The sequence below is a fragment of the Myodes glareolus genome, chromosome 12 (genome assembly GCF_982192425.1).
Source record: "Myodes glareolus chromosome 12, mMyoGla1.1, whole genome shotgun sequence".
Taxonomy (NCBI): domain Eukaryota; kingdom Metazoa; phylum Chordata; class Mammalia; order Rodentia; family Cricetidae; genus Myodes; species Myodes glareolus.
The window spans coordinates 9867743-10011921 of NC_142037.1; the positions used below are offsets into that span (position 1 = coordinate 9867743).

Here is a 144179-nt window from a genome sequence, read left to right on the forward strand (position 1 = left end):
CAACTGAGCACAAATTGAATCTGCAAATGTTTTCAAAATCTACAGTAATAGAGAATACTTCCCCCCCTGCCCCCGCTGCTCTCTTTCACTGTCCAGGATATTCTTTGAACAAAGTTTCCTTTGAGCAGGACCGAGCAGCCTACATCTGCAATCCAACACTTGAGAGGCTGAAACAAGAGTACTGTGAATTTCAGACAAACAAATCTAGGCTACAAAGAAAGACTCAATCTCAGAAAACATGAGAAACATGGTAAATTATTGGTCCTGAGTTTAAACAATTTCTTTATATTGACTCTTCAGAATGATCCAAGTTCCTTGAAAGCAAAGCACAGGTATGCCCTTATTTCACTAATAAATATTGCATACCCATTGTTTAAAAGATTAACTCTGAGATTCATTCATTAAAAAATAAAAGACAAGAATGGATATAAGATGAAAGATATGTTGCAGACACCATTTTGAACATAGTTTCCAAAATTAGTTTGGTATGAAAGGGTCTGTTCCTTGAAAGACATGACAGTTTGATAATACAGCTTCTAAAAGGTATTGTTAGAACTCACCTCACAAGGGCATGGCTGCTGAATAGACAAAGATCTCTGTGTGAAAATGTGTCAGCCTCAGACGTTATCTTCACAGGATTCCTTTCAAAGGACTGTACTGGTTTAGACATTTGTTTCACTCTGTACCTGCCTCAGTCCTCCACACTCTCGTCTTGTCAGGGCAAAGGTCAAAACTCCATTTATTACAGTTGAATCAGGGAGTTCAGACCCTGAAGACAAAACTGTGAATAAGAGGTGAAACAGTACGTCTTTAAAACAGATCTTGTAAGTAACACAAAATTTTGCTCCTTCACTTATAAAGAGGTTTTTGAGGCTAGGCTATAGAAGCCAGAGGATTAATCTGTGTGAATCCAGAATAAGTGTTAAATCATAATAGATACATAAATAGAGAAAATCCTTGTAGCTTGACATTAAAAGCAAATGCTGTATATAAAATTTTTCATCCCAAAATCACGGTAAGGAAAATCTTTTTATTACTGATTTTACTCCACCAACTTATCTCACAGATAAACTGTGCTCCCAGAACTATTTTGTACGTATTCCTGTAGTGAAGTAGTTTAAGATTGGGTGTGACAAGTGTTCTGAAGAGTTTTGAAAGCAAAACAAAAATCAGAAATCATAAAATGTGTTCTAACCATTTTTATACCATTATCACCCCCACAATCAGGCAATTTCATATTCCTTGGAATATTGCTCCACACCAAACTCCTCAGAAATTCAACTTAAAACATCTGAAGCATCCAGGAAATTCCCACTGTAAAATTAATCAAAAGACAGAAAAGAAAGCTTTGGAAAAAACCACAAGGCTCACGTGGATCTACTTTTAGGAATGCCAAGAAGGAAAGACAATCAGAGCAACGACATTAATATCCACTTTGCAAATGTATCTTTCTCCTCCCTCCTTCCATGACTACGCCTTCAACAAGTAGAATAAAACCTGTAGGATTCAGAGGACAACCACAAAATTACCATCTTGGATGAATGTTTCCACATATGCCTTTTAACTTCTCATTCTGTCCCAGTGGGTTTCATTTCAAATGAAAATCCATCAGACTTCAATAAATCATCCTCCACCAACAGTAGCACTAAACCTGTATAAGTTCTGTCATTTATTTATCAGAACATCTTGATTACGTGTGTTCAAGACCAGAGATACCATCTGTGTGTGTATTAGCATATCTGCTAGGAACACACTTCTACGGAACAGCTGCAATGGTACAGGCTCACACACAATTCCCTCACACACAGGTCAGGTGAATGGGCACACTGATTCCAGCATCCCATGAGATGGGTGTCAATAACAGTGTGGCCAGCAATACTCGAGTATTTTAAATAATCAAAGAAGGGGCCAATTTCAAGCAGTATAAAATACCCAAGCTCCTTGTTCCTCACTTTTTAGTACTGGCCTGATCATGTTAGATTAATAATAAACCAGAATTTGCCTTTGGCAAATGATAAAGATTCACAGGATGCTTGTAACTTATTGAGAGGATAGAAAAGATCCTTGTAGTGGTTTCAAACTGGTCACAGAGACAAGGGTAAACCATTGAGAGTATGCACAAATAGTTCTTCTGTAATGGTATTTAACACTTAATGTACCGAAAGCAAACTGATGTCAACACATGTGGTTATTTCCTCCTTGTTGGACAGAAAGCTGAGAGGTGAACTGTCCACAGCACACACAGCTAGCTGTCCTCGTTTCTGTCTTAGACACATCCTAACTTCCAGGCTTCATGGAACATCTCTTTGGTGACTATAAGGCTGAGTATTTCATCCTTGGTGATACTGAAAGGCTGTAACATTGTCTTAGCACCGAAGACGAAAATCACCATAAAGGAGGACAGTTGTGTGCCTTCTTCAGTAAGAGTGATGAGGAACAAAAGCTCTGGGTACTGTTTGCTTTCGGCTTTCTTGATGTGCCCAGCTTTTCCTTTTAAACTTGTTTTATCAACAACTTGTTTTATGACAAAAACCCTCAAAAGTGGTCCTATCCCCTTATGCCAACACCTGAGGGTCAGGTTAAAGAGTTGATACATTTCGAATAATTTCTATGCCCTTCAAATAGATTTTAATTAGTTAATTAACTTTTAGGTGTAAAGATTTTTGCCAGCATGTGTAAAAAGAAGACTGTGCACTGCATTGCCCTACATGGTCAGTAGGGGCCACTGGGCTCTGACTCTGACTTTCTGGAGTTACAGATGGCTGTCATCCATCCTTTTTGGTTGTTGGGAATCAAGCCCAGGTCCTCTGGAAGAGCAGCCACTGTTGCTAACTGCTGAGTCATCTCTCCAGTCCCTTCCTGCTCATTTTAATAATAGTCTCTCTCTACATACCAAGCTTTTATTTTTAAAAGTTCTTCCATGATTGGCATTTATATGATCACTGTTTGTTTTGCTTTTGAATTTGTATTTTCTACCTAATTCCCTTCTGACTCAAAACATTTTTAACTAGCCAGAACTAAGTAACAATCCAGTACTGACAGATCTAATGGAATGCAAGATTCCTAGTGAAATTTGCATTTCTGATAAACCCCTTGTAATTTCAGCGTAAGTACAGCTTAAATATTGAATAGGAGATATTACTTTTAATAATGCTATTTTAATACCATTTTTATTTCATTTGCATGGGCTTTTAGTCTGAATAGTGTTTGTGCAGCCTGGGACACCTCAGAAGACCCTGCCACCAGCCACCCCACTCACATCCTGGGCTTCTGAGGCAGCTCCCTCTGTGCCTTCAGAGAGGACACCAGAGCACCGCAACCTGCATTCCTGGTGCTCACTTAGGCCACCGCAAGGAGCTGGATTTCTTGGACCTGGAATACAGTGGGTTGCGAGGTGTTTGCAGTTGTTGGGAACTGACCTGTGGTCCTCTAGCAGAGCAGCCTGTGATTGTAGCCTCTGAACCTTATCTCCAGACCTCACTTAATTTTTTAATTAGGTATTTCCCATTAGATATCCTGCACATTGTAAATTTAAAAGTTAGATTTAGTTTATCTGACATTACCTGAGATCTGACTTCTCATCTCATCTGACATTATTTGACCTCTGAGAATTATCTAAGCAGAGGATTGCTGAATCTATTGATCCCTCATAGTCTCTCCTGAGCTTGTTGCCTTAATTGGTAAAGCTGTCGATGTGTGTACATGCACAAATTCATGCGTTTTACACTAACACACACATGCATTTGTAAGCACACACACACCACTGCGACTAAAACGGCCATTCTGAAGAAGCGAGTTCATCAGACTCAGTACCGTGGGAAAGTGCTATGTAATCCATTCTAAAGCTCAGGTTCCAGACACTTCTCTGCCTTCATAATTAGAATGAAAAGGGAAAACTGTGTACCTGAGAGGCTCAAGCATGGAAAACTTGAGCATCCTTGAACCAGCTTCATTTCTGAACCTTCAACTTTGAAGGGACCATAGCACTTTTCAGAGCTCTAGTGCAGGTTCCCCAGTAACTTATGTGGTACCTTGTTTTGCATGAGATGGAGCAAAGAGTCAGTAATCTGCCCTCATTTTTAACTCTTATTTTCTCTTTAATACGAAAGGAACATTTCTTACAGAGTTCCTTTAAGACTCACCTTAGGAGCTCCACCAAGCTGTCCTCTGTTCCAGCAGGTACCACTCTGCAACAGAGGACTGAATGCCCCTTGTTTTCCAGGCACCAGAGAAATTTCTGCTTGGATTGGAACGGTGCTTCAGTGTCCTCTCTGAAGGTACAGAGAAAGCTACCTCAAAAGCCCAGGATGTGAATAGGAGCAGCTGGGGCAGGGTCTCGTGAGGTGCCCCAGGCGCGGGGTCCCACCCTGACACAGCTGCTTGTGGGAGTGGAGTTGCCCAAGTGGAAGCTGTAGGGGCGTGGTGCTAAAGATTTGCCTGTCGTTGCCCCAGGGCGGGCATACGAACCCGCTGCCCAATCCCTAGCCTCAGTCTCAGCCTTATGAATAAACAATAAAGCCAAGCGCCCTCCCTCTGGCATCCCAGACAGCCAAGGGAGTGTGGGCGGCCTCTACGTGGGTCGGTTGAGGCAGGGATGCCTAGCGCCGGTGTCGCCGCTGTCCTCTGCCCTCAGCTGTACTGAACGCTCACAGGTGAGGACAAGCAAGGCTTCTGCAGACCTAGCGAGAGGAAGGGGTGGAGCGGAATTCCAGGGCGGTACGTGGTCGCTCTGTGTGTGGGGCAACCCTGCGGTTGGCGGTGGAGGAGCACCCTGTACCCTCGCCCAGAACGGGGTACCCAGGCGCTGACTGAGCAGGAACAGCTTTGTGAACTGGGCGAATCTTGCAGGCCTGGAAGGACTTCCAGCACTACTTGGTCCATCCCAGACTTACAGGTCAGTACCTGGGATCGGCCTTTGTGTAGACAGAGCTTCTGGGCAGGCTGCTTTTGTGTGGGCTTTGCTCCTTGGCTCTCCCCCCTCTGGCATTTCAACCTTGTGGAAAAGAAGTTCCTCAAGACTGTGAGTCAGTCCTTACAGAGCTTGGATTGCAGTGCCCCTGTGACTCTTAAAGCCTAGCAATAAAGGAGAGATTGGGGGTGGGGGTGTGTTGACCTCCAGAATGGGTCTTGCTACTTTACAGAAAGCAAACATTTCAGTGTTTAATGCTATGATATCTGCGAACCTTCTTGCTCTAACTGGGTTACCCGGAACAGATGAAGGACGCTTCTAGGGAAGGTCACCTCATTAGAAAGAAGGCCTAGGGGTCAGGCTGGGAAAAGTCTTCACTGTACTTGATACTTCAGCATGGCACATGGGTACTGTCCTGGGGTGCTGAGATGTCGCACATGCATCCTGGTCACTGGCAGAGTCCAGCCAATGTATATATAATCATGTAGAAGATAAAACTCTGGTTAAGCAGAGTTTATCTGGACAGGCAAAATGGGACTCTCGAGAATTTGGAGCTTTCCGGGATGAGACATTCCTTTCTTTACTTAGAAAGAAAATTTGGGTACCAAATTAAAATGCAGATCTCTTGTGGAAGATCGCAAAGAAGGCTGCTTCAAGTGCCTCCAATGTTTTCCCTTTGAAACTTAAGGAGAGTTAAGGCAAGTTCACAAACCACCCACAGAGTTCTGAGAGAACTCTTCACTGAGGACCAATGCACGTGGTCAGAAATTGTCTGCCTCCCCTTCTTTCTGTGTTTTTCCTTGATCACAAGTCATCTATTGAGCTCCTGTGTGCGTCTCCCTCAGTTAAGCATCTTCTATGCTGGCAGCTACAGCACCGAAGCCAGCAAATCATTAGCAGCATCATTCAGAAAGATTCAGAGTCCTGGGAAGGAGGTTCCACAGTGACAGAACACTGGTTCTATTGTGCAGAGGAAAGATTAAAGCTGTCTGGTTCGCTTGTGTGGATGAAGTTGAATTTGTTACATCGACTGTAATAATAAACCACACACTCTTATGACCAGTCTTAATATTGATTGCAAAACTCCCAAGGCTCACCAAGTCTAAGGTAGCTACAGCAACAGAAATAATTAGGGAAATGTGGATTTGCCTTTGTTTTCATGCAAAGCATCTGACTATATATTGCAGGTGTTTCTTTCTGGAGTTTCATACCATGATAATTTGTCACTATAGAATACTTTATACTAAATGTATGTAGAGAATAAAACTGAGGAAGATGGGCTCATCTTCTCTTATAAAAATCACTTGTTAATTGCAGATGTGCTTCACCCTATTCAGAAGCTCAAATGTCACCTTTCAAGTTGTATATGCTTTTCTCTCTTTCTTTTTTCTTTTTCTTCCTTCCTTCCTTTCTTTGTTCTTTCTGTCTTCCTTTCTTCCTTTATTTATTTATCTATTTTTCTTTTTCTTTTTGAGATAAGGTCTCACTATGTAGCCCCAGCTGGTTTAGACACAGATGCAAACATGAGGCTGTCCTGGAACTCAGAGAGATCTGCCTGCCTCTGGCCCCCTAGTGCTGTGGCTAAAGGTGTGGGCCACCATGCTTGGTGCATTGCCTTGTGTTGTTGTTGACTGAATTTTGTTTATTCTAGCACAGGCAAAGAATCCCTTCACAGGTAGTGTGGATTTATTCTCTAAGATAAAAACACATTTTTTTTCAGTTAAGATATGTGTGGTCAGTCTTATTTTTTTCATATTGACTTTATTTATTGCCAATGAGAAAACTCTATGAAACTTCTTTCGGCTTCCCTCTCCAAGTGAATGAGTTTCTTGAATCACAAAAAGAGGAATAAAGTGTAACATTGGCCATTGATAAGAACTGCCTGACTTGGAAGTAGGTGCTTGCTGAACTGCACAGGACAGGATTCTGCACTGAAAATCTGAAAACGGAAGTTAGGTGAAGAACAAATATTCCACAGATGACTGGTTCTCTAGACACTTGCAATTGTTCCATTTTTGCACTTCGAGGCACGTGTGCACTGGAATTGTGTTGACCTGTCTTATATTGCACAATGTTTGCTTCTTCAAACTGCTGTCATGTGTACAGTCATTTCTTTCTGTCTGTCTTCCACACTTTGAGGGAAATAACATGGTTATGTTGATGCTGCTGGAGGTGGTGATGATGGCTTAGCAGGAGTCTCCTTAACTCTATTTCTCCATTTAATAACATTGTTGGAGGAATTTGCCCAAGGTTCTGCTAGAACTTGAATATTATTTTCTTTTCTTTTTTTCTTTCTTGTTTTTTGTTTGTTTGTTTGTTTTTGTTTTTTGAGACAGTGTTTCTCCGTCTTAAAACAGTCCTAGCTGTCCTCGAACTAGCTCTTGTAGACCAGGCTGACATCAAACTCACAGAGATTCACCTGCCTCTGCCTCCTGAGTGCTGGGACTAAAGGCGTGCACCACCACCACCCGGCTTGAATATTATTTTCTATTCGTCAAGGCCAGCTCCTCTTACCAAGGATAGGATGATATTCTGAGAGGGAGAAGCATACATATTTTGTTTGTTTGCATCATCAAATAGACCATAGCTCAGAAAAGAAGCAATATGAGGAACTCAGTTATGATCTGTGGGGTGGAGAGGGCGCTTTGCTTGTAGTTGACCTTCACACTCACCTCTTCTCAGTCAGCACTGGCCTGGACTGCTGCACCCCTTAGGGAACACACTTCTCCTGCAGCTGCTTTGTTCTTTCTCGGTAAGGATCCTCTGTCATCTCAACTCTTTAACTTACAGTACAGGATGGAGCCAGCCCTGTTCTTAGACCCTGTATTAGAGACCAATTGCCAATATCGCATCGAATCAGGAATGTGCTGACTTAATGCCCAGAGATATAGCTAGATTAGTGGGGCCATAGTTGGCTAATGAAATAGTATTGGCAAGGATAACCTTTATGCTTAGAATAAGACAAGATAAAACAATGACAAATGAATCAATGAGTATCAAGAAAAGCACATAGTAAAGAGATCATTAAGAGACCCACAAAAAGGAATGCTTTTTCTTTCTCAGAGTATTACTAATTGGATTTTTAAATGGTAAGAGGGTCATTGAGAAACAAACTGACCTGATGCTGTGAAGCTTCTTGTTACCTATAACTGCTTCTCTCTGACTCTCTCTTTCTCTGTCTCCGTGTGTGTGTCTGTGAGAGAGAAAGAGAGAGACAGAGACAGAGACAGACAGACAGAGAGAAAGAGAGAGAGAGAAAGAGAGAAACTCTCAAAAGCCAAAATACAGTGTAAATAATAACACAATTTGTTGCTACCGTTAAAGTGTCACATTGAATAATCAGCCCAAAGTGGCCAAGTGGTGAACACACCATACTGAGTGCTATCAAATCTTCTGGTACACAAGAGCCACTGAATACTCTTTTCCTTTTTTAAGTGATTATTTGTAATACATACTCCCTTCCATCTATGTACTGCTTTCTCCATCTATTCGGCATTATTAGAAATGGTGGACAATGAAGACCAGTGCAGTAGAGGTGTAGTCTTGTTCGGAGTGAGAAAGTTACAGGGACGATAATGTAGGTAAGTAAGCCGAGGAAAAATAGGAAGGGAATGGGCCAGGCTGTTTTGTTTTGGGTTTTGGTTTTGGGGTTTTTTTTGTTGTTGTTGTTTGTTTGTTTGTTTTTGACAGCAATTACCTGTCAGAAACATGGTCAGGGCTTGATAAGGGTACAGAGGAGAGCAAGTGTCAGGGCTAGTATGGTGGAAGCAGAACAACTGAAAACTCAGGAGTGAAGCATTTAAGAGGGAAGTGTATCTGCCGAAGATGGAGGCTTTCTTGGCCCTGGTGTGGGTCTTGGATAGGAGGTTCCCAGCTGTGTGGTTGTATACTTGGGAACATTGCATTCTGCGTCTTGGAAAGGTGGAGAAGCCAAATGGCAAAAGCAAGAACTTTGAAGTCTGAAGGACTGCAAAAGACCAAACGGAACTACATGCTATTGCCAAAACAAGTTAATTGTCCTCTGTAAACACGTAGTTTTCTCTTCTAAAAGATAATCAGGATCATGGTAGCACCTACCTCTTTTGGTGGGATCAAATCAGGTAAATTTCTATCATGCCCTTAGTACAAATTGGCACAAAGCATTACCCAAGCAGTAGGCACTCTTGATTGATCACTCTCATTTTATTCTGAAAAACAAGCCATCTGGGTGGTCTATAATGGATTATAAAGGAGAGAGTCTAGACAGAGTCACCAATTAGAAGGCAATTAAAATAATGATGATCTAGTTAGTAAGCAACAATTCCAAGAGGATAATAAAGGACAGAATCACAGAAGTTGGTACTCAAGGATTTATAAGAGAAAAATTATTGGTGACAGCAAAAGTTGGGTGAAAAAAAAAAGTTGTGTTTGAAATGGCACTGAGTGGCTACTGGGTTTTGAAAGGCAGCAAAAGACCCCTTCGGGAACTTTGAAGGCTATCTGTCAGTTTGAGTTGCAAATGAATTTTTTGTAGCAGTGAATACAGGATCTGTCCTTGCTTTAAAGATCAAGTATCTGTTTGGATAGAAAGGCAAAAGAGCAGACCTACAAAAGGTTGCAGCTTCACCACCACCCCACCATCCCAGCAAACAAAGGGAATCTGAGAGCAGGGATTTTCCTCTCCATTCCTCCTCAGTCATTCACAATATTTCTGGGACCATCAGTCAGTTGTCACAGCCTACCTGTGTCTTCCACACTCTTAGGATAGTGTTCGTGGTCCTTTTATAATAGCCATGAAATTTAATTTTTCCTTTGAGTTTGGCTATAATAAAAATGATTGACATGCTGGGTTCCCTGTCATGTCTTTGCTTTGATAACACAGTGAAGCAATAACGCTCTTCATCTTAGCTGGAAAACACAGAGAAGTAGAAGTGTACAAAACCTGGTGATTAAGTCTAAGGCTACAGTAGTACTTTTTGTTTAATGGTCTTTGATGCTTGACTATGCCCAGTCTTGACAAAGAAACAGATCCTGGACTGTGTCTATTTAAGATTGTGGAAGATAATGCTGACAGAACATCTTATCTGCCCACCCACTGGTGGCAGAAATGCAGTGAATTGCTCAGAGGACAGCCAAGCCATTAGGCAAGCTTGATAGGGAATGACAGACAAGGTGATACTGATTAGCTTTCTAAGAAATGTTTTTTTAAGCTAGGTGGAGCTAACATCTACTACTTGGAAGGAATTTGGTTAGTTTGTCAAAAACTAACAGCTATTGAGAAACACAACAAGACAGCACCCAGAGATGAAAGATGAACAGTAAGAGAGGCATTCCTTCCTTTTCTTCCTTATGTATTCTGATAACAGGGATAATTTAGTGTGAGACACAGATGTTCATAAGCAGTGAAATATTCCCTCTTGTCTCTTCTCCCAGTGGAGTAGCCTAAGGACATTCATGACTTTTCAGACAATATTTGCCCAGCATTTCCTGTCTCCTGGGCACTTAGCCACATAGAGGGTAGAGTGTAGAGGGAAGAAAGAAAAGGCCAGAGACCACAAAATATGGTTTATGTGGGGTTAAGAATGTTATCATTACCTCTCTGTGGTCACTCTTTTGTTCATACTTTCTAATGCCATGCTGTTCCCCTTGTCTGATGTTACCTCCTAAGAGGTGAATTGGATGTGCAATGGGCCTGGAAGATGGAGGGATTTGAGTCTTCTATTAATTTCTCTGAGTAGCAGCAGACTGCTTGCTGCTGCCATTTGTACCGCCATTATTTTACTTTCTCCTAAAGTTCAGATGTTGCTTGCAAAAGAGGAGAAAAGGAGCATATGGCCTCAGTACACAGACACACAAAAGGCATGTGGCTCACCCCCACTTACTCTGCTGTAATTGGATTCGGACAGCAGGTGCTCAGCACTTAATCACAGAAGCACCGTCCTTTAGGGCGGAGGCAGATTTCCCTGCACACAGACCTTTAGAACTCTAGATGTAGATGGAAATAAGACCCTGAAGGAGAATTCTGTCTGGAAAGGTGGCTGAGGCTAGTTAAACCTTTGCATTTTGATCCTTTCCACTCAATCTAATTTGTCCATAAAATTCTTGTCTCAGTCAACAAGACCACAAATAATAAAATGTACAGAACTCGTTCGCATGTGTGGATACCTCCACTTTCTGAAGGAGACATACTGAGATTGTAGAAACATTCTTAGTTTTCCTTCATGGTAACAATATTTGAATATATACTCATAGAAGTAGAATATTCTCAACTTGTGTTCTGTTAATGCCCTGTTTTATTCAAGGGGGATAAGCTATTTATTCAGCTTTTAACAACAATAACAAAAAAGATTCAGTAATCATTTCATGATGCTAGTCTATGACCCTCTAAACTCTGTTACAGTCCTTGATGTTTCTTGCTACTCTGATTTTATCTGGAGGCATAGCATTGTGTAGACTGAGCTTTTAGGCCCTTTCTGTGTTTTGAACTCAGGACGTTACACATGCTGAGTAGGCATTCTGTCACTGAGCTGCAGGTCCAGACTCCAGGGTACCCCCTCACTCCTCTAGTATATTTAGTAAAATTTCATCAAATGGAAGGAGAATGGGTCCCTTCCTGAGGAGATCTGAAATAAGCCAGAAACTTCTGTAGTTATTATCAATTATTTGTTCTCTTACAGTTTCAATAGAATCTCCTAGTTCAGTTTGTCTACACAGAAATCCAAAGGTGTAGACTCATTGCCCATGGATACTTTAGATTCACAGTTCTTATTTGTCCTTGTTTCAAGGAAGGAAAAGTGAGAAATCAGGACAAACACTCTGTAGGAACATATCACCTGGACTAAGATATTTTCTGGCACATCTAAAATAGAATGATATCTCAAATGTTGGCATGCATTTTGGGATGTGTTATTTATTCTTCTTTTTAAAATCAAATGTCTTCTCCATATTCTCTCTTTTTAAAATGATGCTAGATAGGCAGAACTATTAGGTTACATAGCTCAACATAATGGAACCCTAAATGTATAAGCATCCCCACTTGTAAAGGAAACACAAGGGTACAATAACTAAATGCAATCACAGAAAAATTATTTTCTTCAGTGATAAAACAGCACAAGTTATGGAAAAGTACAGTTGGGATAGTTTAATCCGAAGGTCATGGCGCAAACCAGGGAGATCTAATGATATGAAAGAAAGTAAGCTATGTTAAAAGATTGTCATTTTGAAACATGAGAAAACGGAGGACACACATTATAGGCCCTAAATATATCTTGTACAAACACCGATCAAGTGTGGTTTCTGTAAACACTTGCATCAGTGGTTAAATTTGGGATTTAACTTATTTAATTTAAAATATCTTAATCCATATCAGATATTTTAAATAATTTTTCTACTTTGTCTAACTGCAAATATGCAAGTTGGCTCTAATATAAATTAATAAAACATCATCTGAGACAAGAAAAAATGACACTAGATAGAGATAAGTTAATATTTAGTTACAACTGTTTCAATGTTTGCTGTCTAAATGATATTTTTTTTACTTCCTAAAGATCTTGATGGTGTGGTGGGATGAAAGGTTGGACAGGATTGTTTCTCCTAGTCTCTCTGGCTTCAGCTTCCTTTGGCTACTAACTATATGATCTTAGATGGACACTGTCCTGTTCTGTGATGTGGGATTTCCCTCTGTATGCTATGTTTTATTACCATTGGTTAATAAAGAAGCTGCTTTGGCCTGTGGCAGGGCAGCATATAGGTAGGTGGGAAAATTAAACTGAATGCCGGGAGAAAGAAAGCAGAATCAGAGATACCATGTATCTGCCAAAGGAAAAAGACACCAGAAACGTACTGGTAAGACCCAGCCTCATGGCAATGCACAGATTAATAGAAATGGATTCATTTAAGATGTAAGAGCTAGTTAGAAATATGCCTGAGTCACTGGCCAAACAGTGTTGTAATCAGTATAGTTTTTACATGATAATTTGGGTCCACACAGCACTGTGATTGCTCATGGCTGGGTTCTCTTCCTATATTTCACAGAAGTTCTGTGGAATCATGATTCAGTATAGCACACTACTCTAGAAAGGCAGGCGTTCAAGCAAGACAAATGTCTATTACTTTATCCATTTCTAAACATGGGGAATTTGGATGCTGCTCATCTAAGTTCTTCTGACTCAAGGCATCTCAGGAAAGCTTGAGAAGAGATCGAAGATCAGCTTACCAATGGTTCTCTGAACGGTACTGGTGTTGATATGCAGCCTCGGCTACAATCTGTAGATTCTGTTCTACATGTTTTTTTTTTTAAAAAAAAATCCAGTTTTCTTTTCTTTTTCAGCCATCTAGATGCCTCAAGAAGCTAGCTTTTCCTTTTTCTGTTTTAAAACAACCTTTAAGACTAAATGGCAACCCAGGCAAGGTGGCACTTGTGTTTAGACCCAGCACTTGAGAAACAGAGGCATGTAGTAATATTTTATTTGTATTTTAATAAATAACCCTTACCTGAAGATCAGAAAGTAAAACAGCCCCACTTACTAGCCTTACAGACTAGGCAGTGGTGACACATACCTTTAATACCAGTAGCCACACTAGTTTGCCAAGGAAACCAGGCAGTAATGGTAAGCACGTTTAATCCCAGCCCTAGAGAGAATTATGAGATGGGAGGAGTCATCTCTCATGCTCAGTCTCATTCTGAGATTCCTGGGGGCAGGATCACCATTTCAGACTGAGGTAGAGGTAAGAGCCAGTGGCTGGCTGTTTTGCTTTTCTGACATTCAGGATGAACTCCAATTTCTGTCTCTTTTTGTTTTTTTAATTAATCATGCTATAGAGGCAGGTAGATCTCTGTGAGTTCAAGGCCACCCTGGTCTACAAAGTAGGTTCTTGGACAGCCAGGACTACGCAGAGAAACCCTGTCTCAAACAACAAAAACAAAACAATAAAGATTTAAATGGGAGAACATGTGAGAGTTTGTTATCCTCGGGAAGAATGTCTCATGAAATGGGGTTTTCCTTATTTCTTAACTTCAAATTGTGTAAGTCATCTAGGCAGTTTAGTTGAATACACTTGAAAGAAAAAAAATGTAGCCATCATAAGGATGGGTGTTTGATTTTCATATTTTAATTTTGAGATTGAGTCTTCTAGAAAACTTAATGGAACCTCAGATAATTTTTTTGTATTGTGCTGGGAATTAGGGTTTGGTAAATTTTCAATAATGTAAAATTAGAAAGCTATGCACAGGACAATGGATAAAAAGATATTCAGACCTTTAAATTGTGGAGCAATGAACTGTTTTAATTTATAATTACAGTTTTAGATATAATAAGATTGTGAGTAGTTTAAAGAACATAACAAACCTAATTCCTCTAAATTATAGCTAACCAGCAATAAGTGCAAACTTAACATTTTAAAAATAAAAAGTGTTCACATTGGCTAAGTATCTTTTCTGGTTCTGAAATTTTGGAACATGAAGGCTTTGTATATATGTTTTTCTTGTCATTGCAAAATATTTGGACATTTTTAAAGATATATTTTGACTGAAAAGTCATTCACATGCATTTTTAAACTCATGAAAATAACTTATTTTTCTGTATGTTTTGATATTTATTAAGTTTTAAAACATACTTTCTATTGTGACCACTGTAAAAAGAGACCCTAGCTGGGAGGAAGGGGGATGGTATGCAACTTCATTACACTTTAAAAGTGAAATAAAACCCTCAAATTCAACTCTTACAGTTCTGTACTCGTGAAATCCTAGCTAAAGGCAAGAGCAGATGTGGTATCTGGTTCATAGAAACTAAGTGTTTGTGTGCCCTCACATGATAGGCAAGAGGGTAAAGGAATGTCTGAGGGTTCTTTCACTGGGAACCCGGTCTCATTCATTAGTGTTCTATCTGCATGACAGAATTTTCTAAAAGCCTCATCTTCCAACACCGTCCTTATTAGGCCTCACGTGAATTTTAGGGCCACAAACATACACACAGCAGAAACACACGAGTTCTTTAAGTGTATTTGTAACATTTACTTTCCATCTCCTAGACATGGCGCTATTTCTACAGTCATTTTGTGTACCATTTTCTAGGGAGCATTAAGTTAAATTGTCTCCAGAATTCACAGGGGAAAAGTGAACTGGGTTATCCATGTCTCAAGAGGACAAAGAAGTAGAACAGTCACCTCCTATGTCCCTTCTCTGGGAGGAAGTCAAGGAGATATTGTACTTCTGACTTAAGTTAAAGGAGCTTACATACAAAATATATCCACATGACAGCGTGCTGTGCTTTACTTTTCTACAGGATTCGATTGCTGGAACTGTCAACTCCTGCAACCTGTATTTCTCTTCCACTATGAGCAGACCGACTCTGTTGCCCAGCTCTGTGCCTTTCTGTAGCGTTCTCTTCCTCACCTTAGCCACACAATGTCTATCTTTCCCAAAAGTGGAAAAAAGGGAGATGGCACATGCGTATGCACAGGCAGAGCAGTCCCGGAAGATGAAGAGAGGTGACGGAGAAAACATCTCCTCTGCTCCAGAGCACATGCCCCAGCAGACATCCTCTGAAGCTTCTATGGTACTGTCTGCGGAACCATCTGTGATGCCATTAAATAAAGTCTTCTCAGTCAACAAGGAACACCACCTCCCTGGAGCTGGACTTCTGAATCCTAATGTCCCTGATCTTCACTCTTCCACTGAGCCAGAGGTCTCAGCCAGGGAACAAGGGCATGGTCCCAGTCAACTTGAAGGAATGTCTTCTGAACAGAGACTGTCCAAGGCCTTGTCAATCATTGCTGTCTCTCCACTTACTTCTCTTAATCCTCACCAGGAGGGGCCCCAGAGCAGCTCTAGCACCCAGCCCATTGTAGAAGGGATCACAGTTGTAACACGTGACTTCCCGAAGTATGTGGATAATCAGTTGTTTGCAACTGAAAGTCAAGAAGCAGTTAGCTTGGGAAATACACCTTCATCCTATGTAAATACCAAAGAAATGCTAACTGCCAGTCCAAGAACAGAGAAAGCTGAAAGAGATGCAGCCAAGAGGACGACTGCCTTTCCTGGTGTCGATTCCACAGCAGACACAGAGCATGATGAGGAGAGGCCCTTGGAGGAATCAGATGACAATGTGCAGACCACTGCCGGTACATACCTGGAGACAACCCCTGAGGATGTTCTGAATATTGATCCAACAGCTGACAGTCTTCTGGGGGACCTCAAGGTGACAGTGAGTGTCAGCACAGCTGTTCCGGTTTCTTCTGTCCCAAGAGATGAATGGGATGACACCAAATTTGAGAGTGTAAGTCAGGCAAGGACCACAGATTCAGACCGTGCAGAGACTCGGATGAGAACAAAGCCACCACATGGAGCACATGAGAGCTTTGAAGGGACTGAGGGGAGCCCCACTTCCACAGAGGTTAACAAGGTGGCACCTTTGGGGACAGCTCTGGTAATTGCACTGGAGCAAGAGAGATCAACATTCTTTGCCCATCAGATTCCTTTTAGTCCCACGAGTCTGACAGAAGACCCTGAGGTTTCCACTGTGAAACTGTTACCAAGTGCTGAAGGCTTCACAGCCTCCACCCTAGAGGACAGGACCATGCTTTTCTCAAAGACTGAAGTTTCTACCTCTCAATATGAGTCTCCGACACATCAGGGAGTAGGAGATATGTTAAAAGGTAAGAGGGAAAATGTAAAGAATGAAAACAACAATGAAAATATCCCAGATGTTGTTTAACTTGAAAACTTTCTGTTTGGATTTTTTTTTAAAGTATTTGAGATAGGATCTTAACTTCACTATACAGTATCTGAGACAGGGTATTGACATCACTATTTTCCTACTTTTACCCCTAACTCCTAGGACTGGAGATGCCTGTCATCATGCCTGCCTGGTTTTCTTTGTTTTTTTGTTTACTTTGGTTTTAGCCTTAAACTCACCATGTACTTCAGTTGACCTCAAGCATATGACTGTCCCTACTGCTTCTACCTCCTGAGGAGCGAGAGTTTAGAAGTGGGCTGCTGACTTAGGCTTTAGTTGTATTTTTTCATGGTGACTTAGAAACAGTTACACAAATTTTAAGCAAACACAGAATAATCAAATAAATCATATATATTCTATTAAAAAATCATATTTCACATGTGCCAAAGTCTTCATGTAACCAGATTGTTTCCTGTACACCCCACCCCTCTATGGGATACTTGGCAGTGTTCAGAGATGTTTTGTTTTGGCTGATGGTTCCTTCTGGCTCTCCTGGTTAGGGGTCAGGGATGCTTTAGAACATTCTATATCTGCATGACAGTGTCCAGAAGCAAGGTCTTAGTTAGTCCTATCAACAGCATTGAAAACAATATATGTTTCAAATAGTTGAATATTTTTCAAATCTTTTGTCATGACAATATATAAGTACATATGTAAGTACAAAGGAAGCAGGTATATATTTTAGTTTCACAACAATGTATGGCACCTATTTATACCTAAGTATATGCATATCTCTGGTATTTCTCACCAAAAATAATTACACAAAATTTATCTTGTAGTTTTGATCACTTGGTTCTCTAACCTTATTTAACCCAAAATAAATAGTTTAAAAATAATATGTAAAGAAAATATAAATCATCTACTGGGTTCATTCTGTATTTTCTGCTTTTTCTTGGCTTCCATATTTTTGACTATTAGAAGGTGAAACCCTAGTATTAGTTGTTGATGGATTATGTTTTTATTCTGTGGTTGGTCATATAATAGCATCCAAAAGGAAAAACTTTGTATAAAATGAATATATTCATTGCAAATTGTTTTAGAATATGCAAATCTTATGACCTAGGTCAAGTAACCTATTAATAAAAAGGGAAGAACAGATTTGTAGTATGACTTATAAAGTTCTATTGAGATGTAATTAAAATATAAAAGTGGTCATTTTATAAATAATAAAAGTAAGACTGGATAGTTTGCATGCCTGTTTTGAGTTTTAAGTTTTTCTGTTTGTTTTGAGACAGTATCTCAGGTTGCTCAGTGTCAGACTAGCTATATAACCAAAAGTGGCCTTTAGTGCCTGGTTCTCTCACCTCTCCCCCTGAACTGCTCTGATTACCGTTGTGTCTTACCATGCCCAGTTTCTAATTCATTTTGAGAAGACTGACATAGCTGTAAGTGTACATTTTCATAGGTGCTTCCAGAATATATTTTAAAAGATCTATTCAAATTTTTCATGAGGGGACAGTTTCCTACTTCATAACCCTGTGTGGCCTCAAAAGCACAGAGGTTCGCATGCCCTGGATCTCAAGAGCTGAGATAAAGGCATATGCTACCACTCACAGCATAACGTGATTTGAAAAAGACATGAAGTTGAGCTTGTGTAAGTATGAAAGATGTTAAATGGGATGAAACAATGACTTCAATTGTCCGTAGCACTTATGTTTCTAGAATATCATGTATGTATGTATGTATGTAATGTATATCCCCTAGCATACATTACACCAGGAAGCCTGTATTGTTATATTTTAGACTTTTACAGTTGCAAACGAGAAAGTACAATGGATCTTGTCATATTCAGGCTATTTTGGTGATCAAATATGATCTCAGTAATAACTGCCTCATTTGCTTACTGTTTTGTTAGCAGGCTCAGTGGTTAGAGCCCCTGCTGTGCGTGCAGAGGACCTGAGCTTAGTTCCCAGCAGTACATCAGGCAGCTCATTGTAACTGCAGGTCCAGGGAAAGCAGCATCCATTCTGGCCTCCAAGGACACCTACACTTGTTTGCACAAACAACACATACTTAAAAATAAAACAATTAAAAAAGATGTCTATTGAGAAACTGCCTTATGCAGGGCTCTGTGATTCATGTTTGGAATATAAAGACTTTGCCTGTTTCAAAAAAAATGTAAGAAAGAAAGAATGAAAGAAAGAAGAAAGAGAAGGAAGGAAGGAAGGAAGGAAGGAAGGAAGGAAGGAAGGAAGGAAGGAAGGAAGGAAGGAAAGAAGACAGTAGGTAAATGCTGTTCTTATTTAATAGTTAAGGAAACTGGATACCAAAGATGTTCAGTAATTAGCTTAGGATCATAAAGCTAGAGAGCGCTTTAACCAAAATTCAGACCCAAGGAAATTGGCTCTGTCGTCTGCATTCTTGATCACTGTGGAAGAGGTTTCTATGGGTTATGTTACTCTCCTCCTTCTTTATCACACATGGGAGGGTAAGTTAAGAGTACACACCACACCCTGACTGTCCTGCCTGTCCTTCCCAGAAATTAGGTAAACACTGGTTGATGTAATTATTATTTTTTCATTTGAAAATGCCAACTTCCTTCCCCTCTTTTATTCATGAAAATGTAAACATAAGTATAGAAAACTCCTTCTGAGAGATTTTAGTGTCACTTAGTTCTGGGTAGTTTGTTTCCTAACAGACTGATTCAACTAATATTCAAGCATGTCTAAGAAGCTCAGACAGCCATCTTCCTATTTTGCTTCAATTTTATTCTAGGTTTTTTTGTTTGTTTGTTTTTACATTTCCTTCTCTTTTTTTGTTCCTCCAGATTACCCCACAACTCCCCCAAGCAACTGCAGTAACATTTGCTTATTAGGCTTGGATTCCCAAGTTGTATTTGTTGTTCTGGTCTCTGAAAGAGCTATCTACCCTTTTTCATTATATTGGCCCCCGTAGAGACTTTAATGTATAGTAAGTTGGTTTGTTTAAACATGTTTCCCTCCTTTGCAGACATCACACAAGAGATGACAATGGCCACACAAGAACCAGACTCCACATTACCCTTGGTGACACAAGAGCACGTTGAGGTCCCCAGAGGCAGTGGTGAGCCTGAAGACGGTATGCCATCCCCCTCTCCTGTGTCTGCTGATGTGGGTGCCACCGAGCTCTCCAGAAGACGGGAGTCTCTGGCCACTCCGGCCTCCACAGCTGTTGTCCCTTTGTCTCTGGAAGTTACCTCTTCTATGGAAGGTCAGTACACGAGTATGGGTTCAGCGTTTGGAGGAGGAGTGTGGACCTTTACTGTGAATTACCGGGATGAGTGAGGCACCTGGCCCTTTCATCAGCATGCATGTGTTCCTACCTGGAGAGATGCTTAACTCTCTTTGCTTGTAGAAATGTGTTATAGCCTCAAAGGATGAGGTGACACTTCTGGTCCCCAAGTCTTAGCCTCCTGAGGACTGCCTCCTAAAAGTCAGAGTTAGGAGTTTAAAAATAGTAAGGACCTGGGTTTGGAGCCACCTTTGGCCCTCTTTAAGACTGTGACATCAGGTAAGCTGCTGGACTTTTGTAGGCTTCTGTTCATTTCCAGAACTTATGTTATTGTAAAGAAGTAATCTATGAAAAGTGTTTTTTATGTAATAGACTCAGGTGCCCTATTCTCTGAAGGGCAATGCAGTTTTAACGTCTGGCTGGTTATCAGAGTCTCTTGGAAGTGTGTGTGTGTGTGTGCATGTGTGTATGTGTGTGTGTACATATATATAAATGATACATACACACACACATATTTATCATTGTCCAAGCAAAGATGAGATACTCACTGAGATATTTTTAAAAATATAATAAATGTTTTCTAATCCTGCCTCCTAATCGTCCTTTCAAAACAAAGCACTCTAGAGTCTGACAATAACCTTCATGAAATCTGATGACCTGTACACTGTCTCTCTTCTGACTGGTAACCAGCATTGTCAACCTTGTTTTCCTCATCTCCTTCATGCCACACCACTTCTACCTCCAGGTTTCGTGTATCTATAGTTACAAGTACACATTTTCATCTTTTTTTCTTTTTAAATTTTTAAGAAAAATATTGTACTACAGGTAATATTTTTGGAAGTTAGCATTTTCGCTTACCATTCTGATTGTCAGACACTGTTGTTTCTTTGTTCTGACCATTGTGTCATTGTGGAAGCACATCTCATTATTCATGCAGTATTCTTCTATGTTCCTGCAGTCTGCATCTGGACCATCTTCAGGTACAGCTGTTTAACTACAGCTATGGGGAACACTCTTTTGCATGATCTGTATTAGACAGTGAAGTGCGGTTTCATAGGTAGTGGGGTTGCTGACCATAGGATGTATGAGTATGTGACCTTAGGGACCTATGTCTCCTTTTCATAGTGGTTGCTGCACCAATTTATATTCCCATAAGAAATATAAGGGAGCCTTGTGGCTCTATATCATGGGAATACACACACACATACACATACACACACACACAGACACACACACACACACACACACACACACACGTTTTCCTCTGACTCACAGGCAAAGAGATTCTGATTTAGAAAGTTGGGAATGTGTAAATTCTGTCTGGGGAAATTCTGAACGGTTCAAACTATGGTTGTTGTAGTTTCTTTAGGTGTGGGGCACTTGGGAGCTTCATTTGGATGTTTTGAAAGAGTCTACTTTAGTCATAGATCTGGGTTCAGACTCTTCCCCCTGATTTTGTGAAACATGCTTGTTCTTTCCAAAGCAATCCCTGCCATTTAACTTGGTGCATTCTTTTTGTTAAATTTCTGTCTTTGGCACCCATCCAAACCTCAGCACCATCCATTATACTATTGATAAAATAAGGGAGAGAATAAGTTTCAAAAGCAAAATTATGATTTGAGGCCGTGTCTCTTCCCAGATGATGAAGTATTTTCTGTGTAGGTGAGAAGAGAAGCTGAACCAAGTGCTGAATTCACTGTGTCTAAGACACTGCTTCCTCACTTTCCAAAGCTCACGTTAGCATTTTCTATAATGATTGTCCTGTGGGTCAAGTCTTGTCTCTTGTGTTTGGCAGACCTAATGGACACAATCACTGGGCCAAACAAGGAATTCATACCAGTTTTGGGCTCTCCAGAGGCACTCCCTGCAATGACTGTGGAAACTCCCACAATTTCTCCAGCACTCCCATCAGAGGGAAGAACTATCTCACCCATCAACCACCCAAACACAGCTGCCTCCTATGGGCTGGAACAACTCGAATCTGAAGGTACCCTTGTCTCTGACCACATATTTGAGAAGCAAATAAGTAGATGTAAGTTTAAGCCACTGGGTAAACTGTTCTACCACCAAAGAGTTTCTTAACAAGGCCCTCTGCATAGGGTCCCTCTCTGTGATTCCAGTTAAATTTTCATGGGCAAGATATGGCACTAACATTTAAAATAAGTGCATTAGTTGGCTACATTATGAAGACTGGATGAGAACTGTAAGTCTAAGTGGAGGAGCTGTGTTTTCTCCATCTGATTGTTTTGATGAATGTTTAAATCTGTGTTTTTATAATATCACCCTATCAGTACTGGGAAGAGAGTAATAATCACTTAATAACGTCTTTGAGTTACTGTCTAAAGAAAACAGTTTCTTTATTAATTAATGCTGAGTAATTTGTGCCAAACTGTACTGTTTAAGGCATTGACTTTGGCCATGAAAAATGTAATGGAGGAATAGCTGAACATCAACAAACAAGAATGGAGATAGGGCCCACAGTCACATGATTCCTTGAGTGAGCACCCTGAAAGGTGAGGAATATCAGGTTGGAGGTACAAATTTTTATAGGGCTCTGTACAGGAATGCTGACTCAAAACACTGGGAAACTCTTTTTTTAAAAAAATTACATTTATTATATATACTGTATTCTGTATTTAGGACTGCATATAGAACTGTATATCAGAAGAGGGCACTATAGATGGTTGTGAGTCACCATGTGGTTGCTGGGAATTGAACTCAAGACCTCTGGAAGAGCAACCAGGGCTCTTAAGTGCTAAGCCGTCTCTCCAGCCTCCAGGGGTGCTCTTATTAGGCAGTCAGCCATGTCCTAGGTAAGCAAGGACAAAAGTCCTAGGGTTTTATTTTATGTTTTCTCAGCTGCCAAGAAGAGTTTCAGCTGGGTGCATAGGAGATCCTCCCTCCCACAAAGGTTCATTTTTACCATTTTTTCTTAAATCATGAAGGTATGTATGTGTCTGGATGAGTGTATCCCATGTGTGTATTGGTGCCCTTAGAGGCCAGAGGCATCAGATCCTCTGGAAATAGAGCCACAGGAAGTTGCCATGGGTGCTGGAAATTGAACTTGGATCGTCTGCAGAAACAACACACACCCTTAACCTCTGTGCCATCTCTCTAGGCCAAGTCTTATAGCCTTCTAGGGTGACACTTGTAATCTACTCACCGAGATATATAACAGTTTAAGAGTGGGTCAGAGGATTTCACAGAGGAGTGCTGGTTTAAGAAGCAGGCCAATGTGGTCCCAGAGGCTAATATTCTCTCACATCACATGAAGACAGATACCATATGGCTTTGGGCTCAATGCCTCTTATTTTCAGTTCCCTTGAATGCCGTCTATAAAAAATCAGATTTCCTTAAATTAAACTGAGAGGTAGCTGGCAGCACTGCTTGGCACGGCTGGTTAAATTAAAGAAAAAAAAAGCATATTTGTGAATAGTCTGTACTTGTAAAACTGGAGTAAGTTTCTGAATTTAGCAGATGACAGCAGCTGTATTGAAATGTGTGAGAATTTTTCTGATGAACCTAAAGATATCCTGGGATTTGAGGTCTTTTCTCCTACACAGTTCAGTTTCAGCTTCTTTTTTGAGAATATGTTTTGTCAGGTTTTGGCCTGAATTATGATTCTTGTCATGGTTTCTGAAAGCCATTTTTGATTAAAAATACCCTTTCCATTACATTGCTGGGCTTAAGATAAGGTCTAGAATTAGACCAGCTCATAATTTTCCTAAAGACCAAGGCGCACACTTCATATTAAATCACTATGTGTTAAGAACAACAGTTTTATGTTTGTGTTCAACCATGGAAGGCTGAAAGGGGTCTAACGCGTTTAGACAGACGAGCCTACCAGACTCCCGGAAGAACAGGGCCTCCTTTTAGCGTGTGTTTGCTGCCTTTTCTAGGAAGGTAAATGTAGTTTGCAAGATTTTAATTTCACCACAGAATTAAAACCAGAAGAGAATTTATCCTTAACAAAATAATATAGTACCTATGTCACAATTTTTTTAACTGCCTTTTGAGGTTGCTGTGTTTTGAGACTGGGTATTACCATGCAATTCACGGTAATCTAGACATAGCTTTAGAATGAGCTTGAGGCCAGTCTAGGACACATCAGACTCTGTCAAACACAGAAAAATGTGTATTCACTTGCATGTACACTTAATCTTCTGTGTTATTTGAATGTCTTCCTTCCTATAGAGAGTCATTTCTCCAGAAAACAGGTATTTTTCCTTAATGGGATATATAAGAAGCATGCCCCTATTAGATATCAGACACCCAAGGAGACAGAACCTACGAGTGCTGCAAATTCAGAACCCCTGATCTGTTTATCTGTTTGAGATAACTGAAAACCCCTAACAGGCTAAAGATGTTATTTTTTCTGGCATCATCATTTGTATTTCTCATCTATGATGACAAAGCCCGGAGCCTTCATACAAAGTCTCACAAGCACACAATAGCTTAAAATAATAGCAACTTATTCATGTGCTGTTCTGGAGCTCCACAATACCAAGCCAAGATGTAACAGGGCCATGGTCCCTCCAAAGCCCCTAGGGCAAGCACTGCCTCACCCCGTCGGATTCTGGTGGTCCCATAAGCCCTCTGGTTCATGGTGGCCTAGCTCCAGTGTCTTCCCTCACATGGCTCTTCTTTTCTTCATGGCTGGCTCCAGTTTCCTTTGTTTACTTGGTCATAGGTCATTGGATTAGAACCACCCGCATAGTTTCATCTTAATTTCATTGTGTCTGCCCAGACCCTGCTTGTGAATAAAGCCATGTTCATAAATACCACTGATTAAACTGGAATGCATCTTCTGTTGACATGATCCCACATGTGATAAGGTCTTCGCCCAGACCCCTTGCCAACAGCCTCTGAGAGCAGACAGATGTTTCTGATTATCTGCCCAAGTGATATGAATTGGTAGGGTAACAAAAGTATTGGTAAGTTTTTGCTTCCTTGGTCCCTAAGGAAAGTCTCCTTTTGTAACTATATGCCACCTTCTGTGTATTTAATAAGTCTTCTACTATGTCAAAAAATGCAGTTTGATTTTTAAAGAGATAATGGTTTATTTTTCATCTTATCGGAAACATTTTACTTCTATGCACATTTTTTTTAAAAGAAGAGCATTTTCAGGATGATTTTTAAGCACTCTATTAGTATGGCTATTATCTCTACTACTACCTTGCATTTTTAAATACAAGCTTGTCAAATGTAATTCTTAAAGATATGATTATGGGAAGTTTATACATGTACCTATTTGTTGGCAGTTAAATTAAGTTTTTTGGTAGTAATGTCTCTATGTTCACTGAAATACTAATTTAAATTTCTGATGACTTTTGAAAGCATACTGGAAATGTTGGCAGGTTGTTAAGCTGAGTTAAGCTGCTATTAAATAAGGACAGGTTTAAAATTTTAAAATGCCCACTTTCTGTCTGTTAAAAACTTAGTAGATGGTATCTATTTGCTTTACATAATTTAAAATTGTTTTGTGTTTTGTTTACTTCTGAAGAGATGGAAATTATTCTATGTTGCAAATTACAATAATGATTACAGTACTTCTGTAGGAAGTGGGACATTGCTGATGAAAACTTCATTTATAGACTGAAGATCTTGTTCAGTGCTAGTGTGCTTGACCTAGCATATGCAAGTCCCTGAGTTCAACCCCAAGCACTGCAAAAAGGAAAAGAATAGAAATTCAGTATTTAGAAGAATTTGCAGTGACTTTTGCTTCTGCCAGATACTACGTTTATGTGAGAGCTGTGAAATCAAATGCTGAGAAATCTCAGATCTTGTGATTCCCTGCTTGTTTTCTCTTCTCTGTTAAATGTCTGCATATGGGAAATGGGTGCAGCAGAGACAGGAAGAGGAGAGACCAGGCTCTCCTGGGATGCTGCAAGAGATGAAGAAATGCCAGGATGCTTTATCTGGAGAACTTAAGTTCAATGTTAGACCTGGTCCTGTTTAATGAATGTATGAGTACAATGTTGAGACCATGCCTTATCCCAGACAACTCTCATTTCTTCATTGTTTCAAGTGGCCCATTGTATACAGTTTTTTGATGTGATAAATGAACAATAATTCTGTAATAAATGCAGGAATAATGGAACAGTAGTTGACTTGCTGCTGAAAGATTACTTTTGTATATTTTATTTAGTTTAATAATTATAAATTGACTCATACACAGTATAAAAACATGGAAAAGCCCAAATTTCTCTCTACAGATGACATAAGAATTTCAGAAGAAGGTAATATTTTTTGTTTTATTTTGTTTGTTTGTTGAGGCAGGATTTTACTTTGTGCCCCTGACTAACCTGAAGCTGTCTTTGTAGATCAGGCTGGCTTCAGCTTCTGCCTCACAAAAGCTGGGACTGACAGTTGTTGACTGATGTTTCTATCCCACCAGGTCCCACAGCTGTTTATTCCCAAGAAAACACACAGGCTTACATTAATTATAAACTGATTGGCCCAGTAGCTCGGGCTTCTTACTAATTAATTCTTTTCTGTATTAACAATGTGGCTTAGTACCTTTTTTGGCGAGGCAGTCACATCTTTCTTGCTCTGTGTCTGGCTTCCTTTGCATTTGGGTGAGGACTGCAGACTGAAACTTCCCTCTTCCCATAATTCTTGTTGCCAAGCCTCTACTCCTGCCTGGTTGCCTTTGCCCCGCCTGTACTTCCTGCCTGGATAATTTTCTAAAATACAATTGACAGGATACAGACCATGGTCCCACAGCAGAAAGTTGTGTTTGGAAAGGATGCCTTTATTCCAGCAACTGAGATACTTTGGGCAATTGATGGGCTTATTGCAGTTTGACTAAAGTCAAAAGGCTTTGTCTTTTCTTTTTGGTTAATTAGAAAACAATTCGGAGGTGCACTACGAGGCAGTATAGAACAGTTTCTCAGATACTTCTCTTGAAAGCTCCATTAGGGACAGGGCTCCTTTGGCTTAAAATATTATTTAATTCAGATGGGTGTTTTGCCTTCATGCATGTGTGGGCACCACATAGATGCCTGGTGCTCACAAAGGCCAGAAGACAAGTGTATCCTCTGAAATTGAGTTACAAATGGTTGTGAGCTGCCATGTGGATGTTGGAAATTATCTCAGGTCCTCTGCAGAAGCAGAGTGTGCTCTTAACCTCCGAGCTAACTCTCCTGTTCTCTCTGTATCATTTGTAAGGGTCTTATGTGGCAGATTGTGAAAAACCGATTGCTGGCCATTTTATTTCTTGATCGCCTCTTCGGGTACATCTGCTTGTTGTCGTGCCCTGAAGTCATCATGCTTCCTTAGGCATCTGCGGCAGGCTACTCCTGAGCATCTGTCAGCTCTCTAGGGGGCCACAACTATTCCCTTAGCGCTCGGAATGGCTGTCACATGCTTGCTAGTAATGTTTATTTGGTCAGGGATATTTCAAAAATATTTAAAATTCAAATTCTGATGTACTGCTGTAAAGTTATATCCACAAATTTTGTCACTGAAGAAAGACAACTGACATTCATTCTACATTCCTGGTGTGTTTTCTTACCATAGGGAATAATTTCTCAGTATACCTACACAATACAGCAACATCAATGCTACAGAATTGACATCCTCCATTGGTTCATGTGTGTGTGTGTGCGCGCGTATGTCTGTGTGTGAGTGTGTGTGTGTGTATGTGTATGTATGGGTGCACAATGTTATGGATACATGTATACATTTCTTGCCTGTCCCAGTACTGTTTGCCATGCTCCTCTTTAGTCATCCAAAAACACCCTTGTGAGGACTCATGATGAAGAAAGGGTTTTGTTTTGTTTATATTATGCAGTGTTACTTAATCATTTGGCTATGAATGCATTTGGAAAGTATTTGCCAATTCAGGTAATACCAAGAAGAATTAGAGACTGAGCTTGACTTAACAGAGCACAGACATAAAAAAGATGTGTAAATAACAAAATACAAGGTGAAAAATGAAAGTATTAAAAACATGAACATGAAAAGTATTAAAAATGTAAAAAAGGTCAGGAGGAAAATGCTAGCTCCAGGTTAGAGAAACATGGAATGGGTACATGTGCTCCTATGTATATGTATTTAGATTTGCATATATATATATATATATATATATCTTTTTTCATTATGATGTTGATAGTCACAGAAAATAGGTATGACAAATCCTGAAATATGGAAAAATATTTAAACAGAAGTGAACAGGTACCACATACATGATACTAATGATAAATTACCCAATGGACATTGACCAAGCAAAATTTTCTAATTCAGGTAGAGGTAAGATGAATTATTCTTTAGAATTTGCTTTTAGGCTGGGAATGGTACTTTCATTCTCAGCACCTGAATGGCAGAAGGAAGCAAGTGGATTTCTATGACTTTGAGGCTAGCCTGGTCCTCATGCAGAGTTCTAGGCTAGTCAGAGATGCAAAGTAAGATCCTGTCTTTTTTTAAAATTGCTTTTAATAACAGATGTGACAGAAAAGGCAATGCAGAAGAGCCATCCACAACCTTGGTGTCAAGCCAACAAATCTTTTTTTAGAAGCTATACTCTGTTTCTCTTGACAGGGATAGTCAGATACCTACCAGAAGGTTTTGTTCTGAATGAGTGATCTGTCTCATGTGCCATAGTCCAGAGTCTCTGTGGGGAGTAGTTAAGGCAGAAATTTCTAGGTGTGGTGGGTTTTCTGCAGTTGAGCCTGGAAGTACATAATAGCTTGAAGAGATTTTAAGGTATTTAAAAATGTTATTAGCATGTATTATTACTAAATAATGATAGGCTTCATTATGATACTTGCATACAGAAATCAAAAGTATTTTAGATATTTACAGAGAAGACATTTTTCTTTTAAAATGTTTTAAACTTGCAGTTTTACGTGTGTTTTGTGTGTCTGTGGATATGTGGAGGCTGGGGAACAGTTTGTGGGAGTCACTTCCCTCCTTCCACAGTTTATCAGGCTTGGCAATAAATGCCCATAACCCACAGAGCCATTTCACTGGCCTTTTATCAAGGCATGGTTTTCAGTATGAGAAAGGGCATGTAAATGTATTGTTATGGTAAAAATAAAATGGTGCCTTCCCTCAAGTGGCTGCAGCAGGCAGTGAGCCACAAGGAGCTACAGTGGTAAAATATTGTGGTTCTCTGAGTGGCCCATGGGCCAAGAGGGCCAGTGGGAGTAATGCAGTGGGTGACAGACAGAGATGTGCTATACAGAGAAAGTGGGTATTTATTTAGTGGGTTATCAAAGGGAAAGGGAAGGAGGGGTAAGTGAAGAAAGGGGAAGAGCAGAGAGAGACAGACAGAGAGAGAAAACAGGAGGAAGGGGAGAAATGGAAGGAGCTTAGGCTGGAAGTGGAGGGAAGATCTGCTTGTCTCAGCAGATGGGGGAGGGAGTAGGTGAGGCTTGTCTCTTAAAGGGAAAGTACAGACCATTACATTCCCATCTCTTTTTTATAATAAAAAGGTGGGAGGTTAGGCACAGCTGGTTAAAGGAATTGGGTCAGTGGATTCTCAAGACTGCTTTCTGCTTATTTGTGGGTAACATCTTTGGGGGTGGCTTGAGAAAGCTGGGTGCTGGTTACATCCTGGAGTAGTTGGCCTCTTTGCTCCTGCCCAGTGTTTGTGATATGGAAACGTCTGGTGTCTCTTACACCTGTTTAAGGTATTGGCAGAACGGAGGACAAAGTTAAGTTTAGGAGAAAAAAAATAGGACCAGGGAATTGAGAGGGTGTATCTGACCTGTTAAGGTAGATCCTTCAATTCAGCTCCCTGAAACTCAAGAATTTGGGGGGCTTGTGAAAACATAAGTTTTAACATATTTATGTCAGAATGATTGACAGATGTTTTTGCACAATGAAAAGTATTTTTAAGACTATGAAAGGCAGAATGAGAGAGTATTTTGTTAACTTGTACCTTATAAAAATTTGTTTGGTGAGGCTGTCCTTTTAAAAGACAAAACCTCTCAGCTGATAAAAACTGCATCAGAAATCTTTGAGGAGGATAAAAATTTTACTTGAGTTACTGATTAAAAACGACAGAGAACTTACTTGGTTGGCACCTAGAGCCTCTCCTCAGGGTCCTCCTATGGTCACTGAGGGTCATACTTTTCTTTTGCTATTTAGTGCAGGGCCTACCAGGCTCCAGAAGATTCTATGGGCTAAGAAATCTATAGGAAAACAAGCCTACCTTGACCTGAGCAGCTAGGTTGTCAATTCTGGCAATTCTGTTCACGACTGGAGATCTTCAGCTTGTATGAAAGGTAGCTTTGCCCAGTGGTCAGCACTTGGTAGTTGAAGTGAAGTGTGGATGGACGTTGTTCTGTGCCCATGTGTCTTGTGTCTCCTTGGGAGGAAGTAGAGTGCTGCTGCTAGGATCCAATCTATCTCTTTCTGTTATAAAAAGTTTTTTAATAATTAAACATTTAAATGCCATATTTCCCAGATCTCTGAGCAGTTGAGGGTTGTTTACTGGTTATAAATGAGTTATAACTACATCATAAAATCTGCCTGGAGAGCTGGGTCTGTGTTTGACTGTACTGGCCCTCAATTTGTTTTAAACATAATAACAAGAGATACCTAGAGGCGTGATCTGCCCTGTTGCTGAGCTGTCGTGCCACAAGCTGCAGAGGGGAGCAAAGGCTGGAATTGAAAACAGCTGCTTCACGGACCCAACTAATCCATGGGACCAGTGGTAGTGGTGGCAGGGACAGTTTGAGGAAAATCAGAGCTGGCAGGACACTGGCAGAGCATTCACAGGCAGGTAGATTATAGTTTGAGGGTTCATACCATAGCTGAAAATGTGAAAACCCACGAAAGCAGTGAACGAACATTGCAGGACCTGTAGAAGAGTGTTCTCTCTCTATAGGCGGGGTGTTAAAACCTGACTGGCTCCAGTCCAGGTGACTCAGAAGCCAGAGAGGCTAAAGGCTGCTCTGAGTGGTCTCTCATGACAGGGACCACTGACTGACAAGTGGTCCCAAAGAAAAGAAAAGAAAAGAAAAGAAAAAGAAAAAGAAAAATCCAAGGGCTCCTGGGCCTTAAATTGAGTGCACCACATAGCATGTGCAATGCTAGTGAAGGAGGACTAACCCTGGGTAATCCGGTCACGTTTTTAGCAATGGAAAGCAACCGGAGATGAATGTCAGTGAAGGGCTAAACCATAGCTGTGAAGGCTGTGGTTGGCTGACTGGAAAGGGAAAACTCACCACCGAAGCTGCTGGTGTGTGTAGAGGTTAGTGTTCAGGCAGAGAGAATGCAGAGCTGTTGTGAAGAAACCTGGTTCCCAAGCCCAGGGTTCCACATGTCCTCAGCCATCCTACCTGCAGGCAGGAGGGAACATGGAGAGAGCCTGGCTGAGTCACAAACACCAAATGTTACGGTAAAAATAAAATGCTGCAAGTCCCTGAGACCACTGCGGGCAACAAAGGCAGCCAGGTCCCAGGCAGGAGCCGCATGATGTGTGAGAGACAGAGACATGCCATACAGAGAAAGTGTGTATTTATTTAGTGGGTTATGGAAGGGAAAGGAGAGAAGGAGAGAAGAGGGAAGAGGAGGAGAGAAAAAGAGAGACAGAGACAGAGACAGAGAAGGGGGGGAGAGAGGAAAGGGGCCACAGCAGCAGCTACCTCTTTGGGAGAGAGACAGAAATGGGAGGAGCTCAGGCTGGAAGTGGAAGGAAGATCCCTTTGCCTTGGCAGATTGGGTAGGGAGTGGGCAGGGTTTGTCTCTTAAAGGGACAGGACAGACCATTACATGTATTCCTTTACAGTTGTAAACACAAAAAGTTCATTGTTCTAAGTACAAATTACTGCCAACCTGAGAAATGTGTGCTTGGATATAAGGGTACTATCTATCCCTGACACTCTGGCTGACTCTGCTCATCATGATGATGCTCTTGGGTATCCTCCTACTTCTGATTATTTTATGTTTAAAGGTCTCATTATACACTGTCCTAGAGCTTACTATATAGTCCAGACTGGCATTGAATTTATGCCTATCCTTCTGACTCAGCCTTCCGGGTTCTGAGATTATAGGCATGAAGCACCACACTTGGGTCATGTTACCTATTAATATTTAAATTCATACATGACTCTCAAAGAAAATGTCAGAAAAAGATGTCAGGGATCTGTTTAAATGCTCATATAAGATTTTTAAAAATCATCACAACATTAAATTTGTTCTGAAATGGGTGGGCTCTGCCTGTGTTTACTAGTGTTTCCTGCTATAGCCAAGCTGCCTCTTTCTATCCTGATGATAATTTCAGACAATAGTATCCTGTGGAAATATCCCCTACTAAAATGGTATGAAGAATCTCACTGGCTTCAGCATGATAAGCTAACTGAGGTCAAGTAGTGACCCCTGTCTCCCACATACACACTGCATAGCTTCTTTCTAGGTTGAAGAGCACACCCTTAACTCTGGGAAAGAGGCAGTTCAATGAGCCTCGTGATTAACTTTGTGCACATTTCGTCCTTCAGGAATAACCCCATCCTCAGCAGAAGCCTGTTCTAGTTTCAGGTCTGTTGCTGTGATGAAACACTCTGATCTAAAGCAAAATAGGCAAGGTGAGGGCTTTATTTTGGTATTTGTTCATTTGTCTGTTTTTAAACTATAGTTTATATTCTATAACAGGGAAGTCAGGACAGAAACTCGGAAGGAACATGCAGGCACGCCTGCTTACTCTTCCACACATTATCACCTCTAACACGGGAACTCACAGCCAATGAAGAGAAACTCTGGAGGAGTGCAGCTTGGTGACTCTGTGGCAGGACTGTTCTTCTGCTCAGGATCATTCCTCCAGAAAAGGATGGTACTCACAGCCGTCTGGGTCCTCTTACATCAATCAACAATCAAGACAGTTTTCCACAGACACACTCTCAGATTGAACTGATCTAGGCAGTTTCTCCCAGATGACTCCAGGCTGTGTCAAGCTGACAGCCAGAGCTAATCAAGACAAAGCCCGATTCATTTCTACACATTTTAACAGTATTCTCACCTATAGAATAGTCAGGTTATCATATTGTAGGGAAATCACCACCAGAACTATGCCATTACAAAAATAGAGCAATGAGATTAAAATTAAGAGTGGAGGAAAAATTAGTTTCACTCAAACCCTTCCCCTGTGGAGTCTCTCAGACCAAACAGCTCCAACACTGAGTGACAGAGTGTCCTGGGAAAACTCCCCTGCTTCCGGTTTCCAGTGGACTCACTCGAGTGAGTGTAAGTCTTGGCTTCACCATGAAACCGCAATGAATTTTTGACAGTTTATTTTTTATCATATTTAGACCACAGTTTCCCATCTGTAAAACAAAGACATTGATATTACGATGTGAGTTATGAAGGATAAATGTGATCTTGCATGTAATATTATTGGTGTACTTTTAAATGTGAAGTAAATATCAGTTTTATGATTGATGACCTCATGTCTCAAAGTTCCATATTATTTATCTTGTACTGCTGGATCCTCATCCTTATAACAAGTCCATCTCGCTACGCAGTCACACTGGGCAGCAGGTAGACGACATGATAGCAATGGTCAAGACAGCAGGACAGGAGGAATTGGAGTTGCTGCAGGGAGAGCGCACCACCTCTGGTCCAGACTGACGATTTGTTTTGTCAGGAGGAAAATCTGAGCTTCGTGGTGCCAGACCTAAAAAAGCCCAGTCTTTTTACTGTCATGGGGACATTCTCATTTCTGTGTTAGGGATCAATTCAGATGGTTATCTGTTGTAAGTAACTATCTAATTTTGGGGGGCAGAATCCTGCAACGTGGCCCAGGTCAGACTCATACTCACGATCCTTCTACTTCAACTTCCTGAGTTCTGGGATTACAGGTGACACCAAGGCTGGCCTCAGTTTTATATTTATTCTCTCCACACTCACAATGAATCTGTTCTCTTAGACAGCAACAATCAACATACGATGTGTCAGTTGGCATCTTTACATCTAGCTTAGAAGCAGGGTCTGCTCCTCATGTCTAGTAGTGTGCACACGACCTCTCAGTACCAGGTGGTGTGTAAAATAAAGATTAAGTGCTTGTCTTTAAAATGACCGTCATGTTTGCCTTCTCTTGCTGTTTGTGTGACTACTCAAGTCTAGTGGGGACGGGGGTTTGACCCAAAATTGAATATTTAAAGAAGTGTGAATGAGGTGATAGTTCCCAATTATATTCTTCTAGAATATGCTTATGTTTCATGGACACTAATGACAGGTCACACATCATTTCACAACCTCAGAGGAATATACAGTGATACTTGGACTAGTAGGCCATGGGAGCTATATATCACATTGGGAAGTTGAGAAAAGGAGGGCACAAGCAGTAAGTCTCTAGCATTGGCTGAAGTCAATTTAAAAATATTTAAAAAGCATCATCTTCCCCGTGCCTCCTTCCCCAGTAGAACAACAGGGTATAAAGGAAGTTTCTTTTAAAAGCTGACATCATACTCTTTCAACACTCACACATAGTACAACTTAATAAAAAATTATATTCAGTACGAGGGTACATAATTGAGGGGATTTCAGTTCAGCTTCCAAGGAAGGTGCAGTGCTTGATCCTTAGGGTTGGGTCCAGTGAAGGGAATGGCACATTCTGCTTTCAAGAAGTGAAGCATCACAGGTATAATAAATAAAACATGTCTCCACACACAATGAAGTATGTGTCCCTCATTTTGGAAAGATTAACCTCTTTTATAGTTTGAATGGATAATCTACTTAAATTGGAAATTTTGCAGTCAATAATCAGCCTATCTGATCTGCAATTTAGCTTTTGCATGGATGTGGAGTTTTATGCACAGGTGTTATTCATTTGATTAAATAAAATATTATTTTATGGTAATGAAGTTGCTTAAATCAAAAATTTCATATTGGATGACTCATGATATATAGATGCAAGGCTAATGCAGCCTTTATGCTTCTCCAAAAGGCAGCTGGAGAAACAGAATAGTCTCTACTTCTGTTTCCAAAGAGGCTGCTATCTGAACCAAGAGCAAGGTGTTTAACAAGCAGAAGTTCCAGTATAGAACTTATCACTATTGCTGGAAGGCATCCCTGCATTAAGATATTGTAATGTGGGCAGGGCCCTGAGATTTAGAGAAAGGAAAATTAAATGAAATAAAATAAGCATTAAACATTTTCAACTACTGTTTGAAGTAGACTAATTGTCTCACCTCAGACCTTTTCTTTTCTCAGCAATGCCACTTTTCACCGTGTTAAGTCTACTTTTCAGGAAATTTTAAATTATATTTACTAGTATACAATTAGTAGGAAGTTTTAAATTTAATACTTTCAATAAAATTGTGCAGATAAATATGGGACGCTTCAATAATCATGTTTGTTTGGCATCCAGTAGAGCAAACTGAAGTGAACAAAAGTTTTTGAAGAAGGCAATGTTTAATAAATAATATCCCTTGAGTTTAATATTTTTAATTAGCTTTTAGGGGTGTGTGTGTGTGTGTGTGTGTGTGTGTGTGTGTGTGTGTGATATGCATGTGAAGGTCAGAGGATGGCTTTGGGAACTCATTATTTTCTTCCATCATGTGGGGTTCAGGGATCAAACTTGGGTCATCAAGCTTCGTTGTCAGCAGTTGCCTTTACCCACTGAGCTATCCCACCACTTCATGAATATTTACCTAATTTTAAAAGATACCTCATATAGTAGATGTTCTTCTAATGATTTGAGACTTGAGTATTTGAAATTGGATTCTGAACAGCAGAAGACTTCCTACTCACTCTGTTGAGTGCACCTCAAGGGAGTATAATATAAATAATTCTTAAAGGTATGGGATTTGAATTTCAGATTTTGACAGAAAATTTGACAGGCTTTAACAAAACAAGATGACTAAGTCTTGAGTAAAGAGTTTATAAGTAGACAGAAAGGTCTCTAAGAAACATATTGTGGCTTAGTTTTGAGGACAAAATGTGAATTCTTTCTGGGGAAAAAAAAGTCCCAATAGAATTTCCCCCAGGCTTCTTATACATAAGAATTAAACAAGCCTGTGACTTGTCGTGAGCACAATGGGATAACAAGGAATCAATTCTGCATAAGACAACCGAAGGACTGTGGAGACTACACTGTCAGACACATAGTGTGAAATCCCCATGTGCCAAGACATGAAAAATGAAGTCTCAAACACAGACAAGTAATAGGAGACTGTAAAATTATGAAGCAGACAGCACAGGAGAGTGTGACGGGGAGAAAGACTCTTGAAATCCTTAGATTTAACAAATTAGAAGGAAGAAATTCAGAAGGAAAAGACAGATCACTTCCAAAGAAACAACAGACCGAGAAGGGACGTCACGGCAGGATACTGGAAATGTAAGCCAGAAGACAGAACGCTTTTGCCAAAGTGCCTAGAGAAGTGGGTAGCTCAGAATTATGTTCCCGTGCTTTTAAGAATAAAGGCAAAGTAATAAAACAGACTTTATAAAATGAACTGCTTGTTGGGAGCCAGCCTCGATGAAAATGCCATTCTCCAGAGTAGAGGCATGGGGATTTAAAAATATAATAAAGAATTCAAAGACATGAATGAAAATAATAAAGCACAGAAACATATAGGATAGTATCGGGAGGGAATTTTTCACTGAGTACTGAAAATTCACCTGTGTTTAATTTCCAATAGGTTAATATACCCCTGATCCCAAAAGGTAGGAGTAAAACAAAAGACTTCATTAACATACAAATTGAAACTTAAGGACTACATTCTTTGCTCCTGCCTTAGACTCACACCCTAGACCAAACACTCTCTAGGCAAAGCACTCCACAGGTGGAATCCCAAATTATTTCCTTAAAATCAACTGGAACTTAGTTGGATCCTTACACTTTTGTTTTAGGTAGGAACCAACTACTTCCCTATTTCAGGAGCACAAGGTCTGGCAACTAGCCACACCTATTGACAACAGTCTTGAGAGAGCAGAACTGATTTCCAACTAGGTGGGTCCTCTGTTTGAGGTAGAAGTGCAATAACCTTGAATGAACTGGAAACAAGGCCCAAACTCTCTGACCTTTGCCTCTTTGGGCCTCTACAACTCCTGACAGAGGAAGAACTATAATCCTGGCAAGAAGAACTGAGATTCAGGAAGAACTAGGAAGCAAATTAATGAACATGTATAGAAAATACAACCATTTATGCTTTATAACATAGAAGGAGAGGACAGAGCCAAAACAGTAGACAGCAATAGCAAAAATCAGAAAAGTATTGCCAGAATGAAAGTGTTCTAAAGTCCTTTAAAAATATTTATTTTTTGTTTGTTTATGTAAGTGTGTATAATTATAAAGGTTTGTTTTCAGCATATGAATGTGTGTGTATGAATATCTGTATATGAGCATCGGTGTCTTGACTCTAGAGGCTGGATCCCTCTGGATCTGCAGTTAAAAGTGGTTGTGAGCTACCTGACATGGTGTTAGGGACTGAACTTGGGCATCTTCCCGAGTACTGTGGTCTCTTAACCTCTCCACCATCACTTCAGCCCTCATGTAAGAATAGTAACTACACGCTAATTCTTAGTACAATGGTGAGTTTTCTGGGGTTATTACATTAGGAGTCTTTGTAACACATGTGTCCGTATGTGTACGTGTATGTTATTCGTATTGAAATTTTATATTATGCTTCATAATACACATATACACAAATATTTGATATAGCTCATGTATGATAAAAATATAAAGGTAAAAATAATTAAATTAAAATTAATTACAAATATTAGGAGATTCATCAAATTCTCAATGAGTTAGTGCCTTGAGCTGCTGGATTTTGTGGTAGCTGTGAATGTCTGAGGTTCCTCAACATCTTCTTAGAGAGCCATCTGCTGGAGAACTGCTTCACATTCTTAGAACAAATTTGTTTTCCTTGTCTGAATTTTAAGTTTTACGCTCAGTTTCATGCTCAACTTAAGAGCAATCTGGGTGCAAAATCAGCACCATTCCTAGGGCTTTAGGTATTCTCATGTATGGGAACCTTTTTAGAGAATTGCTTTTACTTAAAACCATCTTATTCAATTTATTAAGATTATCTGTGTGTGTGTGTGTGTGTGTGCGTGCATACATGTGATGCATGTGAGCATGCACAAACCGTGGTGTGTGTGTGTGTGTGTGCATACATGTGATGCATGTGAGCATGCACAAACCGTGGTGTGTGTGTGTGTGTGTGTGTGTGTGTGTGTGTGTGTGTATGTATGTGTGTGTGTGTGTGCGCGCGCGCGTGTGTTGGGGGCAGTGAGAGAACAACTCATGGGAGCTGGTTCTCTCTTTCCATCATGGGTTTTGGGGATTGAACATCAGGTTTGTATGGCAATGACTTTTATTCACTGAGACATCTTCATTGGTCCCTTAATTTTAGATTTTAGAAAAATCTATTGGCATGGGCTTCCCAGATACTAACAATCATATCCTCGTTTGAAAACTGTCCCCATTCTGCAGGGGGACATGGCAGAGACTAATAGAGCTCAGCTCAGGGAAGTTCCCTTCTTCATAGCAACCATCCGCTTTCACGTGCTTTGTTACCTTAGATCCCGTTTATAGCCTAGAGAGGGGAAGGAAAGTCGCTGAAAAGAGATCTCTGCCTCATGAACTAATGAGCAAATAGGCCGAAGGGGAGGATTCATGTGAAAAATACTGCTCTAAGAACGGAGCAGGCAAGGAGCTGTCCAGAGTCACACAGACAAGACAAGCTCCTGTCCTGGTGCTGGTCCTCGTCCTGGGACAACACGCATGCCAGCGGTCTTCCCTGCTGTGAAGTGTGAATGACAGCCTGGAGATGCTCGCTGTGTGTCGGTCTTTGGGACATGAAAAACAACAGAGGCGTCTATATTAGAGATCCTGGGTCAGCCTTAACTGAGCAAAATTAAAGCTTGGTTTTGGTGACCAGAGACTAAAGATGTGTTTGTAATTAATAATAAAAACAAGCTTTAACCTAGATGGGCAATTCTGGGTTTAGACAGCCTCATTTTAAGCTCTGCTCTGATAGTATTTGAGCACTCAAAGTGGTTATTAAGGGAGTAGCCTCTAAGTAAAAAAGCCTGTAAATTTCTTCCCTGTTCAGCTAACAATGTGGATTTGTGGGATAATGCTGGCAAGGCTGTTGAGTTCCTCAGAGGCTTAACCCCTCAGAAGAACAGAGGACTGTTGTGGGCTATAAAGCTGCTGCTAAGGCATTCTACCATGGAGAGGCCAGACAAATGAAACCGACTAAGAGAGGGTACTGTCTAGACATGTTCCCCTCTCCTCTGGCCATGTGTAACAAGACTTTGCTTTTTTCAAATTTGAACATATCACTTAATGTCACCAAGCATTGTTCAGTCATCTGGCATTGTTATCTGACACCACTGCTTAATGTTTTAATGTTCTTTTTCTTCCTCCCTCCCTCCCTCCCTCCCTCCCTCCCTCCCTCCCTCCCTCCCTCCCTTCTTCCCTCCCTCCCTCCCTTTCCTAGTTCCTCTCTTTCCTCCTCCCTCCCTTTTTTTCTTACTTAAGAAAAAGGGTTTCTTGTAGCCTATGGTAACTTCTAATTCTCTGTGTGGGATGACCTTGAATTTCTGAAATTCTCCCAAGTGCTGTATCACGAGCACACACTGCCACAAAAGTGTTATGTGGTGCTGGAGATCAAACCAGGACTTCATGCATACTAGCAACATGCACGCATGCTAGGTAACAACACCCCGCGGGCGGAGGCACATCCCAACCAGATAGTTTGCACTGTCAACTCTTACGGTTCCTTTCAGTCATAGCAAACTAAAAGGAGGAAGAACCGAGTCCCTATTGCTCTCTGTTGAAAATTTTTGCATTTTGCCCTTTCCTGGACTTGCAGCCTTTGCATGTGGATGTTGTTGGCATGGCTATCACAGGATGGGTCTCAAATCACATTTTTAAGTTTGCATATTAACTTTGAATTCCCATTGGTGGTGTGAGATCTCCCTTCTTCTTCTGTCACAGATAACAATAATCGCATCGCCAGTTCTCAGCAGATCCGCCTTACATCTTCTAGCAGGCACAACTGCTTTTTCCCTAAGTTCTAGAAGCATACTCACGGCTTTTCCCCTCTGTGTGCTCAGATGAGGTCTTTCCCTGCCTTGTGGCCTGAATCAGTTTGAAGATTTGTAAGTCTGATTAACCCCTATCCTTTCCAATATCCGTAGTGTCCCCTCACCTCCTCCCCAGTCCTCAGTGACCTTTGCTAGTTTCCAAACACAGCCTGTGCATACCCGCAGTAATGATCTTCGTGTTTCTAGTCCCTCTTCTATGCTGCTCTTCCTGTCAATATTGGTCTCAGTTACACAAGAGAGTTTCTTATCTTGGTACTCAAACTTTATATTATGAGAAAGCCTTTCCTCAGTTTCACCATCTGAAGTACCAGCATCTGGCATTTTCTAGCATCTTGAGAATGTTCATTAGAATGTAGTCTCTGTACCCACTGTTGTATCCGTGTTTGCCCTACGTCTTCTTGAGGGGGAAGTTGGTTCCTGGGAACCAGAGCCTGTATCTCTGGTGCCAGAATCAGCATTCACCAGATGCTCAAGAAGAACTTGAGAACTTAAGGTTCATATAAGAACAGAGGAAAAATTTTATCTGTTGTGGTTCTAGGACATGATCTCAGGACCTTGCACACACTAGGCTTGTGTTCTTCCACTGAGTTGCATACCAGCAAAGAATTAATATGTTTCACAAATTAGAAAATCATTAAATGATAAGACAAGGAGTATGTATATAGTTGTCTGGAAATAGGAAAAGTTACAACAAAGAATTGTGGGTGACTTTAATTTTTTATTCTGTCTTCTCTAGACTTTGAGGAGAGTCCCTCGCCACAGTGACTGTTGAGTTTATATCCCAGGAGAAACACACACACACACACACACACACACACATACATACAAAACCCTTGAGGCATGTTTTCATCAGTCATTGACTTTATGTGGACATCCACTCTGAGGAGGTTCAGTTGTAAAATTAACTCAACAATGATAGTAATATCTTCTCATAGGTGATGGATATCCTTGATGTCCCATACCTTCCTTTAGCACTGGGTTGAGAATATTGGTGAAATGATTTCCAGATTTGTTGGTTGCTCTCCCACAGGGAGAGTATAATCTAAGTGCATCTGCCTCTCACGTGACATTGTTAAATTTTATTCAGTGATGGAGAAGTGTTACTGGTATTCAACCTCGACTTGGGTTCAGGGTCTGAGGTGGGGAAAGGGCATTGGTGCAAGGAAACTTCTGACCACAAAGTGGATTGCACTCAAGTGGCCCTGAATAACTCAGGCCACTTATTTTATTTAAACTTAGAGTTTTTCTTAGCGGGGTTACGTGAATAGATTTATTATTGGCTTCTGTGTTTGACTTTAAGAAATACAACACAATTTAAGGAACATATCGTGACGTTTATGAAGCCCCTATAGTTCCCTTTTATGCGTCCCCAAATGCACCTTCCCAAACCCGGCATAACCTTATTCTAGACACAGAGGTCAGCATTTTTGCAGGCTTAAGTAAATACTGAGCCAGACACATCCTGCTCTCACAGCACTTATGTCAGCTGGCAGGGACCTGCAGTTGCAGAGTTGAAAAGTAGTAGACATGAGAACAGTGCTTTACGGACAACAATATTTAAACCCAAACAAGTCTTTCATGACTACAAGATATGCTTTTATACAGTTTTTTTTCTACAAAAGGATTCCATGTCTCAGTCTCTCTGTAAAAGGCAGACTTTGACAAAGCACTGCCTTCCCATCTCTCTATACTGAACTTCTTCCACCAATATAAGCTCCTGTGTGTGATAATGATGGACCTATCCACCCCACATTTTGCATTGCATTTTTTCCTCTTGGAGCATACCAGATCTTACCAATAATTCTATGTTTGATGTCCAGGGAACTTACTCTCAACAGTTAGCACACTTATATGCCTGGGGCCTCTTCCCTATTCTGTGTCTGCTGCCTTACTCTCCTTCCCAGAACTGTGAGGCATGGTTAATATTCCATGTGTTGTTTTCTCATATATGCCTAATTATGCCTATTGAGTCAGAAAAGTTCCTAGGATTGGAAGTTGTAGTTAGTAATTCCATATAAGAGATTTGAGAAGCATTTTCCCCCTGTTGAATCTTAGGGGAAAATATTTGAGAAACAACAGAATTTCCAAGATAAAGTACAGCTATCGCATGTGTGACTAACAAAGTAAAACTAAAAACTGTCAAATGAATCACCAATATAATGAAAGAAAAAAAGAACATGCAAGCTACATGAATTTTGCAAATTCCTACACTGCCCCATGGACTACTGGTCTTTGCCAAGTGTGAGTCTGTCCCCACAGATGCCTTGCCCCAAGGAAACCCACTGGATACGTAGTCATATGCTGATCTGAGACTAGGCAGTATGACTCCCAATAAAGTATATCAAAATAAAAAATTTTCTACATTAATATTATGCAACAAAGATGAAAATAATTTATTTTATGTTCTTTGATATGTCAGTATAATTTCTAACAGATGAACATTTTATGACCTCCAGAAAACACAAAATGTTTTCTAGCCTTGGAAATATATATTAGTTTATAAAAATTTATTGTTCCTGTCTTAATTTCCCTTCTATTACTGATCAAAGGCAACTTGAAGACACTGAATCCATTTCATGTTTTACCATGAAGGAAATCAAAACAGGAGCTTTAGGCAGGAACCTGGGGACAGGATGCCACTGGAGCAATGCTGCCTACTGACTTGCTCCTCATAGCTTTCCTAGTCTGCTGTTTATACAACTCAGGATCACTTGACCAAGTACAACACACACTGGGCTGGTCCCTTCCACACCAGTCATGAATCAAAAAATTGTCCTCAAGTCTCCCTACAGGTCTTGTTGAAGCATTATCTCAGTTGAGATTCATTCTTCCCTGATGATTCTAGCTTGTATCACATGACAAAAAGATAAAACTATAATTCCTAAGCTTTAATTCCTAATGAATATGATGATTATCTTATGTAACAGTTTTTAAGCTGAAAGTTTAAAACTCAGAGTATGTAGAAGGCACATAATCTCATAGAGCTCAGACTGCCCAATGTTAACTTTAACAATTGATTTTAAGGGCAAATATGATTATTTTGTAATGCTTGTACCACTTCAAAAGACTAATATGTTTGAGTACATGCTCAATGCATATCTTCAAATTTTCTTCTGATTTCTGTCTGTCCAGAGCTAGAAGATGAGGAGGATGAGGAGGATGAGGATGAAGATGAAGAAGAGGAGGACGAGGAAGAAGATGAAGAAGATAAAGAAGCAGACTCCTTGTATAAGGACTTCGACAGTGATACCGAGCTGCCAGGGTTCACTCTCCCTGGAATCACATCCCAGGAACCAGACGTAGAGGCAGGAAGCATGGCCCTACTAGAGGTAGCAACCTATCAGGTGCCAGAAACCATGGAGTGGGAACAGCAGAATCAAGGTCTAGGTAAGAGTCCTTTGACTAACCCTTCTCTAAGGTTTCATTATCTTTCACTGCCATCTGTCAGAGAGAAAAATAGTCTACTTATGGTTATTTATGCTTTTATAGGAAAATTTTTAGGTATTTCCTCCTCCACTGCCCATCACCACTCTGGTTACTGGATGTTTTGAGAGGATCTCCACTTTTTAATTCCCCATAGGAAACCTTCCAAATGGGAGTAGGGATACATAACCCGGGCCCTAAATATGCATCTAACATGGGCTGAAGTCAGGAAGTAAATAGATTTTGGCACACTCTGTCCTGTCAGAATTTGTTACCTAGAAGTTTCTGCTCTTGTACTAGTACAGGTTGAGCCTGGGGGTTTACTTTTCAGTTTAAAGGCAGTCTCACTCAGCAGCCACAGCCTGGTTGCATGCCTCTTTCTCTGTGAGTGAGCCAGGCTGCTATGATAGACTGAGGTTATGATCTGGGTCCCATCTCTACATCTTCTTTCCTGCCCTAGGGAAGCTTCTAAGCCACGCCTTTTCCTCTAATTGTAGGAAGATGCTCTTGAGCCCTGAGTAAGAGACTCACTCTCTTAATGTGTGGTGAATGGCATTTTCACCAAAGAAAGCCTGTCTCTAAAACACTCTTGAGCCTTTAACAGTGGGGGCAAATATTGAATGTAAGAGTCTATAAGCGACGTTTGGAGGTTTTTCTTTCAAAATTTGACTATTGGTTTGGGATATTGTTCTTGACATAGTTCTGGGCTTGTCACTTAGTAGATTAGCATGAAAATTGCAGGGAATAATTAGATGGGAATTGCTATGTAGTATGTACATAGTTAGGAGAGGCCATGAAGAGAATGTTTCTCCAGAGTATTGCCAGAACTTGTAACTTTGCATATAGTGCTTACTGAATTATTTTCTGAACAAATACATCAGGTATTGGGCAATAATTACTTAAGATACATAATATAAGGACCAGGTGTGGTGGCACTTAGTTTTAATTCCTGTACTCAAAAAGCAGAGACGGATGAATTCCTTCTATATTGTGAGATTTAGGACAACTAGAGCTATATATTAAGGTGACCCTTCTCTCATATATACATATATATGACAAATTATTAATAAATTACTATATTAATATATTATTTGTGTTATATAAGGTGTCAAAAGCTTATAAAGGTATTAACATATATCAAAAAAGAAAATAAACAAAAAATAATATGAACATTGATTTGTAAACAAATATTATTTTGAAATTCCTCTGGCAAACAGATTTGTAATGAATGAAATAGGATACAAAAATATAAAGAGATTTTTTTGCCAAATATACTAAATACAAATGCAACAAACACTACATGAAGTGATTCTTTGTGTCAAGACGTTGTCATTTGACAGTGTCATGTACAGTAAAATAGCTGTAATAATTTAAATATGAAATATGTCCTACAAGCCAGTGTGTGAATGCTTGATGTTCGGGTAATGGTGTGCCTTGTAGGTTATATATGGTCAGAAGTCCCTTCCTTTACTCTGTTTCCTGTCTGCCTTGATGTGAGCTGCTCTACCATGCTTTTCTAACACAATGACTACATCCCCTGCCTCCCTTAAATTGTTTCTATCACATACTCTGCCATGGCAGTGAGAAAACTAACAAACACAAGTCTTTGCAGTGTGACTATATGTTGGCAGAGGCTGATTATTCATTCCTGGCTGCCCAGACCCCCCCCCCCAAAAAAAAACTCACAGAAACTATGTTGATTACACTACTTGGCCAATAGCTTAGGCATATTCCTGGCTTATATCTTAAATTAACCCATTTCTACTCATCTGTGTATCACCACATGGTTGTGGCCTACCAGTAAGGCCACAATTCCCACCTTGCTCTATTTTGCCTTGAAATAGGTCCAAGCAGCTTTTTTTATTCACTAACGAATAAAAGCAACACATATACATAAGGACTTCCCACATCATCTCCCCTTTTTTGTCTAAATAAAAATAGAGGATTTTAACTTTAACATAGTAAAATTGCATATAACAAAGCAGGTATCAAGCAAGAATTACAGTTACAGTATTTATATCTACTTTATCTTTTATCATAACTAAGGAAAACTGTAATTATAACTATCTATTCTTCAACTCCATCAAAGAACCTAGAGGGATATAATATACTGTTACCTAAGTTAACAGGAAGTGCTTTTTAAGCAACTTCCAAATCTCTAGAAATGACAGACATCTTGCTGCCTGGACAGTTGCGCATTCACCTTCAGCCTACATGCCCATAGTATCTGGCAGACTTTTCTATAAAGCAGAAAATTTCAAAGACAGGTCTGCCTATGTTGACAGCTTGTCAGTCACTTTCTTCTGTGCCAGAATGTCTGACAGACTCTTTCATGAAGCAGGAACCCTGAAGTACTGCCTCACCTTCTATAGACAACTTCAGTAGTCATTGTTCTGTGGGTCCTGCATGTCCAGTTCATACAGCATAACATCAAGCAGTTCAGGCAAGAGCAGTTTCTTGCCCAAATGACTAACAAACTCCATAAGGAGTCTCTTCGATGCCCACCATTCTCTTGAAGATTGGTGCTGCCAGGAGCAAATGAATCTCATTGTCATGCAAAGTCCTAAGTTCTTAAAACATTTTAAATGCCATAGTCTGTTAGTGTTTGAAAGGTATGTAAGATACTTATCTATCTGAAATATATCTCTATACATCTAGAAAACCTACCTAACATGACTATAAGTTTGACAATTATAGATGACTATTTATTAATTTGTATTTCTTAATTATACGTTACGTTTTTAAATGAGCTGCACAAACTCAATACCTTAATCAAGAGCAGAAATATATATATATATATATATAACAAAATTGACCTTAAATTCTTATCAATAAACCAAGATACACACCAATGCGAAGTATTCATCTCTATAGCATATTCCCCTTTAAATGTAAATAAACATTTATAAACAACCATTTAGGGAATTTGGGTGTATTTCTCTCCAAATTTCTTCCTGCATTTAGTTGGGTGAAGTAATTTTAGGGTTTGTGAAGACCTTTGTGGGGTCTTGGTTAATCAAAGCACATTAATCTGAAAACAATTCACAAGTTCTCATCCTCTGTGGAAACAAAAGCAGAACCTCTTTTCCAAGTGTATCCTTAGACTCAAATTTTGAATTCAAGATATTTTTAAAGTACATACTTTGGTTTAGCTTAGCAGCCCATACAATGAAATGTCTCTCTGTACTTAGCTCATTCCCAGTCAAAAAATTCAAAAAAAAAAAAACCAACCAACAAACACAATAATGTACATAATCCAGACTTTCTGTGTATTGTATATTTCATTTGTATGTGGTTCTTTTTTTAGTCCTTTAATCTATGGCTATCTGTACTCTGTCTTTTTTAAAGTCTTTGTTTTACTTTTTAAAGTGATTTACTTCTTTTTATAGCTTTTTATACTCTTTTCTCTCTGTCTCTCTCTCTCTCTCTCTCTCTCTCTCTCTCTCTCTCTCAAGCCTATGTATATTTTTTAAACTCACTGTGCCTCATTTAGAGGTATTTATGTCTTAATCTCTCCTATTGTGTATCTGTAATCCTTTTCTGTTCAGGACTGCTTCTTAAAATGCTAAGTAGTGTGGCTAGGACTATGGCTGCTTTGCCTTTTGGTTCCGCCCAGTCCAACATGGTGGAGGTCCATTCAGCACCAGCTCTGTGAGTCAGGCTCACAGTTCCATTTTCAGGCACACAGTGGGTCTATGCTGCCATTAAGCAAGTGCTCACAAACCCCATTTAAATGCTTTTATCCAGACCTCCTGAAAGAGTCAGAGCCATTTGTGCTGGTGAATGAGAAAGACTGCTCCTAAAGAAGCCGTGCCTCTGCTTGCCATCAGCAAACAGAGCCCATCCTAAATAAATAAATAAATAAATAAATAAATAAATAAATAAATAAAATGCAGCTACCAAGAAGCTGTGCTAAACTCTGGTGTGTGTGTGTGTGTGTGTGTGTGTGTGTGTGTGTGTGTGTGTGTAGAACTCCTTTTTAAGCTCTCTCAGGTTTTATGTGAGTGTAGTCAATTCGTGTTGGCACCAGATGAAAATGGACACTATAAAGTAGTTCCGCACTAGCTCAGAACTGAGTAAAATAAAGGGTTGTTTATTTGGGGTAGACTCACAGATCACTGTCTTCTGTACAAATAGCGAACAGGAACTGAATCCAGCAGCGGAGAGAGTGCACAAGCTTTATCGCTGCATTTATAGTATCAGAGACCGTGCCCAAGTGGGCTTGTATCTTAAAGGTTATTGGTTGAAGGAGTTCCCACAGCAACTATATGGTGTGATGAGGATGAATATTTGAGACTTGGCTGTTTTGCTAGAGAGATAAGAGGAAGATTCCCTTCCTATAAAAGTAAGTAGGCTGTTCAGGAATGGTGGTGTGCCCCTGTAATCCCAACACTCAGAAGGCAGAGGCAGGAGGTTGCAAATGTGAGGCAAAACTGGACTATATAGCCAGTTTGAGACCAGTCTGGGCTCCACAGCTAGAACCCATACCTCAAATCATATCCCAGCAAAAGAATTTAACCGACAAGAAGCACTAGGTAGGCATCTACTCCTGGGTTGTGTTCAAAGAAATGAATGCTCCTCACGTAGGAAGTGGGTTTGCCATGTACGAGTTAGTATACGCATCTGGAAGGACTGTGGAGCTCAGGAGAGGTGGACAGGCTTCAGCTCATGCTGCAATGATCATTTGGATTGTTTTCTAACTATGTCCCTAAAAGCAAATTTATTATTAAAAGGAATCAAATTTTTATGAGATTATTTATTTACATATTACATATAAACTGTATCCACTTCAATGTATATCTTGATGAAGTGGGTATTTATTTATTTATTTATTTTACTATTACGAGGTCTCTGTAGGTAATTCAGGCTGGCCTCAGACTCATAGTTCTTCTGCCTGTTTCCCAAGTGCTGGGATCACAGGTGTGTTCCACTGCACCCAGCCAGTTCAGTGAGTTTACAAGCTGTCACCCGTGCTCTTCCTCCACAGCCAACATGTAGAACATTTCCATCACCCACCCAGTGCCCTTTGCTCCAAGGAACCACTGATCTCCTTTTAAACTTTTATTTACTTTCTATATGTTATTTTCATTTGTGCTTTTATTTGTGTGTGTGCCTGTGTGTACATATGATATGTGTGTACAAGTGCCCACCACAGAAGCTGGAAATTACTGGATGGCCTGAAACTGCAGCTACAGGCGGTTATGAGTCATCAAATGTGGCTGCTGGGAACTGAACTCCGGTCTTCTGAAAGACCAAGAAAGTGCTTTTAATCTTGAGCTATATTTACAGCCCCTTTAAAATTATTTTTATTTTATTATTTATATTTTGTGTATGATATGTATGTGTATGAGAGGGAGCATGCATGATGGTCATTGAACAATTTTGTGGATTTTCTTTTCTGCTTCCATTTTTATGTGGGTTCTGAGGATTGAACTCAGGTCACCAAGCTTGTTTGGCAAGTAGCTTTACCTACTGAGCCATCTCTCTGGCCCACACTGATCTGTTTTTTCTTATAGCGAAGTTTACATTTTAAAGAGTTTTATATGAACAAGTCCTGGCATTGCTTCATGAACTTTTCCTACAGAGACATGGACAAGCATATACTCACTCTATATGGGGACCAACAACAGGGCAGATGGAGTGGTCCTGTTGAAGTTCCCGTGGGTGAATCAAGGAGTTCCATTGGCTTCCTCACAGTGTAGGTGAGGAGCTATGTACAAGTGATCTCCACAGTGGCGTCACTGAGAAGTTCCACCCCAGTGTGGTGATAATCTCCTAAAAGTTGCACAGGTGAAATGTTTCTCTCTAATTAGCTTGCCACCTCCCTATCTCTTTCTAAGTATTTGCAGCTGGGAGGGAAGTGCAGCTCAAACTGAGTGGCTGTAATCTCAGGTCAGGGGTTAATAATACTTCTCTCACTGTTTCTATGGTGAGCCATCGACAGAGTTGATCCTGTTAAGAGATGTCTGTGGGTAACCACAGCGGATCCATGTAATTACAATGGCAATGCTACAGCTGGAGCCCAGTGCTCCATGACAGCTATGTGCTGTTTTATGTCTGGCCTCTTTCCCTTGGTGCAGTGATCTTGAGATCCAACTATGTCATCAGCGTTGTTTTCCTTGTTATGGTGGGAGTAATATTCCGTTGTGTGCCACATTCATTTAATAAGTCACCATTCAAAACCAATTGAGTTGTTCCCAATTTTGTTTAATAACAATTGAAATAATAAGTTACTTGGGACAAACAGCTCTTATGTCCTTGTTCCTGATTCCATTGCTAAGTAATACTTTAAAATTTTATAAATTAGTGATACCCACTTCGTGATTGGTTAGCTGTTTTAAAAAGTTACATTTATTGAAGTGTGTGTGTTGAAGTGTGGTGTGTGTGTGTGTGTGTGTGTGTGTGTGTGTGTGTGTGTGTGTGTGTGAATCACCACAGCCTACATGTCAAGGTCAGGGAAAAACTGTGGGAGATGGTTCCTCCCTTTCACCATGGGGGTTCTAGGGATCAAACATAGGTCACCAGGCTTGAAAACAAGTGTCTATGTACTGAGCCACCCTGACAGCCTGATGTGTCAGCTTTTGCTTGATTTCGCTAGTCCTGAGTATTTCCTTACAGCTGTGTGTTATTTTTAATTCTGGTTATGGGTGTGTATCTGGGGAGGGTGCATATACATGGGTGCAGATACCCATCGACTCCAGAAGAGATGACTGAATCCCTGGAAATAGAGTTGCAGGCAGTTACAAGCTGTCTCACGTAGGTACTGGCAACCAAACAAGTCCTGTTGAGGAACAGCAAGTGTTCTTAACCACCGAACCATCTCTCTTGCCCCTTGGCTTTTTTTAAAATCAGTGTTTTCTTCCATATAAGAATTACTATTTTTTATAGCTATTGCTTACTTTTTACCATCATTGTTTCTCCAGTAAGTTAATTTCATCAGACTGTTATTAGCATTGCAGAGTTTGTGGAAACTCAAAAAAGGAATGATTCTTTAACGTTAGTTTTTCCACTGGAGAAAAATTGTGATTGAATAATGTCTGAGTCTAGAATGTTTCTACCCCAACTTTTTCGCTGAATTATCTCTTTACAACTTTAGGTTAACTAAATTACAAAAATGCAACTTTAATGAACTAAATTAATTAAATCAAGAACAGGTCTTTTTTTCTGGTACATATTGTGACCGGTAGAATAAAGGCTTCTCAAAGAAGTGCATGTCTAATCTCCAAAGACTTTAGATATTTTACTTTATGTGGAAAAGGAAAGTATCTTGAGATAGGAGTAGAGATATTAGTCTGGAAAGGAGTGTCCCAAGGGTACTCATATACATAACATATTGGGGGCAATACTCAGTTGGTAGAGCGCTTATTAGCATGGAAGAAAAGTCCAAAGTTTGATCTCAGCCCTGCACAAACAGGGCATGGTGGTGCATGCCTGCAGTCCCAACATTTTGAAAGAGGAGGCAGGAGGACCAGTAGTTCAAAGTCATCCTAGGCTACATATGGAAAGTGAGACCAGCCTGGGATACAAGAGACCCTTTCAAAACGACAACAATAAAGGGAAAATACCCATCCCCACACAGATGAGCAAACAGGGAAAAGAAGCTCAGAGTGCCAGAGCCAGAGGAGATTTATTATGGAGGCAAATACTGGAATGATGTGGCCCCAAAGGAAGAAATGTTTGAAACCCTAGAACAGTGATTCTCACCCTTCCTAGTGCTGTAACCCTTAACACAGTTCCTCATGTTGTGGTGACCCAACCATAAAATTATTTTGTTGCTACTTCATAACTTTAATTTTACTACTGCCATGAATTATATTGTAAATGTCTAATACGGAGGCTACCTAATATGTAAACCCTGTAAAAGGGTTGTTTAATCTCCAAGGGGGTCATGACCCACAGGTTAAGAATTACTGCCCTATAAGATGGAAAAAAAATGACTAAAAATTATAGAATAAAGAAAATGATAAAATAGATTCACCTCAGCTCACAGAAGGAATGTAGCTCTGCCAACATTAGTTTGAGCCAAATCAAGCCCATCCTGGATTTTTGATCTCTAAAATTATGGCATAATAAGTTTGTGATATTTTAAGCCCCTGAGTTTTGTGTTAATTCATTACAACAGCAAGAAGAAACAAATACAGGTGAGTCTGTAATTTTGAAACTAGAACTGTATGTCACCAGTAGGCAGCATGTAGACATTTTAATCTTTGGTCTACCTTTTTTCACAATAAATCAGCAAAAGTACAAATATACTAAAACCCTTTTCAAAGTAACCCACTTATTACAATAGTGATTTAGCTGGATGCCTAATTCATGTCCGACTCTAAGTGGGTTATTTTATTTACAGTCTGTCACATATTTCTTATAATAGGAATGATACTCTAAAGTAAAGGCTAAAACCTATATAATTATAATTCTTTTTAAATGAACAGATTGAGGTTGGTAGTTGGGATAGGCTAACAACATAATGCAAAATCTTTACATAGATTATAATCAATTTCCCATGAAGTAACAAGAACATAAAATGAATTTCTCGCACAAAGCAGTAGATTCACAGACCCCAGGATTCTGAATTTCTGTCTTCGGTATGGCCATATGCCTGTTGCCTTGTGTGCAGAGAGCTCTGCCTCCAACACTGTTCACCTTTCCAGGAAGTGGATAGGTTGAAGCCAAATGTCCACCTGGGCAGGGGAAATGCTATTGGTGCAGTGGATAGAGAAGGGATAAGTAAACACCCATTGGTGATACTCAGTTCTCTTTCTTCATTTCTTGCACATTTTTGTCTGTGTCTCTTCTATCCTCTAAAGAATTCTGCAATTAATCTTCTTGAGCTGATACCTTTAATTTAAATATGCACTGAGTTCATAAATTCAGGGTGAAAGTTTAAGCATGGTGTCAATCCATGTCTTTCCTCATGAAGAGAATGTTTTGGCCCTTTTAACATTTGATTGATGTTCTAGAGGAATGAGGTTTGAAAAAGTCATTAGTTAGCTCAGTGATGAAATATTAAAATGATTTTCATTTTTTATTCAAAAAATCTGCATGTCACATTGCAGTGGATACTTGATTGAGAAAATAGAACATTTTTGGAGTTCCTTTAGAAATCATAAAGATGCAGTGAATGATGTGTGGGCGAATGCTGGTAACTGACACAGACAGCACTCATGTGTCTACTTTCTATGGGACTTTCATTGAGTCCTTCCTGAATGTGTGTTCTATGTTTTGTAGATAAAGACTGACATGTACCATGACATCAATTATCCTGTAGCAGAGAACAGTCTCACAGCTGTGAGGTTCATGGCCAAGTAATTCCACAGCAGAGGACAGAATGGTCACCATTGTTTTGCTTTGGTTCTAATAGGCAGCCATCTGTGAGGTGTGACTTTAAAAGGGTGCATTGCTATCCACTAGTTTATGTCAACTTTTCTAGTAGAGCTTTTCTTAGATTGGAATAATGTGCCTTCAGAAGGTCCGAGAAGAATGCAAATTTGCTATCTGTGTAAGAAAGCTCATTAAGAATTTCCCATACATTATACTCCATAAGGAGTCACTTTATCATCTGCTTTGGCTGATAGTTTTTAAGCTAAAAGGGAAAGGAATGGAGACTAACAAGGTTTAGAATGATACCCAAGTATCATTGCAGTACTGTGGTGCATAGGTCTTAGAACAGACTGCTTGACTGCAGGAACATTCAGCCTTAAAATATGACAGCACTCTATTCTCATCCTCCTCTTTCAATTTATTTAGAAAAACACACAGCTAAGACCAAATACTTTATTCTACAACATACACTATGTCAGCAAGGGAGAGTTCCTTTCTAAGAGACAGTGGGAAGTGTGAGCATTACAGCAAGTGTTGGCACATTTTGATGAAGGACACATTAAGCTATGGCTTTGAACATTGTTCGGGAGGCTGCTAAAACCATTGCATGGTTTTAAATCTGTGTGTGTGTGTGTGTGGACCCTGACCAGGGTCCTCAATCTTGGCTGCCTACTGTGTGTTCACTTGAGATCTATGAAAGATAGCTGAATGTTACAACTACAGAATGTGTCCTAGATGCATCTGTAGGCAGACTTTTCCTCCTGCCCACCAGTTCCCAAATAACTTACATGGAGGTTCAATATTAATTAGAAATGCTCAGCCTATTACAACTTAAATAAACCCATATTTCTTATCTAAGTTTTACTACATGTACCAAGGATTGTTATGTCATTTTCTACATGTGCTGCTTCCTCCACATCTGGCTCATGACTCCTAAGACTCTACTGTTGCGGGAGCTCCTCCGCTCCTTCAGCCAATAGCCTTTAATATACCAGACCACTTGGACATGGTCTCTGCTGCTTTTTAAAGCAGTGGTAGTCTTGTGCTCTCTCTCTGGCTTCAGACTCTGCTTCTGAATGCTAGACTCCTTTCCTGGTCATGCAGAGGGCTGTTATCTAGGATGGTGATCTGTAAGTTTTTCCTTTAAATAAGTAACCCTTTTATCAATCATAATTCCAAACTGGTGTGGGATTATTTTGTGACTTACGCCTTCATCTGGTGACCAACGTTTGGTTTTAGAACCACCCCCTCCGACCCTACCCCCAGCCCCGCTCGACTGCCTGCCACCAGCTCGGCTTGGCACAAGCCCTCCCTCAGGTGCAGCCTGTGTGTGGAGCCAGAAATTCAATATAGAATCTCGCACAGAGGGCTGTTGTCTAGGATTGTGATCTGTAAGTTTTTCCTTTAAATAAATAATCCTTTTATCAATCATAATTCCAAACTGGTGTGGGATTGTTTTGTGACTTACGCCTTCACTCTACACTTCTTCCTAGCATCCTCCTAATCCGGCTCTACTGCCCAGTCTCTTCCAGCACAGCTATAGGCCAATCAGCTCTTTATTAACCAATGAGAGTAATACTTATTTACAGTGTACAAAGATTACTCCTCCACAGCATTCCTCCTTTTTGTCTAATTAAAAAGGAAGGTTTTAACTTTAACATAGTAAAATTATATACAACAAAAACAGCTATCAAGTAAGAATTACCGTGACAATATCCAGTCCATTTGCATTTGGCTAATTTAGAAAAAAATATTTTGTTATCTATCTATCTATCTATCTATCTATCTATCTATCTATCTATCTATCTGTCTGTCTGTCTGTCTTATCTTTGTGAGTTTTAAGTTTTGTACCCTAATCTGCCTTTTACTGATAGTCCTGTCGTGGGAAGGTGGCTTCTGTGTGTGTAAAGGAGGGTTTTAAAGTGTTCCTCTCTACTATGAATAGAATCTTCAAGAGCAAAAACTCTTATTGCTTCCAGTGGTATGTATGTATATATATATATATATATATATATATATATATATATATATATATATATTCCCTAAATAGGATCTTGTTGAGTTCAGACTGGTCTTAAAATCACAAACTTGTTGTGTACTCAAGAATAATAGCCTTTGATCCCTCTGCTTCTACCTCCAGAGTGCTCGGATTATAAACAGCAATGCCATGCTCAGATATGGTCAAAGCTAGATATCAAACCTGAGGCAAACAGTTTACCAGGTAAGCTATATGGTCAGCTCCCTCCCCATGGACTGTTGGGGTTTCTTAAATAGAAATCTTCCAACATTTACAAGTCACAGAGGGATTAGACTTAGATTCATTGTTCAAAGTTTAATTTACTTAGAAACTTCATGGTCCCATTACAAACTCCAAAATGTAGACTGGAGAAGTGTTTTTGTAGACACCTGTGTCTGGGATTGGTGAAGCATCTATTAAACGCTTGAGTTCTTTCTATCCAGAAGATGGTACCCAAATAGGTTTTTGGACTATTGTTTAAAGTCACTCTCTTTTCTTTAGGGAACTGAACTATTTTTTTCGCAGGTAAACATACAACTTGGATGCAGACCTCTCTTGTTTTTTGTATTGGGACAGACAGACTTGTGTCTGCACTTAAAGTAAAAATAAAGATCACCACATCTCCTTGCCTCCAGAGCATGAACACATAAGCACATAAGTCATACTGCCTTTGAAGCCAAGGTACAATTTCTTCATAGATCTTTCCATTTAAGTGTGGGTTATTTCCAGATATGTAGTAGTTGGAGATTTCTGTCTGCCTGTATCCAAATATTCTGAAAGTATAGTTTTAAATACTCCAATTGTGTGAATTTTCTATGTTCTTTGTTATTTTTATTTCATGGTTTTGGTACTATTTTTGTGAGGCATTTGCAATCCAGTATTTAGCAGGAGGTAGGCTATAAATAGAGGAACTACACCAATGTGATGGACTTCCTGCAGCTTGTCCCCACTGTGCCCCCAGATGTCCAGAAGGCTGCAAACCCAGAAAGTCATTAGCACCAGCAGTCAGGAGGAATCCTCAGGAGCCAGAAGAGAATGAGGTGCTGCCTTATGGGAATTGGATGTTCATGGATTTTCTTTTGCTTTATGCTTTATGAGATTTCTGATGAGCTGCTCTGGATGCTGCTATTCCTAAGTTACTGTTTACCTTGCACAAGGCTGTGGGAAGGTATCTGGAAAGAGGGAGGAATTGATAGCATGCCCTGGGCTTGGTGGTTCACAGTTTTAGTCCCCGGGCCAAGAAGGGGAATTTTGAAATAAATAAGAAGCAAATCTGGGTTATATATTGAGTTCTAGCTAATGAGGACTACAGAGTGGGACCCTGTCTCATCCTTTACCTCCCAGATGAATTGATATCAGATGCAGTTTTGTGGGTCCTGCTATGTTGTGTGTGTGGTTTCCTTCATCTGACATGCATAATAAGTATGTGAAGAACTCTCACCCAGGATTGCTGGCTGGGAGAACTGATCAAATTCAACCATTCAAGAAGAATAGAGAGAGTTGTCACTAGCAAGAAACCATTCACCTTGCCCATCACAGCTACAGAACACCACAAATGTCCTTCTCCTTCTTTTTCTCTAAAATTTTATTTTATCATTTTGTATGTGGGTGTTTTGTGTGCAGTCCTGCTGTGTAGCACATGGATGTACTACCATAGAGGCCAGAAGATGTTGAATCCCCCAAAACTAGAATTATGTATGGTTGTGAGCCACCATATGGGTGCTGGGAATCAAACCTGGGTCTTCTGCAGAAAAAGTACAAGCACCATAACTTAACCACTGCCACATCTTGCCAGCCCCTCTTTCTAAGTCTTATTTTAAGAAATTAGTACAATGCTAACAATGTCAACCTCAAGGATTTTTTTAAGATAGATTTTCAAATATTACAGGCTGTCCTCACATTCACTATGTGGGCTATGATGTCCTTGAATTTCTGATCCTATCTTAAAATCTTGAGTGCTGAAATTACAGGCAGTCAATACTATGCAGTGTTAGGAATCAAGCCCATGGCTTCATACATATTAGCGTGTAACAGGAGGAACAGGCTGCTTGTCGTCCCAACCGCCCAGCTAGCTTGCACCCGAAATAATCACACAGAAACTGTATTCATTTAAATACTGCCTGGCCCATTAGCTCTAACTTCTTATTGGCTAATTCTTACATCTTAATTTAGTCTAGATCTATTAATCTGTGTATCATCACATGATTGTGGCTTACCAGCAAGATTCTAACCAGCATCTGTCTCAGGCAGGAGATCCATGGTGTCTGCCACTCTGCCCTTCTTCCTAACATTCAGTTCTATCTATTCCGCCTACCTAAGTCTTGTCCTATCAACTAGGCCAAGGCAGTTTCTTTATTCAACCAACACATAAGCAGAAGGAACTCCTACACCACTAGCATGCATGTAGATCTAACTTCTGAGCTATAGCTCCAGCCCTACATTTCAAAGGTCAATGAGTGGAATCCATACACTGCACTGAGTGTTGCTGGAGGGGACATGGCAGCTAAGGCTACATGTGCTCACAATTAACCATGTACCCAAGTGCTTTGACAAGTCTCCCCGCTATTCCCTTGACAGGAAATGAAACCTTTGGGTTCACAGGATAGTCTTTAGAGCAATTGGGTCTCAACTCTCAGTGCTCATAGTGACTTCACTTTGGAGTTAGTGCTGTGTTACATAGCACTCTCTGCCTGGAGCTACCAAAACTGTGTTTGGAAATCAAGAGGTCAATGATACAAAGTCAAAAAACAGCACAGTAAAAGCCAAGAAAAGATTAAGTGTTCATTTAGATCAAGTAACTTGGGGTTCATCAGATCAAGGATCAGAGCATCTTTCAAAATGTAATTATCTCTTTTCTGCATTCTTGGTGTATGCAAGATTTTTATATCATAACCCCTTGTATGTTTCCTTCAGTTTCTCTGTCGAGAACTCCTCCCTGGTCCAACCACAGTCAGAATCACTGGGACATGCATGGAACATTCCTTAGGAAGCATTTTTTCTCCCATATTCTTCTTTCTGGGAATGGTCAGTCACACTTTCACCTGTCTGCACTCAGATCCTGTTGAAGGCTTTCTTGAGAAGTCAACTCACCTGAACTGCCTTATGAAGTACATAGACCCAGACTCTAGCACTGACTACTACTAATTGAAGGTGGAGGAGGACTTTGAGCTACCTGCCACTTTGGGTCTGAAACATTTTGGCTCAGTTGGGAAAAAGAATAGGACACGATCTCTGCTAGAAACATTCATGTTAGAAGTTTAAATGCCATTATTTTGATTCCTGGAATACTTATCAGACACAAGGGACTCTCTGACATATTTATAATTGACACTAAGTTTGCATATCACACTGTAGTAAAGACTCACCTGATTTGGGCTGTCTAGTTTTTTATATACTACTTAGGCAATATGGCTTTAACAACTTCCAAAACCTTTAATAATAACTAATTATGTGATCAAAGTATAAACCTTGGAGATCATGCACCCAGTGCCTCCCCCATTGCTTTATTGCCTGATTTTTCTTTGCATACTTTTAAAGATGAGAAACATAGGATATGAATCACAGGATGGGCTCTGACAAATGTAGGAACTTGAATGCTTTCTAATGGGCTCCTTACCTCCAAACTTATAGTAATAAATACACCCCTGGTCAGTCTGTACACAGAATAGGATTTATACAACCTGCCATGAAGTACTTCAGCAGTAGGGAGTGTAGGGATTCTGACTGATTGAGTTGTGTTAATATTCAATAAGGGTCTTGTGTGTAGTTTGTATATGTTCATGTACATATTTATATGTGTGATGCACATGCCTGTGTATGAGCATGTGTACAGTGGTCAGAGGCAGTTGTTGAATGCCTTCTTCATTTTCTTTCTACCTTGTTTTTTGAGGCAGCCTCTCTCACAAAACCTGGAGATCATTAATTCGGCTACACTGGTTTGCCCATGAGTTCCAGGTGTAGTGATCTGTCCTGTCCCTTTAAGAGACAAGTCACACCCACTCCCTCCCTGTCCTTAGAGGCAAACTGATCTTCAGTTTCCAACCTGAGTCCCTTCTCTCTCTCTCTCTCTCTCCCTCTCTCTCTCTTTCTCCTCTCTGCTCTTTTCTCCTTCTCCCCTTTTCCTTCCATAACACACTAAATAAATATCCAACCTCACTCTGCATGGTGTACCTATCCATGTCTCTGTCTCTCGCCCACTGCATGGCTCTCTGCCTGGGACCAGTCGCCTTCAGAGACCTGCGGTGTGGTCTTGTGGCATGCCCATCTGTCTGTCTCTCCTCGTGGTCTCATGCACCATCCCTGCCTGGGACTGGCTGCTCTCGTGACCCCCTTCCCGCTGCCTGCCCCTGCATGGGGACCTGTGGCATGGTCTCATGGCCCACTACTGCCCACTACAGCCCCTCGGGAATCTACAACACTTTACTTAATCCATTACACTGGTGCCATGTAGGTATCCATGGGCTCTGCTCTGGCCACACAGAATTTTCAGACATGTGACACCATGCCCAGGGTTTAAATGGATGTTAGGGATCAAACTCAGATAATTTTTTTGTGATCCTGACACTTACATGACTGTTACATGTCCCTAGCTCCTCCCTCTATAACTTCTTTTTCACATTGGTTTGTTTGCTCCTTACCTTTCTTTTTCATTAATTAAAAAATAATTTTATAAGTTACATTAGAAAATAGCAGGTTCATTATAGCATTTTGTAACTGTGTGTCACTATACTTTGTTCTTCATCCATTTTCCAATTACTCTACACACTTACTACTTATTTGCTGGAGAACAATTTGAGGCTAGATTTTCCAGATCATAATCCAACATTTTAGATTTTTGAATTTTTTTTCGAGAATAGTCAGGTGTCAGATTTGCTATGTAGCTGAGTATGATCATGAACTTTGGATACTTCTGCAGGAGCTGGAGTAACAGGCATGTGCTTCCACGGAGACTTTAAGTTTTAAGTATTGCTAGATATCAAACCCAGGGCTTTGCTGACATCAGGAAAGTGATTTTTATTTGCTATCTGATCTCCAAACATAGCTATAACACTACTCTGAGAATTTTTTTAATGAGATTTTGCCTTGAACTATTTGGTGCTGTAGAAATGATGGGCCAGTTATCTTCACTGGTGCAGCCTATGACTCAGATGAAAATCACATATTTCATTCTCAGACTGATGGTCCATTCCTAACTCCCAAATAGTCAAGGTGTAGTGGCACGGGCCTTCAATTCCAACACTAGGTCAGTAGAAAGCAGATATCTGAGTTCAAAGCAAATCTGAACTATATATTGCGTTCTAAGCCACCCAGAGCTACATAGTGAGGTTCTGTTTAAAATGAAGAAATAGAGACAAAAGGAAGAGAGGGGAGACAAAATGAAAGAAAAGGAAAAAAAATCCAAAATTTTCATTAGATTTTCTTACAGAGGCAGGCTTCTTAAGGCTCCCACCAAAGAATGAAACAGTTCAGGCTTACCTATGGTGTCAGACACATATAGTCTGTTCTCCTATAAGTGACTGAACCACACAGTAGAGTTGCTTTCTCTGCTGCTCACTTCTAACTAGTCTCTTAAGTGCTTCTGGCTCCTGTTTCGAGAACTCTTTCCTTTTCTATCTTTAGTGTCCTGTAGGAGGTCTAGATATTGGTTCTTGTATCAAAGATTATCTAACATGGATTTAGACTCATTTGGTTTTGAAAAGTCTTCCTGGAAACCCAACCCAAAATATCTTAATATCAAATCTCCATCTTGATTTAATTTCTTTCATTTATTGAAGCAAGGTGATGGGACTCAATGCTTCCCAGAATCATAAGTCCTCACCTGTATTTTCATAACAAATCATACTGAATTAGAGAACTGGAAAACATCTCATTTCCTTCATTAAAAATGCAGTTCTGAGAAAATTCACTCATTGATTTTCCTTTAGAGAGCAGCAAAGGGAACCTTGGAATTAAGTCAGAAACCAATGCCCTCATCAACCACAGTTAATAAAAACATTAATATGGCACATTACACCCCAGGAGTACTTCAAACTAATTTCTTTGTAATCAGAATGCACTTGCAGGCATCAGTTGGGAAATTATTAACATGTGAAAACATCTAAGTAGGCTCTTCTAGCAATTAAACAAGAAGAAATATTGGGAGAACTAAAAAATTGTTCACAGAGAAAGAAGCAAAGTCTAAATTGCTCTAAAAAATGACAGTAAACCAAGGTAATGTTGAAGGACTTCTAGCTATGTGAAAAAAAAAATCAATCAAGTGGTTATCCTTATCTTTAATTTGAGGTTATGCTAATCATGGTGATTAGCTTAATGAAATGGAGGACCACTATATTAAGTGGTCATGTTTAGAAAAAGAAGGCATTTTACCTCTCTTGTGTCTGTCTCATCTTTATGTCCGTCTGTCTGTCTGGTCCGTCTCTCTCTCTCTCTCTCTGTCTCTCTCTCTGTCTCTGTCTTGTGTGTGTGTGTGTGTGTGTGTGTGTGTGTGTGTGTGTGTGCGCGTGTGTACATGTTCCTCTGAGTGCATGGAATGAGCATGTGCAAGAAGACCAGGAGTCTATACTGAGTATCTTCCTCAATCACTCTCCACCTTAGGTGTGAGACTCGGCTTCTTGCTGAGCCTAGTGCTCACCTACATGGCTAGAAAAACACAGGGATCTTGTCACCTCTACCTCCCTGGGTTTGTAGGAGTATACTGACTCTGTACCTTGTGCTTGGAAGCTTGTCTAGGATGCCCCAGGCCTGAACCTCACTTTTACAATAGAAATCAGAGATATTAAGTAATTGACCCTGTACTTCCAATTAGTGTCATAGAACAGACCTACAGCTAAGCCTCCTGGTCCCCTGTGGTTAAAGGCAGACAGTGAGGTTGACCATTTCCTTTCAGTATTTGGAAATTGATAACAACAGTGGTTGGTTTTTCCATCTCAGATCTCTTTTGCTTCTCATTTGTACAGAAAGCTTTCTTCACAGAATATGGTGTAAGATCCAGATCTGTGGTTATTCAAAAGCTCCAATTTAGTCCACATGAAGACGGTCTAAAGTAACTTATGGACATGCAGATTATTAAGACCCATGGAAGGAACCGGGTCTTATAAGGATGAAAGCGTACTCACCAATGTGGCGATTTCAACTTATTATCTTCCACATTTGAGTTTCTCTAGGAACTCCTTCCTAAGGGCTGAAGGCAACTTTCAATTAAGCGGACTTGGATTTTCAAGTTGCCCTTGAATAAAGGTAGTGATGGTTTGAAACAGGGTGGGTTTTTTATGATTTTTTGGCAGAAAGTACCCATTGTAACTACAGAAACTTCTCACTGTAGATGATGACAATTAATTACCTGAAAGCATGCTGGACATTACCACATGGATGCCTTTATCACAAGGCTGATAGGGCTTTGCACCTCCCTACAGGTCCGAGGCTTTGGGATTGCTGTGGTTAAACAACAGTTTGAGGACCTATCAAGAATTCATATTGCTAAAAGATTTATTTTAAAGGAAAATACAGTCATGGATGTCATACACTGAAGATTTCCTCTAACTCATTAACTCATGAAGGAATAAGGGGCTATCACTGCCTCAGTGTAGACATCAAAGAACCATGGATTTTTCTGGAGGGAGGAGCTACTAAGGAGAATGAAGGATGCACAGGGCCAGGGTCATCCCACCACTAGAGTTTTAATTAGAGAATGATCTGTGCTGCCATCAACCATCTACAATTGTGAAGCCGTTCATTTGGGCCTGGCGGTGGTGGCGCATGCCTTTAATTCCAGCACTCGGGAGGCAGAGGCAGGTGGATGGATCTCTGTGAGTTCGAGACCAGCCTGGTCTACAGAACTAATTCCAGGACAGGCTCCAAAACTGCAGAGAAACCCTGTCTTGAAAAACAAAAAAAATTGTGAAATTATTCATAAATAATGAATTACTTCAAACCCTAATGGAACTAGGTAATGCACAAAGGTGCAACACTCCAGTAAAAGATATTCAACAGTCACTTTCCCTATTCCAAAATTCACTTGTGTGTGTTCTCTCTCTCTCTCTCTCTCTCTCTCTCTCTCTCTCTCTCTCTCTCTCTCTCTCTCTCTCCTCCTTTCCTCTCCAAGGCAAGGTCTCATGTAGTTTAAGCTGTCTTCAAACTCCCTATGTAGCCAAAGATGACCGAACCTCTGATCTTCCTGCCTCACTTCTCAATGGTAAGAGATCTTGGCCAGATAATTTTTTCTTATATGTTAAAGTAAACAGCCTTAATTTGGCAGCATTTATAGTGCTTAAGATCAGCTTCTTGGATATGTGGAAATGTGTCTCTGAGGAAAGGCTGGCTGCTGTCACAAAAGCACCAAAGTCTCCATGGCGATGTCTTACCGTCTTCATCATTCAGCAACTTTCCTGGATCTTCCACATTAGTCAGGAGGTCGGAAAAAGAGAGATCCTGGAAGGGGCCCTGAAATCCTGTGTTAGTGAGAAGCAGTTACTTGATTGCACTGGATTGCAGAGGCAGAGGCGGTGGAGGTGGTGAGTGTGGCTTAGAGAGCGTGCAGCATTTCCTGAGATAACAAAAAGTGAAGGTGAATGGTTCCCAAAGAGTGGCACCTGATCTTGTTCCCTGGCTGATCCACACATGTCTGCATACACATATGTACATGCGCACCCACCTCCCCCACACAGTTCACATTTACCTACACACACACAAACATACAAAATTATAGGTGAGCTGCATCAATAAGTTAGTTATGTCTGGAGAGCATGATAAGAACCAATGAACCCACTCTGTGACAATCAGATGGCTGCCTGAGACTGGAAAGGAAGGATATCTGCCAGGACCATCTGAGCATTGTGTGTCACAAGTCCTTTATTCATCTCACAGTCTCAGGTGAACACGCAAAACTTCTCCGCATCTCTGCTAAGGAAGCAGCTTGCAGCACATTGCCGGCACACCACCCCACTGCTGGGAACTGCAGGGAAATGCCATCCTTGCTGTGCATCCCTATAAATCCTATTCTCTAGGTGTTCTCCAAGAAGTCTGAAACATATAGAACTGGGCACATGGCAGTATCTCAGAACACAGGTGACCCTTGCTGGGAAGGTAGGCAGTCCCTCTAACTTGTGACCAGGACAGTGCTCTGGAAATGTGAGTTCCAGCCTAGCATGAGGCTGTACCCTGTCCCCAGGATCCTCACAATCCCTTCAAGGAAAGTAAAACCAGGTCTTTTGTGCTTGTAAATCTGCAACACTACTTGGCATGCTGATGCCATTTAAATATACTTGCTGGCTTATACAGAGACTAAAATGTGTAGTAGACCTGGCACAATTGGAGATGATATTAAACTTCCTGAAAATTCCTGATCCCTTAAAGTCTACCACACCTCTACCAGACTTTACTTCTTTGTCTTTATGACAACGCTAGTGTTGGGTTATGTGGAGTAATTAGTAGATTCCTATTACTGCCAAGGAAAGTGGGACTCAGGGTCCTTCATAACTTTTTCCCTGTTCATAACTGGTAAGTACAGACCCTGTGTCTGGGCCATCCATGTTGTTTCCTCCATTTTTTTTATATATGGTTTCACTATGTAGCCCTAGTTATCCTGGAACTTTCTATGTATATAAGTCTGGTCCTGAAATCATAGAGATCCACCTGCTTTTCCCTTCCAATGGCAGGGATTTAAAGTTGTGCATGCACACGCACATTTTTAAATATTAAGAAAGTTAATTTCATTTGTGTGTGTTTATGCAGGTGTTCATTTGGGGTTTAGGGTACTTACAGAGCGAATTCTCTACCATGTAGGTCTCAGGGACCAAATTCAGGTTACCATCCTTGGTCTTCAAATACTGAGCCATCACACCTACTTGTTTCCCTCATACTCAATCTCTCTCTCTCCCTCCCCTGCCTTCTGTTCCCTGCCCCTACTTCCACACACATGCATTTTACTATGTAGCCTGGCTGACCTTGCAGATCACACTGGTCTGAAACCTAGAGTTCCTCCCACCTGTGTCTCCAGTGCTGGGATTAAAGGTAATCAGCGCCACTCCCAGCCTGATCTCCCCATTTTCAACACCCCCCTTCTCTTCTCCCCAATCTAAGCAGACAGTTCCATTGCACTATTAACATCACACCGTGCAACTTACTTGAGCATCAGTCTCTCTAAAGGCGTGCCACAGCCTTGGGAGCATGTTTTCCTGATCCACGGGTCCCTTTTCACTTTTTTCCTAGTAAGCAAAGAGCCAAGAGAAGCATCAGTGCATTTCTTTGTAAGATAATAGCTGCTTTAGAACTCAAGGGCCCTGCACAGGAGTGTGAAGACGCCAGATGGGCGTGTGTTTGGCTCTAATCACCACCAACACTGTCTCTGTGGTCTTCTGCACCTTTATTTGTGTGGTGCTGGGGCGCTGAGCCAGAGCTTCACACACCTCATGCACACTCTTTATCCTTGAGTTGGCTGCCCTCTCTCAGCACCTAGCATCTGATGTGTCTAGGAGGCACAGAGATGGCTCATGCTAGGCTAAGGTTCAGTTTGGGTTTTGGTTTAATGTAGGTTGGAGTTGCTGATTTTTATGGGACAAATTCCCCAAGAAGTTGAGAATTGCATGAAGTAAAATGTAAACATAAATGTGCTATTCTGACAAGAGGAACTGAATTAATGATGTTTCCTATACCGAGTCATCTGGGCCATTCACCTCCTATCCTCATTCAACCTGACTCCCAAGAGGGGTGCTGCAGCCAGGAACTGGTACTCAGGGTCTTGAGCCTAGTTCTCTGGACACATCGATAAAATTGACACGCAATTGTTCTCTCTTCAAAGTGGAGATAACTTTAAAGATTATTATACATACTGACACATGGTATCTGAATGCCCTGGGGTCTTGTCGGAGCCATCCTCTGCAAAAAGCATTTGGAAAGCTTGCACTTCCTCAAGTCTAGCAGTAGGTGGTGCTGTAGTCAACTAAAACTCCTGGAAAATAGACTCTGGATTCTATTAGCGGGAAAGTAGCTTAAGATTTGCACAGGCATCATAATTTCTTCCTCGTTCCAAACTCAAATGCTTCACTTGATATAGCCTTTTATAAAACTAGCTAAATTTATTATTATTTGTGTGTGTGTGTGTCTGTGTGTAGAGGTCAGGGGACAATTGTGGGAATTAACTTATTTCATTCTATTATGTGGAATCTAAGGACCAAACTCGGGTCATCAGGATTAGCAACAAGCACATGTGCCCGCTGAGCAATAACACAGGCTCTAAACTTAGCTTTTCAAGTGGATATACAAGATCATGGCTTCCTTGAATGGATTCCTTATGGTATTTTATACTTAAGTGTCTACATACTTTGTTCTGATTGCCCCCCCCCCATGCACACATATATATGCTTCTCTCTCTGTAGTCACTCTGGCGAATTCCCTTCCATGAGATAGTTTTTCCTTGTGCTTTCATGTCAACATAGTCTTCTATCATTTCCTTCTCATTTCTTCTGTTTCGTTAAGACTCGTCCTCTCCTCTTATGATCTCCTTTGGAGTTTTATGACCTCCACCCTATATCCACACACAAACACACACACTTTTAAATTTAGGTTCTGTATAGTAGAGACAATGTGCAGAATTTATCTAAGTCTGGTTTATTTCATTTAACATAGTGATGTCCAGTTTTGGTCCATTTCCTTTCCCACCAAATATAAATCTTCAGACCATACTATTGTTTGTTTTAAAAGAATAAAATGTATCTAACAGTGACAGTTCTTTCTGGGAAAAAAATTGATTTTCAAGTCATTCCATTCCATTGTCTCCAACCCATCCACCCAGCAGATGCTCATGAGGCAACCACATTGTATTAGGCATTTGCTGGATGTTGCGCTTGCAAAATTATAAAAGGAAGGTGAACTTCCAAACAGACTAGGCTCCTACAAAGCCAGTCCATGCATTAGAATCAAAACCCAGTGCCATTTTTCTTGGCTTCTCAGTCAGCCCTCATTGTCAGCCACGTTCAGAGAGTCTGGTTTGATCACATGCTTCATCAATCCCAGTCCAGCTGGCCTTGGTGAACTCCCATTAGATCAGCCCCACCATCACAGTGGGTGAGCGTACCTCTCGCATCCTGACTTCCTTGCTCATGTTCTCCCTCCTTCTGCTCCTCATTTGGACCTTGGGAGCTCAGTCCAGTGCTCCAGTGTGGGTCTCTGTCTCTATCTCCATCCATCGTCAGATGAAGGTTCTATTGTGATATGCAAGATATTGATCAGTATGGAAAGAGGTGAAAATTTTTAATAAAAATAAAAAATGCTGAAAAAATTATAATAGCAGAAGTAATGTGGCTTTTTGAACATTTTAGAGAGGCAACTAAAAAGATAATGACACCCCCCCCCCGCCGCAAGAAATGATTCTACTATATAAAGTTTGTTATAACCACAGGGAACACACTGGGTGAAACAGAAGATGCTGAGAGCAACTGACTGAAGAATCAGGGTCAAGACTCAGATTAAATGGAGTTTGAGAGGTGCTATGCCTTATGTTAAGGCATAACTGGTGAACTGCCATCTGGGTTCCTTCACCCTGTTTAAGACCCTCACAGGCTTGTTAACGGAGTGATTGGTTTCCTTTGCCATCTGCACAGCTTGAATTGCATGAACAGGCCGCCTCTCCTGATGTTACTTGGGTAATTAAAACTATCTGAAATTGATTGTGATTCACATTACTGTCGGATATGTCTTGAGTGAAGGCAGGGTGCTTAATCTTTGACCTTTGTACTGAAACACTTTGAGACATTCTCAGCATTTATATCATGTGGTATGTGGAAGGGACGGTCCGTGTTGAAGCCGTTTGTCTTTCCCTAGAATTTTCGCTCATTTCACACTGAGGAACTTGGATTAAAAAGCAAGGGGAATTGAAGTCAGCCAAAAACATAGCTGAGTCAATCTGGTCAGCAGGAAGGGACAGGCCATTGGTTCACTCTCAAGCTTTTTAAGCAGATAATAGCAAAATAAAGGTTGACAAGAAACACGAAACTCCAATGTCCCATATTTACCTGTATCTCCAGTGACTGGATAATTATGTTTTAAAATTCAAATTCAATTGATCAAGAGTTCTAAAGACTGTCTTTATAATAAGTAACGTTAAATCTGTATGTCTTCTTTTAAGGGGATTAAAAAAATCTGTGTTATAAGGATATATGTTCTCATCAATCAGTGACAATGCTTCTTGCCTTTAGTTAGGACCTTGCAGAAGCAAGTACCTTATTATTATTGATGCAATTGCTATTTTATCTTGTTTTTTCACAAGGTAACTCATCTTCTTTAATGCATTCGAAGCCTTCATTTATTTATCATTTTATAAAAACTATGGCTTCAAGGCCAGGGTGATCTGAGCAACCATTTTCTTTACACAAGTAAATGTTTACACATACCAGATTACAAAATAATTATTCAGAATACTGTAAGGCTTACTGCACAGTTTCTCTTAATTTATGTATATATCTGTATCTATCTCATTTGCGGGGTGTGTGTGTGTGTGTGTGTGTGTGTGTGTGTGTGTGTGTGTGTAGCTAAAATTGGTCTTGAACTCAACCATATAACCCAGGCTGGCCTCACACTCTAGATGCTGCACGTATGTTCCCTATGCCTGTAAGTGTCTGATGATGCTGTAACTTGAAAAAGGAAGCACAATAAACTTACTGATATGGCTTTGTTGTTAGTATGGTGTGGTCTTGAAGGTCTTGAAGGCTTGAAGGCTTGAATCTCTTAAAGCCTGTAGTATTTTCATCTTTATGAAGGGACTTGTCCTGATATAGATCACCAACAGTGAATCTGGCCCATCTTCTCTTGACTTTTTGTTGCTGCCCCAAGTCATAGCCTTCCTCCTGTGATCCATGAGCTATCAACGTTGTCGTCCTCAAACTGACAGAGCCTAAGAGCCCCACCTCCTTTTTTTGCAGTCAATTTTTCTTCCACTCTGTTCTCCATTTGGTTTCGTAGATAAATCTTTGAAACACAGTCTCATCTGTTAAACAGCAATAACTCCACTGAACCCTGTGTTAGAAGGTGTTGATGGCAGGTTCAGAGTGCCGCCTCCCACATGACAGAATGGTCCGTTTTATATGAAAACCTTGTGTTGTTTTATGTGAAAACCCAATTGCTTCTAGGACAAAATAGCTTTCCCTTGCATGGCTTTGGAGCTCTGCACTTAGGGGTTTCAAATCCACTCTTCTTTTGGACCTACTGTTTGCTGCCTCATCTGATATCTGTGCACCCTTTATCTCTGAATCCTCTTAACTGGAGTATGCACTGTTTTTCCATGCTTCTACAGCTTCTAGAGACATGCATCTCTGACTGGAATTTTCTCACCCAATCTTCCTTCCTGTGTCTGTGGGATACCCACTTGTTCTACAACAAATGCAGAGGTCTAATCTGGGGGAACTGTGGTAACTGTTCCCTTATCGCCTACAGCCCTGTGCTCACTAGACTAAACTTGCTACTGTCTGTTTTCCTTATAAGATTGAGAGCTTCATTTAAAAATTTAAAAAACTTAAAAAAAATCATTATTTGAATTTTTCTTTTAATTTATTTAATTAATATTTTATATTTATATTTATATTTTATATTTAATTTAATTTATATTTTATCACATGGGTGTTTGAACTGGAAGTATGTCTGTGAACTATTTGTGTGGCTGGGGGTGATTAGGACACTGGGTCCCTGGAACTGGAGGGATAGACCTTTTTGAGCTGCTATGTAGTTGCTGGGAATCAAACCTGGGTGTTTGGAAGAGCAGACAGTGCTCTTAATGTCTGGGCCTTCTCTCCCAGCCAAAGACTATGAGCTCCTTGAGAGCAGAGAACTCATGCCTTTTTTCATCTCTGTGTTTTCTTTGGCCTGTTATAGTGTCTGGTACATTGTAGTAAGTGGTTTCTGTGATTATGAAACAAATAAATGCATACATGCTGCATACATACATGGATGGACATAATTACTACAGCGTTTCACACCTCAGTAGTATTGTCAGCAACTATAGGAAAGAAGAAATGAGTTGTTATTGGCATGGTATTTTTTTGCTTTGATATATTAATGTAGATACTGAACTAATGGCAAGGGGATCTTTAGACTAGATCCTTCTTATGATGGAAGGATCAACAACTTTATTTTAATTAAAATATTTAAATTAAATTAATATTTAAATTAAAAAATTAGCACGCTTTCTTGGTGACTGAGAAATAAGGCCCAATTGTTCTCTGAATCAACTTCTGGATCCCTTAATAACAAATCATTAAACAGTTTTCCAAAGAAAACAGTTGTCAGTCAGACATCACTTTGACTTGCACAGCATCTCAGTTTCAGCTGAGTTAGTCAAATGTGATGCTGTCTATTCATAACAGGCATCCTGAGCAGCAAAGAACATATTTCAAGACTACGACATACATCACGTGGGGACAGTTCCTGTTGCATGTAAAGTTGTGTGTGAAGTTTATGGTGGGACCATTGATGCTACCTTTAATGCAAGAGCATTAGCAACTTGATCTCTTCCGTTGGGAGAGGGATTAAGAAAATTCCACCCCACTGTGCCCACATGTGTAAACTTGTTCATAATAAATTTTCAGACAGCCATTTTCAGGGACATAAAAATAAAAACAAAAACTAAAAGATTTTATTTTTTACTTTTGAGATTCTTATTTAATTTCAATGTTTCTACCTTCCCTTTTTTCCCTTCAAACCCTTCATATACCCTTTCCCACTCTCCTTCAAGTTCATGGACTTTTGTTCAGTAATAGTTATTGTAAGCATATTTGTATACATATATATCCCTAAATATAAAGTGCTCAGTTTATATTATGTTAATTGTATGTATGTTTGGAGTGCTGATCATTTAATATTAAACAATAATTGGTATGCTTTTCCTTGGGCAAGGCCATTTCTCCCATGTCCAACTTCCCTCCATTGCCTATAGTTCTTTGCGTAGAGTCGAGGCCTCTTGGGTTTTTCTCTCTCCACTTTGACACGTTCTTTCCAGGTCTGGTGTCCCTCCCGTTGGATGGGTTTTAAGTCCAATTATAGAAGAGTTGGTTACTGCCAAGGTGTTTGTGACACTACCACACCCTTATGGTTATTTTATCATGCTGCCATTGATGCTGGTCATAGCCACCTAACTGGGTAGGACGGGTGGTTGCCTTGCTCTTTGGAAAGTTTCCTGTCAGCTTTTGGCACCTTGAAAGCTGATTCTCAGGGAGGGGACACTCCACTCACTTCCAGCTCAGGAGTGTCTGGGACCTGTTTCTGAAGTGCATGGTGTCTTCAGCAATAAGAATTTACCTTCAACCTCTCAGGAGCAACCAAGGTCAACAGCAATAGACTTTATGTTTTTGAGAGTCTCTTGAAAAACCCTGAATTGCAATTTCAAATGGGGCTTCTCGTATCTGCTATTGAGTTTTGGTTACCTGTCCTTTGGCTCTTGGAGGGGGTACTCTTTGCCCAGATGAGAAAGAGTCATTAAAATTATTTTTGTCTATTTGCATATGGAATTACAAACATTATGTTCTCCCTCTTTCTACCTTCTATCCAGGGATCCTGAATCTCCAGCTTCACCCTTTTGTATTTTGACACAGCTGTGAAAATATGTTTTGCATTTATAAATAAATATGGTCTATCCTTCCCCACTAGAGAGCTTGCTTATGAACAGTTAGCTCTGTGGAATCTAAAACAAGGCCTGTGGTAACACAAAGCATCTGTGACGTTTTATTGAAGAAATGAGTGAAGCTCTCAGGGTGAAGTGCCTGCCTAGACACTCAAGTTTCTCTATTGCATTTGATTTTCCTGTAGCATAATATTGATGACTGAGGCTTGAAAACCTTAATCTTGTCAGGGAAAGTTCAGAAGCCTAGAAGAGATCCCATTCTGCCTCAGTTCAGAAGTGTCTGAGTTTATTTGTGGTACTGTTTTCCTTTTATTCTTTATTTTTATATTTATTTATTTACATATGTGTGTATGTGTGCATGTATGTATGAACTCATGAGTCCCACTACACATGAGTGGAAGTCAGAGGAATTTTTCTTTCTTTCTACCATGTGGGTAAAAGGGATCCAACTCAGGTTTCAGTCTTGGCAGCAAGCATCTTTATTTACTGAACTGTCTTGTTAGTCAGCCTTTGGTTTAAATACAAATGACTTTACATTTAGTTATTTCTAAAAGTATGCATCCACCTTGTAATGTATATATAACTTTAATGTCAATGGCAAATTTTCAATCAGTAACTTACAGAAAATACATGATTTGGAATTAGGATGCAGTAAGTTTCTTTTCATTTTCCTATGGACAAGTGACCAGCCCGACCCTCTTCTAAGGTTTCCCTGTGGTTTAAAAGCAGTTATTGAACTCTTTGAAGCCCTTTGCCTACCCTTTCCTTTGCTCTTGTAGACAAGAGTTTCACATAGCCCACACTAGCTTTGAACTCTCTGTGTAGACAAGGCTGGCTTTGAACTACTGATAGTCTTGCTTCAACTTTTCAAGTCCTGGGGTTGTAGGTATGGACTGCCTTGTCTAGCTACAATGTTTTTCAATCTTTTATTACATTTTTTAAAATTGATGGAAAAATCATGTTAAATTCACATAAAATTTTCCATTAGCTATTTTAAAGTATGGAATTCAGTGGCATTTGATATGCATGGTGTTTGGCTACCATCACTTGTATCTGTTTCCAAGGTATTTTTACTACTCCAAAAAGAAACCCCACATTCATCAGGAAAATTCTTTTATGTGCTATTCTTTTCTCCTCAGATATGGCAATGATGAACACTCTCTGCTAAATAGATTTCCCTTTTCCTGACTCCATTTTATCCTTAAGGCTGCAATTTAGAACAATTTAGAATTGGCGTGCAGAAGCAGGGCTATACATGTAATAACATGTTTGTATGTGGGAGCTGGATTCACTAGGACAGAACACTTGCCTCACAGCCCTATCCTCTGAACGTAAGAGCTGCCATCCTCAGAACTAAGCTGTGCCTGATTGCAGGGAATGGGCACTGTGGGACCCTTGACTCCAGAGAAGGAAGTGGGAAGGGGTCACCTGAATATCTAGCCACTCTTCCGAAGGAGATTTATGAAATTTTGCCTTAACTGAAGTAGATCTCAATGTCTCAGAGAAGGAATAGACTGAGTACTCAGGCTGGTGGAATAGGGCAGAGGGGCTTCATCTATGCAGTCATCGGGGAGTTCTCATCCATTCTAGGTTTCCACTTCCAGTCATACTTGCTTTAAGATTATTCATGTTCCTGCCTCCAATGCCTCACCCACAGCTCTTCAACTATGCCTAATAACTCTTCGTTTCCTCTGGTGAGCCTTTGCAGAATTGATCTTTGGTCTGTCATTGGAAGGATGCGAAGGAAGCCATTTATTGCTCCCAGAGAGAAAATCTCTATACACCACTGGTCATTTACACTGTGGGTAGCTGTAGAGTTACCCAGAAGTATCTAAATTTTCATGACCATTTGACATGAAGTAAACAATCGGCAAGACCACTAACATGGCAACGTGTTCTGGAGATAGAATAATGCGACGAGTAAGAGAGAGATTTGTGTCCTTGAAGCAGTGTCCTCTGCTTCAAGGGCTCAACTTGGAGAGATTGGTGGAGTCTCATCCCAGGGCTTGACTAAAGCAGACCTGACTCTAAACTTTCATAGTTGGTGGCAGAGTTTGAATTCTTGATACAAGAGGGAGGGATTCAGACCCTGTTGACTAGAGGTTGCCCTCAATTCCTTGTCTCATGGGCTTCACTATTGGGTGGTTCACAAGTCAAGTTGCTCCATCAAATCCTATTTATGGGATATAATGTATTGATGTATCGTGAACTGAAGCATTATATTATACCCCATAAATAAGTATGACAACAAAACAAAAAAGCACATCAGGTAAGAAAAGAAGTTGCTTCTAGAGGACAATGTGAGTCTACACTGGGAGGGAGGGCAGCTCAGGGGAGAGGATGCTTAGAGAAATTCAACATCATCTTCCAGTATTTTCAGAAGAAATTGGGAGAACAATACTGTGATCTCTGGGGATGATCATAATGAGAAGACAAAGTGTGCACAGCCTGCACTGACTGCATTGTGACTGGAGGTATCTTCTGGAGGCTGGAGGCTCAAGGATGCACAGAGGTTACACCCATGCAAAGAGGAGTGTGTGCAAGTAGACACAGTGCTGTTCAGTGGCACTGCTGGCTAGGAGTCCTTTCTACAGAGTCCAGTGATTTGTTCAGAAGAAATTCTGAAATAAGAAAGGGGTTGACTCAGTGAAATAGTAAACAGTTCTCTGGGTAACTATAGGTGTTTTGAGCATTTCCCCCTTTTTATTAAATTTGAAATATCACTGTCCTACTTGATCGACTGGAATTTGTCTGCTTTTTCTGAATTATGTGTAAAACTTACAATAAATAATTGATTCCTACTCAACACAGTATCACATAACATGACAGCACTAAAAATAGTTTGGTAAATTCTTATGCTTTTATGAATTCTCAAAAATGTATTCCAAATATTGTTTTTACATACTCTGGTGGGAACTGAAGGAAAGGAGCTTTCCAAAAAAGTTTTTCATAATGTCAATATAATTGGCAAAAGTAATTGTCATAAACTTGCTTATTGAAATAGAACACTCTTCTTTTATAGAAAGAGTTGTGTTTATTTTAAGGGAATTCTTGTTTCTTGGTCTTTGAGAAGTCTGTCTTCTTCTACCAAGAATGATTCCAGGCTCAATCTTGCAGTGAATCCAGTGGTTTATAACGTAAAGAATGTTCTGTTGACACCTATGCATGACTTAGCACATCAGAGACACATTCATAACTCACTGCTGCCTGCTCAAGTCTGTAGGTCTTTCCATTTAGAGTCTGGCTGAATGTTCATGTGTATGATGCAATGCTAACCTAACCAGTGAGGACTGGGTAACTATTAAACAGGCATTTCAGAAAAAGCAAAGGAATACATACACGTTAAGACAATTTCCTTGTGTGAGAGTCAGTATTTGTTGAATTATTTAAGGCAAATTTTTGACACCAATATTTTGGAAGTTTGATCCCCTGCTACTCCTGTTCTGAGCATGGGAAACTCTTGGTTTAGTTTTTGCCAGGCTTGGGGCTACTTCCAGGATGTGTGCTTCCACTATTATTTCTGCTTGTTATCTAAGCAGTTGTATAAACTGCTCAGGAAAATTATTCATCAACCAAAAAAGCAGATCGATTGCATCTTGTAAAAGGTTTCTGTTGGTCACTTTAGTGTTTGCACAACTGCTTGCCTCTGTCAGTTCATGTGATTGAGTTGTCTGTGCAGCTTGGCATGTGCATTGATTTTTACCTTCTTATTGACCATAGAAGTCACGAGTGAGGAAGTGGTGATGGATGGCAGGACCACAGTGTTCTTGGCCAACCTATGAGGCTGTGTGCTTCTCTAGCTCATTAAATCCAAACAGAATACTAAAAATTATATGCGTGGCCTGGCAAGCCTTTCTTGGAATGGAGATAATCAAATTTTCTGTTTATTTAGAAAGAAGCCGTGATCTGCCTACTGATCCTTAATAAAATGTTACTTTAAGAGAGATGAACATCATCTCTCCCATCTCCATCTTTAGTACTCCGCCACCCTAGAATTGACTGTGCCAGTGCTGGCTTCTGTTATGTCCCCCCCCCACACACACACACAACCCAGAAAGTACATTGAAACCCTAAATCTCATTTCTTTTGATTGTTTGAACTTATTTGAAGTGGAGTCTTTGCATATTTTTTTTTTCAGTTAAGATGGGTCATAGAAAAGGTCTTCATCTAGTGTGGTCAGTGTCTGTACAGGAGGAGGAGCATTTGGACAAAGAGCTCATGTGAAGATTGTGGCTGCCTAGAGTTTTCTTGCTAGAAATCAGCCTTTACCTGGGTCTTCTGAAGCCTAGAAGATGCCATGAGGATCATTAATTGGCACTATTGAATGGAGAGTGGCCCTGACTAGAGCTTGATTTTGGATTTGGGTTTTTTACAGATTTGCAGAAATAAATTTCATGGTTTTCAATCACTCAACTTGCAATGCTTCATGTTGGACGCCTGAGGGAGCAGTGCACCCACTTTGAGCCTCTGTCTCCCTTTCTCCTAGAAAAGCTGCAAGTTGATTAGACAGTAGAGTGCCGCTAAAACTGCTCTTGCTGAGGTCTTCAGGGTCTCGAAGGAAGGGCTGAAGGTACAGACTCCAGATCTTTATTGCTGAGTTTCAGTCCTTCCTAACAGAATGAACTCAGGTAAATTATTTAAAATTTTCTCGCCTTAGTTTGTGTTCATTAATAACCTGTTTCCGTCTTTAGGGGCTGCTGTATTAGAATACCAGCTAAGACACTCATTATGTACCTGGCACATGGCTTACATCCATGCATTTCCGTTATGTTATTACCACATACTGTTCCTTCATAGTTCATGGTCACCGAGTTCATTACCGCTCACAACTATTATAGATACGTGGGCAGTCAGGAAGCTTGGGAGCTCAACAACATCGTCCCTAGACAGTCAATGAGCATACATCAGGGAAAACCCCATGCCAGTGTAGAGACCTCAGAGGTCTCTTTCCTCAGGCCTTGTTTGTTTGTAGAGAAGTGGACCTTTTCAGCCATAGGTGTCTATAGTTTTCTGACTTGGAAGCTCACCTTGTGGTTTTCTGGGTTTATTTTCCTCAGCAAGGATTCAGGGGTCATAGCTCCATAGGGACAATCTACAAGATCCCTGGCATGGGTGCCTAGTTATTCTTTATCAGCAATAAATAAATTTAAGATTCCAGTGAACAAACCAGTTTCTGAAGCTCACTAGTTACTAGGGAGGAATAAAGTTATTCTTTAAGTAAAGAAATACAAGTCTTTCTATCCCTACTAGTTTTAGCCAGTTTCTGTTACAATCAGGGCTGTGTGCTCCCCAAGTTTTATGGAGTTAGAATAAAGACATAAATCTATGTGTGTGTGTGGAGGGGGTGGTTTAGGCTGAGAACAAGCTATTCCCTGTTTGTTATGAGGCAGCAACCACAAAGCTGGGTCACCGGTGCAGCTTTAACTGCCCTGTTCATTCTGAGGATGAGTTAGTGCCTTTTTCATGGAGGCGGACAATTGAAAAACTGAGCACACTACAGCTCAGTTAAAGTGGTTAGCAAGACTAAGTCATGCTCATGTTAGTAAGATTCAAAAATACACCCAATATCGATTAAAGTAGACTGAGCTCGGCCCACTCAGTGTGAAGATGGTGAGATTATCTCACCCTTTCCCAGGGTGTAGGTGGCTTTATGTTTTAGTGCCTCTGAATCTCACTTGGTTTTCTGTCGCAGCACAGCCTAAAACTTAAACACCCTCGAGAAAAAAATCCTGTTACTTACTTTCCAATGCCCTTAAAGCTGGAGTTGCGGTCATGGGAGAGTTGGTCAGGCAAGCCAGGGAGCTAAGGGCTTTGTATGCTATGCATATCAAAGGATGCTACCTTTGAAAAATAAGTCAGACCCTAAAAGCTTTCCTGTGCACTAATAATCTCTAGTTCTGGTCAAAGTCCATAGGGTCTAGCTGATAATTAAGTCTCAGAGAGAGTGGCAGCTTCAGAGGGTTTCAGAGCCATACTCCTGCTGAGCAGTGGACTGAGGGGTAGTGTTTATAGGGTGCGTTTGAGATGATTAATGTTAAGCTTTAGTTGAAGTATTTCCAATAGTATGTACAGGCTGCTACAAAAGAGACATTTTGAATCTCTTTGTTCCCTAGGCCATGGGACTGGTCTAGGGAAGGGAAATGGAACTGTATTTTACATTTATGTAATGCGGAAAGCTGGTGCCTTCAAAACCAGAGCTCACCCTGTAAGGAGATTTAACATCCTCACCAGGGTTCCTTCCTACAAACAATATCTCTGCCATGGGATGTATGGCCTATTCATCAAAATGGCCCAGCACCCAGCACTCAGCAGGTCTGTTAAGAGCATGACCTCCTGGATTTATATGTACCCTGGGTCGCACAAGACATCCAAATGATCCTTTAAATATTTTATGCAGCCTTTTTCTGTGACTGAGCTGCTCAGTCTTGCCTTATGCTAGCATGGCTCTCCTCTGATTGCCACAGACATCTCTCTGCCCTTCTCTTTGTGTCTATAAGATGGACTCTGTGTTCGACTTAAAACTGTGCACTTCCTTCCCTTTGTTCAGGACACGGATCCCTGTCTCTCAGAATGCCTTTCATGTGTTCATAGGGACTGTCCTTGGACTTTCCTCAGATCTTTTTCCTTCCTGTGGTCTGTGGATAGAGCTCTTGTTTACCTACTGCTTTAACAACAAGCCACGAGAGACAAAGGTGGGAAGGGACAGACCTTCCTAAATTTTCATCCTGCCATCTTTGATGAAAGAAAATAAGAACCAATGTGAGCAGAATCCCAGGTGATTTGCCTGTGATACACTGGGGCTCCACACCTTTGAGTTTGGGGTATGCCATAGTTGTTTTAGCTGGCATCTTTGACCATTTGTGCAAAAATGTTCCTTGCATGCAGAGCAACCCATCGTTCCCTAATGTTGTTTCCCCTGCAGTTGCTTTGAGATTAAGTGTGGCCATATAGGTCCAGGAAGCAGCAGCTGGCTCTGTATGTGTGCTGTAGGCTACGAGAACCTCCCTGCATATGTGTTTGCATATGTGTGTGGTGTGTACATCTGACCTGCTGTATCACCCTTTGTCTTATTTCTTTGAGACAGAATTTTTCACTAGGTCTGCACCTAGGTTGGTGGGCAGCAAACCCTAATGATCTTTCTGTTTCTGCCCCTTTTTACCTTCCAGGCTGGAATTATAGGAGTGCACTCCCTCTGGTCCTCATATTTGCAAAACAAGTGTTTTTACCTACTGAGTCATCTCTCTAGCCCATAATTGCCAATTGTCATTGACTCCAGAGGCCACTTAGGTTCTGAGAAGCTTAGTACCCTGTCAAATATGATAACCCAGGTGACTTCCAGTATTTGGTCTTATGGTTCAGTGTTCCAATCACAGCGTCCAGGCTACCAAATTCCCTTCACTCATATGATCCCTCAACAATCTCTCTTTCTCTCTTCACCTCCTTCCCTCTCATAAAATGTGCCTATACTAGAGACATCAAATCTAGGTATGATTCCACTCAAAATTAATTAATTATAACTTCTTGATTGACTCATCCTTCTAAGCCTTACTTTTCTCTCCAGTAAATATCAGATAACAGGCTAGAGTTGTGAGGATTAAGTATGCTAATGTGTATGTATATTGCTTCACAAATATTCTTTTTTTTTCTTTCATCTCCCCTTCAATTTTTTTTTATTTTATTTTTTTTAATTAAATTATAAAAGTTTCCATTTCAGCCCCTCCTCCCAACACCCTCCCACTCCCCCCACTCCCTCTCCTCCTCCCTCTCCATCCCCTAGAGCAGTCAGGGTTTCCTGCCCTGTGGGAAGTTCAAGTTCCTCCCCCCTCCCTCCAGGTCCAGGAAAGGTGAGAGTCCAAACAGACTGGAGCGCCAAAATCCAGTATATGCAGAGGAAGCAAGTCCCAGTGTCATTGTCAATGGCTTTTCAAAAAGGCTCCGGGCCAGCCACATTCAGAGAATCTGGTTGGATCACGTCCTCGTTCAGTCCCAGTCCAACAGGCCTTGGTGAACTCTCATTATATCAGTTCCCTTGTATCAGTGGGTGCTCGCATCCCTCGCAGTCCTGATTACTTTTTTAATTTTCTTCATCTTTCTGTTCCTCATTTGGACCGTGGAGTGCTCAGTTCGGTGTTCCAATATGGGTCTCCATCTGTATCGCCATCCAACGTCGGATGAAGGTTTCCTCTGCCCTTGCCTTCTTTGCTCACGTTCTCTTTCCTTCTGCCTCTTATTTGGACCTAGGGAGCTAGGTCCAGTGTTCCAACGTGGTTCTCCGCCTCCATCTCCATCCATCGCCAGATGAGGGTTCTATGGTGACATGCAAAATATTCATCAGTATGGTTGTGGGCCAAGGCCGGTTCAGGCACCCTCTCCTCTGTCCAGAGAACCATCTGGGGATCTCTCCTTGGACCGGGGATCCCCTTTATAATCAAGTCTCTTGTAAACCCTAAAATGATTCCCTTAGTTGAGGTATATACTTGCCTGATCCCATATCCATCCTTCCTCCCTCCCCCCCCCCATCCCAGTCCCCCGATCTTTCCCCAATCCTCCCCTACTCCCTTCTCTCTAACCCTCTCCCTTTCCGACAACCCTCCCACCCCCCCACCATGCACCCGAGGTTACCTGGGACTCTTGTCTATTTCCTACCTCCTGGCGGATAGCTAAATAATCTTCATCAGGTTCATCTTCTTATTTAGCTTCTCTAGGATCCCGAATAATAGGCTCAAAGACCTTTAATTATGGTTAGAATCCACTTATGAGTGAATACATATCATGTTCCTCTTTTTGGGTCTGGCTTACCTCACTCAGTAAAGCGTTTTCTATTTCCATCCATTTGCATGCAAAATTCAAGATGTCATTGTTTTTTACCGCTGAGTAAAACTCTAATGTGTATATGTTCCACACCTTTTTTAACCATTCTTCTATTGAGGGGCACCTAGGCTGTTTCCAGATTCTGGCTATTACAAATAGTGCTGCTATGAACATAGTAGAACAAATGCTTTTGTAGTATGTTAAGGAATCTCTAGGGTATATTCCCAAGAGTGGAATTGCTGGGTCCTGAGGGAGGTTGACTCCCAGTTTCCTGAGAAACCGCCACACTGATTTCCACAGTGGCTGCACAAGTTTGCATTCCCACCAACAATGGATGAGTGTTCCCCTCATTCCACATCCTCTCCAGCATAGGTGTTTTTGAGTTTGGCTATTCTGACAGGTGTAAGATGATATCTCAAAGTTGTTTTGATTTGCATTTCCCTGATTGCTAAGGAGGTTGAGCATGACCTTAAGTGCTTTTTAGCCCTTCGAAGTTCATCTGTAGTGAATTCTCTGTTCAGTTCAGTACCCCCATTTTTTAATTGGGTTAATTAGAGTTTTAGTGTCTAGTTTCTTGAGTTCTTTGTATATTTTGGAGATCAGACCTTTATCTGTTGCAGGGTTTGTGAAGATCTTTTCCCAGTCAGAAGGTAGCCTTTTTGTCTTACTGACAGTGTCCTTTGCTTTACAGAAGCTTCTCAGTTTCAGTAGGTCCCATTTATTTATTGTTTCTCTTATTGTCTGCGCTCCTGGGGTTCTGCTTAGGAAGTGGTCTCCTGTGCCTATATCTTGTAAACTACTTCCCACTTTCTCTTCTATCAGGTTCAAAGTGGTCGGATTAATGTTGATGTCTTTTATCCATTTGGACCTGAGTTTTGTGCATGGTGATAGATATGGATCTATTTTCATTCTTCTACAGGTTGACATCCAGTTATGCCAGCACCATTTGTTAAAGATGCTATCTTTCTTCCATTGTATAGCTTTAGCTCCCTTGTCAAAAATCAGGTGTTCATAAGTTTGTGGGTTAATACCCGGGTCTTCTATTCGATTCCATAGGTCGACTTCTCTGTTGTTATGCCAATACCAAGCTGTTTTCAATACTGTTGCTCTGTAATACAGTTTGAAGTCAGGGATGGTAATACCTCCAGAGGTTCCTTTATTGTATAAGATTGTTTTGGCTATCCTGGGTTTTTTGTTTTGCCATATAAACTTGATTATTGTTCTCTCAAGGTCTGTAAAGAAGTTTGATGGGATTTTGATGGGAATTGCATTGAATCTATAGATTGCTTTTGGTAGAATTGCCATTTTTACTATGTTGATTCTCCCTATCCAAGAGCAGGGAAGGTCTTTCCATTTTCTGGTATCCTCCTCAATGTCTTTCTTCAAAGACTTAAAGTTTTTGTCAAATAGGTCTTTCACTTCCTTGGTTAGAGTTAACCCAAGATATTTTATGCTATTTGTGGCTATCATGAAAGGTGATGTTTCTCTGATTTCCCTCTCTGCTTCTTTATCCTTTGTATATAGGAGGGCAACCGTTTTTTTGGAGTTGATCTTGTATCCTGCCACATTACTAAAGGTGTTTATTAACTGTAGGAGTTCTTTGGAAGAGTTTATGGGGTCGCTGATGTACACTATCATATCGTCTGCAAATAACGAAAGTTTAACTTCATCTTTTCCAATTCGAATCCCCTTGATCCCCTTATGTTGTCTTATTGCTATTGCTAGAACTTCAAGCACTATATTGAAGAGGAATGGTGAGAGTGGACAGCCTTGTCGTGTTCCTGATTTTAGTGGAAAGGCTTTGAGTTTCTCTCCGTTCAATTTGATGTTAGCTGACGGTTTGCTGTATATTGCTTTTATTATATTTAGGTATGATCCTTGTATCCCCAGTCTCTCCAACACCTTTATGATAAATGGGTGTTGAATTTTGTCAAATGCTTTTTCCGCATCCAATGAAATGATCATATGGTTTTTTTCTTTCAGTTTATTTATATGATGGATTACATTGATAGATTTGCGTATGTTGAACCAGCCCTGCATCTCTGGGATGAAGCCCACTTGATCATAATGGATAATTTTTCTAATGTATTCTTGGATTCGGTTTGCCAGTATTTTATTGAGTATTTTTGCGTCAATGTTCATGAGTGATATTGGTCTGTAATTCTCTTTCCTGGTTGTGTCTTTGTGTGGCTTTGGTATCAGGGTTACTGTAGCTTCATAAAAAGAGTTTGGCAGTGATTCTTCTGTTTCTATATTGTGAAATACATTAAGGAGTATAGGTATTAGCTCTTCCTGGAAGTTCCGGTAGAATTCTGCATTGAAACCATCTGGTCCTGGGCTTTTTTTGGTAGGGAGATTTTTAATAACAGCTTCTAATTCTTCACGACTGACAGGTCTATTTAGGTTGTTCACCTGTTCTTGGTTCAACTTTGGTATATGGTACTTATCTAAAAAAATGTCCATTTCTTTTACATTTTCCAACTTTGTGGCATATAAATTTTCGTAGTAAGATCTAATGATTCTCTGAATTTCCTCTGTGTCTGTGGTTATGTCCCCCTTTTCATTTCTGATCTTATTAATTTGCATGTTCTCTCTCTGCCGTTTGATTAATTTGGATAGGGGTTTGTCGATCTTGTTGATTTTCTCCAAGAACCAGCTTTTTGATTCATTGATTCTTTGGATTGTTTTCTGTGTTTCTATTTTGTTGATTTCAGCCCTCAGTTTGATTATTTCCAGTCTTCTACTCCTCCTGGGTGAATCAGCTTCTTTTTTTTCTAGAGCTTTCAAGTGTGCTGTTAAGTCTCCAATGTGTGCTTTCTCCGTTTTCTTTAATTGGGCACTTAGTGTTATGAACTTTCTTCTTAGCACTGCTTTCATAGTGTCCCATAGGTTTGAGTATGTTGTGTCTTTATTTTCATTAAATTCAAGGAAGACTTTAATTTCTTTCTTTATTTCTTCCTTGACCCAGGGGTGATTCAGTAGTTGACTGTTCAACTTCCATGAATTTGTTGGCTTCCTGGGGGTAGCACTGTTCTTGAATTCTAATTTTAATCCATGGTGGTCTGACAAGACACAAGTGGTTACTAATATTTTTTTGTATCTGTGGAAGTTTGCTTTGTTACCCAGTATGTGGTCAATTTTCGAGAACGTTCCATGAGCTGCAGAGAAGAAGGTATATTCTTTCCTATTTGGGTGGAATGTTCTATAGATGTCTGTTAAGTCCATTTGATTCAATACCTCCAGTAATTCTCTTAATTCTCTGTTAGGTTTCTGTCTCTCCAATGGATGTCTTCTATCCATTGGAGAGAGAGGAGTGTTGAAGTCTCCTACTATTAGTGTGTGTGGTTTGATGACTGCCTTGAGTTCTAGAAGTGTTTCTTTTACATAAGTAGGAGGCTTTATATTAGGGGCGTAGATATTCAGGATTGAGACTTCCTCCTGATGAATTGTTCCTGTTATGAGTATAAAATGTCCATCTCCATCTCTTCTGATTGATTTTAGTTTGAAGTCAATTTTGTTGGAGATTAGAATGGCCACGCCTGCTTGTTTCTTAGGTCCGTTTGCTTGAAAAACCTTTTCCCAACCCTTTACTCTGAGTAAATGTCTGTCTTTGTGGTTGAGGTGTATTTCTTGTAAACAGCAGAATGTTGGATCCTGTTTTCGTATCCAGTCTCTTAGTCTGTGCCTTTTTATAGGTGAATTGAGTCCATTAATATTAAGTGATATTAATGACCAGTGGTTGTTGACTCGGTTATTATTATTTTTTGTTTGATTAATAGAGTTTGTATGTGTCCCTTCTTTGAGTCAAGCTCTTGAAGGGTCGCTAGATGTCTGAGTTATTGTAAGCAGTGCTGGCAATGTTGGACTCCTTTGGTTGCAATTTTCCTTCTATTACTTTCTGTAAGGCTGGGTTTGTGGCTGCAAATTGTTTAAATTTGTTCTTATCCTGGAATATTTTGTTTTCTCCATTGATAGTGAATGATAGCTTGGCTGGGTATATTAGTCTGGGCTTGCATCCATGGACTCTTAGTATCTGCAGTACCTCTATCCAGGACCTTCTGGCTTTCATGGTTTCCATAGAGAAGTCCGGTGTGAGTCTGATAGGTTTACCTTTATAAGTTACTTGCCCTTTTTCCCTTGCAGCTCTTAATATTCTTTCTTTAATCTGTATGTTTTGTGTTTTGATTATTATATGGCGAGGGGATGTTTTTTTTTGATCAAGCCTATTCGGTGTTCTGTATGCTTCTTGAACCTTCATAGGAATATCATTCTTTAGATTGGGAAAGTTTTCTTCTATAATTTTGTTGAATATATTTTCTGGTCCTTTGATCTGCAGTTCTTATCCTTCTTCAATCCCTATTATTCTTAGATTTGGTTTTTTTATTGTGTCCCAGATTTCTTGAATGTTTTGTGATGAGAATTTATTGGATTTGCTGTTTTCTTTGATCAGAGCATTTATTTTCTCTATGGTATCTTCAGACTCTGAGATTCGTTCTTCCATCTCTTGTATCCTATTGGTTATGCTTGATTCTGTAGTCTCTGTTCGTTTACCTAGATTTTCCATATCTAGCCGGCCCTCGTTTTGTGTTTTCTTCATTGCCTCCATTTCAGTTTTCAATTCTTGAACTGTTTCCATTACCTGTTTGATTGTTTTTTCTTGGTTTCTCAATATATCATTCATGAATTTACTCATTTCTTCAATGTTTTTTTTATATTTTTCATCCATTTCTTTACTCATTTCTTCAATCTTTTTGTTATACTTCTCATCCAGTTCTTTAAGGGAGTTATTCATATCCTGTTTAAGGGACTCTATTGCTTTCATAATGGCATTTTTTTCCCGCTTCTTCTGAATTAAGAGGTTCAAGTCCTTCTATTGTAGGGTCATTGGGTTCTGGTGTTTTCATGTTGTTTTTTAGATTGTTGGAGGAGTTCTTGCCTTGGCGTCTGCCCATCTCTTCCTTCAAATGCTCTCTACTGGATCTTCTAGTACCAGGTCAGGTTCCCTTGTTGGGCAGGGAATTCACTGACAGAAGGCCTACCTTTCCTCAGGCAGTCTATTGACACACAGGCACTCCCTACTACCGGGTTGTACACACAACCCAGGTCCAGCGAGCAAGGGAGTTGCTCTGGGGAGATTTTGTGGCCCCAGAGGGAAGGGGGGAAGAGAGGAAGGTGTACCTGGATAAAGGCTGGGACGGGATTCGGGAGAACTCCGCAGGGAGGAGTCGCCTCTGCCTGGTGACCAGATTGTCGAGGGGGGCGGGGAAAGGCTGAATTCCTCCTAGAGGAAGCCCTCTGGCCAGGGGAAAACTCACCCCTCCTCCAATGGAAGTCTGCTAGCAGTTCACTCTTTCTTGCTGGCCAGGAATGTGATTGAGCTGAGACAGGGCTTGCCTGTCCTCAGACAGGCTCTCAAAGCACCTGAGCTGCCCCTGCCGGACCGAGCCCAGCAGTCCAGGCCCAGCGTGCAAGGGAGCAGCTCTGGGGAGATCTTGTGTCTCCAGAGGGGAGGGGGGGAAGAGAGGAAGGTGTACCTGGATAAAGGCTGGGAGGGGATTCTTCACAAATATTCTGCAACCAATGTGCCCAGGGAAATATTTGGTTTCCACTCATGCAACAAACACGGACACTGCTCAAAGAGTTAACACAGAGTGATACTTCTTATTAAAGTTGAGCATCAGCCTTCTTACTCTAGTGATCAAATAATATTTAACTCCACTTGGCTTGTACTGTATTGATTCTGTATTGATTCAGGACCCCATGGTAGGGCCCAGTTAATTCGAAGGTTCTGATTCACTGGTCATTCTGGAATCTGGATTCCTTCTTGTGTTTTATTTTGCTATTTACTAGAGCACTGTTGGCACCCAGGGTGTAGCCCATGAAAACTGCAGAGTGTGAAAGAGACATGCCCACTTCCATCGTGAATGAGCTCTGCATTTACATTTCATTGACAATAACTTAGTCACAGGGCCACATATAAGTGCAAATGACAAGTACGTACACAAGCACAGCTGGGCATTGTGTGACAAGACATGTGGTCTGTTGCTGTAGGGCAAGCCAAGAATAGGCCAGATTGGACAACATCTCATCTTTCCCTTGAAATCCAGCCTAGAGCACCCTGCATGGATGAGGAGGGTCTGCAGCACAGTAGGTGGGACCCTGGAGTCTGGATTCTGACTCTACTTCAACCAGAGATGTGCATTATGATACTATCCGAAGTACAGAACCCTATGCATCTCTGCTTGATTTATGTGGAAGATGTGGGACAACGGCTGCTCTCCATTTTCTGAGAGCTCCCCCTGACCAGTCATCCCAGACTCTCTTCATCAGTGCTGCTTCCTGTCACTTCTGGAACATACCAAAATGGCTTTATCTGCTGTGAGCTGTTGTTTCACTTCATCAAACAATGATCCTTGTGAAGAAGCCAGCAAAATAGTCTACAGAGAGCAAAAGACCAAACAGTGCTTTTGGATTGGCTGGTTGGTTGGTGGACAGATGCAAATCAATTGGAATTCACTGGACAAAACTGGTTCAACAGTACTGAAAAACATCTTTCTTTGGAGATAGAGCAGAGCTGAGAGAATAATACCTAAGGTCTCTTCTTTTCTCCCATTGTACAATTCTGTGATTCAGCAGTTCATCCCTTGGGAGGAATCCCATCATAGTTGCCTTCTGCACATTTTTCTATCACCAAGTTTAACTTGGGGTGAGTTTCCATCTCCTCCAGTGACTCCTGCAAGGTCAACTTAATATGCATTCAAATTTAAGACAAAATATCCTCACCTCTATGAATAGAGCTATATTTTAAAATCTTGTAGCCTTTAAAGCTAGGGTCTGAGTCCTTAAGAGGGTATTAAAATGCAGGGCCATGCAATTTGCTGAGCATTGGAATTTTATTTTGTACATTAAATCCCAAAACAAATCCCTCAGAGACTCACTTGAAAAACACTCTGTTAAGCATTTATTCTATAAAAAAAAAATTGAGCCCCTGTTCTGAAGTCAGCTCCCATCAAGATTTTTACTGGTGGGTAGTGAGTGACCAAGCACAAGAAACTGCATACCCGTGCCTCTCCAAGGTCAGTCATCCAGATATTTGATTAAAGGCATATCGAGATTTTTTTTTTAAATTATACTGAGCTCTCTGACATGTGGGCCAAGATGTGTGCAGATATTATGTAGCATTAGATGTATATGGAAACCATATCAGTATAACCTCTCAGGTAACCTAGCTTTTCACTGCATCTTTTGGTAAAGCCAGGCTAGGGTGCTGGGAAACAACTCTGGGTCCTCTGCAAGAGCAGCCAACATTAACTGCTGAACCATCTCTCCAGCCTCCTCAGACCAAATTTTAAGAAGAACAATGAAACAAAATCAAGAAAGAGGCAAATTCCATTGAAATGAAGGGCCACATCAGCATTTAACTTCTTCACTTATACAGCTTACTATTCTGCCGCTTGTGCCCTGGCTTTTGTTTAAGGTCCATTATAGGTCTGTACATCTGTACTGACCCGCAGCTCTTCCTTGACCATTGCTTCCCTAAGAGAATGCACTCTCTCTTATTTTATCACTACTGGTTATGACAAGACCGATAAGAAAGGAGAAAGGAACTTCTCCTTTGAGTTTGAGTAAAGACAGGTCCAAAGGTTTGGGGAACATGGTCCTCCTGGTACTCACCAAGACTGAGCAGACCGGGAGCAAAGTTAACTTATTTTTGTTGTCATATAGATGAACTCTCAGGATTAGTGGTATTTTATATAGACTTCTGCATTTATTGAAATAACATTATAGTAAAAGTAATTTGTAAGCATTGGAAGGCCGGAAGACTTTTTATCTTGTAGAAAGAATTTGTCTATGTATTTCTCAGATTTAAGAAGGAAGGCCGGCTCATAAGCTGTGTTGGGCAGATTATGAAAAACAGTTCCTTGGGCCATTTGTTAAAGCCACGTGGGTTGTAGCATAGAGTGGCTGAGTGGAGTCCGTGCATCTGTAGCTTTGCCAGTTTGATCAGGTAATGCTGTCAAGGTTGTTCTCTGCATCCTTTCTGGTCTTCACCTTCAAAAATGAGATAATGATACTTGTCCGTTTCCCACTGTCCAAGAGAGTGATGAGAATTAACAAGGCAATTTCCGTAAGTGATCTTGGAGGAAAAGTCCAATTTCGTTGTAATTGTCAAGGGCAGAATTGAAGTAGAATAACTCAGCATATGGATTGCTCCCCGGGCAGGAGAGGTATAACTTAGGCACTGGAGTGGAGTAGCAAGGGAAACCTGTGGCTGTAACCAGGCTGTCCTGGAACTTGCTGTATCCCTGAAGATGACTTTGATGCCCCTGTTCTTCCCGCCCCCGCTCCCTAAGTGCTGCAGCTCCAGGTGAGTGACACAGGGCTTGGCTCCCCGTGTCATTTTTTAGTTATGCAATTTAATGGTTCTTTTTTTTTCACTTAGGGAAACTTAGGGTATTTTATAATGTGAAATGATTTATTCTATAAACTGGTCTGAAGTGCAGAGGGCATGACCAGTTAGAAACCATGATGGTTACCAGGGTGATCCATCACCACTGTTACTCACAGAGTACCAAATGGGTCTGATTGGTCCTTGTATTACTCTTCTTGATGCCGTGCCTGAAATGACCAGTACAAAGAGGGTGGAACAGAGAAATGCTTCCTGCTGTCCACAGCCATTGACCGCATCCCTCCCATCTTCTACTTGTCACGGTTCTCATCCTCTCCATCATCTCTGAAATGCTGCCGTATCTCCCCATGCAGTGGCACTAATGCCTTAGGAGTCTGGGAGTATTTACTGATCCACAACCCATGGCCTTGAGACTGAGAGGCTCTTAGGTGGGAGCGGGATGTCAGATACCCTTTGAATTCTATTTCATCAGTTCTGTTTTAGCACAGAAGTAACCTCTTCTTTTTGTCTCAGGCTCTTAGCGAGCCATAGTTATCCATTCGAGGAGGCCACTTTATGGACCTCTTTTTAGAAGACAAAGAGTCAAAGGGAAACTTTTTTATTTTAAAAATTCTTTACAAAGTCAAGTGTGATATTGGGTGCCTGAGGTTCCAGCGGCTTGGGAGCCTGAGGGGAGAAGGATGGCCCAAGCAAGGACTTTTTTTTTCCCCAAAACCAGTTAAATTTTGGTAAACTGTTATGAATGCAATGTGTCCACATGTCTTCAGAATAAACAAATCTATATAAACTTCAGCATGTAAGGCTTTCAATTTTTTTGTTCATTTTAGTTAAAAGAGAATTAGGTCTTATTAAGTTCTCTGAGGAGAGCTGAGATGTGTTTGCTTGTGGAAACGATTATTGTGAGGCAACACCTGGGAAGACAGGAGAAGCTGCGAGGCCAGGAAAGCACTGGCATGCACACTGCAGAGAAGGTCCCACTTCTGTGACAGTTTGGGCTGCAACCCAGGTCACAGCTGGGGAGCTACACTGCAGAGAAGGATTTCAGATGAGCCATAATGAAGCAGAGCTACTGAGTTGATAAAGTAGGAAGTCACCTAGGAAAAAAGACAAACAGTTCAATGAGTCATGGGTGATGGGGAGGGAGGTGGGGCTACGTGTCTTTACTACGATGATCTATATGGTGCTGTGGCTTTGTAGGTTATATTCCTCAAAAAGTACAATTTGCTAGATTTAAAAGAAAAATGCAAAGTTTAAATAAATTTTAAAAGTTTGATAGGTTACAGGAACAGATTTTCCTCTTTCTTAAAGAATGTGCTTCTGTAAATGAGATGATAAGGTCATTTTATGAGGCACCAAGTTAGTTTGATTTAGGGATGAGATCCTTGCATTTGGTTGGGTGATTCTAGGTTCTTGGTAGGTTATTCAAGAAACAAATACAGGGACAACACAGATTGTAAACCAGAAAGAACGCTTTATCCCAGCACAGCGGCAACATAAACCAGAAGGAAGCATACTGTCACGAAGGAGAACAGGACACAGGAGTGATGGTGCTCCGGAGTCCTAGGTAACATCCTGATGCTTCCTTTTTTATGTTCTAATGGAAGGAGCAATTGGTTATTAAGGACATATTTTGGATGACTATTTTGATTGACAGTTTTAAAGTTGAATGGCCTATTTTCTACTGTGCATGTCCCTTCCCATAATGCATCTGATTTTAAACATATGTATACCCAGTTATGCATAGGCATAAGATGGCTAATAGAAGATCCCCCTCCCACTAAACATTCACTTAGAAAGCACAGTTTCCTTGTTTTATATGCACCTTAAACCAGTTCAGATTGGAGCAGCCCCTTAACCTTTTATCCACACATAACTGGATTATAATTAAATAGAAAACTGATGGTCTCTAGGTAGAGAAGAAACTTATTCTATTATTCAGGGATGGATGTACATGCAGCTTGATGTAGGCACCCTCAGTTGCTAACAGGTTGCTAGGTGCATTGTTTGGAGAGGGATCTCTGTGTGTGTTTAGTTCATGGAGGTAAAGGTCTCCATCTGTCAAGTGTATTATTTGAAGAGAGAGGTGTGCATGGCCTAATCCAAGTGAAGTTCCAAGTGGCTAAACTATCCACTATGCTTTCCACTCTTGAGAGGAGATCTAACATGGTAAGCATCAAGGTTACAAACATTCCAGCACTAAGTTAGTGCAGTTCACTTTCCACTCTCAAGAGACCTAACACGGTAAGCATCGAGGTTGCAAATGCACATTCCAGCCCTAAGTTATTTCTGTTCACGTGTTTTAACATCTTTGTTTTTAGTGTCTTTAGAAAACCAGTAGGTTTAGACACAAGCAAAGAAAAACCAGCCTACAGTTCATAACCCCAGAGAACCTAGGGAGACATACATGGATGTAATCTACATGGAAAGTAGAAAAAGACAAGGTCTCCTGAGTAAATTAGAAATTGGGAGTGTGGGGATCATGGAAGAGGGTTAAAGGGGAGGGGGAGGGAAGGGAACAGGCAGGGAAAATGTAGAGCTCAACTAAACCATTTTTTAAAAAGAAAACAAAAGAAAATCAGGAAGTATCACTGTAGGCAATTTTGACTTGACCAGTTGTGTTGGAATAGCTTGACTCTCAGAAAGAAAAGCAAACTATATACCAGGGGAAAGAGATTCTTTCCCTTCCTGTGATCCCCTCCTTTTTAAAATATATCTAACCCACCTCAAAATAAAGGCCAAAAGGAAAAGGACTGAGCAGTATCAAACTAAATTAAAGAATCAACTAAGTATTTCCCAGGGAGCCGTGCTAGTCACTTGGAATCAGCAGATCATTATGATGGTGACCCATCCCATGATAAACTGTGACCTCCTTAAGAGAGGCTGAGGCAAGAGGAAATGGTTAAAGACAAAAATGATGAAGATCCCATCGGGTACTTTTGAAGCAGTACTCTGTGGCCATTGTGATTAATAACAACAGTGGCCTCGGTCCAAGGATAAATAGGCAGTTTCTGGGCTGATGGCCTTGTAGAAGTACTTTCTGTATGAGGTTGTGGCTGCCTCCAAGGAAGTCTGTAAATGGTAAACTGGTAAAGTCATTTGCATGGTTACTGTCAGGCAATTTTTATTAGTAGAACTTTTTCTTGATGACTCCATTTTGGTTCTGAAATGTTCATTTTTCTTTCCCAGTGGAAAAGAACTCAGATGGTATTTCAGTTCAAACAGTTTGGACAAGGTTGGTTATGAGTTCTTGGGCCCTCGTTGCTGATGAGAAGGCTCTTCTGTCCACACGAATGGGCTTTCACTGGAACCTGCCATTCATTATTATGTGGGAGTCATGCAGGGGAAGCATCTGTGCTGCACAGATGTGATGGCCGCAGAAGCTTGGGGGTGAGGTAGAATAGTGAGGCTCAAAGTAGAGACAGAGGGTAGAGTGGGTATGAAGGTTTGGAAGTGAGGCAGGCTTGGCTCACAGAACTGAAATTACATCGGATACTGTGAGGCAAGTGAAATAGCTTATACCTTTTTGTAAGGGCAACAAGCTTTGGAGAGATTTTAAGCAGAAAGTAATTACATCAAATTGCCTTGGGCAATGATGGCTTGGAAGGAAATGAGGATGCATTTGAGGGACAAGGTAAAGGCTCATTGCAGCGCAGTTCGGAAGAAGTGTGTCAGAAGCCAATGAAAGGGAAGACTGTTCAGGAAACATTTGTCCATTGTCCATTAGGGATCATTTTCTTTCTGTGAATAATCAGATCTTGAATTAGCGTGCATTAGTTTACCATGGTTGGCATTAAAAATTTGGGAGCAGGCAAGTGTGGTGATGTATTCCTTTTATCCCAGAACTTGGAAGGCAGAGAGCTGGATCTTTATGACTTTGAAAATGGCCTGGTCTATACAGTGAGATCTAGGTTAGTCAGAGCTAAATAGAAAGACTCTGTCTCAAGAGGAGGAGGAGGAAGAGGAAGAGGAGGAGGAAGAGAACGAGGAGGAGGAGAAAGAAGAAGAAGAAGAAGAAGAAGAAGAAGAAGAAGAAGAAGAAGAAGAAGAAGAAGAAGAAGAAGAAGAGGAAGAGGAAGAAGAAGGAAGAAGAAGAAGAGGCAACTTTTTCAGAGTTGGGTGTTCCCAGGGATGGATGTTCTTGCTGAAGTTTGCTCCAAAACCCTCTGTGTCGAAGATAAAACCTTACACAAATCTTGGAAAATTTTCCCTGTAACTTTGTCCCACAGGGAAAGTGGCTGCTATTTGCTTAGCTTTTTAATGTACATTTGTAACTTACCACAGTGTTAATGGCCTTTAGACTCCTACATTATGAAGAAAATAAATGTATTATTAATAATGTGGATAGTTATATTGCCAATTAAATGAAAGGCTTCTAGCTGCTCCATCTGAAAAGGATTCAGGATTCATTTGCTACTAGGTAAAAACAGATCTATTTTGGTGGATGGGTGACTTTGGGACCATTCACGCTGGACAACCCATAAGTGCATGTGGAAATGAATCTCAGGGACAATCAGATTTTATTTCTAGTGGCTAATTGATGCTCAGAGATTTGGGATTTAATTATGCATGCTTGAAAATAAAAGAGAGAGAATTCAGTTTCTTTTAAACCTAACTATATAAGGCTTTGTTCTTTTCTAGCACATCACCTGGTCCTCATTAGAGTCTCAGTAAATATTGGCTACATTGTAGAACTTTTCTAATTTTATTGAAATATATCAAATAATAAACTTTATTCAATTTCTGGTTAAATACCCCCAGTGAATTGAAAGCAGGGTCATGAGAAGATATTTTCATGCTAATGTGCATATAGCAGCTTTATTCAGAATACCTAAAATTTAGAATCAACCTGTGTCCATCATCAGGAATAGATATGCAAAATATGTTTTATACATAGAGTGGAGTATCATTCAGGCTTAAGGGAGGGGACTATAAAACACAGTACACCATGGATGCTCTTGAGGACAATATGGTAGATAGAACATGGCAGTCACAAGGGCAAATACTGTATGATTCTAGTTATGGAAGGTTTAGAGAGGCTAGAGTTATAAAGGAAGAGTGTAAAACAGTGGTCACTGGGAGAAAGAAGACAGGGAGCCAGTATTCTGGAGGTCAGTGGTGGGATGGATGATGGTAGCATGGGTATATTTAATGCCATCAAGCTGCACACTTGACAATGACTATAATGGCACCACACATATTATGTGTAATACTATACACAGGTGTATCTCACAAGAAGACAAAAATAGAAAACATGAACCAGGCATATAGTAGTGCTGGAGATTTGTCTGTATTCTGTCAATCATGCTTTAAATAAATACTGATTGACCAGGCAGGAGGTGTAGGCAGGAAAACCAGACAGGAAGTGGAAATGTTGCAAGGAGAGCAGGAGAATTCTGGGGAGGAGGAAGTTGATTCCTCCCACTCCTGCCCAGATCACCGAAGCAGCCGGATGTGATCTACCTCACTGAAAAAGGTACTGAGCCTCATGGCTAGCATAGATCAGAACAATGGGTTAATATAAGTCATAAGAGCTAATAAGAGGCTAGAGCATAATGGGCCAATCAGCTTTATAACTTATGGAGTTCTCTGTGTTATTTTTTTATTTTTTTGGAACAAGCTGGCTGTGGGGAACTGGGCAGGACAGAAACCCCCAAACAAACAGGACCCTTCATGTTATAGAATGGTGCCCACGTGGATAACTGCATCCACAGAAAGCCTGAGAAAGCTTGGGAAAGACTAGAGTAAAGCATTTCGGTTTTCAGCTGTAGCAGGAAAAGAGCTGCACTGTTTTAAAATGCTGGCTTTCTGTGCGGTCCTGCCAGGGAAAACTCTGACTCTTTCAAACAAAGAGTCCGGACTATAGATGGACACACTGTTGCAGCTTGCTTCCTGGCAAGGACCTTGAAATGCCTTAAGAGCTTTTGAGTGTTGTCTTCTCCATATTCCTTAGCAAATTAAAGACCCATGTGGTCAGGAAAAGAGAGATATACAGTAAAGAGAGATTCAAAGTGTAAGAAAACCTCTAAATGGTTTACAGTGTGTGAAAAATATATGCAGGCTTGAGAAAAAATGTTTAAAGCCTTAAAATAAAAAGGAAAGAGAGTAGTTGGGTGTGGTGGTACACAACTTTAATCCCAGCACTGGGGAGGCAGAGACAGACGGAGCTCTGTGAGTTCAAGGATAGCCTGGTCTATAGAGTAATTCCAGGACAAAGATATACAGAGAACCTGTCCCAAAAAGCCAAAAGTTAAAAGTAAAAATAAAAGGAATAGAGGTTAAAATAAAGCTGCATAAAGATACAAAATATACAGAGAATCTTGATACTGTTTGCTGTTATGCTCTCTTTAAATTGTTTGAATGCTGAGGAAGGAGCAACAGCTGCTAAAAGATATTTGCTTATAAATGCTGCAGAATTAATCCAAAATAGGTATTTTGAAAAATACCTTGGCTTTAAAATTGAAGTCAAAAGGTATGTTACTTTGGAGAAGAGATTTTGCTTTCATTTCCACAGAAAATGAGAGGCTGTGGATTCATTCTGAGTTAAGAAAAAAATCAGTTTGACCAAGGGAAACCACCTAAGAAATCTCTGGTAGGAACAGATGTCCCAGATGTCTGAGTTCTTCATCCAGAACAGGTTCAAGACTGCTGCTTGAGATGATCAAGACTCACAGGATACTTCAGTCAGGACTTGATCATAACTCTAAATTTTCTTTAGGTCCCCATAAGATTATCAGTGCCCCCAACTAGCTGAAAGTTGCCTGGAATACTATGCCCACATTCCCAAAAAATGAACTATGGATATTTTTCTTTGTTTTGTTTTTTTTTAAAAAAAAAAAAAGAGGGGGAAGTGGTGCGGGAGAATTGTCTGTACTCTGTCAATCATGTCTTAAAAAAATGCTGATTGGCCAGGCAGGAGGTATAGGCAGGAAATCCAGACAGGAAGTGGAAATGATGCAAGGAGAGCAGGAGAATTCTGGGGAGGAGGAAGTTGATTCTTCCCACTCCTGCCCAGACCATCAAAGCAGCCGGATGTGATCTACCCCACTGAAAAAGGTACTGAGCCACATGGCTCGCATAGATCAGAACAATGGGTTAATATAAGTCATAAGAGCTAATAAGAGGCTAGAGCATAATGGGCCAATCAGCTTTATAACTTATGGAGTCCTCTGTGTTATTTTCTTTGGAACAAGCTGGCTGTGGGGAACTGAGCAGGACAGAAACCCCCAAACAAACAGGACCCTTCATGTTACAATATAGCACTGATTCTAGCTCAGCTGCTTTTTGTCAGAATTGGCTCCCGATGAGACCATCATTCCAAAGAAACAGCTTAAACAGATCATTTCAGTAAGAACACTTCTGCACTGGCCCCATTCGCTTCAGTAGAGGACAGCATGGAGGCCATCCCTGGGGACTGAGGCAGGGTGGGTTGAGTATGTGTGGATGGGATATGAGTTCTGCTCTTTCTTTCTTGGTCACACTTCCTTGACTTCTGGAATGATATGGATCATTCTTTGCCCCATCTTTTATTATTTTTCATTTTCTTTCACTTAGAACAATAATTTCTAGGTTCGTGGCATAAAAAGAGTTCATTTTTATGGCTGGACAATATGCCATTGTGTTTTGTGTTTTGTCTGTTAGTTGATTGATATTTGAGTTGTTTATTTATTTGGATATTTGAATGGTGCTGGTGTTAATATTTATCACCAAACATTTGCTTAAGGACCTGTTTTTGGTCCTTTAGGTGTGTACTTAAGAGTGAATTATAAGTCGTGTGGTAATTCTATGTTCAGCTTCTGGGGAGCTGACAGGTTGTTTTCTGCAGTGATTTCAATTTCTATCTTAATCAATACTTGTCAGGTTCTGTCCTTTTTAAACAGGCCTTCTGGTTTAAACTGGTCATGAAGTTTAAACTCTAATCTCACTTTGGCTTTGATTTGCATTTCTCTAATGACTCATGACACTCAGCATAATTTTATATGCTTGTTGGTTGTTTGCATGAATGTTACTAGTTGGAGAGTTGGACCTAGAAAATACTATGTTAAGCAGAAGGATACAGACACAGTGTTATATACCATATCAGTCTATTCATATGCCATGTTCTGAACATGTGCAAGTCAGGAAGCAGATTAGTAGTTCCTGGGAATGTTGTGGAGCAGCCCTTTCTGACTGATGTGCTTACATAATTCGGAACTCATTAGAGGTAGTGGCTGCATAACACTGTAAATGTGTTGAATGCTGTTGAGTTATCCCTTTAAAACTCCCATTTTTGCTACAAGAATGTTGTTCCAGTTTTTTGTTTTAAGTACTTAGTTTGATGTTAAACCCGAATCTCTAGTTCTTGCAGTGGGGTGAAATGGGTGACCGTGGATTCTCACCTTCTGCTAGAATGCAGGGAAACACTGGATAAATCACAGTGCCCTGAAAGCATGTTGATAATGACAGTGTAGCTGATCTTGACAAGTAATCTCTTGTTGCCAGAAGAAGCAATATGAAGTCTAAGCAGTGTCGCTCCCAGGTGATGCATGAGGGAGTGTGGGTGTGGAGACAATGGACCTAACACAGAAACTGTGATCAAACGAAGAGTTTAAAACCAGCACATTGTTAAGAGTCATGGCCTTTGGTTGGTGTGGGGCAGGAAGCAGAACTGGGGTTCCTGAGCAATGGACAAGCACTGTGAACATTGCTCCCATTCCCAGGGAAAGAGTACCCCCATACAGAAGCCTGAGAAACCTGGAAGGGATACCCCTCTCCCTCAGTTTCTGGACTGTGAGTGAGGAAGAAAAGACACTGGAAACTCCAGGCTTAACTTCATGATGCAAGGATGTCCAGCTGAGAAAGGAGTCTGGGACCACGCACCCCAGGAAGCTGAGGGCCCTTGTCCTGGTGTGCACTGCACAGGTTTTCACATTTCTTCAATTCAAGGTCCCTGTGGAAAACTAACCTCCAATGAAGAAATATGTTCACAGAAAAAAAAAATGCCAACTCATAAGCAACACCCACAGCGAGCGAGCAGCTGCTCCCATTAGCCCAGGGAAACCTTGCTGAAGAAACTGGAAAGGAAAAAGGTGGAGTCTGGTGCCCTGACCTGCTCTTCTGTGTTGGATACCAACACCCCTGGACTTGCCCAGGGAAAGTTCAAGTAACTCATTCATCTGGCAGTCAAGTTCCACCCTTGAGTATTTCCCATGATGCTTGAGTGTCTGTTGTTTCAGCATAGAAAAGCCTGCGCATGTCTCATGTCTACAACATGATGACATCTTTATCAGCATCATTATTTTTTATTAAGAACCCGTAACACAAGCAGTACTTTCTAAATGAATGGCACTTAAATGTTCTCAACACATACACAAACACAGTATACAATCATGTATGTAGACATGTCAGATTGTAATGATCATTTCACAGTGCATATATATGTTAAAACATCGTTTTATACTTTAGCAAAAGGCTTTTACTATTGACTTCAGGTATTATAGCATATGGAAGATCCCCAGACTTATTTATCTTACAGAACTGTAGGTTTCCCCCATTGAACCATCAGTGCACAGATGTTCTTAAGCAGATATTTGCCTTAATTTCTCTTGAGAGTGTAGCTTGACATTAGTACTTTGGAGAGGGAAGCCTTGTGAAATTGTAAGTGTGACTTTAGGAAAACAAACCCTGAAGCAGCCTCTAAAACCACATTAGTGCTCGTTGAGCACTCTGCTGACAATTGATTTCACCTGTTGCCTGTGTCAAAGCAGTGGGAAGTGGGCACTTTGTGTGATTAAATAGAATTATGTCCAAAACTCTAGATGAGAGCTATTTCCAGGAAATATCCTGTAAACCTCAGCTTTGAGTCCAAACCATGGCATTTTTCATTGAATTCCAGAAGTCATATAAAGAAGAGTGGTGTTGTGCGACTCTGTCTTAAAGCTAATGTGCTCTACCATGCTACATAGAAACTGAGCATGAGGAAGGCTGTGTGCAGGGCTAATGGGATCTTTAACTCTGGTTAACAAGTGGTGTGAGTTACAAATCAATGGATCTGTTAAGCAGCTTACCTGGACTTTTTTTTTCTTCCAGTGGACTTGTGGAAACAGAAAACATTCTATTAAAAATAAAGTGGTTTCTAGCATCCCATTAACTGGGTGTGTATGTAAAGAAAATGGAGTGAGCATGTCAAAGAATATGCAACTACTACATTTACTGCAGCACTATTCATGCCTGTCAGGCTCTGGGGGTCACTGAGGTCTCCACTGATGTCACTGGATAGAGATTGTGAGTCTGTGCAGGTCGGAGTGTTACTCGGCCAGGAAAGGAAGAAGTTCTGCAGTCTCTGACAACTTGGAAGGAGTTAGAGATGTTTGTGTTTGATGAAACAAGCCAGGCCCAGAAAGACAAGTGCTGTGTGATCTCATGGATATGTGGGCTCTAGAAATCATCTCAGAGGAGCAGAGCATAGACTGGTGCTTACCAGAGTCTTGAAAGTCTAGGAGGACAGGAGATAAGAGAGATCATAGGACAGAAAACAATTGTACCTATGTAGGCGTGAGGTCTAGTGTCCCCAGTACAATAGGACAGAAGTGTTGTACATTAAAACACAATATATATATATATATATATATATATATATATATATGAACACAATTGCTACAAATTTCGTATATATTTTGCAAAGCTTTATGTTGTTGGAGTTTTTTACTCTTTTGGGGGGCTGCCACCCAGCTCCCATGTAAATACATACATGGAGGTTTACTGTTACTTATGGATGCCCTACCATAACCTTGACATATTTCTAACCAGTTTTCTTTAACTTAAATTATTCCATTTACCATTTGCCTCTGAACTTTTTCCTTTTCTTATTTCCATATACCTTACTTTCCTTCTGCTCCAAGGCTAGCTGTGTGGCTGCCCCCTAGCATCTCCTCGTGTTCTTGCTCCTCCATCTCAGATCTCTCTTTCCATTTATTTTTCTGCCTGCCAGCCCACCTAGCCTTTCTCCTGCCATGCTATTGACTGTTTATCTCTTTATTTGACCAATCAGGTGTTTTAGACAGGCATAGTAACACAACTTCACAGAGTTCAGCAAATGCAATATAAAAGCCCCAGTGCTCAACAGTGCTTTCAGGGCATCAGAGTCAAAGACCAGTGCTCCTTCACCTCCCTCAGTTGTGAAGGGTGGGAGCTGACCAATTGTTGTTCTTCTGCTAAACAGTGGGAAGCAGTGTTGTATGCCCTCTGTTTAGGGAAGGGCATCTCCTTCATTTAGGCACCATATGTTTACATGTGGCTGAGGTTTATGACCACCTTCTCATCACAGAAGTTGTGACAATACCATATATAATTTGTCATTATTAACATGGTTATCATTAAATGGCCCTGTCAGGTACTAAGTTGATTTTGAACCAGTCCCTTGGAATCTTATCTGCCTAACTGCTCAGTAAATAAAGATATTTTTAACACTACTTGAAAGTAGAGATTAGGTTATCTGGCCTCTCTATGCCTTTCTCTGTAAATATGACTTCAGAGCCCTCAGAATTAATTGCTTCTTAAACACATAGTTACTGCTCACTTAGCCCTGTGCCGAGAAGTAGGTCATTCTGCCTGTTGGAATCTTGCTGTCCTGTAATTATTTGAACAGTGAACAATTATAGGAGGGGTTTATGTGACTTGAAGACAGGTAGATTTAGGATCTCTAGACTAATCCATAGACAAACTCAGCATCTACCTTTTCTGTTTTAAACACACATTTAATACAGTGTGATAGTTTCCTTCTTATTAAGTGCTGTATGTAAGTAGGAAAACTAAGCAACAGAGGGAGAGAGGGGGCTCGTTTTCATTTGGTTTGACAGGGTAGAAACACCCTGAAATTTAGGTGGATACACTTTGATAAAACAAGAAACAGTGTGTTTGGTTGTCATTTTTTTATTTTGGAGAAATACAAACTTCCCTTTCTCTTGATTCAGGCAAAAGATACTTAAGTCTTAAAATAATTGAAAAAAATTGCTGATACGTGCTTCACTAAAGAAGCTACATTTATGGACCTTTCACAATGGAATGTGAACTAAATGGACCATGCTGTGATGTACATTTTCACAATACTGTGTAGAAAGGGAATATTTTACAAATCCAGACTTACTGAATTTTTTCAGTTAGAATTCCATTAGATAAAAGGCCTTTGGATTGGACCTATAACCAAGTTACCATTGCTCTTGATTCTCAGCTGGCAATCGCATGACTCAGCCTCTAGAATCTTATGAGCCAGTTCGTGATAAACACAGCTCCCTCTCTCCCCATCTCTCTCCTCTTCCACTCTACCTTTTCTTCTTGGTCTTTTTTCTCTCCTTTGTTTTGCCTCTCTGGAGAACCTTAACTAATATATACATTGTACCCTAAGGTTATCTTATCCATTTTCTTGATTCATTTCTACCAATATGCTAGTGATTCACTGACTCTTTCAGTGTGGATTTCCACATAGCCACATGCTGTGATCTGGATGTAAAGTGTCCTCTACAAGCTCTATTTGAACACTTGGTCCCAACTCATGGAGTTGTTTTGAGAGGATGTAGAACTTTTGGGAAGTAGAACCTAGCTGGAGGGAAGGGGTTAATGAAGGATGGGCCTTGGAGATATATGTAGACAGCTCCACTTCCTGTCTGGTTCCTCTTTCCTGATCTGTTGAGATGTGAGAACCCTAATTCTCCCTTTCCCATGAGCTCCACTATACATCACCCTCTGAGGCAGACTGTCCCCTATCAAACCATGAGGGAAAGTAAATCACCCTCCTTAACTTGCTTCTTTAAGGTATTTTGTCACTGATGAGAACAGTAACTGATGCAGGACACTTTTAGCCACAATAAATATGTTCGTGAATGTTCTACCTCATTTCTGTCTTCCACCTTGGGGCTTTTTTAGTTTCTGCTTTTGTCATGACTCGTGCATATCAGTCTCCACACTAAGTGTTCTCGGTATTGCTCATTCTGAGTTTTAAGTTTCACCCCAGGGTTTCTGCTTCTCAGGGGATTGTTGCCCAAAGGCACTCGGGTGCTGCAACCCCAGAACACACAAAGAGCTGGAAATATCCAAACTAAGATGAAACTATAAACTCTAGCTTATTCTGTCTGGATGAGAGCCGCACAGGAGAGACAGGAATCCATGCACTCAACATTCACCACGCCAGTTCCCTTCCTGAGAGGGAGTAAGGAGCAAAGACAGACACGAATCACAAAACACACAGAGGGTAGCTGACAGTCAGGAGGGGACACACATAAAGCAAGAAAAAAGAGAACATTTGTCAAAGAGTGCAGGCAGAGAAGAGAAGATAAACAAGGAGTCAGGTAAGGATCCTCTTCCGCTTTTCATAAGCCTTTTTCTCCATAACTCAGCAAAGCCTTTACATGCACTCAAGGGTGGTTGCGTTAACCCACAGAGCCCTCCCCTATGGTGGCCTCTTGAACAAGCTGTCGAACCATCACTTGACAACCAACTTGACCTCGCGCCATCACTCTGAGCTAAAATAAGCCTCTTTATCATTCCCAGCCTCTGTTATTTTTGTTATAGCAACAGAAAAAGTGAATATAGCCAGTGATGCTGAATATTTTTTCATATTCTCATTGGCTGTCCTCTGGAGAAACGTCTGTTCAGATCTTTTCCCCTTTTCAACTTTGCTGTTGTCTTTTTGAGATATGGTCTCACTATGTAACCCCAAGGCACCTGGAATTTGTTAAATAGACAGGGCTAGTTTTGAATTTACCCACCTGTCTCTGCCTTCTGAGTAGTAGAATTATTTTAAATGAGGATTTCCCTTTTTGTCTTTGAGTCATTCTAGTCTCATATAGTTTGGGTATTTACTCTTTACCAGATAAGTAAAGAGTAAATATTTTTCAAATATTTTGTTTTGTTTCATATAAATTTTAGGTGTGTCTTCGATTTCTGTAAAAAATAATATTAGAGTTTTGATGAAGAGCTCAGTGAATCAACAGATTGTTTGAACTCTGAGAACATTTCAACAATCAGCATGTTTATTTGGTATCCAGTAACTTTGCTCAATCCAATTATAAGTTCTTCCATATAACAAGATTAATAAAAACCCAGAGACAAAATTTGGGGTTCAACCTGAAGGTCAGAAAGCAAAACAGCCAATCACTGACTCTTACCTCTACCTAAGTCCGTAATAGTGATTCTGCCTCCAGGAATCTCAGAATAAGACTGAGCCTAAGAACTGTGTCCTCCCATTTTATAATCTTCTCTAGAGCTGGGATTAAAGGCATGCACCACTACCACCCGGTTTTTATGGCAAACTAATGTGGCTACTCGGATTAAATGTTTTTGTCATCACTGCCTGGTCTGTAAGACTGACCAGTGGGGCTGTTTTACTCTGGTCTTCAGGCAAGCTTTATTTATTAAACTACAAATAAAATATCACTATACTTCCAGACTTTATATGTGTATGTGTGTGTTTATGTGTGTATTCATGCATGTGTGTTTATGCATATGTTAGTATGCCTTCATATGTGTGTGCATGCATGTGTGTGCCTGTGTGCATTTGTGGGTATGCACCTGTGCACTTGTATCTCTCTGTGTGGATGTGCATGGCACAGTTTTAGGGTTGTGTCTTTAAAAGATTTTGGATTTTAATTTATATTTTCCCATTTAACTTATTTTCAAGTAGACAGCCTTTTCTCCCTACTCTAGCTAGGACTTCAGGTACTGTATCCAGCAGAAGTGGCAACATTAGGCATTCTTCTGTCCCTGATCTTATGACAAAAAGCCTTCAGCTTCTTACCAGGGAGTATATCAGCTAAGAACTTTTTATGTCGCCTTTATTCAAGCTTACTTTTCGTCTGGATACTTCTATCCCTACTTGAAGGAGAACGGTGGTCTTATTTGAGTGCTGTGCTTTTCAAATTCCATGAAACTAAATTTTGAGACACAAACTAGCTTCAGTGGGACTAGTAGCTGTAGCTGTCATCTAGGGAACTCGCCAAGTGGAAAGACCTCAACTTCTCTGGCCCCTCACAGTCAAGAATTTACTACCAACTTCAAGTTGTAAAGGTTTGCAGAGTTTTGTGGGGGTTAAAATGTGTTTTCCCTCTAATTAAGAAGTAGTTCAAAATTATATGTAATGTGGCAAGTCTCAAGAGAAATAAAGAATAAAAGAAATATTGTCCTTAATCCTGACTCTTGTTATTTAATTTTGTTACTTTTTTGATGTGCCTTACTTTAGTATACATAGTATTTTTCCTCTGGGGCTATGGAGAGAGCTCCCCCTGTGGGAGGCTCACAGGGATACAGAACTTAGAGCTACAGACTTTGATAATTCTTTTGCTTTAAATAACTTCATCTTGAGGGATTGGAGCAACGTCTCAGTGGTTAAGAGCACTAGCTTCTCTTCCAGATTTGGGTTCAAGTCTCAGCAACTACATGGTAGTTCACGATCATCTGAAATTCTAGCTCCAGGGGATCAGGAACCCTCTTCTGGGCACCATGGACACCAGGAACACATGTTGCATACAGACATACATGCAGGCAAAACACCCATACATATAAAATCTTTAAAAATTATTCTGAAATTTTATTTCACTCTATAGACACTGCCTGGGACAAGTTTTTAAACTATTTTTAGACCTTTGTCTAAAACATTTTAGATTTATTATCTATTTTAGACTTATAATCTTCTAACCTCAATTAAGGCAATAATAGTAATCCCCTGCACACATGCCCACAGGTCAGCTTAATCTAGACTCACCCATGCACACGTGCCCACAGGTCAGTCTGATCTAGATACACCCATGTACATGTGCCCCCAGGTCAGACTGATCTAGACACACCCCTGCACATGTGCCCACAGGTCAGCCTGATCTAGACACAATCCTGAACCCATGCCCACAGGTCAGCCTGATCTAGACACAACCTCACTAATACTCTCTTACCAGGCAAGTCTTCACTGTGTCAAATGGACAACTAAAACTAACCACCATGGGCCAGCAAGATGGTTCAGTGAGTAAAGGTATTTGTCACCAAGCCTGTTGAGTTGAGTTTGATCCCTAGGACCCACATGCTTAGAGGATGCAAATCTCCCAGGTAGTAGTTGTCCTCTGACTTTCATACATTCACTGTTGCAGGAGTACACATAAAGCACACACACACACACACACACACACACACACACACACACACCATTGAAAATTACCAACCAAATAAATCCTGAAACCTAGCCCTCACAGACTCCATATGATTTACTCCACAGACTTAACACATGGGTAGCTGCTTTTCAGGAGAGGAACAAGTTGAAAATGCTCCTCTTGGCCACGAGCCTCTTATAGTGGAAAAGCCTACGGGTGCCTTAAATCCAGCCTTGATCTTTGCCTCCTGTCCTTCTGCTCAGAGAGTAGTGACCCTAAGCCATCTATGCTGTCGTCCTCTCTGTGTAATACCCAGACGGCTTCCTGATCCTGGACTCCGTTCCTCGCTTTCTCATAGCCCACACTACTTCCTGTTATCCACCTCTTAGATACTTGAGAACTGACCCCCTTTCTCACTGGAACTAGGTCTCATAGCATCTGTTAACTTATTATAGACACAATAGGGCTCAATGCCTGGCCAAACATCATATAAATAGCAAATATTTTTGGAATTAGTGAATGCATTTTGAATATTCTCTTGCTTACATTGAAATATGCTTTGTATTTGAGATACAGTGACACAAGCTCCAGATTTCATTGTCTTTCTTCTTCCTATTTGAATTCTATATCTGATTCTATGCTGTAATTTTATATATGACATTTCTAATCTTCACAATGGTCTCCGAGAGCATCTATTGTCTTGTCTTCTTTGCATAGCGGGGGTTGAGGGTCTTCGGGCTCCTTAGTTCCTCTAGAGTCAGCAGCTGACCTCCCTTCTTGGTGGACTCACTCCTACAAGCGCTAACTCCTGGCCTGGTCCTAGAGTTTCTAGATGTGTTTGTTCTGACCTTGCTATAAACGTGATCCTATCCTGATAGTCACCTCATCTCTGTCTGCACCAGGTGGCACAGAGCAATGATGGAAAAACAACCCTGAGAAGTTGAAGCCAATTAAAGGAGATGGGAAAGCCAAGGGTATCTCCACATTTGGGATAGGTGTCAGAGAAGTCTCACTCCGAGAACTCAGGCTGGCATTCCCGTAAGCATTCAACGGTTGACTGCAGGCGTCTCTTAGTTTCTCTGAATCCCAGTTCCCCCATCTTTTCTCTGAGCATGCATATATCTCACTTTTTGAGACACGGTCTCATACTGTAGTTCAGGCCTACCCTAAATTTGAACAGTCTCCATGATTCCTGAATGCTGAGCTTGTGGACAGGAGCCACCACCGCTGGCATGTGAGCGTAGGTTTATCTGACTCTCATGCTTGTCGACTCATGAATCACATGTTACAATGCATGTGCTTTGTAAGAAATAGTCATAGCCATGTTGGCATGATCCAATACATTATTGTGGGTGTCAGATTGCAAATGGAGGTGCTGACTTCTTGAGTAGAGTATTCTTATTCCAGGGGTCCCGAATTATGGTTCACGGCCAACTCTGACTGGCCTCCTGTATTTATATAACTTGTGAGCAAACAATTTTTTATATTTTAATTTGACTTTAAATGAAAATGACTATGACATATAAATATTACATAAAATTCAAATCTCAGTGTCTATAAACAGAGTTCATTAGAACATAGCTGAGCACATTTGCTTATAGACCACCCAGGGCTGCTTTTGTACTGCAGCGGCAGAATGGGTAGCTATGAATGACTGCAGCCATATTGAGTTCATACATTACTCTCAGACTCTTCGGGAAAAGCGGGAGCCCAGGGTCCTCCTTTTCTGCTTGTTGAAAACTCCAGAAAGAAAGGAAAACCTTATTTTTCACCTTTAATTTGCTTGCTGAATTCTTTTGCTTGATAGTAAAGATACAATGAAGATGCACTATCTCCCCCACTCACTTTTCTGTGCGTAAAGGACATGCTCACTGAAGCGCCAACGTAACATTGAACGTCAGGGAAGGAATGAAGTGCCCATTTCCAGTTTCCAGTCCCCCTTCACACTTTGAATGACGCCTGTCTCTTCTGTTGAAATTCCAAATGCTTGTTATTGGGATCTTCAGAAAATCACTTAGCTGGTCTTCACCATGCCCTTCACTCGTGTTTCTTCTGTTATTAATAGTGGTTATTGTAGAATAATGACTTCTTGGCCCCACTCTTTCTTCTCCAGATATGGTCACAAGCTTCTCTTTGGAGCCAGAGCTGAGCTGCCTTGGTGCTCCACTGTCCCCTCCCTCCCTGTTCTCTGCTTTCCGGGGTGCTTCAAGTAAAGCATTCTCGTTGATCCTAAGAAGGGAGACAAATAAGGCACCAGGTTAAAGGAAAAAAATGAACACAGCACCTTGAAAGTCATTCCCTGTCCCTTTCCTCAACCTTCTCCTAATGCATTGAATAGTAGCGAGAGCTCTGTTGGCGTACAGAGATATTCTCTATTCATCTAGTAATGGTAGGGAGTGCTTCTGCTCTCTGTTGCATTTTTAAGTAAGTGGCTTGGTGGCACATACTCTAATCTCAGCCTTCTAAAGCAGAGGCTGGCAAATCTCTGAGTTCCAGGTCAGCCTGTTCTACATAGAAAGTTCCAGAACAGCCAGAACTGTGTAGAAAGACCCAGCCTCAAAAAATTTTCGTTGTTGTCATTTTGCTAATATTGTTGATATTTTTAGTATATTCTGCGCCAAAAAAAAAGTTCAGTGTATCAAGTTAACAAGTTAGTGCAATACTGTGAAATGTCCGTAGGAGATGGCTATTTATATCCAATTCTCTTGTTTTTCCTAGTGAGAAGCTGGATGGAAAAGCTAAAAGACAAGGTAAGGAGCGTCTCTTCTTCCCTTTGACTTACATTGAAGGGTAAATAGAAGATCTGCGAAGCAGCGGAGCTCCCACGTGTTACCATATGTGTACATAAGACATACGTATGCATGTGATAATCCATCATGACTTCGGAGGAAAGCTATGACGAACATAAGAGAGTGTGGAGGGAGGAAAGGGAAGGGACAAATGCTGTATTTAAATTACAATCTAAAACAACAACAACAACAACAATAATAATAATAATGGAGCTTCAATTTGCTGCTCTGGGCCTCCAGCAGAAAGAGATATTCCCTGCAGATTCCTTCACTGGGAACACAGAAGACAGACACCTTATTCTCTGGAGCCCCAGCACCTCTCCTCCCCACCTCGTGTGTATGTGAGTGTGTGTGTGTGTGTGTGTGTGTGTGTGTGTGTGTATCTGTGTCTGTGTATGTGTGTGTGTGTGTGTATCTGTGTCTGTGTATATGTGTGTGTGTCTGTGTGTGTGTGTGTGTGTGTATCTGTGTCTGTGTATATGTGTGTGTATCTGTGTCTGTGTATGTGTGTGTGTGTATCTGTGTCTGTGTATATGTGTGTGTATCTGTGTCTGTGTATGTGTGTGTGTGTATCTGTGTCTGTGTATGTGTGCATGTCTGTGTGGGGGGGGTATCTGTGTCTATGTATATGTGTGTGTGTGTATCTGTGTCTGTGTATGTGTGCATGTCTGTGTGTATGTGTGTGTATCTATGTCTGTGTATGTGTGCATGTCTGTGTGTGTGTGTGTCTTGGGGAGTATATATTCATATGTATGTGCAGACATGTATGTTTATGCATGTATGGAGATCACAGATTGAGTCATGAGTCTTCCTCTGTCACTCTCTACCTTACTCTTTTGAGGCAGGACCTCTCACTGAACCCAGAGCTGGTGGATTTGGGGTACACTGGCAGCCAGAAAGCCCCAGCAATTCTCCCATCTCCACTCCTTACAGCACTGGGGTTACAGTCATGAGAGACACCTACCATCCACTTGCAATGTGGGTTCTGGTATCTGAACTCAGATCCTGTAGTTGTACAGCAAGAACTCTCAAAACATGATTTTTTTTCAGGTGTGTTCATTTTATTTTATGTATATGAGCATTTGCCTTAATGTATATGAACTGAAGTCGCAGACAGTTGTGAGTCACCAAATGGGTACTGGGAATGGAACCTGGGTCCTCTGCCAGAGCAGCCATTGCTCTCTCTCTCTCAATCACTGAGCCTTCTCTTCAGTCCCAAGGAGCAAGACCCCTTAACCACTGAGCCATCCCCTTAGTGTGACAAATGTATAAGCACTTACCATTAGCGGTATGCCCCGCTGAATAACATCCTTCATCTACCTGGTAGCGTTTCTTTTAGGGGATGTTGGCAGTGCTGTTCAGCTCTGTCTGTGGAACAGGAAGCTGCCCTAGGTGTGTACTGACTGCAATGTTGCTTCTCACAAGGCACTAGCGAGCCACCCTGTCTAGATGGGCAGCTGTGGAAAGTGCTTTCCTCTCCTGTACACGTTCAACTCACCGAATTAATTAATTCCTTTCTGTGTGCATGCTTTTATTTTCTTTGGTTTTCAAGCCTCTCCAAGTTTCCCCATTGGGTAGCTTTGTAGTTTTAACTGCAACTGCTCCTCAAAATATTGGTGGAAGCCTTAGTTCCTTGGTGCAGCCTGTGTCAGATTCCATTAACTCAGCTCAGCTCAGCTTTAATTGGGACTTCAGTTGCTTGAAAACCTTTTAAATGGCCAGGCATTTAATTGCCTTCAGTTCCCCAGCCTCAAAACATCTCGGCTTATGGCTTTCCATATATTTTGTTTTATTATTTGAGCCAGTTTTCCTATATTGGAATTAATAGTTTTTAATTTTGCTACAATTTTATGTTAAAGAATAGGCCATTCAATTGCAATTAAAAATATGGGATTATAATAGTTCTCACTACCCTTTTATTTCTCAGTAAAATTTGCATATATGTAGGTTTTTAGAGTGAGGTTATTTTGTTTTCATGAATGTGAAAAGTAGTAAAGGAAACTTCCAGGCTGCTGATGCCGGTGGCTGCCATCTTTGGTGTTTGTTGTGGGTCTAGTTATGTCAATGGATACGTTCAGATGGACAGAAAGATTTAAAAGAATATCCTGAGAAAAATTTCTAAAATTTATTCCAAAAATGATTAAAATAGGCTTAAAATTTGGCAGAAAACTGCATTGGGGTTAGATATTTTAACCTTTATAATCTGTATGTAAATATCAATTCTTACAAGTTACCCTTTTCAGAAGCCATTTGCAAGCTACTGCCTCTGATGAAAGTCACTGAATCCCTTAGACAAAGACTAAACACGTATTGAACTGAGTTCTCTAGTCAAGCCAGAATACCCTCTCATTCTAGTCTCATGAGTTGTTCTGGTATCAGGTCTCTGTTAGCTATGGGAGCTTTAGGAAAGAAGGTGTTTTCAAAAGTCTTGGTTTGTTTCTTTTGTTGATTTTTCAGATTTTGATGTTAATATTAAAGTCAGTTGTGAGTAACAGGCAGCCCCTGCCCAATACAGCTGCAGTCAAAGGTTCATAGGTAGAGCCACAGAAACATGACAAACTGCTTCAGTTTGATGATATATCATTTTGGCCTTCATTCCCAAGTAATTCATGATTCTGAATGGCATGTCCAACTCAGCTCTCTCCACATGAATCTGTATGGGCCTTGGTGTCTTAGTCAGGGTTACTATTGCTGTGATGAAACACCATGACCAAAAAACAAGTTGTGAGTGGTATATAGCTTAGACTTTGACACCACAGTTCATCATTAGAGGAAGTTGGGACAGGAATTCAAACAGGGCAGGAAACTGGAGGCCATGGAAAGGTCCTGCTTGCTGGCTTGCTCAGTCTGTGTTCTTTCTTTCTTCCTTCCTTTCTTTCTTTCTTTCTTTCTTTCTTTCTTTCTTCCTTTCTTTTTTTTTTTGTTTTTTGTTTTTAGTTTTTCGAGACAGGGTTTCTCTGTAGCTTTGGAGCCTGCCCTGGAACTAACTCTTGTAGTTCAGGCTGGCCTTGAACTCACAGAGATCCACGGTGCCACTGGGCCAGCATCCTCAAAATCCCAGGAGCTTATCAGAAATGCAGGTTCTCAGAACTCACTCTAGAGCTGAGTTAGAAACTCTGAGGATGTGGCCCAGTAGTTTGTGTTCCCAAGTCTGACAAGTCCCTCTGACCTGTGCTCCCATTGGAGAGCTACTGCTGCATAGAAAACACAAGGCTCAGAACAGCATATCTGAGGCAGTGCAATGCAGTATGTGTTTGGTTATTTGTTTGTTTTTTGAGACAGGGTCTTATGTAGCCCAGGTTGACCTCTAACTCACTCTGTAGCTAAGGATGGCTTTTGTTTTCTGATCTTCCTGCCTCCATCTCTTAGTGCTGTGATTACAGGTATGTACACTATACTTGGTTTAATGTGGTGCTGGAGGCTGAATCCAAGACCTTGTGCATGCTAGTCAAGGATTCTACCAACTGAACTATGACCTCAGTTCCTTTCTTGGGCTTTTCTTATAGCTTGCTTGAAAACAGATGCTTCTGAACAAATGTATTTTCTTAAAAAAAATTTCAAAGGCAAACACATAAATGTAAGCATGTCTAGTCAAATTTTTGTTTACCATATATTTTAGATGCTTAGGTTTTAATGGGAATACTGTACATTCATAGGCAAGATATAAAAATACAAATGGCACCTTTAACCTAGCTGCACCAACTGCTATCGTTTACCGCCTTGGAGTCTTCATTTGTGAAGACATTCTCCTCCTTATTTCTACCTGAACCAGCTGATGATAGATTGCACAGACTATAATCTATTTATTCCTAATTTTTCAGTGCATAGTTTCTGAGAATAAGAACATTGTGTTGTCAAATCTGACTGTAAATTTTAGCTACAATATATTTATGGTCCCTGGTATCTGCAGTGTAACTTTTTAACAGACCCAAAGTGACATTCACAAAATATTTCTCCTCTAAAACAAATCCCATCAATTATGTAACCTATCCCTTTATCATACTTTTCCCATTTCCTTTTTTTCACTTTGCAGCTCTTTCATTTTTCATAGTACACATATTTATAAAGATATATATTTTTATATAACTATAGAGCGTCCATCACTTTAGGCGTGCTGGCTGTTTCGTCATGGTTAGACCCACTTTGCACAGTTTTGGTTGGAACAACACACGGGTAAACTGTGTGCTCTGGACGCCATTTCTATATGCACATGCGCAGCCAATGGTTTTAAACAAAGAAAAGCTGCTAGGCAAACTTAAAAACTTAAAAAATAAGTGCACGCCTTCTTATTTTTTTCTGAAAAATATAAGCGATGGGCATCTCTGAGGAAGACGTTATTTTGCCTTAGGCAACTTTGAAGGACAGGTGGTTACACAGTATTGGAAGGTGACCTGACCACTGCATTCCCATTCTACAATTTACTTGTGACTTTAGGGGAAAGAGGATACCATTTAAAAAGTGAAGGATATAATTAAATTTGTTTGTGTGTAAAATTTGACGAGAGTGATATATTTTGAATACCCACATTGTTGGTATGGACTTAAGCTGTATGTCTGCTGCAGGCTCAGGCAGAGTTTGACAAGTTGATATTCCAAAGAACAGAATCTTTTCCTCTGAATGCATAACTTATGAAAAAGTTCATTAATGAGTCTAAATTTTGATTATTCTTCATATTAAATAGGTGTTACATTTCAATGCACTGAAAATATTGATTTTTAAAAATTCTCTATTCTTTATGAAAGTACCAAAAGTTTTGCGTTGTCCCATATTTTCCTATATGGAAGATGACTGAGTTTTTATAAAGCTCAATGGAACTGCAAGAAGTTTAGGAAAGCTGATTTTTCTACAAATGTATGAATTTGTTGAAGAATGACTGGGATTTGTTTCACCTTTGAAAATAATTCTTTGATTTAAAAGAGTCTCATTGTTCTTAAATTAATGAAAAAAATTTATATTTTGCCCCAATTTGAAACTCTGGCATATGAGAGCAGTGAGGGAGATGCTGAGCACAGGCATCTGTGTGTGGCTCTGTGAGGCCACCTCTGCTGCAGGGTTAGAGGAAGAAGAACAGCCTACAGACCTCAGTGCTTTCAGAAAACCTCCCCCTCTCTCTTTCCCTGCCTCTACATCTGTCTGTCTGAATAGTTTTTCTAGATTAGAAATTAGTCCGGAACTAGGAAGATGACTCTGTGGTTTACGAACATTTGTTGCTCTTGCTGAGGACCAGGTTCTATTCCATAACCCATGTGGTGGCTCACAACCATCTCTAACTCTAGTGCTAGGTGTGATGGATGTCTTCCAACCTCTCTTGGTAACACACATATACACATCACACAGAGAGGCAGAAATTAAATAAACAAATCAAAAATAAGGAAGAGGAAGACTCATCTTCTCTCATAAAAACACCTGTCTACTTATTCTAGATTTTTAGGTTAAAGCTGTGATGTATTTTGTCCAGTTGGGCTGCACCCTTTTGCTCTCCCATGAAAATGGTTCTGGGCTAGTGTATACCCACGCAGCCCACAGGAGTTTTACTGCAAAGATCTACCTCAGAACAAGGGCCTCACGCCAAGAGTGGGTGGGTCCTGAGCCATTCACTGGAGCACTGGGGTGTGCAGGGATCACGCTCTTTTCGGAGGACTGAGGTGTCCATAGTGACCTTGGGTATGCTCGAAACACCTGAGGCTCCTTGGGAAGTAGCCATGTTGCTGGCAGCGATCTTTATGCCCGTTTTGGTCACTGCTTCCCTGAGACTGAGGACAATCTATTTTGGTCTTGTTCACTGGCCACATTGCTTCCCTCAGAGATCCGCTTCACATACACACGTCTGCTCCCTGCCCTTGTCTCCCAACAATTAACCCACCTCTTGATTCCTGTGCCGTAATTCCTGCCCTCTCCTTGCTCTTTGTGGTGCTCTCACCTTCTACTCTTGTGCACGCTTATCTTTCACTTTTTATTGTAATATAGCTGAAAAGACTGTGAGCCGCAGTGTGGACGGGAGGGCAAGAGAGAGAGAAGTTCCCCTTCACCCTCCAAGGAACACAGTATTCCAGAGGACACTTCAACTCCTTGGCATGCGACTCAGGCTGTTTCCAATTTATTGCATTTTAATAGCCCTGGCATTCTCAGTAGCCCACTCCATCCATCTTTAGTACAAATTATATTTCTGTCATCAAAAATTGATGTTGACAAATGTGCATAATCAGGTGGCTGGAGGGGCCACTGGGTCTGGCTGTTTTATTTCAGAACTTACTTCTAAGGGATTTGAAATATCAAAAAAAAAAAAAAGGTTGTTATTTTTCTCTGTTGCTTTCTTCCTCCAAAGCCCCAAAGCAGAACCTTTGTTATAGTTTCCCTTTCAAATTATAACATAGCAGACAGAAGGATTCAAAGCATCTCAAAACCTGCTGCTATGTACAGGGACACGGAACCCAGAATCCGGTAGTCCATGTAGCATCCTGATACCTGTCTCTCTCCTCCTCTGTTCAGGCTGGCTACATGTCTGGAATGCTGGTGCCTGTTGGGGTTGGGATAGCTGGAGCCTTGTTCATCTTGGGAGCACTCTACAGCATTAAGGTTATGAATCGCCGAAGAAGAAATGGCTTCAAAAGGCATAAAAGGAAGGTATGCAAGAAACAAGAGCAAAGCTAATCAGTTGCAGAGACTTCTTCCCTGCTTGCCTAATTTGCCTGATAAAGTACAGAGGATTTAATGGTGCAAGAAAACCTTCTGTTTAGGGTGTTTTGTATTATCTGCTCCCCATTCTTTAGAGTGGGTCTGCTCCTTGGCTTTGAAGAGAAAGAATTTAATGCTTTCCTGTTTTCTTCCCCCAGCAGAAAGAATTCAACAGCATGCAAGACAGAGTGATGCTGCTAGCAGACAGCTCAGAAGACGAATTCTGAATTGGACTTGGGTTTAATGAATGAGATCATTGTTTTATTTTTTATTTGAGGGCAAAAGAAGAAAGAAAATAAATAAATAGCAACAATATCTCACCACCTTGCTGCTACTGGGCCTCTGGTCCAGCCCTCATCTCTGCTGGAGAGTAGATTTTTCTTGTGCTGAGCAGAAAAGACGCCCTGTGCACTAAATGTAGCATGCAGTGTTCAGTTATTCTGCAGTGTTTGCCATCACCAAGGGCTGCAGTTCAAGCACAGAGCGCACATGTTAACTAGGAATAGCTGGGTTAGGTAGAGTAAATACGCTGTATTTTTCCACTACCTTTTCCTTGGTTTGGATTACTGTACTGAAAATGGTGTTGCATGAAAGCATCCTTGGTTTGGATAGACAGTTTCTAAGGAAGAGTAATTCCACATAATCCTCCTACGATTTTTTGAAATCGTTGGCTTGTGGACATCAGTGAACCCTATGTCTGCACCAAGAATGAGTTATCACTTGGAATGAAAACTTTCTTCTGAGATACCCAAGCCAATTAGGGTTATGTGCAGGTTTGCAGATATCTTGAGTTAAACCTTTCAGTCTCAGATTTTATTTTTTCATCTTCTAGTCTCACTGTTAGCAAGAAAAAATGCACTAAAAAATGTGCACTAAAGAGCCCTTAGCCTTAATTTATGCTTGCTTTCTTAAATACTGTTAGTCCAATGGGTGTGATGAAAGATTCTTGTTTGCTTATCATTACAAAATATTCTATTGGTATATTACTGAAATTAACTGAGAAAGAAAAAAGGGATGACATGAAGATAAGGGTGTGTAGGCTTCCAGAGTGTTTGTCCCTGCTACTTGGTTCTGTGTTCATGTGGCCATTACTGTGGTAAGTCAGAGGATCACTTTTCATGTCTACAATCTTGTTATGGAAGGAGTGGGCCACCAGTGGTCTCTTTTGGCTTTATTAGAAAAGGCAGGCATTCTTTGATAGAAGGTGACCCAGTGGTCTGAGTCCTCCCTCGTGTGCAAATAAGCTCTAGCCGTCACACACGTGGGATGATGAACGATTAGATCCTTTCTCATTTTTCTTGGAATGCAATTCCCTCTTCTATACCGAAGAACACATTCAAACACCATGTTTGAATCTGGGTAATTGGAGATTTTACTGCATTGCATTTAGCAGTATGGCTTGGATCAGTTCCAAGGATAGATAAAGGTTACCAGTAGTGCTGTTACCATGGAGAATTTGTTCATAGACATTAAAGCCTATTCTACTCAGACAGGGTCTATTTGATTACTCCTCGTAGCTTCTGGGTGGGAAAGAAAGAACATATTTTTTTCCATTCTACTGAAGATGGAATGTAAGTGGAGGAGAGAAAGAATTAATCATCAGTTACATCTGCGGACTCAGCATGAGGACCACCTTAAACCCAAACTATGTGCTGTATTTTCAGTTCTGTGCCCTTTTCCCCATGCTTTGAAAGATACGAATGAATTTCTCCCACAAGTTCTTCCATCACACATGGATTTATGTATAATTTCTAGAGAACTAAAAGGGAAATGGAACCTGTTTTTGAATGATGGTTAGTTCTCTCTCTCTCTCTCTTCTCTCTCTCTCTCTCTCTCTCTCTCTCACACACACACACACACACACACACACACAAACACACACACACACACACACACACAATGTTTTCATCAAGTAAACTTAACTCTTTTGATCAAGAAAACAACTGTGTAAAACTGATAAGGAAAGCTCGATGGAGACAAACAAAAGCTCGAGTTCCTAAGTGGGGTTGACGTCAGATTTTTTAAAGTAGACCAGGACCGTAAATGATGACTTTCACGGGTGAGTCAGTCTCACTGGGAGAGATGTCCTGCTTCTGAGTAAGTGGTGCTTTCTAAGAGACTCTTGCTGTGCTCCTCAGGCTTCAAGCCAGCGAGCGTGGGGGGACATTGTCCCTGCATTCTTGACAAGATGTATAGGTTCTTGTAATTCAAGGACACATGGGCGATGCGGATGGTCAATCATGCCTAGAACTGCTCAACCTGTAGCTTTAGATCAGCTCAGGGCTGTCTCTACAAACTGTTGTATATAAAGGCCATAAGTAACAGTCACACGTTCACAGTGAAGACGACATGTGCATGACTGTGTCCTCTAGCGGCGAGGTCTATATCCCATCAGCACAGGTGAGCGCGCATAGAAAAGGGTTTCCTTAGACCACAGCAGATTTCTGTACAAACCTACTTCACTGTCTGTATAACGAAATGTGGTACACATTAGTCTATTCCCCAGTGCTAAAAACAAGAGAAAAAAGTCCTGATCCTATGACACGGATGTTGGAGGACTGTCTGCTGAGTGAAATAACTCAGACCCATCAGAAGTGCTGCATGCATCTAAAGGTCATGAACCATCTAAAGTGACCACATTCAGAAACCCTAGTGAATGATGGTTGCCAAGGATGAGGGAAGGGAGTGGAGGGGGTATGAGGAGCTGTTGGTCAATGGTATAAAGTTTTGATTATGAAGCTGAATGGATTCTAGACATCGGTTGTACAGTGTAGCACCTACAGGTAATAATGTGATATTTTACAGCAAAGCACCTATAGGCAATAATGTGATATTTTACAGCATAGTACCTATAGGCAATAATGCAATATTGTACACTATAGCACCTATAGAAAATAATGCAATATTGTACAGCATAGCACTTATAGGCAGTAATGCAATATTGTACACTATAGCACCTATAGAAAATAATGCAATATTGTACAGCATAGCACTTATAGGCAATAATGCAATGTTGTACAGCATAGCGCCTATACTTCAATACTGTATTTTCACATAAAATCTTGTTAAGACAGTAGGTCTCCTGTTAAATATTTTTACCATGAAACTAAAAGATGAGGGAGAGCAGGTCTCTGGGAAAGGATACCTTCCCTAGTCACCCTACCCAACAAACTACACTTGTCATAAATAATAAGGAAGAGAAAATAAAAGAGGAGATAAATGAGAGAAGCTACTAGAAAAAAGAACAGAAAGCAGACTGAGGAGAAGAAGTTTCCACCATGCCTTTGGTCCCATTTGCTCTAATCAGAAGATATTATTTTTATTTTGAACTTCTTTGGTTTTGCTATCTTCTGAGACCTGCTTCTTTCACTAGCTTCTGGCTGAATTTATATGCAATATTTAGAGTTAATTAGCATCCCAGGGCAAGAGATTCCCGTAGCAATGCCTTAGGCTTGACTGCAGCTCATATGCTACCTTTGTGGTGCTTTTCCAGAAACTTGCAGTACCTGTATCCCTGACACAGGTCAAGCATGTCGTGAAGAAAACTGTAAAGTGCAGTTTGGGAATATATTTAAAGTGATTGTATCTTAGTCAATACTAAAGCACTTCATCATTTCATTAATTTCTATCTTCATTTTATTTTATTTTTGTGGTACTGGTGATAAAACTCATGACCTCACATATAATAAGCAAGTGCCCTTATTTTGAAACATATGTACACACATTTGAAGCCCAAATGCTACTGCCATGAAAGCAATATGGAGTGATATTCTGAATGTCTAGTGCTTCTCTCTGTGTGTCCCTCTGGGTATTTTCTTCCTGTGGACGTCCAAATGAAGCACCATTTAAATCACATTCATAGTGTGTGTGTGTGTGTGTGTGTGTGTGTGTGTGTGTGTGTAGGATCAAATCATCTTTGTGATTTCTGTGGATATGAATAATCTCCATCCCTGCCAGATCCTGAGAAACAGCTTTGGAAACAAGCTATGCTATTTGGCACAAGCTTAGAGCTGTGAGTCCTTCGTAGAAACAGACTTTGCTTTGACCAAAGGGAAATTGCAGAGGGGAGACTGCGGTGAAAGCAAGCAGCCTCTCCAGCTAGCAGTGTGACTTCACTGCTTACAGTCTACCCTTAGGCAGTGTCTGGGATTGTCCCTACTATATTATCTGGACGTTATTGACAATTCACAAAGGCCAAACAAGCTTTCGGCTAGTTTCCCGCAGTGATTTCGAGTATGGAGGAAATAGGTGGTATTGCCTTTATCACAGATCTGAGTTTGCTGGTTTAATATCAAAATCTAATTGTTCCTTTTCTTAAACTGGTTTTGCTCTTGATATTTTTAAAGGATGATTTTATTGATTTCCAGAAAATATGAGACTCAAAGTTTTAAGACCTAGAATTCTTTTCTATTCAGCAAAACAAATAATTGTGTAAAAAGGTTGTTCAACTAATGTAATAAATGTTAAACAACTGGGAAGAACAGTTGTAATAACAAGGAAAGAAATATGAATATAAAAAAGATGGAAGAAAAATACTAATGCAAGTCTATCACATGATAGAATGATGTGCTGGGAAAAGTAATGAATGAATTTTTATTTTTATGATGCTGGGGATCAGACTTACGACTTCATGCATACTTAGTAAGTGCTCTACCTCTGAACCATATCCCCTACCCTCATATTTAGCTCATTAGAAAAACAACAAAGCCAAACAAGGAAAAGAAAACAAATGAAGAAGATCATTGACAGGGAAAGGACCATATATCTCCATTGCCCCTTTTGAGTTCCATCTTTCTCATCAAAGGAAATTATACTAGGAGGAACAAATAAGGCCAAGAAGGAACTGATGTCCAGGATGAATGTGGAGATGAAAGGTTTCTTAAACTGAGCTTAATCTCAGTTAATTGTCTTCCTTAATTACAAAGACCCCAAATACTGAGTGTAAGCTTTTAGGATGGAAATAAACAGAAAAAAATAAAGAATGCTATTAACCTAATACTGTAGTTTAATATCTGGACATGTTTACATATTGCATAATAGGGACTGTATTTGGACATGTAGCACTCCATAGGACACACAACTCTTTTTGGGTAGTTATTATACCAATAAACTGGGATGGACTAAAGAGTCCATAATAATAATCTGTTATTATTCTGATAATTACAGATCCTGGCAGTCAACAGGGCCGGAAACATCATCTTGTTAAATTTCTCCTGTAAGCTCGTGTTACATACATGCACCATAGGTATCCCATCTGAGTAACAGATGGGTCTACTTCTTTACTAAATCTCTCCAATGTTTGTTATGTAAACACACAGAAAGAGAAACAGAAAGGAAGGAAGAGACAAAGAAGAAGGAAGAGAGAGGGGGAGGAAACAGCAGCACAAGTAGGAAGGCAATTTCTCTTCTCTTTCTCGAGTTTACCCAAAAGCTCAAGATGATATTAGGTGAACTCTGAAACCTTTCCCTGAGTAAAGCAAACATCTTACTGTCCTTTCTCAAAAGGCAGCAGGTGCAGTAACACAAGAGAAAACCACAAATACAATACACTACAGAAAAGCAGATACTTCACAAGGTAGAATGTAAGTTCTGTCCTGAGACCATAGTCTACAGCTAAGATGTTCAGGATTGATATTTGATATTGCTAAGAGGTGTAACATTTTATGGACTGAGAGTCGAGGACCTGAGAGGGAGTAGAATTGGGAGAATAATTTACATCATCACCATGAGAAAATCCAGTTTTACCTTTCTTAACAATACTCACAGGTATAAGAACACAGCGTAGGAAAGAGGTAAGTTAAGCCTTTGAACTCTATTTTTTTATTACCACTAAGCAGGGGAGGTCATCTACTCAGGTCTCAAAGGAAGAAAGTTGGTGTCAGGTCAAGAAACTGAGGGTTTTTTTTTTATGAACTCTGAAACCCAACATTTTCTTCTCAAGTAGCATAAAAGCAAAAGAAGGAACCAAAACATTGGAAATGTCTCTTCAATTTTAGGGAGAGAAATAAGACAGAAATAGATCCCTAGAAGGTAGTGGGAACATTCTTCCAAGAAAGAATTTTAATACAAAATCCTACTTCTCATTCATTGTTTCCTCATTTAAGAGATAAAGAAAATGGGGGGAGATACAAAATGTCTTTATAATTGAATTGATTCGATCTTGCTTCAAATGTCTCCAAAGCACACAAGAGACCCTGGGTTTAGTCCCCACAATAAACAAACTACCAGTTTAACACTCTGTTTCAAGAGGAGTGATGATGGCTAGAGATTTTCTCTTTAATAAGTAAGAGCACTGAGTAGTATTCTTTGTTTCTGAACCAGCATTGTTTGGATACCTTGTGGAAGCAAGGGTAGTAAGGGGTAGTTGCATCACCAGAGAGAGTTTATAGATTAATTGGGGGGGGGTTGTTAAAATAACAACTTCATATCAAGATCTGTTGGACCCAGAAAAGGAGCATTCAACCATGCCAAGAAGATCAAGGAATGTTTCTAGACCAAGTAACATCAAATCTGGGACCAGAGGATGAGGAAAGGTGAGTGAGGTAAAAAACGATCAAGGGATGCTTGCTCTAGCTAGGAGGACCAAAGTGGGTGAGAGATCATGAGAAATTCACCATCCAAAGGCTCTCCCTACTAAGGCCAGGCTTGATAAAGACTATGTCAGTGACTGCTTGTGCAGCCCAGGGAGTCATGTGAACCATGTTGTTTTCATGTCTCAGTACTGAATGGTTTCTGGGGACTTTAGACAGTTGTCATGGACAGTTATCAAGCACTTTATTTGCTTTTGAATATGGGACATGAAGCAAGCTTTAAAATCACAGCCATATCAACACACAGGTGGATTTTGGAGGGTCTGAGTAGTAGCAATGCAGAATCAGGGAAACATAGAAAAGAATAAGAAAAAAATATGGATCATCTACCCAGTCCTACTCCCAGAGCTAAGCACTGTTAACAGTTTGGTGTTTTTCTCATCCTTCATGCCTGGGAATTTATGGTATGGCAAATACAGTTTTAATTTGACACATTATTAGGATTATCATATACATACTATTTTGTTACCTCTCTGCAATTTCTCATGATTGTTTAAAAGGAGAAAAACTTGGAAAAAAATCCTGTGATTGTATTTGACATTTCATCATCAACGAGATTTATTTGGTGTCTGACGATCCATGAATGCTGCTTTGATAACAGTGCACATAACTGGAAAGTAAAGACCCCAGAAACATCCATCAGCAAATGTGATATTCACATGCCCTAGGAGATTAGAGGGCATGTTCCCCTTCTTGCCTTGGTCCTCAAAGCAAGGATTGTAAGTTTTTATAATTAGACAGCAAGACATAATTAACACAAGGATAGATAGTGTGTGACATTTCAGGAAATACTGAAGATAAATAAACTCACTGAAGTGACAGAAATTGATTAAAGGCTTGTTTGGCTCAACTCTCCAATCTAACTGGCGATTTTTTTGTGTTATTTATAATAGGCCATGTGTGTTTTCTACATTTTATTCCACTTGACTCATATTAAGTAAGAAAACATTCCTATCATGTCCAATGCTTCTTTTTTTCTCGTCTTTGAGAAAGAGAGGAGTTGTGACTGTCATGTCTCTTCTGTGTTTGGTGCCTGAGATCTTTTTATGCAAACTTTTTTTTAGCCCTGTGAGCCCTAAAGAATCCTCAGATGTCAGTAGGTTACATTGTAGTTTAGTCTGACTTTGAAATCCTGGCCAGTTCTCCTACCTTAGCATCCTATTTACAGCCGTACCACCTGAGATTGTAGGCATTCACTATCATGCCCAGGTATAAGATGACTAAACAAGACCCATGTTTTAATAAAAAATATTTTTGTTATTTTTCTTTATCTAAAGTATTTACTTATTTTTATTTTATGTACCTGAGTTGTTTGCCTGCATGTCTTTATGTGCACCACGTGTGTGCCTAAGAATGATGTTGGCTGTCCTGGAATGAGAGTTAAAGACAGCTCTAAGGCACCATGTGGTGCTAGGAACCAAATCCAAGCCCATGGCAAGAACAGCGAGTGCTCTTGACTGCCAAGACATCTCTCTAGTACACAGTTCATTATTTTAATTTCACATATTTTCAGAAAAACGATGCCTTTGATGACACTTAGTGAAACCCTACGCTGTTGTTATTTTAACCAAAACTTTTTAAGTGTCCCCACTAGGCCACCGTCCTCCAGTTTTCTTGTAAAAGGCAGCAGGAATGACCAAAACACAACCAAGAGCAATGACCTTCATTCTGAAAGTATAAAATTTGAGAATGAAAATAAATTCTTATGGAAAAAGCATAATTGGATTAAAATTGTATGGGGTAAGCATTCAGCAAACTGTTTGGTTGGATCTTCTTCTGGGATGACTGTGCTCTGGAGAGTGTATTTCAGTTCATCATGTTTAAGGTCAGGAGTCAGTTAAAGGTAGTTGCTAATAGAAAAAAAATAAACTTATTTCTAAGTGATGAGAGTCTTTCAGTTACTTTGTAGAAGTATTGAATTACTTAGCTTTATAGTGCATAGTTCAAATACAAATCTCAAAAATTTAAATGAAATTCAGTTCTTTAAATTTAGCAATAACAAAATTAATGTCTACTAAGTTTCTTCTGCAGGCCATGTACATGTACTGTGTTCTTAACATGTAATTAGCATGGCCAAGTTCACTTAATAAAATCCCAAAACCCACTATGGTAGATGCTCTAGGTCATCATTGACTACTGGTGGCCTGTTCCACTGGTGTTAATAGTGACCTAACAAGAGACACATCAAAGGAGGCCTAATTTTATTCAGTTTCAGGCTCTTGGAACTATATGGCATTGCTCTTCAGTCATGGTTTGGGTGTGGTTTTTAAGATATTTAATTTCTGTACATCAGCCCAGTGAACACTAGCTCTGGTCAGGCAGTTCATTCCCAACTGGTTCAGGAGAGGAGTCATAAAGAATACTGCATATGGCACCATATCCTGACATTACTGAATGAAGCCCTGCTGCAGCAGATAGTGTGCAATAGACACTTGAGCTATTCAGGGTCCAGTTTGCTCTTAGCTTGTTCATTTATTAGAGAACTGGTTTGAACTGGCTTAGCCTGTCATTAGATTTGTCACAAAGTTACAGTTTATAGATGCTTAGTTTCTGAAATAAACAAAATCACTGGTATGCTATTTGCACTGTGTTATTGGTGGGCCTGTCCTCTTATAATGGCCCCATTTTAAAAGTTGAGAATGCCCTGTGTTTGTGTGTCATTGACATCTGGATCCACAAGGCTGCCTTAGATATTTCATCACACTCAACACAGTGCTTCTGCTTCTATCCCAGAGGAGAGTCATTGCACAGACTGTGGTTATAGGACGCAGTACTTCACTTTAAGTAATGGAAGCTGTGCGACATAAGACTTTGCATAAGACTTTGTAAAAGGTGGTTCGTTCTTTTGGGCTCAAGCTTTATTTGTCCTAACAAAGACAAAGTGTATTCCATCTGGAGGCAGTTCTGCTGAGAAGAGTAGAAAAACTGGAGAAAATAAATTACTAAGAAATTCTCTCGGTTTTCTTGTGTTTCCTAAAGTGCCTGTGTATGAAAGAGGAGCGGGGAGTAAAAGATAGACAGACAGACAGAGAAGAGAGCAACTAGCTAACAGTGTTCTGGTAGTGTAAACTAAAGCATAACTGAAAGCAAAAGTGAGCAACGCTATTGACACCCTTATAATGATCCCGGGCAAACCAGATCCCCCAAAAATGCCTGAGAGGGGGTGTCTCTGACGACTTGTACCACCCCAAGTCCCCGTTTATTCTAATTACTGCAGTAGCAAGCCAATCCGTGCAACCGTCTCCTGTTTACTCTTCTGTGGATCACCATGGAACATCACTTGACACTATTACACATACGGCCCGACAATGCAGGGAGCTAGTCTGGCAGCCCTAACGGGTGGATATGAAAGCTGGTGTGTTAAATACTCCCACCATCTGATTCTCATCTGGCCACCTTATAGGGAGTTCATTAAAGTCTTCAGAGTATTACTTAGGCAATGCCACCTTGACCTTGAGAATTCGTCCCCATGCTGAATTTCTCTTCTGCCCTATTTCAATGTTCCCTGCATGCCACAATTTGTCTCAGGCTGGGGCTATGCCAACCAGTGTTGGAATTTCGGAACAAGATTACTGGTTAGTTGCAATAACAAGTCTCCTATTAGAGGCAGGTGAAGTGGGCATATCTAGCCAGCAGTGTTTCAGTTACTAAGGCTCTTACCTGTGCTAGATGGGGATGGTGCTCAGGCAGATGGCAAGCACTAATTGTGGTCTATAAACAAAAGACACAGAAATTTGAGAGGAGTTAACTGGTGTGTACAGACTGCTGGAAACTCTGAAAACAGAAAATGGCAGTGTTGGGTCAGTCAATTATCTATGCTGTAAGGGTTTTAAAAGCTAGTGTCTAGGAAGAAGTATTTCAGAATGCTCTCTTTGGCAGAGAGCCATGAGATTCTTATATTCAAGGTCAGCAGTCAAGCAGGCAACCTGAAGCAGCTCAGACAACAGTGAGAGGTGGAAAACTCTAGAACAAGGTGGCCAAGGAGAAAGATGAAGAATGTTGTTGTGGCCCTGGAGCTGCAAACGCAGTGAATGGTATGTAGATTCATTCTGCTGAGAGATTATGGTCAGCTGCCATCCTGAAGCAGATTCTTGGTAGATCAAACTGACTAAAGAGCTCAGAACGGAATTAATCTTACTGTTTTATGACAATACTGTGGTCACCAAACCTGTGCAAGTGTCCATCATCCCCACAAGTGATGTAGGTGGGTCTTCTGTATTTCTGTTGCTTTCATTGGTTAATTAATAAAGAAACTGCTTGACCTGATAGGTCAGAACATAGATGGGTGGAGTAGACAGAACAGAATGCTTGGAAGAAGGCAATGAGGCAGACGCCATGCTTCTCCTGCCCAAGATGAACGTGGGTTAGAATCCTCCCGGTAAGCCACGACCTCATGGTGGCATACAGATTATTAGATATGGGTTAGTCAAGATGTGAGAGTTAGCCAATAAAAGGCTGGAGAACTGATGGGCTAGGCAGTGTTTAAATGAATACAGTTTCCATGTAATTATTTTGGGTGTAAAACTAGCCGGGAGCCGGGTAGCGGGAACGGGGCCCACTGCTCCTTTTTGCAACACACAAGAGCAGCTTGGCAGACACTAACCTTGTGCTGTGACTTGCTCCATTACCCATGCAGGAGCATCCCAGTGATCCTTGATAATCTTCCCTCTCTAGCTCATGTAGATTCTGGCTCCAGGACATCACAACTATGGCGTTTGCACCTTTGTTTGGGGTTCAGATTTGGAGGAGACATAAACTGATACAAGGGAAAGAGGAAATTGGGAGAGAGAAGGAAAGGGGGATCAAATCAAGGAAATAAACTGTGATGTGCTATTAAACTGCAGGAATATTTTTGGGACATCAGAGCCCAATTTAGTGCTATGATATTTCCAATAATGAAGATGACACATTTGGGCCACATGTTCCTTGTTAGAGACTCTTTAGCCAGAGGATGGAGCGATTTCAGAGCTGGAAGGAAGCTTGGTGTGAATCTATTCTGTTCTAATCATCTGATTAAAAAAAAAAAAGTTTACTGTGTGTCAAACCACCCAGGACTAACCTGAAAAATGTGAACCACTGTCTTTGGGTAAAATTACATACTTAAGAGTCTTGGAGACAGAAAGACAGGCAAATTAGGTTAAGATAAGGTTAAATGTAGTGAAGTTTGTCCTATCATCAACAGCACAGGGGATAAGATGTTTCAAAAATTTTTCAATACTGAGAACTAAACTCTAGGCTTTTTTTTAAAAAAAAAAAGATTTATTTCTCTTATGTGCATGCATACTTTGCCTGTACGTACATCTGTGTACCGTTCGCATGTAATGCCTGCAGACGTTAGAAACGAATGTAAAAGCCCCTAAAACTGGAGTCCACCTAGTTCTCAGCAATCATGTGGGTACAAGGGGCTTGAACCTCAGTCCTCTAGAAGAGCAGTCAGTACTAGTAACTACTGAGCAATCTCTTCGGATCTTTAAAGTCAGGGTTTTACATATACAAGATAACGGCTTTACCATGGATCCGGACCTACAGGCTCAGCCCAGAGATGGAGATGATTTAGACTAGAGTACTTGGCAGTAGGTAGACTACCGACAAGCCTTGCCAATGTTTTCCTCACAGAAGAAGAAAACTAACACATCTGACTCAGCTAGCTGGGCGTTTCGTTGACTATTGGTTAAGATGTGGAGTGTAAGTTATTGTCCAAGATGATTTCTAATCGGTTGTTTACTATGTTCTCCCTGTCCACTTTGCCACTTTTCCTCTCTCAAAAAGAAGCTCATGTGCTCTTTATCCCCAGGAGTCCCATAGCTTCTAAGAATCTTGTCAGGACTCTGAAAGTCCGTTGACCTGGGAAGAGACCACAGGCCATTCCTCTGGTTCCTACATCCGCAATTTCCACATGAGGAACTATTCGAGTTGCCTCAAAGCTAATTAATATGCCTCATTCCCACCTTTTCCTTTCAATCTCTCTGCTAAGATTTTTTTCTACCATAACACTAGTTTTGACTTGAAAACAGCTTTACTTAAAATAGACTGTTTCCTACCTAAAGTCAAAATTAAAATTTTTAGAAGGTATATTAGTTATTTTTTTTTGTCTGTTGTGGCAAAAGACCTAAAAATCCAACTCAAGAAAGGAAGGGTGTACTCTGGCTCCTGTCACTCATAGTGGGGAAGGCGTGGCCATGGGGCATGAGGCAGCTGGTCATGTTTTGTCCACAGTCCAAAAGCAAAGAGAGATGCTAAGCTATTTTTTTTTATTATTTTTATTTAATCCAGAGTCCCAACACATGGAGTGGTACTGCCCAAATCAGGGTGGATCTTCCCACCTCAAATTAACCATGTCTAGAAACTCCCTTACAGGCACGCCCACAAGCTTGTCACCTTTGAGGTTTTAGATCCCACCAGGTCCACAGCAGGCAAGGAAGTTGTATAAGTCAGGGTCAATAAAATAAAAAGCATTATTTGTCAACCATTGAAAATTTAAAGCATTTTATTCTTAGTGTTTTTATAAGTGATTCATTCATTCATTCAACACACATATTTTAAGTGTCTAGAGCTGTGATGTTCAGTACAGTAGGAAGTGGCCACACATTGCTATCTAAATTTAAGTGAATCAAAATTATACTAAAATAATTAAATTTAGTACCTTAGTCACACTAGCCTCATTTCAGCTGCTCAAATAGGCACCACATATGGCCAGCAGCTGCCATGTTGGGTGAAGTGAACACAGAAAACTTTCATCCTCAGCAAAACTTCTACCAGACACTTCTGACCATTATGCCACAGTATTCAGGTTCTAGCGGTGCATCGTGTGAACGGATAAGGCCCCGACTTTGAGATTATACGTTGAGGGTTAATTAATAAATATATATAAAGCAAATAAATATAATTAACAGTAATTAGTGTAAAAGCCAAACGCATCCTATTCAAAGGAACATTGAGAACTCTGTTGTGCACTGCTGAAATAACATAAAGACTCTAATGGGAAGCACACTGAAGCCAGAGAGAACAGTGGGTAAGAGCAAGAATTCTCACGAAGTTTCTTAGCCAGGAAACGGGTCAGAGGATTTGAGGGCTATGGGCACCTGCAAGAGAAAACCAGCCAAGGGTAGAGGCCACTGTATGTGGAAGCACGTGAGACAACAATTGCATAGCACTGTTTCTGTCACTTCACATGCGTCAGAATCACCTGAAAGTTGATGAAATGGACTGCCAAGACAAACCCCCCCAACTTCTGGATCCATAGGCCTGACAAGGCCCAAGAATCTGCATAGGTAATGCTGATGCATCTGGTCTGGAGACCATGTGCTGAGAACCATGGTGTAGTACATGAAGAAATGAAAGCTCAAAGAGATGCCATCTCAGGTCTAAATTTCACAGACAGAAGACGAGACAGAAAAGGCAAAGATCGAAAGAGAGAAAAAAGCAAGACTGGAAAGTTCGAGTTTATTGTATTAATTACTTTTGCCTTGATGTGACAAAACACACACTGTAAATGACTGAAAGAAGGAAAGATTTGCTCTAGGTCATAGTTTCAGAGGATTCAGCCTGTGGTTGGTCCCATACACTTGGACAGAGCATCGTTACCACAGAACTGTGGAGAGAAGTGTCTTTACCTTGTGGGCAGTAAGAAGCAGGGATAAGAAGGGAAGAGCGTACCACATGCCCTTATAGACACCACTGTGATCCACTTCTTGTGTGTGTGCTCCACCCCACAAAGTATCTACTTCTCCCTCATAACTAGTGCAACAGCTGGGCACCATGTGTTCAACAAGCGCCCCTGAGTGGGCCATATCATGTTCAGACTGTAACACATATTAGTTTGTTTTTGTTGACAGGAGACAAATGGTAGCAGCATATTTAGAAATGTCTGTTGTGGCTCTGATGAAGGCAAGTAGGAACTGATCTTTGCCTTCTTCTTGGAATACTTGTTTTAATACAGTTCATTTCAATGGGGGTGGCCTTTCCTCCTATTCTAGTCTGCTTCTCTGTTGCAGAAATAAAATAATGATCAAAGTCAATGCCAGGAGGAAAGTGTTTGTTTCCCCTTACAGTTAACAGTAGGTCATAGAGAGAAGCCAGGACAGGTGGGTTCAAGGCAGGAACCTGGATGCAGGAAGTGAAGCTGAGACCTTGTAAAATGATGCTTACTGGTTCGCGCCTCATGTCTTTCTTATCTGTTTTCTCATACCATCTGGAACCACCTGGGACCGCCTGCCCAGGTGAATTATACAGTGGATTAGGTCCTTCTACACCAGACATCAATCAAGAAAAATGCTGCACAGATAGATGTATTCACAGGGAAGCCTGATGATGGTAATTCCTCAGCTGAGGGTCCCTCTTTCCCAGGTGGCACCACCTTGTATGAAGTGAACAAAAACTAACAAACCTCTAGCTTTATTAATAATGGGAATCCTAGATATGAGGTATGTACTTACTATGGCTTTACACCTCTTGGCCTTTAGATTTTTCCTACATAAAACACTCACTATACTGCTACAGTATGTTTAAGGAAACACGCCTTCGAAGGGCTTATTTATCAGTGTCAGAATATCTTGACAGTTTAAACATGAACAACCCCTTCTCTTCTAATCCCTTTTCTAGAAGAGGAGAAAAGAACACATTAATATGACAATGGATACATTGTTACCTCATGGCTCCACACTTTGCCTGCAGAATCCGGTCCCATTGCCACCAATGTTCTCCTTGTATTGGTCTGACTTGGGGACTGTACACTATTGTTTTCAATATCCCAAGAACAACTAGGGCTAGGTATCCGTGACCTAGAAAGTGTTTTTACATCGCTCTCTCAAGAGGTGGGCAAATGAGGGAAGTTTATTAACAATAATTCTGAAACTAGGGCATGCATCCAAGTTACCTGGGGGCTTCTTAAAGCACACCAAGTAGAACTCTACTCTTATAGACCCTTTCAGTAGTTCTGAGAAAGGCCTGCAAGTTTGTGTTTCTAGTGAATTCCTGGGGTTGTTTTTTCCTATACTACAGGCCTGTGAGGCATACTTTGAGAAAATGAGTTTAGCAAATTTAGAAATGCAAGCCAGGAAGGCACCACCAATAGCCTGAATCCTACAATTAATTGAGCAAGAGAAAGGTCGTATCATAGGTCTTGAGGCTGAGTGCTTAGGTTGTTTGCCTTATACCAGGCTGCACAGTGTGTGCACCATTGACTGTTCCATCGTCTCCACAGCTCTATGTACTGCCTCTCCCCTCCCCCGCCAGGTTCCGGTCTGCACGGTACAGGGATAATGAAGCTCAAGTGTCTCAGGAGGGAGTGACTGCCTACTTCCATGCATGCCATGCTGACTACTGATTGAGCAGTTGTTCTGCTTCCAGGACCTGCTGTGGAGGGACAGTGCTTGGATGAAACACAATAGCAAGTTGGTTGTTGTTGAAAGTGCACAAAACTACACTGAAAGAAACAGAACTGTCTTGCAGAGAGCAAGGAAATTAGGTGCTTTGAGCACTGAAAGAGGAAGAAATTAGAGAGCGGGCAAGTCAATTGTGTGACAGGGGGAAGAATCTAGAGAAAAACATGGTACCAGGGTATGGAAATGTTTTAAGGATGTTTAAGGTTTAATTGAAGTTGTTTGTGTTGCTTCAGTAAAAACTTCACCCCTTCTTCTATGAAGTGTATGGATCCATAACACAGGGCGGCAATGGGATGTACAGAAAGAGTCCCAGTAAGGGTTGAGCATAAATGGTGTAGGAGAGACCAGGGGCCTCAAACTAGACCAATGATTCTCCGCAATGAAAGCCTACACGTAAAGATGTATGGATAAAGGGGTTTGCTGTGCTTTCATGACAAAATTTTCCCTTTATCCTTTTTTTCTTTTTCTCTTAAATCTTATTTTGTTTTATTTAGGAGAGGGCATTGCAGAGGCAGAGGGTGAATGTGAGGGGACGGGAGACAGCTGGAACCGAGATGACGATGTGAAAGACACAACAAATAAATAAAAAAAATAGAAAAACATATACACATCTATGATAAAGCGCAAGTCATGTACAAGACTGTATGTCCTGCTTGGGCTAACGGAACCTAGAGCTGAAGATAGGGTACAGAGGATGGGGAGGCTCTGTTTACCATAACGCAAGCTATCATAAATAGAGAAAGGGCAGCAGCTGGGTTTTTTGGAGGGGGTGATAATTTGCATGATAATGGCCCCAAAGGTTCATGTTTGACTACTTAGTCCCCAGTTGCTAGAACTGTTTGGAAGGATTAGGACACATGGTCTTGTTGGTGAAGGTGTGTCATTGGGGGCAGGCTTTGAGGCTTCAGAAAACTCATGCCATTTCCAGTGTGTTCTCTGCTTCCTGCCTGTGGGCTGAGATGTGAGTTCTCAGATGCTGCTCCAGCCACCAGTCGCCATGTCCTTGTCTACCCCGTTATCACAAACTCTAACCTCCCGTGACAGTAATCCCAGTCAAACTCTTCTTTGTGTAAGTTGCCTTGGCATGGTGTTTTTATCACAGCAGGAGGAAAGATGCTAACAACAGGTGGTTTGGACTTCCCTGGGAGGTCAGGTGTAGGCAGTCAGCAGGGAGGAGGGCAGGCAGTATACAGCAGTCTTATTAGAAATCTTTACAGAGCTGGTATGCTCACCAACCGATGGGCAACAAGCAAGAGAATAGACTTGATCTAAGTTAGAGAAAGGCTTCTGCTAGTCGATCTCTTGGGTCAGTTAGGGACTGCTTTCACAGTGGCCTTGACCATTCTGGGATATAGGGGTAACAAAGGCTAGAAAGAAAGAGAGCTAAGGATTTGAAATTAGGTGGTAGTTTATTTCCCCAGCCATTGGGGGCCATATTTGGTGCTTTAACCAAGGTAGACGGTGATGAAAGATGCTGATGCACTGTGGGTTCTGCAGTAAAGCGACTCCTACCCTTGCTCTACATACAGAGTGATGCTGATACAATGTGGGTTCTGGAGTAAGGAGACTCCTACCCTAGCTTTACATACACAGTGATGCTGATACAATGTGGGTTCTGGAGTAAGGCGAATTCTATCCTAGCTGCTCAAGTTTGCATCTGTAGAGTGATGCGAACTTGAGCAAGGGCTTTGATGCTGCCTCTCCTAGGATGCATACCAAAGACTTAACTAGAAAGAGTCTTCCAAGATGTGGGAAGAAGGCAGTTGTGAAGTTACTGGAAGTGACCAACAAGAGAGTCATCATCACCCTTTCGCCAGAAAGGACAGTGGCTTGGAATAGAGTTCAAGGAGACGCTGTGATGTGAGAGGGAACCACTGCAATAGAGGGAATGCAGGACCATAGATAGCTACTGCCATCAGTGGGCCTGAAGAGATTGAGGAGGAGGTAAACACCTATATAAACCAGTGCTTCTGGGGACCGGTCATCTGGAAATAGGGTGAAAGGTCCCCATCAATGCAGTCACATTAGTAGTGAGAAGACAGCAGACTCAGTATTCCAGTCGAGCTTCACTTAGCTCTGGTCTTGTCATCTAGAAAGCAGGGATGGTGATAGTAACAGCATTGATCTGTAGTCCTGTGGAGAATACAAAGTGATACAGTGCATGGAAAGAAAGCTGACTGCAACATGCATCATGCTTTCCCTTGGCTAGATGTTGCTAATATGCTGGAAGTAACTTCCATGGGCTTCAGGGACAGAATTTGTGGACTGGATTCCTGACGCAACAAAAAGGCCTCAGAGGAGGAATGAAGCTCCACTCTCAAAGCCAAGTAGATTCCATGGCACATAGTAGCCTACTTGGGCTAGGGGCTGTTCACACGTGTTATACACAGCCAAGTCTGATGAACACTCTGCCAAGTCATCCACCCTTGATTTGGGTCCTCATTTTTGACCTTGTTAGTATTTAGCATCTTAGGACACTGGAAGGTTTAGCCTGTTTATGAAGATGGCCAGTTTTATTTACGGACCAAAGTTCTCTGAGATGAGCAGTTCCATGAGGGTGGGAAGCACTTACCTCTCCCCCAGGAAATGATGAATTGGTGTTTGTGGATAATCTAGGACTGACCAAAGCCACAGATTTGGGGAACAATGGTTTTGGGCTCCCAAAATCAGTCTTTCTCATGTTGACTAGGGCATCTCCTTCTACCTACATTGTCTTGGGTCAGTTAGACCCATCCTGGTTGATCATAATTCCAAGTCTCTTTGGACCTAAGATAGACTGATTCAAGCAGGGACCAAGAGACAATGATCCACTCTTTAAAGAAAGGCAGTCTGCAAATAATCCAGATCAAGACAGTCTCTACTTTAGCCCTCCTCCAGCTCTCCCATACTTATTTACTCAGGGCCTCTTATTTCACTTCAGGCAATGTAAGTCTAGTGGGTAGGAGAGTAGTTTTGGTGGCTCAGGATCTGGCTTCTAGGCCTGGCTTTTACTTAATACACCCCTGGGTGTGTTTAATCTCAGCTCCTCTTTCCTCCTCTGCAAAGTGGGGAGAATTATTATTCTTTCTGCTCCAGAGCTTGGCTGTTGGCAGTTGTGTAGGAGCTGGAGAGGATGTGAGAGGGTAAATTAAACACAGCCAGCCATGCACAGAATGGCTCAGTGCAGTTACAGTCAGGTGCTTCACTATGGACTTTTCTATGATTATAGAAATCCCTATTTTATTTGGGTACTAAATTGGATTTACTTTCCCCCTTAGTCTTGTTTTTTGCCTGTCTCAGACATGGACATGCAGCAGCTGCTGAGCTGCACACAAGCTCCTACTGTCTCTTTCAAGCACTAAACTGTCCAGGAAACAGTTTCAGAGCATCTCTAGTGGCCTCTCTCTCTCCCTCTCTCTCTCTCTCTCTCTCCCTCCCTCCCTCCCTCCCTCCCTCCCTCCCTCCCTCCCTCCCTCCCTCCCCCCCCCCCCTCTCTCTCTCTCTCTCTCTCTCCTGGGAAGACATGGAGTTTGAGGCTTCACAAAGCTTTAGAAACCAGGGTACCATGCAGGCAAGGCAGTTGTACCACCTGCAGTTAAAACTCTCTAAGAGTTATTTGCCTCCCAAAGCACTGGGAGCATTAGGCCTCTCGAGAAGCTGAAAAGGGGACTCTGTGGTAACAGACCCTCAAAGAGTAACTACTATTGAACAGTGCAAGGAGAGTAAGGAGTCACACTATTGTTTGTTGATTTTATTGAGCTCTATATTATTCTCTGCTCCCCTTCCTGTCTCTCCCCTCCCCTGTCCCATGGTGCCCACAGTGTACTCAGGAGATCTTGTCTTTTTCTACTTCCCATGTAGATTAGATCTATGTAAATCTCTCTTACTGTCCTCATTGTTGTCTAAGTTCTCTGGGACTGTGGTTTGTAGGCTGGTTTTCTTTGCTTTATGTTAAAAACCACCTATGAGTGAGTACATGTGATAATTGTCTTTCTGTGTCTGGGTTACCTCACTCAAAATGATGTTTTCTCGCTCCATCCATTTGCCTGCAAAATTCAAGGTATTATTATTTTTTTCTGCTATGTAGTACTCCATTGTGTAAATGTACCACATTTTCCTTATCTATTCTTCAGTCGAGGGGCATTTAGGTTGTTTCCAGATTCTGGCTATGACAAACAAACCTACTATGAACATATTTGAGCACATGTTCTTGTGGTATGATTGAGCATCCTTTGGATATATACCCAAAAGTGGTATGACTGGATCTTGAGGAAGGTTTTTCTTCCTTATTTTCTGAGAAATCGCCACACTGATATCCAAACGGGCTGTACCACCTTACATTCCCACCAGCAATACATACTTGTTTCCTTTTTCCCACAACCTCTCCAGCATAAGTTGTCATCAGTGTTTTTGATCTTGGCCATTCTTACAGGTGTAAGATGGAATCTCAGAGTTGTTTTGATTTTCATTTCTCTGATGACTAAGGATGCTGAACATTTCCTTAAGTGTCTTTTAGTCATTTTAGATTCCTCTGTTGAGAGTTCTCTGTTTAGGTCTGTACTCCATTTTTTATTGGATTATTTGTTCTCTTGATGACAAATTTCTTGTGTTCTTTGTATATTTTGGAGATCAGATCTCTGACGTGGGGTTGGTGAAAATCTCTTCCCATTCTGTAGGCTGTCATTTTGTCTTGTTGACCATGTCCTTTGCTTTACAGAGGCTTTTCAGTTTTAGGAGGTCCCATTTATTTATTGTTTCTCTCAGTGTCTGTACAACTGGGATTGTATTTAGGAACTGGTCTCCTGTGCCAATGCATTCAAGTGTACTTCCCACTTTCTCTTCTATAAGGTTCAGTGTGGCTGGCTTTATGTTGAGGTTTTTAATCCAGTTTTGTGCATGATGATAGATATGGGTCTATTTTCACTCTTCTACATGTTAATATCCAGCACCATTTGTTAAATACGCTTTCTTTTTTCCATTTTCTATTTTTTGCTTTTTTGTCAAAAATCAGGTGTTTAAAGGTGTGCAGATTAATATTTGGGTATTCAATTTGGTTCCATTGGTCCTCCTGTTTGTTTTTCTGCCAATACCAGGCTGTTTTCAGTACTGTAGCTTTGTAAAGAGTTTGAAGTCAGGGATTGTGATGCCTCCAGAAGTTCTTTTATTGTACAGGGCTGTTTTGGCTGTCCTGGGTTTTTTGCTTTTCCATGTGAAGGTGAGTACCATTCTTTTGAGTTCTGTGAAGAATTTTGCTGGGATTTTGATAGGCATCGCATTGAATCTGTAGATTGCTTTTGATAAGATTGCCATTTTTACTATGTTAATTCTACCTACCCAAGAGCATGGGAGATCTTTCCACTTTCTGATATCTTCTTCAATTTCTTTCTTCAAAGATTTAAAGTTCTTGTCATACAAGTCTTCCATTTGTTTTGTTAGAGTTCCTCTGAGATATTTCATGCCATGGTGATCTGATAAGATAAATGGGGTTATTCATTACATTTTTTGTATCTGTTGAGGTTTGTTTCATTACTGAGTATGTGGTCAATTTTTGAGAAGATTTATTAAGTGCTGAGAAGAAGGTATATTCTTTTATGTTTGGATGGAATATCCTATAGATGTCAGTTAAGTCTATCTGAGTCATAACATCTCTTAGTTCTCTTATTTCTCTGTTCATTTTCTGTCTGGTTGACCTGTACTGTGGTGAGAGGGGAGTGTTGAAGTCTCCCACTATTAGTGTGTGGGGTTTAATGTATGATTTAAGATTTAGAAGTGTTTCTTTTACATATGAGGGTGCCCTTGTATTTGAGACATAAATGTTCAGTACTGAAATTTTCTCTTGATGGATTTTTCCTGTGATTAGTATAAAATGTCCTTCTTTGTCTCTTTTGATTGATTTTAGTTTGAAGTCTATTTTGTTAGATATTAGGATAACTACACCAGCTTGCTTCTTAGGTCCATCTGATTGGAAATTTTTCTCCAGTCCTTTACTCTGAGATGATGTCTGTCTTTGAGGTTGAAATGTGTTTCTTATTTGCAGCAGAAGGATGGATTCTGTTTTCGTAACCAACCTGTTAGCCTGTGTCCCTTTATAGGTGAGTTGAGTCTATTTATATTAAGTGATATTAATTACCAGTGATAGCCATCTCCTATTAATTTAGTTTTTATTGTTGGTGATGTTAATATGTGTGTTTTTCCCTTCTTTGGGATTTGATGCCGTGAGATCAAAATTGTCTGTGTTTTTATTTATGTAGCTAACTTTCTTGGGTTGGAGTACTTTTTGTACTTGGGTTCTAGTACTTTTTGTACTTGGGTTCTAGTACTTTTTGTAGGGTTGGGTTTGTGGCTAGGTATTAGTTAAATCTGGTTTTGTCATGAGATATCTTGTTTTGTCCTTCTATGGTGATTGAAAATTTTGCTAGGTATAGTAGTCTGGGCTGGCATTTGTGGTCTCTTAATATCTGTATAATGCTTGACCAGAATCTTCTGATTTTCATTGTCTTCATTGAGAAGTCAGATGTAATTCTGATAAGTCTGATTTTATATGTTACTTGGCCTTTTTTCTTTGCAGCTCTTAAATCCATTTTTCATTCTGTATGTTTAGTGTTTTGATTATTATGTGGCAAGAGGCCTTTTTTGGATTCTGTCTATTTGATCTTCTATAAGCTTCTTGTATCTTCACAAGTATATATTTCCTTATGTTGGGAAAGTTTTTTTCTATGATTTTGTTCAATATATTTTCTGTGTGTTTGAGTTGAACTTCTTCTCCTTCTACACCTATTATTCTTAGGTTTGGTCTTTCCATGGTGTCCCATATTTCCTGGATATTTTGGGTTAAGCTTTTGTTTGATTTAATGGTTTCTTTGACTGATAAGTCTATTTCCTCTATTGTATCTTCAGTGCTTGAGATTCTCTCTTCCATCTCTTGTATTCTGCTGTTTATGTTTGCATTTGTGATTCCTGATCATTTTCTCATGATTTCTATTTCTATAATTCCCTTGGCTTGTATTTTCTTTATTTTCTCTATTTCATTTTCAAGTCTTGAATAGTTTCTTTCATATGTTTGATTGCCTTTTCTTGGTTTTCTTTAAGGGATTTGCTGATGTCTTCCAATATTTTTTGTTTGTCTTTTCCTTCATTTCTATGAGGGAATTTCTCATTTCCTCTTTAAGAGTCTCAAATATTCTCCTGAAGTTATTTTTTATGTCATTTTCTTCTGCTTCACCTTTATTTGGTTGTCACACCTAGACCCACAGAGGTCTCTGACTCTGGCCCACTTGCTCATCTTTTGCTTCCCTGTATCTGCTCCTGTGGAGTTGCTGTTTCAGGTCTGCTCTGGCCCAGGTAACTGGCTCAGTCCTGTTGCTGCAAATGTCCCTGGTCTGGATCCATGCCTGCTCCCACAGAGCTTGCTGTCTCAGGCCCACTCCAGCCTAAGTCCTTGGCCCAGTCCTGCTTCTGCAAATGTCCCTGGACTGGATCCGCTCCTGTTCCAATGGAGTTCACTGTCCCAGGCCCTCTCTGGCCCAGGTCATGGGCTCAGTCCTGCTCTTGTGGAGTTTGCTGTTTCAGACCTGCTCTGGCCTATGTTTGTCAGTCCTACTCCTATGGAATTTGTTGCCTCAGGCCTCCTCTCAAATCACAGTTTCTTAGAGGAGAAAAATAAGAGAGAGAATATCAGGAAGGCAGGGCACTCACCTGCTATGTGCCTGACCTTCGTCAAGGTTCTGAATTCTGAGACAGCTCAGTACAAAGGACCATGTGTACATCCAAAGTGGTATTCTCAAATCATGATGTCCTGGCTTCCTCACAGAGTTATTTATAAACCTCAAAGCACAGAGTAGCCGTATTGAGAGGAGAAGCATATGTCTGGTTTGTCTTATGTAGTCCTAGTTCATGGCTGCTGCTCCTACGTTCTTATTAATAATGCCTTTTATGCCTCTTCCTCTTAGAAAAGTGACACATGGTCACTTCACATTTGAGGTTCCTGTATTAGTTGATTTTTTTTAACTATGATGAATTATACCACAGAAGTCACTAAAGAAAAGGAAAGTATGTTGGAGCCCTTTATTTCAGGGTGACTTACTTCGTAGTGGAGAACGCCCACGGCAGAAACATGAGGCAATCTGCTGGTTATAGTGTCTGTAACCACATAGGCAGGTTGGAGAGGCACAGTGGGGAAAGACTAGTGCTTGGCTTAACTTTTTTCTCCAGTTTCACTCAGTCTGAGACCCCCAATTTCTTGGATGTCGCTACCTTCATGCAGGGCTTGCTCAAAGAAATGTATCTCCTAGGTGATTCCAAACTCATTCAAGTTTACAGTGAAGATTAGCCACCACAGATCCCAGTGTGAGAATTTGTCATGTAAATCGACCAAAGGTGAAAAATGCTTGGTGTCAGGAGATCTGTGCGCCTGAGGTTCAAAGACAGTGGCCATAGAGAAGTCAGGAGAGTAAGGTTGACTCTGCCTTCCTGCTGTGGGTGCAGGCTCTGAGCAGCGACACTCAGGGTCAGGCTCAAAGCAACAGCAGCCAAGAGACTAAACCAAGAAGCAGAGCTAGCAGAGGCAAGAGAGGGGAGTCCAGCTACTTTCCACAAAATGGGGGACAGTATATGCTCATTGTATTAAGATGTCAAAAGGTCTATTGGGGTGAGGACCATACTTTTATGGAAAATCACATGGGGCTTTGATTTTTCTGGTAGCTAGCATGCTCTCCAGAAACAAGGGTATAAATCAAATAAGAAATCAGGCTGGGGTATTTTGAAAATTTCAGGGTCACACACTTGAATTCTGAATGTTAAGGTCATTTTCATAGCATTACTATCCAGAGAGGCCTCACGATCTCCCTCTTTTCTTCTCTTTGCCTGGGCTCTGCTTCTCACTACTGTTCAAATTGTTCTCTGTGGTTCTCTCTAGCGTTTCTGAGTAAAACATCCCTTACCCAACACAGGAATGCTGGTTCATCAGGGAAGTTGGGAGGCTGAACAGCTGTGCACACAGCTGCTGTCTGGAAGCCCTTGGCACTGACCAGCTCTGTTTCTGATGAGCCATGCTTTTCAGATGGCATTGCCCAAAGCATTTTAGCCACACAAAGCTCTCAGAACACCCCTCAAATGCTGTTGACTAGACTGGGGCTCTGGGAGTCATTTTGTCGGGCACAGCAAGACCTAGTACAATTCTGACGACTCAGCATTCCAAAAGCACACTCCATCTTCCCACCTACGTTGAAAAATCTGTTCCCTAAATGCCTCCCCAAGAAATAGAAAGCGCTTCCTTTGCCTATGTCTACTGACATGGTGTTTGATCTGGGAGAGAGGGTGAAGGGCTATGTGAAAGCATCACTCTTGGGGATGTCAGAATCTCCTTGGAAGAGTCCTAATTAGGAATTCATATGATTGACAGGTGGTGGAAGCTGGAGAAAGTACACTTGATATGCAGCAGAAGTCAGTGTCTGTGCTGCAAACGTGTGTGTGTGTGTGTGTGTGTGTGTGTGTGTGTGTATTGGCAATTGAGACCTTGAAAAATCTTTGCAGGTGATGCTATACTTTTGTTCTCCAGTTAAATATTTAAGAAAATAATCTGTGATAGCCACCAATAGCTTTTACTCTTTTTTGAGCAGGATATCCTATGACTTGATAGCAAGTAAGTTTCAAATTTAATGGGATTTATTTTCTGTGCTGTGTGATCTTGATGAATATGATCTGTATCGAATGTGTTTTTCTTTTGAGGCTAGCATTCTGTGAAGAGCCACATCTTGTTTACTTATTGCTGAGGGTAGTCTAAGTTTGGCAGGAATGTAGCCCTCTAAAAGATGGACCAGACAAATTATATACGACCTTCTTGTCATGCTCTGTGTTTGCATGCCCTGAAGCCCATTTCCCTATCTTTATAATGTTGGTGTAGAATGAGATCATATTCTCTTAATATTCAAGTTATGGAGCTCTGTAATCCCAGCTGATAGCACAAAAACAAATTCTTCCTCATCCTTTTCACTAATGAGTTCAGATTAGTTCCCCAAGACACGTTTTCTTCATCTCTGAAATGGGTGTAATAGCGATAGCTTCTACCACTTAGAGTTGTTGTTCCTATTAGATGAGAAAACACGTATGAAAAGCACAGCCCAGTCCCACTTCACGGGGCGGGGGGGTGGATAGAACAGTCCCAGTCCCCAAGCAAGGTTGGGACAGTTCTGGTTATATGTGCTAAGAGCATAAAAATCAGAACCAGCTTGCTCCACAGGGTATCCTCATGGCCCCATGGGCTAGTGTTGTTTTCTTTGGTTTCTGTGTGAGAAGGGAGCTCAAGGGCTTTGCAACAGGTATCCAGATAGAGAGAATATAGGGCAACCTCTCCTCCTGATCAGCAGACTGTTCCCTCACATCACTTCGGAACTGGTATCCAAATGTTACCCCCTTTCAAGAAACTGAAGAGTTTCCTATGACGATAGACACATTCTATATCTATATGGTACTATATAGTAGCCTTTGACTATATGTAGTTACTGAGCACTTGAAACCTGGCTAAGTTGACTGTAGAAATGAGTGAAAAATTTTTATTTCATTTCAATTGCTTTAAACAAATAAGGTAAGATAGCATGTATATGTAATTCCAGCACTTGTAAAGTTGAGGTGGAATGATTGTGAGTTCGAAGCTACCCTGGATCACATAGCAAATAATCAATAAAAAAAATACCAGAATAGTCTTATATGGGAGTGCATCATTTGAATGATGAAGCCTTAGCTTTCCTATCCTAATATACTCACAAACACACACACATACACAAACACCACACACACAAATCTTACGCACACACACCATACACACACACCACACAAACCACACACATACACCACACAAGCCGCACACATACATCACAAACACACACACACCATACATACACATACCACACATACACAGACCACACCACACACACACACCAGGCATGCATACCCCTATTGTGTCTGAGGTACATATCCGTTGGGTGGAAAGGTTGGAAGGGGTTTCTAAACCCATCTTATGCTTTGCTTCAAACTAACCCTCCAGAAAGATGAAAAAAATCATCTGAAATTCTTCACTCTAGCTCCTCTGGAGCTGGAGCACAGGCTTCACAAAATGCCTGTCAGGAGGAAAAAACAAGAAAGAGCAGTTTACAGTCTATAGACGCTGCAAACTGGGCTTGCCCCTGAAGACACACCACCAGAACATTTCTTTTCCAATGTCTTTAAGTTACCCTGTCCAGGCTCTCCAGACCAGAAAGAATTCCCTTTACCTTTATTTTTAACATATGCCTTGCTTTCTCTCTCAAGATGCCTGGCAATGAAATTCTGATTATCTTGGTCTCGTAGCTCTTAGGATCCAGTTAGAAAAATCACACCATGTACAGTCTATATATTTTGTGTACACCTAGACCACTAAGTCTCAGAAATAGCGTATGTTATTACAATAGAATCCCATTTCATCCTGATAATAGCAAATGAAATAGATATTTATACAAGCCTGGACTGGTGTGTAAGCAGAATCTGAGACAAAGGCTTATTTCCAGGTGATTATTTGGTAATGGGATTGGAGAAAATGGATTTAAGTAGCGGAAGGAGTAAGGAGAGAAAGCAGCAATGTGTTAGCATTTATCAGCTAGCTCTCTGGGAAAAATAAAAAATAAAAATGAAACTTAAACCCGACTTGTGATTGTACACCTCTTTGTTGTTGAGACAGAAAACCTGACAAAAGCAGCTTCAGGAAGAAAAGTTTGTTCTGTCTCATGTTTTGTGGGTGCTATGCAAAACTGGACAGAAGTCAGGGTTGCAGGAATTTGAGGCAGCTGCTCACACTGTGTCTGCAGCCACGGAGCAGAGAGGTGGATGCTAGTGCTCACACTGTGTCTGCAGTCACGGAGCAGAGAGGTGGATGCTAGTGCTCAAACTGTGTCTGCAGTCACGGAGCAGAGAGGTGGATGCTAGCGCTCAAACTGTGTCTGTAGCCACGGAGCAGAGAAGTGGATGCTAGTGCTCAAACTGTGTCTGCAGCCACGGAGCAGAGAAGTGGATGCTAGTGCTCACACTGTATCTGCAGCCACGGAGCGGAGAGGTGGATGCTGGTGCTCACACTGTCTGCAGTCACGGAGCAGAGAGGTGGATGCTGGTGCTCACACTGTGTCTGCAGCCACGGAGCAGAGAGGTGGATGCTGGTGCTCACACTGTGTCTGCAGCCACGGAGCGGAGAGGTGGATGCTGGTGCTCACACTGTCTGCAGCCACGGAGCAGAGAGGTGGATGCTGGTGTTCACACTGTGTCTGTAGCCACGGAGCAGAGAGGTGGATGCTGGTGTTCACACTGTGTCTGTAGCCACGGAGCAGAGAGGTGGATGCTGGTGCTCACACTGTGTCTGCAGTCACGGAGCAGAGGTGGATGCTAGTGCTCACACTGTGTCTGCAGCCACAGAGTGGAGAGGTGGATGCTGGTGCTCACACTGTCTGCAGCCACGGAGCAGAGAGGTGGATGCTGGTGCTCACACTGTGTCTGCAGCCACGGAGCAGAGAGGTGGATGCTGGTGCTCACACTGTGTCTGCAGCCACGGAGTGGAGAGGTGGATGCTGGTGCTCACACTGTCTGCAGCCACGGAGCAGAGAGGTGGATGCTGGTGTTCACACTGTGTCTGTAGCCACGGAGCAGAGAGGTGGATGCTGGTGTTCACACTGTGTCTGTAGCCACGGAGCAGAGAGGTGGATGCTGGTGCTCACACTGTGTCTGCAGCCACGGAGCAGAGACGTGGATGTTGGTGCTCACACTGTGTCTACTGCTAGTGCTCAGCCCACTCTCACCTTTTCATTCAATCTGGGATCCCAGAGTACAGGAAACAGTGCTGCCCACATTCAAGGTGGTTTTCCTTATTCAGTTAAACCTCTCTGGAAATGCCCTCACAGATACACCCCCAGGTGTGTGTCCATGGTGCTTCCAAAGTCAGAAAGCTGACAATGAAGATTAACGGAACTGCTGTATAATTCCTCTCCCATGCCAATTTCAATCTGACGTCACTGAATGTGGAGTTGAGAAGAGAAGCTTCCATGAGTCACAAAGAGTGGACTCTAAGGTGTCACTGAGAGGAGACCCCATACAAAGATGGAGTTAAAAATTAGCCATTGCTATTGACAAATGGATTCAATTGTCAAGGCACTTTGGAGAGAGTTTGGGGTCAAAGGAGGAAGATTTGTTTGTCAGTTTTCTCTCTGTGTTGGTCAATGATCTTGGGTGCCAGCTTCCTTGTGGTTCTAGGATGACCTGAATGAATGCTTAAGAGATTCTCTGGCATATGACAGCAGCTTCAGAGAGGGTCCAAAGCAGAAAGTGACAAGCTTTGTGCCTTGAGACATAGCATCGCCAGATTGTTCCTTTGAGAGGTTGGTTGAAACCAGTTACTTTGCCTGAAACTGTGGCTGAGAGAAAACGAAGTATCCAGTGGCCCACCAGAGTCTCTTTGCCTTTGCCGTCTTGCAATGATCCTGTCTATCTCACAAGACTATTTCCACAGTTATTCAGGGTTAGTCCTGAGTGGGGAGCATAGGGGAGAAACATTCCATCTACAACTGTACTTTGCACACTTGTCCATAAACCCATTCTGGAAATCTTCCTTTTCCCCTGGTGGGAGTGAAATCAGTGATGTCAGTAACTTTGGTTAGATAGAAAAGAGTTTGTGATAACTCTCCATATAATCTATGTTTTCCTCCCAAACTAGCTACACTTAGCAGCCCATGTGATTCGTTGAGGCAGAACAGGCTACTCTATTTCTGCCACTTCCTAGTGGCCTCATGGAACTCCTCTTTTCCTCTTCAAACTCAAATATTTCTTGTTACAGTAGACTTGGCTTTGCCTTAGCACCCTAGGTCCTTCTATTGGGTCTTTTCTGCTCTCAGACACCATTTTTGTCCTGTCTGAACCTCTGTAGTCCCTTGTATTCATTAGATATCAAACCCACATGGCATGGCAGCCTATCATCAGCTTTTATTATGCTAAGGATCTAATCCAGGCTCATGTGCATGCTAAGCAAATGGTCTACCCCTGGGCCCCCGCCCCTAAGTTTGCAGTTATTCTGCTGTAGAGCCCCGTTTCCTCTGGATTTCATGCTAAAGTTCCAAAGGCCCACTTGATATGTGGGTTGGAACACTTCCCTCAAGGACTATGCCTATGACCTTAAAACTCAAAGAAGTGAACTACATGCTGCATTTTTTTTCTTGGTATCAG

The 144179-nt window shown here is 40.8% G+C and overlaps 1 protein-coding gene across 6 annotated transcripts; it reads left to right on the plus strand.

Moving 5' to 3' along the window:
- The first annotated feature begins 4526 nt into the window (after positions 1 to 4526).
- Armh4 (armadillo like helical domain containing 4) lies at positions 4527 to 118991 on the plus strand. Of its 6 annotated transcripts, none has more exons than XM_087911962.1 (9): positions 4527 to 4652; positions 15172 to 16543; positions 19573 to 19812; positions 21629 to 21820; positions 42973 to 43227; positions 62703 to 62792; positions 107250 to 107281; positions 113810 to 113944; positions 114154 to 118991. In XM_087911962.1, exons 2-9 carry the CDS (start codon positions 15223 to 15225, stop codon positions 114220 to 114222), a joined length of 2334 nt encoding a protein of 777 aa, XP_087768088.1. In that variant the 5' UTR covers positions 4527 to 4652; positions 15172 to 15222; the 3' UTR covers positions 114223 to 118991. The 6 variants fall into 6 exon arrangements, with proteins under 6 accessions (XP_087768088.1, XP_087768089.1, XP_087768091.1 ...); XM_087911963.1 differs by having other exon boundaries at positions 4534 to 4894; positions 114157 to 118991; XM_087911961.1 differs by having other exon boundaries at positions 4535 to 4894.
- Positions 118992 to 144179: the final 25188 nt, after the last annotated feature.

Bases quoted from the DNA above. Each gene is read 5' to 3' on its own strand.
- Armh4 (XM_087911962.1), top strand. From the start codon at position 15,223: ATGAGCAGACCGACTCTGTTGCCCAGCTCTGTGCCTTTCTGTAGCGTT. The intron at 43,228-62,702 runs GTAAGAGTCCTT...TTCCTCTCCAAG, and splicing joins ACAGCAGAATCAAGGTCTAG to GCAAGGTCTCATGTAGTTTA. The intron at 107,282-113,809 runs GTAAGGAGCGTC...TCCTCTGTTCAG, and splicing joins TGGAAAAGCTAAAAGACAAG to GCTGGCTACATGTCTGGAAT.